Consider the following 144,179-nt stretch of genomic DNA (forward strand, 5'->3'; position numbering starts at 1 on the left):
GCGCCCGTGGCAAGGACCATCCTGGCTGACCTGCAGGCACCAAGTTGGCCTGCGTGCTGTCGCTGGTGTGGCTCCATGGCCCTTCCTCTAGGCTTTCAAGGCCTTGTACATATTCAGGTGTTTCACCTGGGAAGGGTGGGAACAGTTCAGCAGCAGCTGGCCTGAGGCTCAGCTCACGTTTACTCACAGAGGCCTCGGCACGGTCCCCCAGCTTTGCAATAAGGACGCTCCTTGCGTGGGCGGGCGGGGCTGCTGGCTCTATGGGAGATGATTCCCCACCTCTGACCAATTTCAGAATTGTTTACCACTGGAGCAAGTGCCTTGGTAGTGTTTTCCTGTGTATAAATGTTAGGTTCAGTTTTTTTTTCTTTTTTGGTTCAAGTTAGATTTTATTCCTCTTTTATGTATTTATGGATATAAGCATGGAAATAATTCATTTTTATAAATACATCAGTGTGAATGGAAGAACTTTTTTTTCTGTTTTATTTTTACATTTTATTTTTAAAAAATTTGAAATTTAATTAATTTTTTTATACAGTATGTTATTATTAGTTATCTATTTTATGCATATACATGTATACAGGTCAATTCCAATCTCCCAACTCATCCCACCACCACCACCCCATGGCTTCCCCCACTCTGTGTCCATACGTTTGTTCTCTACCTCTGTGTCTCTATTTCTGCCCTGCAAACCAGTTCATCTGTACCATTTTTCTAGGTTCCACATATAGGCATTAATATACAATATTTGTTTTTCTCTTTCTCACTGACTTCACTCTGTATGACAGTCTCTAGATCCATCAACTTCTCTACAAATGACCCAGTTTCATTCCTTTTTATGGCTGAGTAATATTCCATTTTATATATGTACCACATCTTTATCCATTCGTCTGTCTGTGGGCATTTAGGTTGCTTCCATTACCTGGCTATTGTAAATAGTGCTGCAATGAACATTGTGGTGAATGTGTCTTTGTGATTTATGGTTTTCTCTGGGTATATGCCCAGAAGTGGGATTGCTGGATCCTATGGTAATTCTCTTTTTAGTTTTTTAAAGGAACCTCCATACTCTTCTCCATAGTGACTGTATCAATTTACATTCCCACCAATAGCGGAAGAGGGTTCCTTTTGTCCACACCCTCCCCAGAATTTGTTGTTTGTAGATTATCTGATGATGCCGATTCTATCAGGTGTGAGGTCTTACCTCATTGTAGTTTTGATTTGCATTTCTCTAATAATTAGTGATGTTGAGCAGCTTTTCATGTGCGTCTTGGCCATCTCTGTGTCTTCTTTGAAGAAACGTCTATTTAGATCTTCTGCCCATTTTTGTATTGGGATGTTTGTTTTATTAATATTAAGCTGCATGAGCTGTTTATATATATTGGAGATTAAACCTTTGTCCATTGATTCGTTTGTGAACGTTTTCGCCCATTCTGAGGCTTGCCTTTTTCCATTCCCGTTTTTTTAACAAAGAAAGAAAGCAAGCAAAAGAAGCAGAACACTAATGTGCGTGAAATATGCCTCTTGAAACTGTCGTTTTGAAATATGGACGTCTTTTGAATTTTTTGGTCGATATATGACCCCAGGATTTGTTTTCAGGGCAGGTGTCATTTACAGGCCTGTAATGATTTGGAATATCCACTGACCATTAGCGCTGGAATTAAAGCTGCTGTTGTGTGAAACGGCCACAAGGTGGCAGCAGTTCTCCCTTACCAAATCTGGTTACTAGGGCAGCAGAGCCTCAATGGAAGTCGCGTTCTAGATTGGAATGTAGAACGGAATGTGCCAGGAGAAAGCCCCTCAAGTTTGTCTCACTACTTCTTGTTCGTGTTTTTAATTTAATTTTTTATTTTTTATTACAGCAAGTTTGAGTACAACGTTTAGCTTGATGTAGGTGTGCAAGAGGTGGTTCTTTTACACATATACATATGTCTGTTCTTCCTGGGATCCTTTTCCCATGTACGTTATGACAGAATGTTGAGTAGTCTTCTCTTGGTACTCCGTAGGTCTTTGGTGATTATATACGTCTACTGTGTTTGTACATGTCTGTTAACCCCAATATCGTAATGAATTCAATGCTCACACCTTTCCTTTGGTGAACCATAAGTTTGTTTAATGAATCTGTGATTGCCCTTCTCCGTGGAAATATCTGCCCTGGTATCAATTTAGAGGTAACACCTATAAGTGATATGATATGATATGTGTCTTTGACTTTCTGACTTACTCCAAGTCACGTGATTACCTCTAGACTCATCTACGGTGCTGCAAATGGCATTGTGTCCTTTTTTTCCTTGGCGAATATTCTGTCTTAGCGAGGTCCATTTTCTGCAATGTGATTCCCTGAAGGCTGAGGATTAGCTGACCTGGGCAGCCTGACCTTGCCGGCAAGCCCTCCCCAGGTGTGCCTGGGTTGAGGTCAATATAAACAGCACTCCAGGCAGCAATAGCCCCTGCAGCTGTGCCTGACTCCATATTCTCTGCCCCGTCAGCAGTCTCGGGGCTGTGCTGGTGGGAGGGGGTGAGGGTCCACGGCTTTGTGGGTGGCCCGGTGTGAGTGGGGCTCTGCTGGACTTTCTGCAGGAGTTGCCAGGCTGCCACCTGTAAAGAAGAGGATGTGTCACCCATAACTTCCACTGGAATATCTCTCCGGGCTGAGGTGAGTAAGGAAAAAAAGGAGTGGGGGCCGGGACAGGAGGGGTATCTCAGGCAGGGCAATGGAAAGCTTCCAGAAGAGCGCCCGTGGCAAGGACCATCCTGGCTGACCTGCAGGCACCAAGTTGGCCTGCGTGCTGTCGCTGGTGTGGCTCCACGGCCCTTCCTCTAGGCTTTCAAGGCCTTGTACATATTCAGGGGTTTCACCTGGGAAGGGTGGGAACAGTTCAGCAGCAGCTGGCCTGAGGCTCAGCTCACGTTTACTCACAGAGGCCTCGGCACGGTCCCCCAGCTTTGCAATAAGGATGCTCCTTGCGTGGGCGGGCGGGGCTGCTGGCTCTATGGGAGATGATTCCCCACCTCTGACCAATTTCAGAATTGTTTACCACTGGAGCAGGTGCCTTGGTAGTGTTTTCCTGTGTATAAATGTTAGGTTCAGTTTTTTTTTCTTTTTTGGTTCAAGTTAGATTTTATTCCTCTTTTATGTATTTATGGATATAAGCATGGAAATAATTCATTTTTATAAATACATCAGTGTGAATGGAAGAACTTTTTTTTCTGTTTTATTTTTACATTTTATTTTTAAAAAATTTGAAATTCGGGGCCTCCCTGGTGGCGCAGTGGTTGAGAGTCCGCCTGCCGATGCAGGGGATACGGGTTCGTGCCCCGGTCTGGGCGGATCCCATATGCCGCGGAGCGGCTGGGCCCGTGAGCCATGGCCGCTGGGCCTGCGCGTCCGGAGCCTGTGCTCCGCAACGGGAGAGGCCACAGCAGTGAGAGGCCCGCATACCGCCAAAAAAAAAAAAAAAAAAAAAAAAAAAAAAAATTTGAAATTTAATTAATTTTTTTATACAGTATGTTATTATTAGTTATCTATTTTATGCATATACATGTATACAGGTCAATTCCAATCTCCCAACTCATCCCACCACCACCACCCCATGGCTTCCCCCATTCTGTGTCCATACGTTTGTTCTCTACCTCTGTGTCTCTATTTCTGCCCTGCAAACCAGTTCATCTGTACCATTTTTCTAGGTTCCACATATAGGCATTAATATACAATATTTGTTTTTCTCTTTCTCACTGACTTCACTCTGTATGACAGTCTCTAGATCCATCAACTTCTCTACAAATGACCCAGTTTCATTCCTTTTTATGGCTGAGTAATATTCCATTTTATATATGTACCACATCTTTATCCATTCGTCTGTCTGTGGGCATTTAGGTTGCTTCCATTACCTGGCTATTGTAAATAGTGCTGCAATGAACATTGTGGTGAATGTGTCTTTGTGATTTATGGTTTTCTCTGGGTATATGCCCAGAAGTGGGATTGCTGGATCCTATGGTAATTCTCTTTTTAGTTTTTTAAAGGAACCTCCATACTCTTCTCCATAGTGACTGTATCAATTTACATTCCCACCAATAGCGGAAGAGGGTTCCTTTTGTCCACACCCTCCCCAGAATTTGTTGTTTGTAGATTATCTGATGATGCCGATTCTATCAGGTGTGAGGTCTTACCTCATTGTAGTTTTGATTTGCATTTCTCTAATAATTAGTGATGTTGAGCAGCTTTTCATGTGCGTCTTGGCCATCTCTGTGTCTTCTTTGAAGAAACGTCTATTTAGATCTTCTGCCCATTTTTGTATTGGGATGTTTGTTTTATTAATATTAAGCTGCATGAGCTGTTTATATATATTGGAGATTAAACCTTTGTCCATTGATTCGTTTGTGAACGTTTTCGCCCATTCTGAGGCTTGCCTTTTTCCATTCCCGTTTTTTTAACAAAGAAAGAAAGCAAGCAAAAGAAGCAGAACACTAATGTGCGTGAAATATGCCTCTTGAAACTGTCGTTTTGAAATATGGACGTCTTTTGAATTTTTTGGTCGATATATGACCCCAGGATTTGTTTTCAGGGCAGGTGTCATTTACAGGCCTGTAATGATTTGGAATATCCACTGACCATTAGCGCTGGAATTAAAGCTGCTGTTGTGTGAAACGGCCACAAGGTGGCAGCAGTTCTCCCTTACCAAATCTGGTTACTAGGGCAGCAGAGCCTCAATGGAAGTCGCGTTCTAGATTGGAATGTAGAACGGAATGTGCCAGGAGAAAGCCCCTCAAGTTTGTCTCACTACTTCTTGTTCGTGTTTTTAATTTAATTTTTTATTTTTTATTACAGCAAGTTTGAGTACAACGTTTAGCTTGATGTAGGTGTGCAAGAGGTGGTTCTTTTACACATATACATATGTCTGTTCTTCCTGGGATCCTTTTCCCATGTACGTTATGACAGAATGTTGAGTAGTCTTCTCTTGGTACTCCGTAGGTCTTTGGTGATTATATACGTCTACTGTGTTTGTACATGTCTGTTAACCCCAATATCGTAATGAATTCAATGCTCACACCTTTCCTTTGGTGAACCATAAGTTTGTTTAATGAATCTGTGATTGCCCTTCTCCGTGGAAATATCTGCCCTGGTATCAATTTAGAGGTAACACCTATAAGTGATATGATATGATATGTGTCTTTGACTTTCTGACTTACTCCAAGTCACGTGATTACCTCTAGACTCATCTACGGTGCTGCAAATGGCATTGTGTCCTTTTTTTCCTTGGCGAATATTCTGTCTTAGCGAGGTCCATTTTCTGCAATGTGATTCCCTGAAGGCTGAGGATTAGCTGACCTGGGCAGCCTGACCTTGCCGGCAAGCCCTCCCCAGGTGTGCCTGGGTTGAGGTCAATATAAACAGCACTCCAGGCAGCAATAGCCCCTGCAGCTGTGCCTGACTCCATATTCTCTGCCCCGTCAGCAGTCTCGGGGCTGTGCTGGTGGGAGGGGGTGAGGGTCCACGGCTTTGTGGGTGGCCCGGTGTGAGTGGGGCTCTGCTGGACTTTCTGCAGGAGTTGCCAGGCTGCCACCTGTAAAGAAGAGGATGTGTCACCCATAACTTCCACTGGAATATCTCTCCGGGCTGAGGTGAGTAAGGAAAAAAAGGAGTGGGGGCCGGGACAGGAGGGGTATCTCAGGCAGGGCAATGGAAAGCTTCCAGAAGAGCGCCCGTGGCAAGGACCATCCTGGCTGACCTGCAGGCACCAAGTTGGCCTGCGTGCTGTCGCTGGTGTGGCTCCACGGCCCTTCCTCTAGGCTTTCAAGGCCTTGTACATATTCAGGGGTTTCACCTGGGAAGGGTGGGAACAGTTCAGCAGCAGCTGGCCTGAGGCTCAGCTCACGTTTACTCACAGAGGCCTCGGCACGGTCCCCCAGCTTTGCAATAAGGATGCTCCTTGCGTGGGCGGGCGGGGCTGCTGGCTCTATGGGAGATGATTCCCCACCTCTGACCAATTTCAGAATTGTTTACCACTGGAGCAGGTGCCTTGGTAGTGTTTTCCTGTGTATAAATGTTAGGTTCAGTTTTTTTTTCTTTTTTGGTTCAAGTTAGATTTTATTCCTCTTTTATGTATTTATGGATATAAGCATGGAAATAATTCATTTTTATAAATACATCAGTGTGAATGGAAGAACTTTTTTTTCTGTTTTATTTTTACATTTTATTTTTAAAAAATTTGAAATTCGGGGCCTCCCTGGTGGCGCAGTGGTTGAGAGTCCGCCTGCCGATGCAGGGGATACGGGTTCGTGCCCCGGTCTGGGCGGATCCCATATGCCGCGGAGCGGCTGGGCCCGTGAGCCATGGCCGCTGGGCCTGCGCGTCCGGAGCCTGTGCTCCGCAACGGGAGAGGCCACAGCAGTGAGAGGCCCGCATACCGCCAAAAAAAAAAAAAAAAAAAAAAAAAAAAAAAAATTTGAAATTTAATTAATTTTTTTATACAGTATGTTATTATTAGTTATCTATTTTATGCATATACATGTATACAGGTCAATTCCAATCTCCCAACTCATCCCACCACCACCACCCCATGGCTTCCCCCATTCTGTGTCCATACGTTTGTTCTCTACCTCTGTGTCTCTATTTCTGCCCTGCAAACCAGTTCATCTGTACCATTTTTCTAGGTTCCACATATAGGCATTAATATACAATATTTGTTTTTCTCTTTCTCACTGACTTCACTCTGTATGACAGTCTCTAGATCCATCAACTTCTCTACAAATGACCCAGTTTCATTCCTTTTTATGGCTGAGTAATATTCCATTTTATATATGTACCACATCTTTATCCATTCGTCTGTCTGTGGGCATTTAGGTTGCTTCCATTACCTGGCTATTGTAAATAGTGCTGCAATGAACATTGTGGTGAATGTGTCTTTGTGATTTATGGTTTTCTCTGGGTATATGCCCAGAAGTGGGATTGCTGGATCCTATGGTAATTCTCTTTTTAGTTTTTTAAAGGAACCTCCATACTCTTCTCCATAGTGACTGTATCAATTTACATTCCCACCAATAGCGGAAGAGGGTTCCTTTTGTCCACACCCTCCCCAGAATTTGTTGTTTGTAGATTATCTGATGATGCCGATTCTATCAGGTGTGAGGGCTTACCTCATTGTAGTTTTGATTTGCATTTCTCTAATAATTAGTGATGTTGAGCAGCTTTTCATGTGCGTCTTGGCCATCTCTGTGTCTTCTTTGAAGAAACGTCTATTTAGATCTTCTGCCCATTTTTGTATTGGGATGTTTGTTTTATTAATATTAAGCTGCATGAGCTGTTTATATATATTGGAGATTAAACCTTTGTCCATTGATTCGTTTGTGAACGTTTTCGCCCATTCTGAGGCTTGCCTTTTTCCATTCCCGTTTTTTTAACAAAGAAAGAAAGCAAGCAAAAGAAGCAGAACACTAATGTGCGTGAAATATGCCTCTTGAAACTGTCGTTTTGAAATATGGACGTCTTTTGAATTTTTTGGTCGATATATGACCCCAGGATTTGTTTTCAGGGCAGGTGTCATTTACAGGCCTGTAATGATTTGGAATATCCACTGACCATTAGCGCTGGAATTAAAGCTGCTGTTGTGTGAAACGGCCACAAGGTGGCAGCAGTTCTCCCTTACCAAATCTGGTTACTAGGGCAGCAGAGCCTCAATGGAAGTCGCGTTCTAGATTGGAATGTAGAACGGAATGTGCCAGGAGAAAGCCCCTCAAGTTTGTCTCACTACTTCTTGTTCGTGTTTTTAATTTAATTTTTTATTTTTTATTACAGCAAGTTTGAGTACAACGTTTAGCTTGATGTAGGTGTGCAAGAGGTGGTTCTTTTACACATATACATATGTCTGTTCTTCCTGGGATCCTTTTCCCATGTACGTTATGACAGAATGTTGAGTAGTCTTCTCTTGGTACTCCGTAGGTCTTTGGTGATTATATACGTCTACTGTGTTTGTACATGTCTGTTAACCCCAATATCGTAATGAATTCAATGCTCACACCTTTCCTTTGGTGAACCATAAGTTTGTTTAATGAATCTGTGATTGCCCTTCTCCGTGGAAATATCTGCCCTGGTATCAATTTAGAGGTAACACCTATAAGTGATATGATATGATATGTGTCTTTGACTTTCTGACTTACTCCAAGTCACGTGATTACCTCTAGACTCATCTACGGTGCTGCAAATGGCATTGTGTCCTTTTTTTCCTTGGCGAATATTCTGTCTTAGCGAGGTCCATTTTCTGCAATGTGATTCCCTGAAGGCTGAGGATTAGCTGACCTGGGCAGCCTGACCTTGCCGGCAAGCCCTCCCCAGGTGTGCCTGGGTTGAGGTCAATATAAACAGCACTCCAGGCAGCAATAGCCCCTGCAGCTGTGCCTGACTCCATATTCTCTGCCCCGTCAGCAGTCTCGGGGCTGTGCTGGTGGGAGGGTGTGAGGGTCCACGGCTTTGTGGGTGGCCCGGTGTGAGTGGGGCTCTGCTGGACTTTCTGCAGGAGTTGCCAGGCTGCCACCTGTAAAGAAGAGGATGTGTCACCCATAACTTCCACTGGAATATCTCTCCGGGCTGAGGTGAGTAAGGAAAAAAAGGAGTGGGGGCCGGGACAGGAGGGGTATCTCAGGCAGGGGAGTGGAAAGCTTCCAGAAGAGCGCCCGCGGCCAGGACCAAACTGGCTGAACTGCACGCGCCACGTTGACCTGCGTGCTGTCGCTGGTGTGGCTCCACGGCCCTTCCTCTGGGCTTTCAAGCCCTTGTACATATTCAGGTGTTTCACGTGGGAAGGGTGGGAACAGTTCAGCAGCAGCTGGCCTGGGGCTCAGCTCACGTTTACTCACAGAGGCCTCGGCACGGTCCCCCAGCTTTGCAATAAGGACGCTCCTTGCGTGGGTGGGCGGGTCTGCTGGCTCTATGGGAGATGATTCCCCACCTCTGACCAATTTCAGAATTGTTTACCACTGGAGCAAGTGCCTTGGTAGTGTTTTCCTCTGTATAACTGTTAGGTTCAGTTTTTTTTTCTTTTTTGTTTCAAGTTAGATTTTATTCCTCTTTTATGTATTTATGGATATAAGCATGGAAATAATTCATTCTTATAAATACATCAGTGTGAATGGAAGAACTCTTTTTCTGTTTTATTTTTACATTTTATTTTTAAAAATTTTGAAATTTAATTTATTTTTTTATACAGTATGTTATTATTAGTTATCTATTTTATGCATATACATGTATACAGGTCAATCCCAATCTCTCAACTCATCCCACCACCACCACCCCATGGCTTCCCCCACTTTGTGTCCATACGTTTGTTCTCTACCTCTGTGTCTCTATTTCTGCCCTACAAACCAGTTCATCTGTACCATTTTTCTAGGTTCCACATATAGGCATTAATATTCAATATTTGTTTTTCTCTTTCTTACTGACTTCACTCTGTATGACAGTCTCTAGATCCATCAACTTCTCTACAAATGACCCAGTTTCATTCCTTTTTATGGCTGAGTAATATTCCATTTTATATATGTACCACATCTTTATCCATTCGTCTGTCTGTGGGCATTTAGGTTGCTTCCATTACCTGGCTATTGTAAATAGTGCTGCAATGAACATTGTGGTGAATGTGTCTTTGTGATTTATGGTTTTCTCTGGGTATATGCCCAGAAGTGGGATTGCTGGATCCTATGGTAATTCTCTTTTTAGTTTTTTAAAGGAACCTCCATACTGTTCTCCATAGTGACTGTATCAATTTACATTCCCACCAATAGCGGAAGAGGGTTCCTTTTGTCCACACCCTCCCCAGAATTTGTTGTTTGTAGATTATCTGATGATGCCGATTCTCACAGGTGTGAGGTCTTACCTCATTGTAGTTTTGATTTGCATTTCTCTAATAATTAGTGATGTTGAGCAGCTTTTCATGTGCGTCTTGGCCATCTCTGTGTCTTCTTTGAAGAAACGTCTATTTAGATCTTCTGCCCATTTTTGTATTGGGTTGTTTGTTTTATTAATATTAAGCTGCATGAGCTGTTTATATATATTGGAGATTAAACCTTTGTCCATTGATTCGTTTGTGAACGTTTTCGCCCATTCTGAGGGTTGCCTTTTTCCATTCCCGTTTTTTTAACAAAGAAAGAAAGCAAGCAAAAGAAGCAGAACACTAATGTGCGTGAAATATGCCTCTTGAAACTCTCATTTTGAAATATGGACGTCTTTTGAATTTTTTGGTCGATATATGACCCCAGGATTTGTTTTCAGGGCAGGTGTCATTTACAGGCCTGTAATGATTTGGAATATCCACTGACCATTAGAGCTGGAATTAAAGCTGCTGTTGTGTGAAACGGCCACAAGGTGGCAGCAGTTCTCCCTTACCAAATCTGGTTACTAGGGCAGCAGAGCCTCAATGGAAGTCGCGTTCTAGATTGGAATTTAGAACGGAATGTGCCAGGAGAAAGCCCCTCAAGTTTGTCTCACTACTTCTTGTTCGTGTTTTTAATTAATGTTTTATTTTTTATTACAGCAAGTTTGAGTACAACGTTTAGCTTGTTGTAGGTGTGCAAGAGGTGGTTCTTTTACACATATACATATGTCTGTTCTTCCTGGGATCCTTTTCCCATGTACGTTATGACAGAATGTTGAGTAGTCTTCTCTTGGTACTCCGTAGGTCTTTGGTGATTATATACGTCTACTGTGTTTGTATATGTCTGTTAACCCCAATATCGTAATGAATTCAATCCTCACACCTTTCCTTTGGTGAACCATAAGTTTGTTTAATGAATCTGTGATTGCCCTTCTCCGTGGAAATATCTGCCCTGGTATCAATTTATAGGTAACACCTATAAGTGATATGATATGATATGTGTCTTTCACTTTCTGACTTACTCCAAGTCACGTGATTACCTCTAGACTCATCTACGGTGCTGCAAATGGCATTGTGTGCTTCTTTTCCTTGGCGAATATTCTGTCTTAGCGAGGTCCATTTTCTGCAATGTGATTCCCTGAGGGCTGAGGATTAGCTGACCTGGGCATCCTGACCCTGCCGGCAAGCCCTCGCCAGGTGTGCCTGGGTTGAGGTCAATATAAACAGCAATCCAGGCAGCAATAGCCCCTGCAGCTGTGCCTGACTCCATATTCTCTGCCCCGTCAGCAGTCTCGGGGCTGTGCTGGTGGGAGGGTGGGAGGGTCCACGGCTTTGGGTGTGGCCCGGTGTGAGTGGGGCTCTGCTGGACTTTCTGCTTGAGTTGCCAGGCTGCCACCTGTAAAGAAGAGGATGTGTCACCCATAACTTCCACTGGAATATCTCTCCGGGCTGAGGTGAGGAAGGAAAAATAGGAGTGGGGACCGGGACAGGAGGGGTATCTCAGGCAGGGCAATGGAAAGCTTCCAGAAGAGCGCCCGTGGCCAGGACCATCCTGGCTGACCTGCAGGCACCAAGTTGGCCCTGCGTGCTGTCGCTGGTGTGGCTCCACGGCCCTTCCTCTAGGCTTTCAAGGCCTTGTACATATTCAGGTGTTTTACCTGGGAAGGGTGGGAACAGTTCAGCAGCAGCTGGCCTGGGGCTCAGCTCACGTTTACTCACAGAGGCCTCGGCACGGTCCCCCAGCTTTGCAATAAGGACGCTCCTTGCATGGGCGGGCGGGGCTGCTGGCTCTATGGGAGATGATTCCCCACCTCTGACCAATTTGAGAATTGTTTACCACTGGAGCAAGTGCCTTGGTAGTGTTTTCCTCTGTATAACTGTTAGGTTCAGTTTTTTTTTCTTTTTTGGTTCAAGGTAGATTTTACTCCTCTTTTATGTATTTATGGATATAAGCATGGAAATAATTCATTCTTATAAATACATCAGTGTGAATGGAAGAACTTTTTTTCTGTTTTATTTTTACATTTTATTTTTTAAAAATTTGAAATTTAATTTATTTTTTATACAGTATGTTATTATTAGTTATCTATTTTATGCATATACATGTATACAGGTCAATTCCAAACTCCCAACTCATCCCACCACCACCACCCCATGGCTTCCCCCACTTTGTGTCCATACGTTTGTTCTCTACCTCTGTGTCTCTATTTCTGCCCTGCAAACCAGTTCATCTGTACCATTTTTCTAGGTTCCACATATAGGCATTAATATACAATATTTGTTTTTCTCTTTCTGACTGACTTCACTCTGTATGACAGTCTCTAGATCCATCAACTTCTCTACAAATGACCCAGTTTCATTCCTTTTTATGGCTGAGTAATATTCCATTTTATATATGTACCACATCTTTATCCATTCGTCTGTCTGTGGGCATTTAGGTTGCTTCCATTACCTGGCTATTGTAAATAGTGCTGCAATGAACATTGTGGTGAATGTGTCTTTGTGATTTATGGTTTTCTCTGGGTATATGCCCAGAAGTGGGATTGCTGGATCCTATGGTAATTCTCTATTAGTTTTATAAAGGAACCTCCATACTCTTCTCCATAGTGACTGTATCAATTTACATTCCCACCAATAGCGGAAGAGGGTTCCTTTTGTCCACACCCTCCCCAGAATTTGTTGTTTGTAGATTATCTGATGATGCCGATTCTAACAGGTGTGAGGTCTTACCTCATTGTAGTTTTGATTTGCATTTCTCTAATAATTAGTGATGTTGAGCAGCTTTTCATGTGCGTCTTGGCCATCTCTGTGTCTTCTTTGAAGAAACGTCTATTTAGATCTTCTGCCCATTTTTGTATTGGGTTGTTTGTTTTATTAATATTAAGCTGCATGAGCTGTTTATATATATTGGAGATTAAACCTTTGTCCATTGATTCGTTTGTGAACGTTTTCGCGCATTCTGAGGGTTGCCTTTTTCCATTCCCGTTTTTTTAACAAAGAAAGAAAGCAAGCAAAAGAAGCAGAACACTAATGTGCGTGAAATATGCCTCTTGAAACTGTCGTTTTGAAATATGGACGTCTTTTGAATTTTTTGGTCGATATATGACCCCAGGATTTGTTTTCAGGGCAGGTGTCATTTACAGGCCTGTAATGATTTGGAATATCCACTGACCATTAGCGTTGGAATTAAAGCTGCTGTTGTGTGAAACGGCCACAAGGTGGCAGCAGTTCTCCCTTACCAATTCTGGTTACTAGGGCAGCAGAGCCTCAATGGAAGTCGCGTTCTAGATTGGAATGTAGAACGGAATGTGCCAGGAGAAAGCCCCTCAAGTTTGTCTCACTACTTCTTGTTCGTGTTTTTAATTTAATTTTTTATTTTTTATTACAGCAAGTTTGAGTACAACGTTTAGCTTGATGTAGGTGTGCAAGAGGTGGTTCTTTTACACATATACATATGTCTGTTCTTCCTGGGATCCTTTTCCCATGTACGTTATGACAGAATGTTGAGTAGTCTTCTCTTGGTACTCCGTAGGTCTTTGGTGATTCTATACGTCTACTGTGTTTGTATATGTCTGTTAACCCCAATATCGTAATGAATTCAATCCTCACACCTTTCCTTTGGTGAACCATAAGTTTGTTTAATGAATCTGTGATGGCCCTTCTCCGTGGAAATATCTGCCCTGGTATCAATTCATAGGTAACACCTATAAGTGATATGATATGATATGTGTCTTTCACTTTCTGACTTACTCCAAGTCACGTGATTACCTCTAGACACATCTAGGGTGCTGCAAATGGCATTGTGTCCTTTTTTTCCTTGGCGAATATTCTGTCTTAGCGAGGTCCATATTCTGCAATGTGATTCCCTGAGGGCTGAGGATTAGCTGACCTGGGCAGCCTGACCCTGCCGGCAAGCCCTCGCCAGGTGTGCCTGGGTTGAGGTCAATATAAACAGCACTCCAGGCAGCAATAGCCCCTGCAGCTGTGCCTCACTCCATGTTCTCTGCCCCGTCAGCAGTCTCGGGGCTGTGCTGGTGGGAGGGTGTGAGGGTCCACGGCTTTGTGTGTGGCCCGGTGTGAGTGGGTCTCTGCTGGACTTTCTGCAGGAGTTGCCACGCTGCCACCTGTAAAGAAGAGGATGTGTCACGGATAACTTCCACTGGAATATCTCTCCGGGCTGAGGTGAGTAAGGAAATAAAGGAGTGGGGACCGGGACAGGAGGGGTATCTCAGGCAGGGCAATGGAAATCTTCCAGAAGAGCGCCCGTGGCAAGGACCATCCTGGCTGACCTGCAGGCACCAAGTTGGCCTGCGTGCTGTCGCTGGTGTGGCTCCACGGCCATTCCTCTAGTCTTTCAAACCCTTGTACATAATTCAGGTGTTTCACGTGGGAAGGGTGGGAACAGTTCAGCAGCAGCTGGCCTGGGGCTCAGCTCACATTTATTCAGAGATGTCTCGGCTCGGTCCCCCAGCTTTGCAATGAGGACGCTCCTTGTGTTGGGTGTGGGTTGCTGGCTGTATGGGAGATGATTCCCCACCTCTGACCAATTTCAGAATTGTTTACCGTTGGAGCAAGTGCCCTGATAGTGTTTTCCTCTGTATAACTGGTGGGTTCAGGTTTTTCTTCTTTTATGGTTCAAGTTAGCTTTTATTCCTCTTTTATATATTTATAGATATAAGCATGGAAATAATTCAATCCTATAAATACATCTGTGGGAAGGGAAGAAATTTTTTCTGTTTTGTTTTTAAATTTTATTTTTTATAATTTAGAAATTTAATTTTATTTACTTTTTTATACAGCAGGCTATTATTAGTTATGTATTTTATGCATATACATGTATACAGGTCAATCTCAATTTCCCAACTCATCCCACCACCACCACCCCATGGCTTCCCACACTTGCTGTCCATACGTGAGTTCTCTACCTTTGTGTCTCTATTTCTTCCCTGCAAACCAGTTCATCTGTACCATTTTTTAGGTTCCACATATATGCATTAATATACAATATTTGTTTTCCTCTTTCTGACTTACTTCATTCTGTATGACAGTCTCTAGATCCATCGATGTCTCTACAAATGACCCAGTTTCATTCCTTTTTATGGCCGAGTAATATTCCATTTTATATATGTGCCCCATCTTTATCCATTCATCTGTCTGTGGGCATTTAGTTTGCTTCCATTACCTGGCTATTGTAAATAGTGCTGCAATGAACATTGTGGTGAATGTGCCTTTTTGATTTATGGTTTTCTTTGGGTATATGCCCAGAAGTGGGATTGCTGGATCAGATGGTAATTCTATTTCTAGATTTTTTAAGGAAACTCCATAGTGTTCTCCATAGTGACTGTATCAATTTACATTCCCACCAAGATTGGAAGAGGGATCCTTTTGTCCACACCCTCCCCAGAATTTGTTGTTTGTAGATTTTCTGATGATGCCGATCCTAACAGGTGTGAGTTGATACCTCATTGTAGTTTTGATTTGCATTTCTCTAATAATTAGTGCTCTTGAGCAGCTTTTCATGTGCGTCTTGGCCATCTCTGTGCCTTCTTTGAAGAAACGTCTCTTTAGATATTCTGCCCTTTTTTGTATTGGGTTGTTTGTTTTTTTTAATATTAAGCTGCATGTGCTGTTTATATATATATTGGAGATTAATCCTTTGTCCATTGATTCGTTTGCAACTATTTTCGCCCCTTCTGAGGGATGCCTTTTTCCATTCCCTTCTTTTTAACCAAAAAAGAAAGAAAGACAAAGAAGCAGAACATTAATGTGCATAAAATATGGCTTTTGAAACGGTCGTTTTGAAATATGGACGTCCTTCGAATATTTTGGTCGCTATGTGACCCCAGGATTTGTTTTCAGGGCAGGTGTCATGTACAGGCCTGCAATGATTTTGAATATCAACTGACCAGTAGCGCTGGGATTAAAGCTGCTGTTGTGTGAAACGGCCACAAGGTGGCAGCAGTTCTCTCTTTCAAATCTGGTTACTAGGGCAACAGAGCCTCAATGGAAGTCGCCTTCTAGATTGGAATGTAGAACGGAATGTGCCAGGAGAAAGCCCCTCAAGTTTGTCTCACTACTTCTTGTTCGTGTTTTTAATATAATTTTTTATTTTTTATTACAGCAAGTTTGATTACAATGTTTGGCTTGTTGTACGTATGGTAGATGTGGTTCTTTTACACATATACAGATGTCTGTTCTTCCTGGGATCCTTTTCCCATGTATGTTATGACAGAATGTTGTGTACTCCTCTCTTTGTATTCCGTAGGTCTTTGGTGATTATATATGTCACCTGTGTTTGTATATGTCTGTTAACCCCGATATCGTAATGAAACCAATCCTCACACCTTTCCATTGGTGAACCATAAGCTTGTTTAATGAACCTGTGATTGCACTTCTCAGTGGAAATAACAGCCCTGCTATCTATTTTAGGTAACACCTATAAGTGATATGATATGATAGGTGTCTTTCACTTTCTGACTTACTACAAGTCACGTGATTACCTCTAGACTCATCTACGGTGCCGCAAATGGCATTGTGTCCTTATTTTCCTTGGCTTCTATTCTGCCTTAGCGAGGTCCATTTTCAACAATGTGATTCCCTGAGGGTTGTGGTTTAGCTGACCTGGGCAGCCTTACCCTGCCGGCCGGCCCTCCCCAGGTGTGCCTGGTTGAGGTCAATATAAACAGTGTTCCAGGCAGCAATAGCCCCTGAAGCTGTGCCTGACTCCATATTCTCTGCCCCGTCAGCAGTCTCGGGGCTGTGCTGGTGGGAGCTATTGAGGGGCCACAGCTTTGTTGGTGGCCCGGTGTGAGTGGGGTTCTGCTGGCCTTTCTGCAGGAGTTGCCAGGCTGCCTCCTGTAAAGAGGAGGATGTGTCACACATACCTTCCGCTGGAATTTCTCTCCGGACAGAGGTGAGGACGGAAAAAAGCAGTGGGGGCCGGGACAGGTGTGGTGTCTCAGGCAGGACAATGGAAAGCTTACGGAAGAGCACCCGGGGCCAGGACCTCCCTGGCTGGCCTGCAGGCACCAAGTTGGCCTGCGTGCTGTCGCTGGTGTGGCTCCACGGCCCTTCCTCTAGGCTTTCAAGCCCTTGTACATATTCAGGTGTTTTACCTGGGCAGGGTGGGAACAGTTCAGCAGCAGCTGGCCTGGGGCTCAGCTCACCTTTATTCAGAGATGCCTCGGCACGTTCTCCCAGCTTTGCAATGAGGACGCTCCTTGCGTGGGTTGTGGGTTGCTGGCTGGATGGGAGATGATTCCACACCTCTGACCAATTTCAGAATTGTTTACCGCTGGAGCATGTGCCCTGATAGGGTTTTCCTCTGTAAAACTCGTGGGTTCAGGTTTTTTTTCGTTTATGGTTCAAGTTAGATTTTATTCCTCTTTTATGTATTTATAGATATAAGCATGGAAATAATTCATTCCTATAAATACATCTGTGTGAAGGGAAGAAATTTTTTCTGTTTTATTTTTAAATTTTATTTTTTAAAATTTTGAAATTTAATTTTATTTACTTTTTTATACAGCAGGTTATTATCAGGTATGTATTTTATGCATATACATGTATACAGCTCAATCCCAATCTCCCAACTCATCCCACCACCACCACCCCATGGCTTCCCACACTTGGTGTCCATACGTTTGTTCTCTACCTCTGTGTCTCTATTTCTTCCCTGCAAACCAGTTCATCTGTACCATTTTTTAGGTTCCACATATATGCATTAATATACACTATTTGTTTTCCTCTTTCTGACTTACTTCATTCTGTATGACAGTCTATAGATCCATCGATGTCTCTACAAATGACCCAGTGTCATTCCTTTTTATGGCCGAGTAATATTCCATTTTATGTATGTACCCCATCTTTATCCATTCATCTGTCTGTGGGCATTTAGTTTGCCTCCATTACCTGGCTATTGTAAATAGTGCTGCAATGAACATTGTGGTGAATGTGCCTTTTTGATTTATGGTTTTCTTTGGGTATATGCCCACAAGTGGGATTGCTGGATCAGATGGTAATTCTATTTCTAGATTTTTTTAAGGAAACTCCATAGTGTTCTCCATAGTGACTGTATCAATTTACATTCCCACCAATAGTGGAAGAGCGCTCCTTTTGTCCACACCCTCCCCAGAATTTGTTGTTTGTAGATTTTCTGATGATGCCGATTCTAACAGGTGTGAGGTGATACCTCATTGTAGTTTTGATTTGCATTTCTCTAATAATTAGTGCTCTTGAGCAGCTTTTCATGTGTGTCTTGGCCATCTCTGTGTCTTCTTTGAAGAAACGTCTCTTTAGATCTGCCCATTTTTGCATTGGGTTCTTTGATTTTTTAATATTAAGCTGCATGAGCTGTTTATATATATTGGAGATTAAACCTTTGTCCATTGATTCGTTTGCAACTATTTTCGCCCCTTCTGAGGGATGCCTTTTTCCTTTCCCGTTTTTTTAACCAAAAAAGAAAGAAAGAAAAAGAAGTAGAAAACTAATGTGCGTAAAATATGCCTTTTGAAAGGGTCGTTTTGAAATATGGACGTCCTTTGAATTTTTTGGTCGATATGTGACCCCAGGATTTGTTTTCAGGGCAGGTGTCATTTACAGGCCTGCAATGATTTTGAATATCAACTGACCATTAGCGCTGGGATTAAAGCTGCTGTTGTGTGAAAGGGCCACAAGGTGGCAGCAGTTCTCCCTTACCAATTCTGGTTATTAGGGCAACAGAGCCTCAAAGGAAGATGGGTTCCAGATTGGAATTTAGAATGGAATGTGCCAGGAGAAAGCCCCTCAAGTTTGTCTCCCTACTTCTTGTTCGTGTTTTTAATTTAATTTTTATTTTTTATTACAGCAAGTTTGATTACAATGTTTGGCTTGTTGTAGGTGTGGAAGATGTGGTTCTTTTACACATATACAGATGTCTGTTTTCCCTGGGATCCTTTTCCCATGTACGTTATGACAGAATGTTGAGTAGTCTTTTGGTATTCCGTAGGTCTTTGGTGATTATATGTGTCACCTGTGTTTGTATAAGTCTGTTAACTGCGATAGCGTAATGAAAAGAATCCTCACACCTTTCCATTGGTGAACCATAAGTTTGTTTAATGAATCTGTGAATGCCCTTCTCCGTGGAAATATCTGCCCTGGTATCCATTTTTAGGTAACACCTATAAGTGATATGATATGATATGTGTCTTTCACTTTCTGACTTACTACAAGTCACGTGATTACCTCTAGACTCATCTAGGGTGCTGCAAATGGCTTTGTGTCCTTATTTTCCTTGGTTTCTGTTCTGCCTTATCGAGGTCCCTTTTCAACACTGTGATTCCCTGAGGGTTGTGGATTAGCTGACGTGGGCAGCCTTACCCTGCCGGCCGGCCCTCCCCAGGTGTGCCTGGTTGAGGTCAATATAAACAGCGCTCCAGGCGGCAATAGCCCCTGAATCTGTGCCTGACTCCATATTCTCTGCCCCGTCAGCAGTCTCGGGGCTGTGCTGGTGGGAGCGAGTGAGGGGCCACAGCTTTGTTGGTGGCCCGGTGTGAGTGGGGTTCTGCTGGCCTTTCTGCAGGAGTTGCCAGGCTGCCTCCTGTAAAGAGGAGGATGTGTCACCCATACCTTCCGCTGGAATTTCTCTCCGGACAGAGGTGAGGACGGAAAAAAGCAGTGGGGCCCGGGACAGGTGTGGTGTCTCAGGCAGGACAATGGAAAGCTTACGGAAGAGCACCCGGGGCCAGGACCTCCCTGGCTGGCCTGCAGGCACCAAGTTGGCCTGCGTGCTGTCGCTGGTGTGGCTCCACGGCCCTTCCTCTAGGCTTTCAAGCCCTTGTACATATTCAGGTGTTTTACCTGGGCAGGGTGGGAACAGTTCAGCAGCAGCTGGCCTGGGGCTCAGCTCACATTTATTCAGAGATGCCTCGGCTCAGTCCCCCAGCTTTGCAATGAGGACACTCCTTGTGTGGGGTGTGGTTTGCTGGCTGTATGAGAGAAGATTCCCCACCTCTGACCAATTTCAGAATTGTTTACCGTTGGAGCAAGTGCCCTGATAGGGTTTTCCTCTGTATAACTGGTGGGTTCAGGTTTTTCTTCTTTTATGGTTCAAGTTAGCTTTTATTCCTCTTTTATGTATTTATAGATATAAGCATGGAAATAATTCATTCCTATAAATACATCTGTGTGAAGGGAAGAACTTTTTTCTGTTTTATTTTTAAATTTTATTTTTTATAATTTTGAAATTTAATTTTATTTACTTTTTTATACAGCAGGCTATTATTAGTTATGTATTTTATGCATATACATGTATACAGGTCAATCGCAATCTCCCAATTCATCCCACCACCACCACCCCATGGCTTCCCACACTTGGTGTCCATACGTTAGTTCTCTACCTCTGTGTCTCTATTTCTTTCCTGCAAACCAGTTCATCTGTACCATTTTTTAGGTTCCACATATATGCATTAATATACAATATTTGTTTTCCTCTTTCTGACTTACTTCATTCTGTATGATAGTCTCTAGATCCATCGATGTCTCTACAAATGACCCAGTTTCATTCCTTTTTATGGCCGAGTAATATTCCATTTTATATATGTACCCCATGTTTATCCATTCATCTGTCTGTGGGCATTTAGGTTGCTTCCATTACCTGGCTATTGTAAATAGTGCTGCAATGAACATTGTGGTGAATGTGCCTTTTTGATTTATGGTTTTCTTTGGGTATATGCCCAGAAGTGGGATTGCTGGATCAGATGGTAATTGTATTTCTAGATTTTTTAAGGAAACTCCATAGTGTTCTCCATAGTGACTGTATCAATTTACATTCCCACCAATAGTGGAAGAGGGCTCCTTTTGTCCACACCCTCCCCAGAATTTGTTGTTTGTAGATTTTCTGATGATGCCGATTCTAGGAGGTGTGAGGTGATACCTCATTGTGGTTTTGATTTGCATTTCTCTAATAATTAGTGCTCTTGAGCATCTTTTCATGTGTGTCTTGGCCATCTCTGTGTCTTCTTTGAAGAAACGTCTCTTTAGATCTGCCCATTTTTGTATTGGGTTGTTTGTTTTTTTAATATTAAGCTGCATGAGCTGTTTATATATATTGGAGATTAAACCTTTGTCCATTGATTCGTTTGCAACTATTTTCGCCCATTCTGAGGGATGCCTTTTTCCTTTCCCGTTTTTTTAACCAAAAAAGAAAGAAAGAAAAAGAAGTAGAAAACTAATGTGCGTAAAATATGCCTTTTGAAAGGGTCGTTTTGAAATATGGACGTCCTTTGAATTTTTTGGTCGATATGTGACCCCAGGATTTGTTTTCAGGGCAGGTGTCATTTACAGGCCTGCAATGATTTTGAATATCAACTGACCATTAGCGCTGGGATAGAAGCTGCTGTTGTGTGAAACGGACACAAGGTGGCAGCAGTTCTCCCTTACCAATTCTGGTTACTAGGGCAACAGAGCCTCAATGGAAGTTGTGTTCTGTATTGGAATTTAGAATGGAATGTGCCAGGAGAAAGACCCTCAAGTTTGTCTCCCTACTTCTTTTTCGTGTTTTTAATTTAATTTTTTATTTTTTATTACAGCAAGTTTGAGTACAACGTTTAGCTTGATGTAGGTGTGCAAGAGGTGGTTCTTTTACACATATACATATGTCTGTTCTTCCTGGGATCCTTTTCCCATGTACGTTATGACAGAATGTTGAGTAGTCTTCTCTTGGTACTCCGTAGGTCTTTGGTGATTATATACGTCTACTGTGTTTGTATATGTCTGTTAACCCCAATATCGTAATGAATTCAATGCTCACACCTTTCCTTTGGTGAACCATAAGTTTGTTTAATGAATCTGTGATTGCCCTTCTCCGTGGAAATATCTGCCCTGGTATCAATTTAGAGGTAACACCTATAAGTGATATGATATGATATGTGTCTTTCACTTTCTGACTTACTCCAAGTCACGTGATTACCTCTAGACTCATCTACGGTGCTGCAAATGGCATTGTGTCCTTTTTTTCCTTGGCGAATATTCTGTCTTAGCGAGGTCCATTTTCTGCAATGTGATTCCCTGAAGGCTGACGATTAGCTGACCTGGGCAGCCTGACCCTGCCGGCAAGCCCTCCCCAGGTGTGCCTGGGTGGAGGTCTATATAAACAGCACTCCAGGCAGCAATAGCCCCTGTAGCTGTGCCTGACTCCATATTCTCTGCCCCGTCAGCAGTCTCGGGGCTGTGCTGGTGGGAGGGTGTGAGGGTCCACGGCTTTGTGGGTGGCCCGGTGTGAGTGGGACTCTGCTGGACTTTCTGCAGGAGTTGCCAGGCTGCCACCTGTAAAGAAGAGGATGTGTCACCCATAACTTCCACTGGAATATCTCTCCGGGCTGAGGTGAGTAAGGAAAAAAAAGGAGTGGGGGCCGGGACAGGAGGGGTATCTCAGGCAGGGCAATGGAAAGCTTCCAGAAGAGCGCCCGCGGCCAGGACCTAACTGGCTGACCTGCAGGCGCCAAGTTGACCTGCGTGCTGTCGCTGGTGTGGCTACACGGCCCTTCCTCTGGGCTTTCAAGCCCTTGTACATATTCAGGTGTTTCACGTGGGAAGGGTGGGAACAGTTCAGCAGCAGCTGGCCTGGGGCTCAGCTCACGTTTACTCACAGAGGCCTCGGCACGGTCCCCCAGCTTTGCAATAAGGACGCTCCTTGCATGGGCGGGCGGGGCTGCTGGCTCTATGGGAGATGATTCCCCACCTCTGACCAATTTGAGAATTGTTTACCACTGGAGCAAGTGCCTTGGTAGTGTTTTCCTCTGTATAACTGTTAGGTTCAGTTTTTTTTTCTTTTTTGGTTAAAGTTAGATTTTACTCCTCTTTTATGTATTTATGGATATTAGCATGGAAATAATTCATTTTTATAAATACATCAGTGTGAATGGAAGAACTTTTTTCTGTTTTATTTTTAAAAATTTTGAAATTTAATTTAATTTATTTTTTTTATACAGTATGTTATTATTAGTTATCTATTTTATGCATATACATGTATACAGGTCAATCCCAATCTCCCAACTCATCCCACCACCACCACCCCATGGCTTCCCCCACTTTGTGTCCATACGTTTGTTCTCTACCTCTGTGTCTCTATTTCTGCCCTGCAAACCAGTTCATCTGTACCATTTTTCTAGGTTCCACATATAGGCATTAATATACAATATTTGTTTTTCTCTTTCTGACTGACTTCACTCTGTATGACTGTCTCTAGATCCATCAACTTCTCTACAAATGACCCAGTTTCATTCCTTTTTATGGCTGAGTAATATTCCATTTTATATATGTACCACATCTTTATCCATTCGTCTGTCTGTGGGCATTTAGGTTGCTTCCATTACCTGGCTATTGTAAATAGTGCTGCAATGAACATTGTGGTGAATGTGTCTTTGTGATTTATGGTTTTCTCTGGGTATATGCCCAGAAGTGGGATTGCTGGATCCTATGGTAATTCTCTTTTTAGTTTTTTAAAGGAACCTCCATACTGTTCTCCTTAGTGACTGTATCAATTTACATTCCCACCAATAGCGGAAGAGGGTTCCTTTAGTCCACACCCTCCCCAGAATTTGTTGTTTGTAGATTATCTGATGATGCCGATTCTATCAGGTGTGAGGTCTTACCTCATTGTAGTTTTGATTTGCATTTCTCTAATAATTAGTGATGTTGAGCAGCTTTTCATGTGCGTCTTGGCCATCTCTGTGTCTTCTTTGAAGAAACGTCTATTTAGATCTTCTGCCCATTTTTGTATTGGGTTGTTTGTTTTATTAATATTAAGCTGCATGAGCTGTTTATATATATTGGAGATTAAACCTTTGTCCATTGATTCGTTTGTGAACGTTTTCGCCCATTCTGAGGGTTGCCTTTTTCCATTCCCGTTTTTTGAACAAAGAAAGAAAGCAAGCAAAAGAAGCAGAACACTAATGTGCGTGAAATATGCCTCTTGAAACTGTCGTTTTGAAATATGGACGTCTTTTGAATTTTTTGGTCGATATATGACCCCAGGATTTGTTTTCAGGGCAGGTGTCATTTACAGGCCTGTAATGATTTGGAATATCCACTGACCATTAGCGCTGGAATTAAAGCTGCTGTTGTGTGAAACGGCCACAAGGTGGCAGCAGTTCTCCCTTACCAAATCTGGTTACTAGGGCAGCAGAGCCTCAATGGAAGTCGCGTTCTAGATTGGAATGTAGAACGGAATGTGCCAGGAGAAAGCCCCTCAAGTTTGTCTCACTACTTCTTGTTCGTGTTTTTAATTTAATTTTTTATTTTTTATTACAGCAAGTTTGAGTACAACGTTTAGCTTGATGTAGGTGTGCAAGAGGTGGTTCTTTTACACATATACATATGTCTGTTCTTCCTGGGATCCTTTTCCCATGTACGTTTTGACAGAATGTTGAGTAGTCTTCTCTTGGTACTCCGTAGGTCTTTGGTGATTCTATACATCTACTGTGTTTGTATATGTCTGTTAACCCCAATATCGTAATAAATTCAATGCTCACACCTTTCCTTTGGTGAACCATAAGTTTGTTTAATGAATCTGTGATTGCCCTTCTCCGTGGAAATATCTGCCCTGGTATCAATTTATAGGTAACACCTATAAGTGATATGATATGATATGTGTCTTTCACTTTCTGACTTACTCCAAGTCACGTGATTACCTCTAGACTCATCTACGGTGCTGCAAATGGCATTGTGTCCTTTTTTTCCTTGGCGAATATTCTGTCTTAGCGAGGTCCATTTTCTGCAATGTGATTCCCTGAAGGCTGAGGATTAGCTGACCTGGGCAGCCTGACCTTGCCGGCAAGCCCTCCCCAGGTGTGCCTGGGTTGAGGTCAATATAAACAGCACTCCAGGCAGCAATAGCCCCTGCAGCTGTGCCTGACTCCATATTCTCTGCCCCGTCAGCAGTCTCGGGGCTGTGCTGGTGGGAGTGTGTGAGGGTCCACGGCTTTGTGGGTGGCCCGGTGTGAGTGGGGCTCTGCTGGACTTTCTGCAGGAGTTGCCAGGCTGCCACCTGTAAAGAAGAGGATGTGTCACCCATAACTTCCACTGGAATATCTCTCAGGGCTGAGGTGAGTAAGGAAAAAAAGGAGTGGGGGCCGGGACAGAAGGGGTATCTCAGGCAGGGCAATGGAAAGCTTCCAGAAGAGCGCCCGCGGCCAGGACCAAACTGGCTGACCTGCAGGCGCCAAGTTGACCTGCGTGCTGTCGCTGGTGTGGCTCCACGGCCCTTCCTCTAGGCTTTCAAGCCCTTGTACATATTCAGGTGTTTCACGTGGGAAGGGTGGGAACAGTTCAGCAGCAGCTGGCCTGGGGCTCAGCTCACGTTTACTCACAGAGGCCTCGGCACGGTCCCCCAGCTTTGCAATAAGGACGCTCCTTGCGTGGGCGGGCGGGGCTGCTGGCTCTATGGGAGATGATTCCCCACCTCTGACCAATTTCAGAATTGTTTACCACTGGAGCAAGTGCCTTGGTAGTGTTTTCCTCTGTATAACTGTTAGGTTCAGTTTTTTTTTCTTTTTTGTTTCAAGTTAGATTTTATTCCTCTTTTATGTATTTATGGATATAAGCATGGAAATAATTCATTCTTATAAATACATCAGTGTGAATGGAAGAACTTTTTTTCTGTTTTATTTTTACATTTTTTTTTAAAAATTTTGAAATTTAATTTATTTTTTTTATACAGTATGTTATTATTAGTTATCTATTTTATGCATATACATGTATACAGGTCAATCCCAATCTCTCAACTCATCCCAACACCACCACCCCATGGCTTCCCCCACTTTGTGTCCATACGTTTGTTCTCTACCTCTGTGTCTCTATTTCTGCCCTGCAAACCAGTTCATCTGTACCATTTTTCTAGGTTCCACATATAGGCATTAATATTCAATATTTGTTTTTCTCTTTCTTACTGACTTCACTCTGTATGACAGTCTCTAGATCCATCAACTTCTCTACAAATGACCCAGTTTCATTCCTTTTTATGGCTGAGTAATATTCCATTTTATATATGTACCACATCTTTATCCATTCGTCTGTCTGTGGGCATTTAGGTTGCTTCCATTACCTGGCTATTGTAAATAGTGCTGCAATGAATATTGTGGTGAATGTGTCTTTGTGATTTATGGTTTTCTCTTGGTATATGCCCAGAAGTGGGATTGCTGGATCCTATGGTAATTCTCTTTTTAGTTTTTTAAAGGAACCTCCATACTCTTCTCCATAGTGACTGTATCAATTTACATTCCCACCAATAGCGGAAGAGGGTTCCTTTTGTCCACACCCTCCCCAGAATTTGTTGTTTGTAGATTATCTGATGATGCCGATTCTCACAGGTGTGAGGTCTTACCTCATTGTAGTTTTGATTTGCATTTCTCTAATAATTAGTGATGTTGAGCAGCTTTTCATGTGCGTCTTGGCCATCTCTGTGTCTTCTTTGAAGAAACGTCTATTTAGATCTTCTGCCCTTTTTTGTATTGGGTTGTTTGTTTTATTAATATTAAGCTGCATGAGCTGTTTATATATATTGGAGATTAAACCTTTGTCCATTGATTCGTTTGTGAACGTTTTCGCCCATTCTGAGGTTTGCCTTTTTCCATTCCCGTTTTTTTAACAAAGAAAGAAAGCAAGCAAAAGAAGCAGAACACTAATGTGCGTGAAATATGCCTCTTGAAACTGTCGTTTTGAAATATGGACGTCTTTTGAATTTTTTGGTCGATATATGACCCCAGGATTTGTTTTCAGGGCAGGTGTCATTTACAGGCCTGTAATGATTTGGAATATCCACTGACCATTAGCGCTGGAATTAAAGCTGCTGTTGTGTGAAACGGCCACAAGGTGGCAGCAGTTCTCCCTTACCAAATCTGGTTACTAGGGCAGCAGAGCCTCAATGGAAGTCGCGTTCTAGATTGGAATTTAGAACGGAATGTTCCAGGAGAAAGCCCCTCAAGTTTGTCTCACTACTTCTTGTTCGTGTTTTTAATTAATTTTTTATTTTTTATTACAGCAAGTTTGAGTACAACGTTTAGCTTGTTGTAGGTGTGCAAGAGGTGGTTCTTTTACACATATACATATGTCTGTTCTTCCTGGGATCCTTTTCCCATGTACGTTATGACAGAATGTTGAGTAGTCTTCTCTTGGTACTCCGTAGGTCTTTGGTGATTATATACGTCTACTGTGTTTGTATATGTCTGTTAACCCCAATATCGTAATGAATTCAATCCTCACACCTTTCCTTTGGTGAACCATAAGTTTGTTTAATGAATCTGTGATTGCCCTTCTCCGTGGAAATATCTGCCCTGGTAACAATTTATAGGTAACACCTATAAGTGATATGATATGATATGTGTCTTTCACTTTCTGACTTACTCCAAGTCACGTGATTACTTCTAGACTCATCTACGGTGCTGCAAATGGCATTGTGTGCTTCTTTTCCTTGGCGAATATTCTGTCTTAGCGAGGTCCATTTTCTGCAATGTGATTCCCTGAGGGCTCCGGATTAGCTGACCTGGGCAGCCTGACCCTGCCGGCAAGCCCTCGCCAGGTGTGCCTGGGTTGAGGTCAATATAAACAGCAATCCAGGCAGCAATAGCCCCTGCAGCTGTGCCTGACTCCATATTCTCTGCCCCGTCAGCAGTCTCGGGGCTGTGCTGGTGGGAGTGTGGGAGGGTCCACGGCTTTGTGTGTGGCCCGGTGTGAGTGGGGCTCTGCTGGACTTTCTGCTTGAGTTGCCAGGCTGCCACCTGTAAAGAAGAGGATGTGTCACCCATAACTTCCACTGGAATATCTCTCCGGGCTGAGGTGAGGAAGGAAAAAAAGGAGTGGGGACCGGGACAGGAGGGGTATCTCAGGCAGGGCAATGGAAAGCTTCCAGAAGAGCGCCCGTGGCAAGGACCATCCTGGCTGACCTGCAGGCACCAAGTTGGCCTGCGTGCTGTCGCTGGTGTGGCTCCATGGCCCTTCCTCTAGGCTTTCAAGGCCTTGTACATATTCAGGTGTTTCACCTGGGAAGGGTGGGAACAGTTCAGCAGCAGCTGGCCTGAGGCTCAGCTCACGTTTACTCACAGAGGCCTCGGCACGGTCCCCCAGCTTTGCAATAAGGACGCTCCTTGCGTGGGCGGGCGGGGCTGCTGGCTCTATGGGAGATGATTCCCCACCTCTGACCAATTTGAGAATTGTTTACCACTGGAGCAAGTGCCTTGGTAGTGTTTTCCTCTGTATAACTGTTAGGTTCAGTTTTTTTTTCTTTTTTGGTTCAAGGTAGATTTTACTCCTCTTTTATGTATTTATGGATATTAGCATGGAAATAATTCATTTTTATAAATACATCAGTGTGAATGGAAGAACTTTTTTCTGTTTTATTTTTAAAAATTTTGAAATTTAATTTAATTTATTTTTTTACACAGTTTGTTATTATTAGTTATCTGTTTTATGCATATACATGTATACAGGTCAATCCCAATCTCCCAACTCATCCCACCACCACCACCCCATGGCTTCCCCCAATTTGTGTCCATACGTTTGTTCTCTACCTCTGTGTCTCTATTTCTGCCCTGCAAACCAGTTCATCTGTACCATTTTTCTAGGTTCCACATATAGGCATTAATATACAATATTTGTTTTTCTCTTTCTCACTTACTTCACTCTGTATGACAGTCTCTAGATCCATCAACTTCTCTACAAATGACCCAGTTTCATTCCTTTTTATGGCTGAGTAATATTCCATTTTATATATGTACCACATCTTTATCCATTCGTCTGTCAGTGGGCATTTAGGTTGCTTCCATTACCTGGCTATTGTAAATAGTGCTGCAATGAACATTGTGGTGAATGTGTCTTTGTGATTTATGGTTTTCTCCTGGTATATGCCCAGAAGTGGGATTGCTGGATCCTATGGTAATTCTCTTTTTAGTTTTTTAAAGGAACCTCCATACTGTTCTCCTTAGTGACTGTATCAATTTACATTCCCACCAATAGCGGAAGAGGGTTCCTTTTGTCCACACCCTCCCCAGAATTTGTTGTTTGTAGATTATCTGATGATGCCGATTCTATCAGGTGTGAGGTCTTACCTCATTGTAGTTTTGATTTGCATTTCTCTAATAATTAGTGATGTTGAGCAGCTTTTCATGTGCGTCTTGGCCATCTCTGTGTCTTCTTTGAAGAAACGTCTATTTAGATCTTCTGCCCATTTTTGTATTGGGTTGTTTGTTTTATTAATATTAAGCTGCATGAGCTGTTTATATATATTGGAGATTAAACCTTTGTCCATTGATTCGTTTGTGAACGTTATCGCCCATTCTGAGGGTTGCCTTTTTCCATTCCCGTTTTTTTAACAAAGAAAGAAAGCAAGCAAAAGAAGCAGAACACTAATGTGCGTGAAATATGCCTCTTGAAACTGTCGTTTTGAAATATGGACGTCTTTTGAATTTTTTGGTCGATATATGACCCCAGGATTTGTTTTCAGGGCAGGTGTCATTTACAGGCCTGTAATGATTTGGAATATCCACTGACCATTAGCGCTGGAATTAAAGCTGCTGTTGTGTGAAAAGGCCACAAGGTTGCAGCAGTTCTCCCTTACCAAATCTGGTTACTAGGGCAGCAGAGCCTCAATGGAAGTCGCGTTCTAGATTGGAATGTAGAACGGAATGTGCCAGGAGAAAGCCCCTCAAGTTTGTCTCACTACTTCTTGTTCGTGTTTTTAATTTAATTTTTTATTTTTTATTACAGCAAGTTTGAGTACAACGTTTAGCTTGATGTAGGTGTGCAAGAGGTGGTTCTTTTACACATATACATATGTCTGTTCTTCCTGGGATCCTTTTCCCATGTACGTTATGACAGAATGTTGAGTAGTCTTCTCTTGGTACTCCGTAGGTCTTTGGTGATTCTATACGTCTACTGTGTTTGTATATGTCTGTTAACCCCAATATCGTAATGAATTCAATGCTCACACCTTTCCTTTGGTGAACCATAAGTTTGTTTAATGAATCTGTGATTGCCCTTCTCCGTGGAAATATCTGCCCTGGTATCAATTTATAGGTAACACCTATAAGTGATATGATATGATATGTGTCTTTCACTTTCTGACTTACTCCAAGTCACGTGATTACCTCTAGACTCATCTACGGTGCTGCAAATGGCATTGTGTCCTTTTTTTCCTTGGCGAATATTCTGTCTTAGCGAGGTCCATTTTCTGCAATGTGATTCCCTGAAGGCTGAGGATTAGCTGACCTGGGCAGCCTGACCTTGCCGGCAAGCCCTCCCCAGGTGTGCCTGGGTTGAGGTCAATATAAACAGCACTCCAGGCAGCAATAGCCCCTGCAGCTGTGCCTGACTCCATATTCTCTGCCCCGTCAGCAGTCTCGGGGCTGTGCTGGTGGGAGTGTGTGAGGGTCCACGGCTTTGTGGGTGGCCCGGTGTGAGTGGGGCTCTGCTGGACTTTCTGCAGGAGTTGCCAGGCTGCCACCTGTAAAGAAGAGGATGTGTCACCCATAACTTCCACTGGAATATCTCTCCGGGCTGAGGTGAGTAAGGAAAAAAAGGAGTGGGGGCCGGGACAGAAGGGGTATCTCAGGCAGGGCAATGGAAAGCTTCCAGAAGAGCGCCCGCGGCCAGGACCAAACTGACCTGCAGGCGCCACGTTGACCTGCGTGCTGTCGCTGGTGTGGCTCCACGGCCCTTCCTCTAGGCTTTCAAGCCCTTGTACATATTCAGGTGTTTCACGTGGGAAGGGTGGGAACAGTTCAGCAGCAGCTGGCCTGGGGCTCAGCTCACGTTTACTCACAGAGGCCTCGGCACGGTCCCCCAGCTTTGCAATAAGGACGCTCCTTGCGTGGGCGGGCGGGGCTGCTGGCTCTATGGGAGATGATTCCCCACCTCTGACCAATTTCAGAATTGTTTACCACTGGAGCAAGTGCCTTGGTAGTGTTTTCCTCTGTATAACTGTTAGGTTCAGTTTTTTTTTCTTTTTTGTTTCAAGTTAGATTTTATTCCTCTTTTATGTATTTATGGATATAAGCATGGAAATAATTCATTCTTATAAATACATCAGTGTGAATGGAAGAACTTTTTTTCTGTTTTATTTTTACATTTTATTTTTAAAAATTTTGAAATTTAATTTATTTTTTTTATACAGTATGTTATTATTAGTTATCTATTTTATGCATATACATGTATACAGGTCAATCCCAATCTCTCAACTCATCCCACCACCACCACCCCATGGCTTCCCCCACTTTGTGTCCATACGTTTGTTCTCTACCTCTGTGTCTCTATTTCTGCCCTGCAAACCAGTTCATCTGTACCATTTTTCTAGGTTCCACATATAGGCATTAATATTCAATATTTGTTTTTCTCTTTCTTACTGACTTCACTCTGTATGACAGTCTCTAGATCCATCAACTTCTCTACAAATGACCCAGTTTCATTCCTTTTTATGGCTGAGTAATATTCCATTTTATATATGTACCACATCTTTATCCATTCGTCTGTCTGTGGGCATTTAGGTTGCTTCCATTACCTGGCTATTGTAAATAGTGCTGCAATGAATATTGTGGTGAATGTGTCTTTGTGATTTATGGTTTTCTCTGGGTATATGCCCAGAAGTGGGATTGCTGGATCCTATGGTAATTCTCTTTTTAGTTTTTTAAAGGAACCTCCATACTCTTCTCCATAGTGACTGTATCAATTTACATTCCCACCAATAGCGGAAGAGGGTTCCTTTTGTCCACACCCTCCCCAGAATTTGTTGTTTGTAGATTATCTGATGATGCCGATTCTCACAGGTGTGAGGTCTTACCTCATTGTAGTTTTGATTTGCATTTCTCTAATAATTAGTGATGTTGAGCAGCTTTTCATGTGCGTCTTGGCCATCTCTGTGTCTTCTTTGAAGAAACGTCTATTTAGATCTTCTGCCCATTTTTGTATTGGGTTGTTTGTTTTATTAATATTAAGCTGCATGAGCTGTTTATATATATTGGAGATTAAACCTTTGTCCATTGATTCGTTTGTGAACGTTTTCGCCCATTCTGAGGTTTGCCTTTTTCCATTCCCGTTTTTTTAACAAAGAAAGAAAGCAAGCAAAAGAAGCAGAACACTAATGTGCGTGAAATATGCCTCTTGAAACTGTCGTTTTGAAATATGGACGTCTTTTGAATTTTTTGGTCGATATATGACCCCAGGATTTGTTTTCAGGGCAGGTGTCATTTACAGGCCTGTAATGATTTGGAATATCCACTGACCATTAGCGCTGGAATTAAAGCTGCTGTTGTGTGAAACGGCCACAAGGTGGCAGCAGTTCTCCCTTACCAAATCTGGTTACTAGGGCAGCAGAGCCTCAATGGAAGTCGCGTTCTAGATTGGAATTTAGAACGGAATGTGCCAGGAGAAAGCCCCTCAAGTTTGTCTCACTACTTCTTGTTCGTGTTTTTAATTAATTTTTTTATTTTTTATTACAGCAAGTTTGAGTACAACGTTTAGCTTGTTGTAGGTGTGCAAGAGGTGGTTCTTTTACACATATACATATGTCTGTTCTTCCTGGGATCCTTTTCCCATGTACGTTATGACAGAATGTTGAGTAGTCTTCTCTTGGTACTCCGTAGGTCTTTGGTGATTATATACGTCTACTGTGTTTGTATATGTCTGTTAACCCCAATATCGTAATGAATTCAATCCTCACACCTTTCCTTTGGTGAACCATAAGTTTGTTTAATGAATCTGTGATTGCCCTTCTCCGTGGAAATATCTGCCCTGGTATCAATTTATAGGTAACACCTATAAGTGATATGATATGATATGTGTCTTTCACTTTCTGACTTACTCCAAGTCACGTGATTACCTCTAGAATCATCTACGGTGCTGCAAATGGCATTGTGTGCTTCTTTTCCTTGGCGAATATTCTGTCTTAGCGAGGTCCATTTTCTGCAATGTGATTCCCTGAGGGCTGAGGATTAGCTGACCTGGGCAGCCTGACCCTGCCGGCAAGCCCTCGCCAGGTGTGCCTGGGTTGAGGTCAATATAAACAGCAATCCAGGCAGCAATAGCCCCTGAAGCTGTGCCTGACTCCATATTCTCTGCCCCGTCAGCAGTCTCGGGGCTGTGCTGGTGGGAGGGTGGGAGGGTCCACGGCTTTGTGTGTGGCCCGGTGTGAGTGGGGCTCTGCTGGACTTTCTGCTTGAGTTGCCAGGCTGCCACCTGTAAAGAAGAGGATGTGTCACCCATAACTTCCACTGGAATATCTCTCCGGGCTGAGGTGAGGAAGGAAAAAAAGGAGTGGGGACCGGGACAGGAGGGGTATCTCAGGCAGGGCAATGGAAAGCTTCCAGAAGAGCGCCCGTGGCAAGGACCATCCTGGCTGACCTGCAGGCACCAAGTTGGCCTGCGTGCTGTCGCTGGTGTGGCTCCACGGCCCTTCCTCTAGGCTTTCAAGGCCTTGTACATATTCAGGTGTTTCACCTGGGAAGGGTGGGAACAGTTCAGCAGCAGCTGGCCTGAGGCTCAGCTCACGTTTACTCACAGAGGCCTCGGCATGGTCCCCAAGCTTTGCAATAAGGACGCTCCTTGCTTGGGCGGTCGGGGCTGCTGGCTCTATGGGAGATGATTCCCCACCTCTGACCAATTTGAGAATTGTTTACCACTGGAGCAAGTGCCTTGGTAGTGTTTTCCTCTGTATAACTGTTAGGTTCAGTTTTTTTTTTCTTTTTTGGTTCAAGGTAGATTTTACTCCTCTTTTATGTATTTATGGATATAAGCATGGAAATAATTCATTCTTATAAATACATCAGTGTGAATGGAAGAACTTTTTTTCTGTTTTATTTTTACATTTTATTTTTAAAAAATTTGAAATTTAATTTATTTTTTATACAGTGTGTTATTATTAGTTATCTATTTTATGGATATACATGTATACAGGTCAATACCAATCTCTCAACTCATCCCACCACCACCACCCCATGGCTTCCCCCACTTTGTGTCCATACGTTTGTTCTCTACCTCTGTGTCTCTATTTCTGCCCTGCAAACCAGTTCATCTGTACCATTTTTCTAGGTTCCACATATAGGCATTAATATTCAATATTTGTTTTTCTCTTTCTTACTGACTTCACTCTGTATGACAGTCTCTAGATCCATCAACTTCTCTACAAATGACCCAGTTTCATTCCTTTTTATGGCTGAGTAATATTCCATTTTATATATGTACCACATCTTCATCCATTCGTCTGTCTGTGGGCATTTAGGTTGCTTCCATTACCTGGCTATTGTAAATAGTGCTGCAATGAACATTGTGGTGAATGTGTCTTTGTGATTTATGGTTTTCTCTGGGTATATGCCCAGAAGTGGGATTGCTGGATCCTATGGTAATTCTCTTTTTAGTTTTTTAAAGGAACCTCCATACTGTTCTCCATAGTGACTGTATCAATTTACATTCCCACCAATAGCGGAAGAGGGTTCCTTTTGTCCACACCCTCCCCAGAATTTGTTGTTTGTAGATTATCTGATGATGCCGATTCTCACAGGTGTGAGGTCTTACCTCATTGTAGTTTTGATTTGCATTTCTCTAATAATTAGTGATGTTGAGCAGCTTTTCATGTGCGTCTTGGCCAACTCTGTGTCTTCTTTGAAGAAACGTCTATTTAGATCTTCTGCCCATTTTTGTATTGGGTTGTTTGTTTTATTAATATTAAGCTGCATGAGCTGTTTATATATATTGGAGATTAAACCTTTGTCCATTGATTCGTTTGTGAACGTTTTCGCCCCTTCTGAGGTTTGCCTTTTTCCATTCCCGTTTTTTTAACAAAGAAAGAAAGCAAGCAAAAGAAGCAGAACACTAATGTGCGTGAAATATGCCTCTTGAAACTCTCATTTTGAAATATGGACGTCTTTTGAATTTTTTGGTCGATATATGACCCCAGGATTTGTTTTCAGGGCAGGTGTCATTTACAGGCCTGTAATGATTTGGAATATCCACTGACCATTAGCGCTGGAATTAAAGCTGCTGTTGTGTGAAATGGCCACAAGGTGGCAGCAGTTCTCCCTTACCAAATCTGGTTACTAGGGCAGCAGAGCCTCAATGGAAGTCGCGTTCTAGATTGGAATTTATAACGGAATGTGCCAGGAGAAAGCCCCTCAAGTTTGTCTCACTACTTCTTGTTCGTGTTTTTAATTAATTTTTTATTTTTTATTACAGCAAGTTTGAGTACAACGTTTAGCTTGTTGTAGGTGTGCAAGAGGTGGTTCTTTTACACATATACATATGTCTGTTCTTCCTGGGATCCTTTTCCCATGTAGGTTATGACAGAATGTTGAGTAGTCTTCTCTTGGTACTCCGTAGGTCTTTGGTGATTATATACGTCTACTGTGTTTGTATATGTCTGTTAACCCCAATATCGTAATGAATTCAATCCTCACACCTTTCCTTTGGTGAACCATAAGTTTGTTTAATGAATCTGTGATTGCCCTTCTCCGTGGAAATATCTGCCCTGGTATCAATTTATAGGTAACACCTATAAGTGATATGATATGATATGTGTCTTTCACTTTCTGACTTACTCCAAGTCACGTGATTACCTCTAGACTCATCTACGGTGCTGCAAATGGCATTGTGTGCTTCTTTTCCTTGGCGAATATTCTGTCTTAGCGAGGTCCATTTTCTGCAATGTGATTCCCTGAGGGCTGAGGATTAGCTGACCTGGGCAGCCTGACAAGCCGGCAAGCCCTCGCCAGGTGTGCCTGGGTTGAGGTCAATATAAACAGCAATCCAGGCAGCAATAGCCCCTGCAGCTGTGACTGACTCCATATTCTCTGCCCCGTCAGCAGTCTCGGGGCTGTGCTGGTGGGAGGGTGGGAGGGTCCACGGCTTTGTGTGTGGCCCGGTGTGAGTGGGGCTCTGCTGGACTTTCTGCTTGAGTTGCCAGGCTGCCACCTGTAAAGAAGAGGATGTGTCACCCATAACTTCCACTGGAATATCTCTCCGGGCTGAGGTGAGGAAGGAAAAAAAGGAGTGGGGACCGGGACAGGAGGGGTATCTCAGGCAGGGCAATGGAAAGCTTCCAGAAGAGCGCCCGTGGCAAGGACCATCCTGGCTGACCTGCAGGCACCAAGTTGGCCTGCGTGCTGTCGCTGGTGTGGCTCCACGGCCCTTCCTCTAGGCTTTCAAGGCCTTGTACATATTCAGGTGTTTCACCTGGGAAGGGTGGGAACAGTTCAGCAGCAGCTGGCCTGAGGCTCAGCTCACGTTTACTCACAGAGGCCTCGGCACGGTCCCCCAGCTTTGCAATAAGGACGCTCCTTGCATGGGCGGTCGGGGCTGCTGGCTCTATGGGAGATGATTCCCCACCTCTGACCAATTTGAGAATTGTTTACCACTGGAGCAAGTGCCTTGGTAGTGTTTTCCTCTGTATAACTGTTAGGTTCAGTTTTTTTTTCTTTTTTGGTTCAAGGTAGATTTTACTCCTCTTTTATGTATTTATGGATATTAGCATGGAAATAATTCATTTTTATAAATACATCAGTGTGAATGGAAGAACTTTTTTCTGTTTTATTTTTAAAAATTTTGAAATTTAATTTAATTTATTTTTTTACACAGTTTGTTATTATTAGTTATCTGTTTTATGCATATACATGTATACAGGTCAATCCCAATCTCCCAACTCATCCCACCACCACCACCCCATGGCTTCCCCCACTTTGTGTCCATACGTTTGTTCTCTACCTCTGTGTCTCTATTTCTGCCCTGCAAACCAGTTCATCTGTACCATTTTTCTAGGTTCCACATATAGGCATTAATATACAATATTTGTTTTTCTCTTTCTCACTGACTTCACTCTGTATGACAGTCTCTAGATCCATCAACTTCTCTACAAATGACCCAGTTTCATTCCTTTTTATGGCTGAGTAATATTCCATTTTATATATGTACCACATCTTTATCCATTCGTCTGTCTGTGGGCATTTAGGTTGCTTCCATTACCTGGCTATTGTACATAGTGCTGCAATGAACATTGTGGTGAATGTGTCTTTGTGATTTATGGTTTTCTCTGGGTATATGCCCAGAAGTGGGATTGCTGGATCCTATGGTAATTCTCTTTTTAGTTTTTTAAAGGAACCTCCATACTCTTCTCCATAGTGACTGTATCAATTTACATTCCCACCAATAGCGGAAGAGGGTTCCTTTTGTCCACACCCTCCCCAGAATTTGTTGTTTGTAGATTATCTGATGATGCCGATTCTATCAGGTGTGAGGTCTTACCTCATTGTAGTTTTGATTTGCATTTCTCTAATAATTAGTGATGTTGAGCAGCTTTTCATGGGCGTCTTGGCCATCTCTGTGTCTTCTTTGAAGAAACGTCTATTTAGATCTTCTGCCCATTTTTGTATTGGGGTGTTTGTTTTATTAATATTAAGCTGCATGAGCTGTTTATATATATTGGAGATTAAACCTTTGTCCATTGATTCGTTTGTGAACGTTTTCGCCCATTCTGAGGGTTGCCTTTTTCCATTCCCGTTTTTTTAACAAAGAAAGAAAGCAAGCAAAAGAAGCAGAACACTAATGTGCGTGAAATATGCCTCTTGAAACTGTCGTTTTGAAATATGGACGTCTTTTGAATTTTTTGGTCGATATATGACCCCAGGATTTGTTTTCAGGGCAGGTGTCATTTACAGGCCTGTAATGATTTGGAATATCCACTGACCATTAGCGCTGGAATTAAAGCTGCTGTTGTGTGAAAGGGCCACCAGGTGGCAGCAGTTCTCCCTTACCAAATCTGGTTACTAGGGCAGCAGAGCCTCAATGGAAGTCGCGTTCTAGATTGGAATGTAGAACGGAATGTGCCAGGAGAAAGCCCCTCAAGTTTGTCTCACTACTTCTTGTTCGTGTTTTTAATTTAGTTTTTTATTTTTTATTACAGCAAGTTTGAGTACAACGTTTAGCTTGATGTAGGTGTGCAAGAGGTGGTTCTTTTACACATATACATATGTCTGTTCTTCCTGGGATCCTTTTCCCATGTACGTTATGACAGAATGTTGAGTAGTCTTCTCTTGGTACTCCGTAGGTCTTTGGTGATTCTATACGTCTACTGTGTTTTTATATGTCTGTTAACCCCAATATCGTAATGAATTCAATGCTCACACCTTTCCTTTGGTGAACCATAAGTTTGTTTAATGAATCTGTGATTGCCCTTCTCCGTGGAAATATCTGCCCTGGTAACAATTTATAGGTAACACCTATAAGTGATATGATATGATATGTGTCTTTCACTTTCTGACTTACTCCAAGTTACGTGATTACTTCTAGACTCATCTACGGTGCTGCAAATGGCATTGTGTGCTTCTTTTCCTTGGCGAATATTCTGTCTTAGCGAGGTCCATTTTCTGCAATGTGATTCCCTGAGGGCTCCGGATTAGCTGACCTGGGCAGCCTGACCCTGCCGGCAAGCCCTCGCCAGGTGTGCCTGGGATGAGGTCAATATAAACAGCAATCCAGGCAGCAATAGCCCCTGCAGCTGTGCCTGACTCCATATTCTCTGCCCCGTCAGCAGTCTCGGGGCTGTGCTGGTGGGAGTGTGGGAGGGTCCACGGCTTTGTGTGTGGCCCGGTGTGAGTGGGGCTCTGCTGGACTTTCTGCTTGAGTTGCCAGGCTGCCACCTGTAAAGAAGAGGATGTGTCACCCATAACTTCCACTGGAATATCTCTCCGGGCTGAGGTGAGGAAGGAAAAAAAGGAGTGGGGACCGGGACAGGAGGGGTATCTCAGGCAGGGCAATGGAAAGCTTCCAGAAGAGCGCCCGTGGCAAGGACCATCCTGGCTGACCTGCAGGCACCAAGTTGGCCTGCGTGCTGTCGCTGGTGTGGCTCCATGGCCCTTCCTCTAGGCTTTCAAGGCCTTGTACATATTCAGGTGTTTCACCTGGGAAGGGTGGGAACAGTTCAGCAGCAGCTGGCCTGAGGCTCAGCTCACGTTTACTCACAGAGGCCTCGGCACGGTCCCCCAGCTTTGCAATAAGGACGCTCCTTGCGTGGGCGGGCGGGGCTGCTGGCTCTATGGGAGATGATTCCCCACCTCTGACGAATTTCAGAATTGTTTACCACTGGAGCAAGTGCCTTGGTAGTGTTTTCCTGTGTATAACTGTTAGGTTCAGTTTTTTTTTCTTTTTTGGTTCAAGTTAGATTTTATTCCTCTTTTATGTATTTATGGATATAAGCATGGAAATAATTCATTCTTATAAATACATCAGTGTGAATGGAAGAACTCTTTTTCTGTTTTATTTTTACATTTTATTTTTAAAAATTTTGAAATTTAATTTATTTTTTTATACAGTATGTTATTATTAGTTATCTATTTTATGCATATACATGTATACAGGTCAATCCCAATCTCTCAACTCATCCCACCACCACCACCCCATGGCTTCCCCCACTTTGTGTCCATACGTTTGTTCTCTACCTCTGTGTCTCTATTTCTGCCCTACAAACCAGTTCATCTGTACCATTTTTCTAGGTTCCACATATAGGCATTAATATTCAATATTTGTTTTTCTCTTTCTTACTGACTTCACTCTGTATGACAGTCTCTAGATCCATCAACTTCTCTACAAATGACCCAGTTTCATTCCTTTTTATGGCTGAGTAATATTCCATTTTATATATGTACCACATCTTTATCCATTCGTCTGTCTGTGGGCATTTAGGTTGCTTCCATTACCTGGATATTGTAAATAGTGCTGCAATGAACATTGTGGTGAATGTGTCTTTGTGATTTATGGTTTTCTCTGGGTATATGCCCAGAAGTGGGATTGCTGGATCCTATGGTAATTCTCTTTTTAGTTTTTTAAAGGAACCTCCATACTGTTCTCCATAGTGACTGTATCAATTTACATTCCCACCAATAGCGGAAGAGGGTTCCTTTTGTCCACACCCTCCCCAGAATTTGTTGTTTGTAGATTATCTGATGATGCCGATTCTCACAGGTGTGAGGTCTTACCTCATTGTAGTTTTGATTTGCATTTCTCTAATAATTAGTGATGTTGAGCAGCTTTTCATGTGCGTCTTGGCCATCTCTGTGTCTTCTTTGAAGAAACGTCTATTTAGATCTTCTGCCCATTTTTGTATTGGGTTGTTTGTTTTATTAATATTAAGCTGCATGAGCTGTTTATATATATTGGAGATTAAACCTTTGTCCATTGATTCGTTTGTGAACGTTTTCGCCCATTCTGAGGTTTGCCTTTTTCCATTCCCGTTTTTTTAACAAAGAAAGAAAGCAAGCAAAAGAAGCAGAACACTAATGTGCGTGAAATATGCCTCTTGAAACTCTCATTTTGAAATATGGACGTCTTTTGAATTTTTTGGTCGATATATGACCCCAGGATTTGTTTTCAGGGCAGGTGTCATTTACAGGCCTGTAATGATTTGGAATATCCACTGACCATTAGAGCTGGAATTAAAGCTGCTGTTGTGTGAAACGGCCACAAGGTGGCAGCAGTTCTCCCTTACCAAATCTGGTTACTAGGGCAGCAGAGCCTCAATGGAAGTCGCGTTCTAGATTGGAATTTAGAACGGAATGTGCCAGGAGAAAGCCCCTCAAGTTTGTCTCACTACTTCTTGTTCGTGTTTTTAATTAATGTTTTATTTTTTATTACAGCAAGTTTGAGTACAACGTTTAGCTTGTTGTAGGTGTGCAAGAGGTGGTTCTTTTACACATATACATATGTCTGTTCTTCCTGGGATCCTTTTCCCATGTACGTTATGACAGAATGTTGAGTAGTCTTCTCTTGGTACTCCGTAGGTCTTTGGTGATTATATACGTCTACTGTGTTTGTATATGTCTGTTAACCCCAATATCGTAATGAATTCAATCCTCACACCTTTCCTTTGGTGAACCATAAGTTTGTTTAATGAATCTGTGATTGCCCTTCTCCGTGGAAATATCTGCCCTGGTATCAATTTATAGGTAACACCTATAAGTGATATGATATGATATGTGTCTTTCACTTTCTGACTTACTCCAAGTCACGTGATTACCTCTAGACTCATCTACGGTGCTGCAAATGGCATTGTGTGCTTCTTTTCCTTGGCGAATATTCTGTCTTAGCGAGGTCCATTTTCTGCAATGTGATTCCCTGAGGGCTGAGGATTAGCTGACCTGGGCAGCCTGACCCTGCCGGCAAGCCCTCGCCAGGTGTGCCTGGGTTGAGGTCAATATAAACAGCAATCCAGGCAGCAATAGCCCCTGCAGCTGTGCCTGACTCCATATTCTCTGCCCCGTCAGCAGTCTCGGGGCTGTGCTGGTGGGAGGGTGGGAGGGTCCACGGCTTTGTGTGTGGCCCGGTGTGAGTGGGGCTCTGCTGGACTTTCTGCTTGAGTTGCCAGGCTGCCACCTGTAAAGAAGAGGATGTGTCACCCATAACTTCCACTGGAATATCTCTCCGGGCTGAGGTGAGGAAGGAAAAATAGGAGTGGGGACCGGGACAGGAGGGGTATCTCAGGCAGGGCAATGGAAAGCTTCCAGAAGAGCGCCCGTGGCCAGGACCATCCTGGCTGACCTGCAGGCACCAAGTTGGCCCTGCGTGCTGTCGCTGGTGTGGCTCCACGGCCCTTCCTCTAGGCTTTCAAGGCCTTGTACATATTCAGGTGTTTTACCTGGGAAGGGTGGGAACAGTTCAGCAGCAGCTGGCCTGGGGCTCAGCTCACGTTTACTCACAGAGGCCTCGGCACGGTCCCCCAGCTTTGCAATAAGGACGCTCCTTGCATGGGCAGGCGGGGCTGCTGGCTCTATGGGAGATGATTCCCCACCTCTGACCAATTTGAGAATTGTTTACCACTGGAGCAAGTGCCTTGGTAGTGTTTTCCTCTGTATAACTGTTAGGTTCAGTTTTTTTTTCTTTTTTGGTTCAAGGTAGATTTTACTCCTCTTTTATGTATTTATGGATATAAGCATGGAAATAATTCATTCTTATAAATACATCAGTGTGAATGGAAGAACTTTTTTTCTGTTTTATTTTTACATTTTATTTTTAAAAAATTTGAAATTTAATTTATTTTTTATACAGTATGTTATTATTAGTTATCTATTTTATGCATATACATGTATACAGGTCAATTCCAAACTCCCAACTCATCCCACCACCACCACCCCATGGCTTCCCCCACTTTGTGTCCATACGTTTGTTCTCTACCTCTGTGTCTCTATTTCTGCCCTGCAAACCAGTTCATCTGTACCATTTTTCTAGGTTCCACATATAGGCATTAATATACAATATTTGTTTTTCTCTTTCTGACTGACTTCACTCTGTATGACAGTCTCTAGATCCATCAACTTCTCTACAAATGACCCAGTTTCATTCCTTTTTATGGCTGAGTAATATTCCATTTTATATATGTACCACATCTTTATCCATTCGTCTGTCTGTGGGCATTTAGGTTGCTTCCATTACCTGGCTATTGTAAATAGTGCTGCAATGAACATTGTGGTGAATGTGTCTTTGTGATTTATGGTTTTCTCTGGGTATATGCCCAGAAGTGGGATTGCTGGATCCTATGGTAATTCTCTATTAGTTTTATAAAGGAACCTCCATACTCTTCTCCATAGTGACTGTATCAATTTACATTCCCACCAATAGCGGAAGAGGGTTCCTTTTGTCCACACCCTCCCCAGAATTTGTTGTTTGTAGATTATCTGATGATGCCGATTCTAACAGGTGTGAGGTCTTACCTCATTGTAGTTTTGATTTGCATTTCTCTAATAATTAGTGATGTTGAGCAGCTTTTCATGTGCGTCTTGGCCATCTCTGTGTCTTCTTTGAAGAAACGTCTATTTAGATCTTCTGCCCATTTTTGTATTGGGTTGTTTGTTTTATTAATATTAAGCTGCATGAGCTGTTTATATATATTGGAGATTAAACCTTTGTCCATTGATTCGTTTGTGAACGTTTTCGCGCATTCTGAGGGTTGCCTTTTTCCATTCCCGTCTTTTTAACAAAGAAAGAAAGCAAGCAAAAGAAGCAGAACACTAATGTGCGTGAAATATGCCTCTTGAAACTGTCGTTTTGAAATATGGACGTCTTTTGAATTTTTTGGTCGATATATGACCCCAGGATTTGTTTTCAGGGCAGGTGTCATTTACAGGCCTGTAATGATTTGGAATATCCACTGACCATTAGCGCTGGAATTAAAGCTGCTGTTGTGTGAAACGGCCACAAGGTGGCAGCAGTTCTCCCTTACCAATTCTGGTTACTAGGGCAGCAGAGCCTCAATGGAAGTCGCGTTCTAGATTGGAATGTAGAACGGAATGTGCCAGGAGAAAGCCCCTCAAGTTTGTCTCACTACTTCTTGTTCGTGTTTTTAATTTAATTTTTTATTTTTTATTACAGCAAGTTTGAGTACAACGTTTAGCTTGATGTAGGTGTGCAAGAGGTGGTTCTTTTACACATATACATATGTCTGTTCTTCCTGGGATCCTTTTCCCATGTACGTTATGACAGAATGTTGAGTAGTCTTCTCTTGGTACTCCGTAGGTCTTTGGTGATTATATACGTCTACTGTGTTTGTATATGTCTGTTAACCCCAATATCGTAATGAATTCAATCCTCACACCTTTCCTTTGGTGAACCATAAGTTTGTTTAATGAATCTGTGATGGCCCTTCTCCGTGGAAATATCTGCCCTGGTATCAATTCATAGGTAACACCTATAAGTGATATGATATGATATGTGTCTTTCACTTTCTGACTTACTCCAAGTCACGTGATTACCTCTAGACACATCTAGGGTGCTGCAAATGGCATTGTGTCCTTTTTTTCCTTGGCGAATATTCTGTCTTAGCGAGGTCCATATTCTGCAATGTGATTCCCTGAGGGCTGAGGATTAGCTGACCTGGGCAGCCTGACCCTGCCGGCAAGCCCTCGCCAGGTGTGCCTGGGTTGAGGTCAATATAAACAGCACTCCAGGCAGCAATAGCCCCTGCTGCTGTGCCTCACTCCATGTTCTCTGCCCCGTCAGCAGTCTCGGGGCTGTGCTGGTGGGAGGGTGTGAGGGTCCACGGCTTTGTGTGTGGCCCGGTGTGAGTGGGTCTCTGCTGGACTTTCTGCAGGAGTTGCCACGCTGCCACCTGTAAAGAAGAGGATGTGTCACGGATAACTTCCACTGGAATATCTCTCCGGGCTGAGGTGAGTAAGGAAATAAAGGAGTGGGGACCGGGACAGGAGGGGTATCTCAGGCAGGGCAATGGAAATCTTCCAGAAGAGCGCCCATGGCAAGGACCATCCTGGCTGACCTGCAGGCACCAAGTTGGCCTGCGTGCTGTCGCTGGTGTGGCTCCACGGCCCTTCCTCTAGTCTTTCAAACCCTTGTACATAATTCAGGTGTTTCACGTGGGAAGGGTGGGAACAGTTCAGCAGCAGCTGGCCTGGGGCTCAGCTCACATTTATTCAGAGATGTCTCGGCTCGGTCCCCCAGCTTTGCAATGAGGACGCTCCTTGTGTTGGGTGTGGGTTGCTGGCTGTATGGGAGATGATTCCCCACCTCTGACCAATTTCAGAATTGTTTACCGTTGGAGCAAGTGCCCTGATAGTGTTTTCCTCTGTATAACTGGTGGGTTCAGGTTTTTCTTCTTTTATGGTTCAAGTTAGCTTTTATTCCTCTTTTATATATTTATAGATATAAGCATGGAAATAATTCAATCCTATAAATACATCTGTGGGAAGGGAAGAAATTTTTTCTGTTTTGTTTTTAAATTTTATTTTTTATAATTTAGAAATTTAATTTTATTTACTTTTTTATACAGCAGGCTATTATTAGTTATGGATTTTATGCATATACATGTATACAGGTCAATCTCAATTTCCCAACTCATCCCACCACCACCACCCCATGGCTTCCCACACTTGCTGTCCATACGTGAGTTCTCTACCTCTGTTTCTCTATTTCTTCCCTGCAAACCAGTTCATCTGTACCATTTTTTAGGTTCCACATATATGCATTAATATACAATATTTGTTTTCCTCTTTCTGACTTACTTCATTCTGTATGACAGTCTCTAGGTCCATCGATGTCTCTACAAATGACCCAGTTTCATTCCTTTTTATGGCCGAGTAATATTCCATTTTATATATGTGCCCCATCTTTATCCATTCATCTGTCTGTGGGCATTTAGTTTGCTTCCATTACCTGGCTATTGTAAATAGTGCTGCAATGAACATTGTGGTGAATGTGCCTTTTTGATTTATGGTTTTCTTTGGGTATATGCCCAGAAGTGGGATTGCTGGATCAGATGGTAATTCTATTTCTAGATTTTTTAAGGAAACTCCATAGTGTTCTCCATAGTGACTGTATCAATTTACATTCCCACCAAGATTGGAAGAGGGATCCTTTTGTCAACACCCTCCCCAGAATTTGTTGTTTGTAGATTTTCTGATGATGCCGATCCTAACAGGTGTGAGTTGATACCTCATTGTAGTTTTGATTTGCATTTCTCTAATAATTAGTGCTCTTGAGCAGCTTTTCATGTGCGTCTTGGCCATCTCTGTGCCTTCTTTGAAGAAACGTCTCTTTAGATATTCTGCCCTTTTTTGTATTGGGTTGTTTGTTTTTTTTAATATTAAGCTGCATGTGCTGTTTATATATATATTGGAGATTAATCCTTTGTCCATTGATTCGTTTGCAACTATTTTCGCCCCTTCTGAGGGATGCCTTTTTCCATTCCCTTCTTTTTAACCAAAAAAGAAGGAAAGACAAAGAAGCAGAACATTAATGTGCATAAAATATGGCTTTTGAAACGGTCGTTTTGAAATATGGACGTCCTTCGAATATTTTGGTCGCTATGTGACCCCAGGATTTGTTTTCAGGGCAGGTGTCATGTACAGGCCTGCAATGATTTTGAATATCAACTGACCAGTAGCGCTGGGATTAAAGCTGCTGTTGTGTGAAACGGCCACAAGGTGGCAGCAGTTCTCTCTTTCAAATCTGGTTACTAGGGCAACAGAGCCTCAATGGAAGTCGCCTTCTAGATTGGAATGTAGAACGGAATGTGCCAGGAGAAAGCCCCTCAAGTTTGTCTCACTACTTCTTGTTCGTGTTTTTAATATAATTTTTTATTTTTTATTACAGCAAGTTTGATTACAATGTTTGGCTTGTTGTACGTATGGTAGATGTGGTTCTTTTACACATATACAGATGTCTGTTCTTCCTGGGATCCTTTTCCCATGTATGTTATGACAGAATGTTGTGTACTCCTCTCTTTGTATTCCGTAGGTCTTTGGTGATTATATATGTCACCTGTGTTTGTATATGTCTGTTAACCCCGATATCGTAATGAAACCAATCCTCACACCTTTCCATTGGTGAACCATAAGCTTGTTTAATGAACCTGTGATTGCACTTCTCAGTGGAAATAACAGCCCTGCTATCTATTTTAGGTAACACCTATAAGTGATATGATATGATAGGTGTCTTTCACTTTCTGACTTACTACAAGTCACGTGATTACCTCTAGACTCATCTACGGTGCCGCAAATGGCATTGTGTCCTTATTTTCCTTGGCTTCTATTCTGCCTTAGCGAGGTCCATTTTCAACAATGTGATTCCCTGAGGGTTGTGGTTTAGCTGACCTGGGCAGCCTTACCCTGCCGGCCGGCCCTCCCCAGGTGTGCCTGGTTGAGGTCAATATAAACAGTGTTCCAGGCAGCAATAGCCCCTGAAGCTGTGCCTGACTCCATATTCTCTGCCCCGTCAGCAGTCTCGGGGCTGTGCTGGTGGGAGCTATTGAGGGGCCACAGCTTTGTTGGTGGCCCGGTGTGAGTGGGGTTCTGCTGGCCTTTCTGCAGGAGTTGCCAGGCTGCCTCCTGTAAAGAGGAGGATGTGTCACACATACCTTCCGCTGGAATTTCTCTCCGGACAGAGGTGAGGACGGAAAAAAGCAGTGGGGGCCGGGACAGGTGTGGTGTCTCAGGCAGGACAATGGAAAGCTTACGGAAGAGCACCCGGGGCCAGGACCTCCCTGGCTGGCCTGCAGGCACCAAGTTGGCCTGCGTGCTGTCGCTGGTGTGGCTCCACGGCCCTTCCTCTAGGCTTTCAAGCCCTTGTACATATTCAGGTGTTTTACCTGGGCAGGGTGGGAACAGTTCAGCAGCAGCTGGCCTGGGGCTCAGCTCACCTTTATTCAGAGATGCCTCGGCACGTTCTCCCAGCTTTGCAATGAGGACGCTCCTTGCGTGGGTTGTGGGTTGCTGGCTGGATGGGAGATGATTCCACACCTCTGACCAATTTCAGAATTGTTTACCGCTGGAGCATGTGCCCTGATAGGGTTTTCCTCTGTAAAACTCGTGGGTTCAGGTTTTTTTTCGTTTATGGTTCAAGTTAGATTTTATTCCTCTTTTATGTATTTATAGATATAAGCATGGAAATAATTCATTCCTATAAATACATCTGTGTGAAGGGAAGAAATTTTTTCTGTTTTATTTTTAAATTTTATTTTTTAAAATTTTGAAATTTAATTTTATTTACTTTTTTATACAGCAGGTTATTATCAGGTATGTATTTTATGCATATACATGTATACAGCTCAATCCCAATCTCCCAACTCATCCCACCACCACCACCCCATGGCTTCCCACACTTGGTGTCCATACGTTTGTTCTCTACCTCTGTGTCATTATTTCTTCCCTGCAAACCAGTTCATCTGTACCATTTTTTAGGTTCCACATATATGCATTAATATACACTATTTGTTTTCCTCTTTCTGACTTACTTCATTCTGTATGACAGTCTATAGATCCATCGATGTCTCTACAAATGACCCAGTGTCATTCCTTTTTATGGCCGAGTAATATTCCATTTTATGTATGTACCCCATCTTTATCCATTCATCTGTCTGTGGGCATTTAGTTTGCCTCCATTACCTGGCTATTGTAAATAGTGCTGCAATGAACATTGTGGTGAATGTGCCTTTTTGATTTATGGTTTTCTTTGGGTATATGCCCACAAGTGGGATTGCTGGATCAGATGGTAATTCTATTTCTAGATTTTTTTAAGGAAACTCCATAGTGTTCTCCATAGTGACTGTATCAATTTACATTCCCACCAATAGTGGAAGAGCGCTCCTTTTGTCCACACCCTCCCCAGAATTTGTTGTTTGTAGATTTTCTGATGATGCCGATTCTAGGAGGTGTGAGGTGATACCTCATTGTGGTTTTGATTTGCATTTCTCTAATAATTAGTGCTCTTGAGCATCTTTTCATGTGTGTCTTGGCCATCTCTGTGTCTTCTTTGAAGAAACGTCTCTTTAGATCTGCCCATTTTTGCATTGGGTTCTTTGTTTTTTTAATATTAAGCTGCATGAGCTGTTTATATATATTGGAGATTAAACCTTTGTCCATTGATTCGTTTGCAACTATTTTCGCCCCTTCTGAGGGATGCCTTTTTCCTTTCCCGTTTTTTTAACCAAAAAAGAAAGAAAGAAAAAGAAGTAGAAAACTAATGTGCGTAAAATATGCCTTTTGAAAGGGTCGTTTTGAAATATGGACGTCCTTTGAATTTTTTGGTCGATATGTGACCCCAGGATTTGTTTTCAGGGCAGGTGTCATTTACAGGCCTGCAATGATTTTGAATATCAACTGACCATTAGCGCTGGGATTAAAGCTGCTGTTGTGTGAAAGGGCCACAAGGTGGCAGCAGTTCTCCCTTACCAATTCTGGTTATTAGGGCAACAGAGCCTCAAAGGAAGATGGGTTCCAGATTGGAATTTAGAATGGAATGTGCCAGGAGAAAGCCCCTCAAGTTTGTCTCCCTACTTCTTGTTCGTGTTTTTAATTTAATTTTTATTTTTTATTACAGCAAGTTTGATTACAATGTTTGGCTTGTTGTAGGTGTGGAAGATGTGGTTCTTTTACACATATACAGATGTCTGTTTTCCCTGGGATCCTTTTCCCATGTACGTTATGACAGAATGTTGAGTAGTCTTTTGGTATTCCGTAGGTCTTTGGTGATTATATGTGTCACCTGTGTTTGTATAAGTCTGTTAACTGCGATAGCGTAATGAAAAGAATCCTCACACCTTTCCATTGGTGAACCATAAGTTTGTTTAATGAATCTGTGAATGCCCTTCTCCGTGGAAATATCTGCCCTGGTATCCATTTTTAGGTAACACCTATAAGTGATATGATATGATATGTGTCTTTCACTTTCTGACTTACTACAAGTCACGTGATTACCTCTAGACTCATCTAGGGTGCTGCAAATGGCTTTGTGTCCTTATTTTCCTTGGTTTCTGTTCTGCCTTATCGAGGTCCCTTTTCAACACTGTGATTCCCTGAGGGTTGTGGATTAGCTGACGTGGGCAGCCTTACCCTGCCGGCCGGCCCTCCCCAGGTGTGCCTGGTTGAGGTCAATATAAACAGCGCTCCAGGCGGCAATAGCCCCTGAAGCTGTGCCTGACTCCATATTCTCTGCCCCGTCAGCAGTCTCGGGGCTGTGCTGGTGGGAGCGAGTGAGGGGCCACAGCTTTGTTGGTGGCCCGGTGTGAGTGGGGTTCTGCTGGCCTTTCTGCAGGAGTTGCCAGGCTGCCTCCTGTAAAGAGGAGGATGTGTCACCCATACCTTCCGCTGGAATTTCTCTCCGGACAGAGGTGAGGACGGAAAAAAGCAGTGGGGCCCGGGACAGGTGTGGTGTCTCAGGCAGGACAATGGAAAGCTTACGGAAGAGCACCCGGGGCCAGGACCTCCCTGGCTGGCCTGCAGGCACCAAGTTGGCCTGCGTGCTGTCGCTGGTGTGGCTCCACGGCCCTTCCTCTAGGCTTTCAAGCCCTTGTACATATTCAGGTGTTTTACCTGGGCAGGGTGGGAACAGTTCAGCAGCAGCTGGCCTGGGGCTCAGCTCACATTTATTCAGAGATGCCTCGGCTCGGTCCCCCAGCTTTGCAATGAGGACACTCCTTGTGTGGGGTGTGGTTTGCTGGCTGTATGAGAGAAGATTCCCCACCTCTGACCAATTTCAGAATTGTTTACCGTTGGAGCAAGTGCCCTGATAGGGTTTTCCTCTGTATAACTGGTGGGTTCAGGTTTTTCTTCTTTTATGGTTCAAGTTAGCTTTTATTCCTCTTTTATGTATTTATAGATATAAGCATGGAAATAATTCATTCCTATAAATACATCTGTGTGAAGGGAAGAACTTTTTTCTGTTTTATTTTTAAATTTTATTTTTTATAATTTTGAAATTTAATTTTATTTACTTTTTTATACAGCAGGCTATTATTAGTTATGTATTTTATGCATATACATGTATACAGGTCAATCGCAATCTCCCAATTCATCCCACCACCACCACCCCATGGCTTCCCACACTTGGTGTCCATACGTTAGTTCTCTACCTCTGTGTCTCTATTTCTTTCCTGCAAACCAGTTCATCTGTACCATTTTTTAGGTTCCACATATATGCATTAATATACAATATTTGTTTTCCTCTTTCTGACTTACTTCATTCTGTATGACAGTCTCTAGATCCATCGATGTCTCTACAAATGACCCAGTTTCATTCCTTTTTATGGCCGAGTAATATTCCATTTTATATATGTACCCCATGTTTATCCATTCATCTGTCTGTGGGCATTTAGGTTGCTTCCATTACCTGGCTATTGTAAATAGTGCTGCAATGAACATTGTGGTGAATGTGCCTTTTTGATTTATGGTTTTCTTTGGGTATATGCCCAGAAGTGGGATTGCTGGATCAGATGGTAATTGTATTTCTAGATTTTTTAAGGAAACTCCATAGTGTTCTCCATAGTGACTGTATCAATTTACATTCCCACCAATAGTGGAAGAGGGCTCCTTTTGTCCACACCCTCCCCAGAATTTGTTGTTTGTAGATTTTCTGATGATGCCGATTCTAGGAGGTGTGAGGTGATACCTCATTGTGGTTTTGATTTGCATTTCTCTAATAATTAGTGCTCTTGAGCATCTTTTCATGTGTGTCTTGGCCATCTCTGTGTCTTCTTTGAAGAAACGTCTCTTTAGATCTGCCCATTTTTGTATTGGGTTGTTTGTTTTTTTAATATTAAGCTGCATGAGCTGTTTATATATATTGGAGATTAAACCTTTGTCCATTGATTCGTTTGCAACTATTTTCGCCCATTCTGAGGGATGCCTTTTTCCTTTCCCGTTTTTTTAACCAAAAAAGAAAGAAAGAAAAAGAAGTAGAAAACTAATGTGCGTAAAATATGCCTTTTGAAAGGGTCGTTTTGAAATATGGACGTCCTTTGAATTTTTTGGTCGATATGTGACCCCAGGATTTGTTTTCAGGGCAGGTGTCATTTACAGGCCTGCAATGATTTTGAATATCAACTGACCATTAGCGCTGGGATAGAAGCTGCTGTTGTGTGAAACGGACACAAGGTGGCAGCAGTTCTCCCTTACCAATTCTGGTTACTAGGGCAACAGAGCCTCAATGGAAGTCGTGTTCTGTATTGGAATTTAGAATGGAATGTGCCAGGAGAAAGACCCTCAAGTTTGTCTCCCTACTTCTTTTTCGTGTTTTTAATTTAATTTTTATTTTTTATTACAGCAAGATTGATTACAATGTTTGGCTTGTTGTAGGTGTGGAAGATGTGGTTCTTTTACACATATACAGATGTCTGTTTTTCCTGGGATCCTTTCCCCATGTACGTTATGACAGAATGTTGAGTCGTCCTCTCTTTGTATTCCGTAGGTCTTTGGTGATTATATGTGTCACCTGTGTTTGTATAAGTCTGTTAACCCCGATAGCGTAATGAAAACAATCCTCACACCTTTCCATTGGTGAACCATAAGTTTGTTTAATGAAGCTGTGAATAGCCTTCTCCGTGAAAATATCTTCCCTGGTATCCATTTTTAGGTAACACCTATAAGTGATATGATATGATATGTGTCTTTCACTTTCTGACTTACTACAAGTCACGTGATTACCTCTAGCCTCATCTACGGTGCTGCAAATGGCATTGTGTCCTTTTTTTCCTTGGCTTCTATTCTGCCTTAGCGAGGTCCCTTTTCAACACTGTGATTCCCTGAGGGTTGTGGATTAGCTGACGTGGGCAGCCTTACCCTGCCGGCCGGCCCTCCCCAGGTGTGCCTGGTTGAGGTCAATATAAACAGCGCTCCAGGCAGCAATAGCCCCTGAAGCTATGCCTGACTCCATATTCTCTGCCCCGTCAGCAGTCTCGGGGCTGTGCTGGTGGGAGCGAGTGAGGGGCCACAGCTTTGTTGGTGGCCCGGGGTGAGTGGGGTTCTGCTGGCCTTTCTGCAGGAGTTGCCAGGCTGCCTCCTGTAAAGAGGTGGTTGTGTCAGCCATAAGTTTCGCTGGAATTTCTCTCCGGACAGAGGTGAGGAAGGAAAAAAGCAGTGGGCGCCGGGACAGGTGGGTTATCACAGGCAGGACAATGGAAAGCTTCCGGAAGAGCGCCCTGGGTCATTACCACCTGGCCTGGCCTGCAGGCACCAAGTTGGCCTGCGTGCTGTCGCTGGTGTGGCTCCACGGCCCTTCCTCTAGTCTTTCAAGCCCTTGTACATATTCAGGTGTTTTACTTGGGAAGGGTGGGAACAGTTCATCAGCAGCTGGCCTGGGGCTCAGCACACATTTATTCAGAGATGCCTCGTCTCGGTCCCCCAGGTTTGCAATGAGGACGCTCCTTGTGTGGGGTGTGGGTTGCTGGCTGTATGGGAGATGATTCCCCACCTCTGACCAATTTCAGAATTGTTTGCCGCTGGAGCAAGCGCCCTGATAGGGTTTTCCTCTGTATAACTGGTGGGTTCTGGTCTTTCTTCTTTTATGGTTTAAGTTAGCTTTTATTCCTCTTTTATGTATTAATAGATATAAGCATGGAAATAATTCATTCCTATAAATACATCTGTGTGAAGGGAAGAACTTTTTTCTGTTTTATTTTTAAATTTTATTTTTTATAATTTTGAAATTTAATTTTATTTACTTTTTTATACAGCAGGCGATTATTAGTTATGTATTTTATGCATATACATGTATACAGGTCAATCTCAATCTCCCAACTCATCCCACCACCACCACCCCATGGCTTCCCACACTTGGTGTCCATACGTTAGTTCTCTACCTCTGTGTCTCTATTTCTTCCCTGCAAACCAGTTCATATGTACCATTTTTTTAGGTTCCACATATATGCATTAATATACAATATTTGTTTTCCTCTTTCTGACTTACTTCATTCTGTATGACAGTCTCTAGATCCATCGATGTCTCTACAAATGACCCAGTTTCATTGCTTTTTATGGCCGAGTAATATTCCATTTTATATATGTACCCCATCTTTATCCATTCATCTGTCTGTGGGCATTTAGTTTGCTTCCATTACCTGGCTATTGTAAATAGTGCTGCAATGAACATTGTGGTGAATGTGCCTTTTTGATTTATGGTTTTCTTTGGGTATATGCCCAGAAGTGGGATTGCTGGATCAGATGGTAATTCTATTTCTAGATTTTTTAAGGAAACTCCATAGTGTTCTCCATAGTGACTGTATCAATTTACATTCCCACCAATAGTGGAAGAGGGCTCCTTTTGTCCACACCCTCCCCAGAATTTGTTGTTTGTAGATTTTCTGATGATGCCGATTCTAACAGGTGTGAGGTGATACCTCATTGTAGTTTGATTTGCATTTCTCTAATATTTAGTGCTGTTGAACAGCTTTTCATGTGTGTCTTGGCCATCTCTGTGTCTTCTTTGAAGAAACGTCTCTTTAGATCTGCCCATTTTTGTATTGTGTTTTTTTTTTTAATATTAAGCTGCATGAGCTGTTTATATATATTGGAGATAAAACCTTCGTCCATTGATTCGTTTGCAACTATTTTCGCCCCTTCTGAGGGATTCCTTTTTCTTTTCCCGTTTTTTTAACCAGAAAAGAAAGAAAGAAAAAGAAGTAGAAAACTAATGTGCGTAAAATATGCCTTTTGAAACGGTCGTTTTGAAATATGGACGTCCTTTGAATTTTTTGGTCGATATGTGACCCCAGGATTTGTTTTCAGGGCAGGTGTCATATACAGGCCTGCAATGATTTTGAATATTAACTGACCATTAGCGCTGGGATTAAACCTGCTGTTCTGTGAAACGGCCTCAAGGTGGCAGCAGTTCTCCCTTACCAATTCTGGTTACTAGGGCAACAGAGCCTCAAAGGAAGTCGTGTTCTAGATTGGAATTTAGAATGGAATGTGCCAGGCGAAAGCCCCTCAAGTTTGTCTCCCTACTTCTTGTTCGTGTTTTTAATTTAATTTTTATTTTTTATTACAGCAAGTTTGATTACAATGTTTGGCTTGTTGTAGGTGTGGAAGATGTGGTTCTTTTACACATATACAGATGTCTGTTTTTCCTGGGATCCTTTTCCCATGTACGTTATGACAGAATGTTGAGTAGTCTTTCGGTATTCCGTAGGTCTTTGGTGATTATATATGTCACCTGTGTTTGTATATGTCTGTTAACCCCAATATCGTAATGAAACCAATCCTCACACCTTTCCATTGGTGAACCATAAGTTTGTTTAATGAATCTGTGATTGCCCTTCTCCGTGGAAATATCTGCCCTGGTATCCATTTTTAGGTAACACCTATAAGTGATATGATACGATATGTGTCTTTCACTTTCTGACTTACTACAAGTCACGTGATAACCTCTAGACTCATCTACGGGGCTGCAAATGGCATTGTGTCCTTTTTTTCCTTGGTTTGTATTCTGCTTTAGCAAGGTCCATTTTCAACACTGTGATTCCCTGAGGGTTGTGGATTAGCTGACGTGGGCAGCCTTGTACTCCCGGCCGGCCCTCCCCAGGTGTGTCTGGTTGAGGTCAATATAAACAGCGTTCCAGGCAACAAGAGCCCCTGAAGCTGTGCCTGACTCCATATTCTCTGCCCCGTCAGCAGTCTCGGGGCTGTGCTGGTGGGAGCGAGTGAGGGGCCACAGCTTTGTTGGTGGCCCGGTGTGAGTGGGGTTCTGCTGGCCTTTCGGCAGGAGTTGCCAGGCTGCCTCCTGTAAAGAGGAGGATGTGTCACCCATACCTTCCGCTGGAATTTCTCTCCGGACAGAGGTGAGGACGGAAAAAAGCAGTGGGGGCCGGGACAGGTGTGGTGTCTCAGGCAGGACAATGGAAAGCTTCCGGAAGGGCGCCCGGGGCCAGGACCTCCCTGACTGGCCTGCAGGCACCAAGTTGGCCTGCGTGCTGTCGCTGGTGTGGCTCCACGGCCCTTCCTCTAGTCTTTGAAGCCCTTGTACATAATTCAGGTGTTTTACCTGGGAAGGGTGGGAACAGTTCAGCAGCAGCTGGCCTGGGGCTCAGCTCACATTTATTCAGAGATGCCTCGGCTCGGTCCCCCAGCTTTGCAATGAGGACGCTCCTTGTGTGGGGTGTGGGTTGCTGGCTGTATGGGAGATGATTCCCCACCTCTGACCAATTTCAGAATTGTTTACCGTTGGAGCAAGTGCCCTGATAGGCTTTTCCTCTGTATAACTGGTGGGTTCAGGTTTTTCTTCTTTTATGGTTCAAGTTAGCTTTTATTCCTCTTTTATATATTTATAGATATAAGCATGGAAATAATTCATTCCTATAAATACATCTGTGGGAAGGGAAGAAATTTTTTCTGTTTTATTTTTAAATTTTATTTTTTATAATTTAGAAATTTAATTTTATTTACTTTTTTATACAGCAGGCTATTATTAGTTATGTATTTTATGCATATACATGTATACAGGTCAATCTCAATTTCCCAACTCATCCCACCACCACCACCCCATGGCTTCCCACACTTGCTGTCCATACGTGAGTTCTCTACCTCTGTGTCTCTATTTCTTCCCTGCAAACCAGTTCATCTGTACCATTTTTTAGGTTCCACATATAGGCATTAATATACAATATTTGTTTTCCACTTTCTGACTTACTTCATTCTGTATGACAGTCTCTAGATCCATCGATGTCTCTACAAATGACCCAGTTTCATTCCTTTTTATGGCCGAGTAATATTCCATTTTATATATGTGCCCCATCTTTATCCATTCATCTGTCTGTGGGCATTTAGTTTGCTTCCATTACCTGGCTATTGTAAATAGTGCTGCAATGAACATTGTGGTGAATGTGCCTTTGTGATTTATGGTTTTCTTTGGGTATATGCCCAGAAGTGGGATTGCTGGATCAGATGGTAATTCTATTTCTAGATTTTTTAAGGAAACTCCATAGTGTTCTCCATAGTGACTGTATCAATTTACATTCCCACCAAGATTGGAAGAGGGCTCCTTTTGTCCACACCCTCCCCAGAATTTGTTGTTTGTAGATTTTCTGATGATGCCGATCCTAACAGGTGTGAGTTGATACCTCATTGTAGTTTTGATTTGCATTTCTCTAATAATTAGTGCTCTTGAGCAGCTTTTCATGTGCGTCTTGGCCATCTCTGTGCCTTCTTTGAAGAAACGTCTCTTTAGATATTCTGCCCTTTTTTGTATTGGGTTGTTTGTTTTTTTTAATATTAAGCTGCATGTGCTGTTTATATATATATTGGAGATTAATCCTTTGTCCATTGATTCGTTTGCAACTATTTTCGCCCCTTCTGAGGGATGCCATTTTCCATTCCCTTCTTTTTAACCAAAAAAGAAAGAAAGACAAAGAAGCAGAACACTAATGTGCATAAAATATGGCTTTTGAAACGGTCGTTTTGAAATATGGACGTCCTTCGAATATTTTGGTCGCTATGTGACCCCAGGATTTGTTTTCAGGGCAGGTGTCATGTACAGGCCTGCAATGATTTTGAATATCAACTGACCAGTAGCACTGGGATTAAAGCTGCTGTTGTGTGAAACGGCCACAAGGTGGCAGCAGTTCTCTCTTTCAAATCTGGTTACTAGGGCAACAGAGCCTCAATGGAAGTCGCCTTCTAGATTGGAATTTAGAACGGAATGTGTCAGGAGATAGCCCCTCAAGTTTGTCTCACTACTTCTTCTTCGTGTTTTTAATATAATTTTTTATTTTTTATTACAGCAAGTTTGATTACAATGTTTGGCTTGTTGTACGTATGGTAGATGTGGTTCTTTTACACATATACAGATGTCTGTTCTTCCTGGGATCCTTTTCCCATGTATGTTATGACAGAATGTTGTGTACTCCTCTCTTTGTATTCCGTAGGTCTTTGGTGATTATATATGTCGCCTGTGTTTGTATATGTCTGTTAACCCCGATATCGTAATGAAACCAATCCTCACACCTTTCCATTGGTGAACCATAAGCTTGTTTAATGAACCTGTGATTGCACTTCTCAGTGGAAATAACAGCCCTGCTATCTATTTTAGGTAACACCTATAAGTGATATGATATGATAGGTGTCTTTCACTTTCTGACTTACTACAAGTCACGTGATTACCTCTAGACTCATCTACGGTGCCGCAAATGGCATTGTGTCCTTATTTTCCTTGGCTTCTATTCTGCCTTAGCGAGGTCCATTTTCAACAATGTGATTCCCTGAGGGTTGTGGATTAGCTGACCTGGGCAGCCTTACCCTGCCGGCCGGCCCTCCCCAGGTGTGCCTGGTTGAGGTCAATATAAACAGTGTTCCAGGCAGCAATAGCCCCTGAAGCTGTGCCTGACTCCATATTCTCTGCCCCGTCAGCAGTCTCGGGGCTGTGCTGGTGGGAGCGAGTGAGGGGCCACAGCTTTGTTGGTGGCCCGGTGTGAGTGGGGTTCTGCTGGCCTTTCGGCAGGAGTTGCCAGGCTGCCTCCTGTAAAGAGGAGGATGTGTCACACATACCTTCCGCTGGAATTTCTCTCCGGACAGAGGTGAGGACGGAAAAAAGCAGTGGGGGCCGGGACAGGTGTGGTGTCTCAGGCAGGACAATGGAAAGCTTACGGAAGAGCACCCGGGGCCAGGACCTCCCTGGCTGGCCTGCAGGCACCAAGTTGGCCTGCGTGCTGTCGCTGGTGTGGCTCCACGGCCCTTCCTCTAGGCTTTGAAGCCCTTGTACATATTCAGGTGTTTTACCTGGGCAGGGTGGGAACAGTTCAGCAGCAGCTGGCGTGGGGCTCAGCTCACCTTTATTCAGAGATGCCTCGGCACGTTCTCCCAGCTTTGCAATGAGGACGCTCCTTGCGTGGGTTGTGGGTTGCTGGCTGGATGGGAGATGATTCCACACCTCTGACCAATTTCAGAATTGTTTACCGCTGGAGCATGTGCCCTGATAGGGATTTCCTCTGTAAAACTGGTGGGTTCAGGTTTTTTTTCGTTTATGGTTCAAGTTAGATTTTATTCCTCTTTTATGTATTTATAGATATAAGCATGGAAATAATTCATTCCTACAAATACATCTGTGTGAAGGGAAGAAATTTTTTCTGTTTTATTTTGAAATTTTATTTTTTAAAATTTTGAAATTTAATTTTATTTACATTTTTATACAGCAGGTTATTATCAGGTATGTATTTTATGCATATACATGTATACAGCTCAATCCCAATCTCCCAACTCATCCCACCACCACCACCCCATGGCTTCCCACACTTGGTGTCCATACGTTTGTTCTCTACCTCTGTGTCTCTATTTCTTCCCTGCAAACCAGTTCATCTGTACCATTTTTTAGGTTCCACATATATGCATTAATATACACTATTTGTTTGCCTCTTTCTGACTTACTTCATTCTGTATGACAGTCTATAGATCCATCGATGTCTCTACAAATGACCCAGTGTCATTCCTTTTTATGGCCGAGTAATATTCCATTTTATATATGTACCCCATCTTTATCCATTCATCTGTCTGTGGGCATTTAGTTTGCCTCCATTACCTGGCTATTGTAAATAGTGCTGCATTGAACATTGTGGTGAATGTGCCTTTTTGATTTATGGTTTTCTTTGGGTATATGCCCACAAGTGGGATTGCTGGATCAGATGGTAATTCTATTTCTAGATTTTTTTAAGGAAACTCCATAGTGTTCTCCATAGTGACTGTATCAATTTACATTCCCACCAATAGTGGAAGAGCGCTCCTTTTGTCCACACCCTCCCCAGAATTTGTTGTTTGTAGATTTTCTGATGATGCCGATCCTAACAGGTGTGAGTTGATACCTCATTGTAGTTTTGATTTGCATTTCTCTAATAATTAGTGCTCTTGAGCAGCTTTTCATGTGCGTCTTGGCCATCTCTGTGCCTTCTTTGAAGAAACGTCTCTTTAGATATTCTGCCCTTTTTTGTATTGGGTTGTTTGTTTTTTTTAATATTAAGCTGCATGTGCTGTTTATATATATATTGGAGATTAATCCTTTGTCCATTGATTCGTTTGCAACTATTTTCGCCCCTTCTGAGGGATGCCTTTTTCCATTCCCTTCTTTTTAACCAAAAAAGAAAGAAAGTCAAAGAAGCAGAACACTAATGTGCATAAAATATGGCTTTTGAAACGGTCGTTTTGAAATATGGACGTCCTTCGAATATTTTGGTCGCTATGTGACCCCAGGATTTGTTTTCAGGGCAGGTGTCATGTACAGGCCTGCAATGATTTTGAATATCAACTGACCAGTAGCGCTGGGATTAAGGCTGCTGTTGTGTGAAACGGCCACAAGGTGGCAGCAGTTCTCTCTTTCAAATCTGGTTACTAGGGCAACAGAGCCTCAATGGAAGTCGCCTTCTAGATTGGAATTTAGAACGGAATGTGTCAGGAGATAGCCCCTCAAGTTTGTCTCACTACTTCTTGTTCGTGTTTTTAATATAATTTTTTATTTTTTATTACAGCAAGTTTGATTACAATGTTTGGCTTGTTGTACGTATGGTAGATGTGGTTCTTTTACACATATACAGATGTCTGTTCTTCCTGGGATCCTTTTCCCATGTATGTTATGACAGAATGTTGTGTACTCCTCTCTTTGTATTCCGTAGGTCTTTGGTGATTATATATGTCACCTGTGTTTGTATATGTCTGTTAACCCTGATATCGTAATGAAACCAATCCTCACACCTTTCCATTGGTGAACCATAAGCTTGTTTAATGAACCTGTGATTGCACTTCTCAGTGGAAATAACAGCCCTGCTATCTATTTTAGGTAACACCTATAAGTGATATGATATGATAGGTGTCTTTCACTTTCTGACTTACTACAAGTCACGTGATTACCTCTAGACTCATCTACGGTGCCGCAAATGGCATTGTGTCCTTATTTTCCTTGGCTTCTATTCTGCCTTAGCGAGGTCCATTTTCAACAATGTGATTCCCTGAGGGTTGTGGATTAGCTGACCTGGGCAGCCTTACCCTGCCGGCCGGCCCTCCCCAGGTGTGCCTGGTTGAGGTCAATATAAACAGTGTTCCAGGCAGCAATAGCCCCTGAAGCTGTGCCTGACTCCATATTCTCTGCCCCGTCAGCAGTCTTGGGGCTGTGCTGGTGGTAGGGTGTGTGGGACCACAGCTTTGTTGGTGGCCCGTTGTGAGTGGGGTTCTGCTGGCCTTTCTGCAGGAGTTGCCAGGCTGCCACGTGTAAAGAAGAGGTTGTGTCACCCACACCTTCCGCTGGAATTTCTCTCCGGACAGAGGTGAGGAAGGAAAAAAGCAGTGGGGGCCGGGACAGGAGGGGTATCTCAGGCAGGACAATGGGAAGCTTCCGGAAGAGCGCACGGGGTCAGGACCACCCTGGCTGGCTTGCAGTCACCAAGATGGCCTGCATGCTGTAGCTGTTGTGGCTCCACGTCCCTTCCTCTAGGCTTTCAAGCCCTTGTACATATTCAGGTGTTTTACCTGGGAAGGGTGGGAACAGTTCAGCAGCAGCTGGTCTGGGGCTCAGCTCACCTTTATTCAGAGATGCCTCGGCACGTTTTCCCAGCTTTGCAATGAGGACGCTCCTTGCGTGGGTGGTGGGTTGCTGGCTGGATGGGAGATGATTCCACACCTCTGACCAATTTCAGAATTGTTTACCGCTGGAGCATGTGCCCTGATAGGGATTTCCTCTGTAAAACTGGTGGGTTCAGGTTTTTTTTCGTTTATGGTTCAAGTTAGATTTTATTCCTCTTTTATGTATTTATAGATATAAGCATGGAAATAATTCATTCCTACAAATACATCTGTGTGAAGGGAAGAAATTTTTTCTGTTTTATTTTGAAATTTTATTTTTTAAAATTTTGAAATTTAATTTTATTTACTTTTTTATACAGCAGGTTATTATCAGGTATGTATTTTATGCATATACATGTATACAGCTCAATCCCAATCTCCCAACTCATCCCACCACCACCACCCCATGGCTTCCCACACTTGGTGTCCATACGTTTGTTCTCTACCTCTGTGTCTCTCTTTCTTGCCTGCAAAGCAGTTCATCTGTACCATTTTTTTAGGTTCCACATATATGAATTAATATACAATATTTGTTTTCCTCTTTCTAACTTACTTCATTCTGTATGACAGTCTCTAGATCCATCGATGTCTCTACAAATGACCCAGTTTCATTCCTTTTTATGGCCGAGTAATATTCCATTTTATATATGTACCCCATCTTTATCCATTCATCTGTCTTTGGGCATTTAGGTTGCTTCCATTACCTGGCTATTGTAAATAGTGTTGCAATGAACATTGTGGTGAATGTGCGTTTTTGATTTATGGTTTTCTTTGGGTATACGCCCAGACGTGGGTTTGCTGGATCAGATGGTAATTCTATTTCTAGATTTTTTTAAGGAAACTCCATAGTGTTCTCCATAGTGACTGTATCAATTTACATTCCCACCAATAGTGGAAGAGGGCTCCTTTTGTCCACACCCTCCCCAGAATTTGTTGTTTGTAGATTTTCTGATGATGCCGATTCTAACAGGTGTGAGGTGATACCTCATTGTAGTTTTGATTTGCATTTCTCTAATAATTAGTGCTGTTGAGCAGCTTTTCATGTGCGTCTTGGCCATCTCTGTGTCTTCTTTGGAGAAACGTCTCTTTAGATCTGCCCATTTTTGCATTGGGTTCTTTGTTTTTTTAATATTAAGCTGCATGAGCTGTTTATATATATTGGAGATTAAACCTTTGTCCATTGATTCGTTTGCAACTATTTTCGCCCCTTCTGAGGGATGCCTTTTTCCTTTCCCGTTTTTTTAACCAAAAAAGAAAGAAAGAAAAAGAAGTAGAAAACTAATGTGCGTAAAATATGCCTTTTGAAAGGGTCGTTTTGAAATATGGACGTCCTTTGAATTTTTTGGTCGATATGTGACCCCAGGATTTGTTTTCAGGGCAGGTGTCATTTACAGGCCTGCAATGATTTTGAATATCAACTGACCATAAGCGCTGGGATTAAAGTTGCTGTTGTGTGAAACGGCCACAAGGTGGCAGCAGTTCTCCCTTACCAATTCTGTTTATTAGGGCAACAGAGCCTCAATGGAAGTCGTGTTCCAGATTGGAATTTAGAATGGAATGTGCCAGGAGAAAGCCCCTCAAGTTTGTCTCCCTACTTCTTGTTCGTGTTTTTAATTTAATTTTTATTTTTTATTACAGCAAGTTTGATTACAATGTTTTGCTTGTTGTAGGTGTGGAAGATTTGGATCTTTTACACATATACAGATGTCTGTTTTTCCTGGGATCCTTTTCCCATGTACGTTATGACAGAATGTTGAGTAGTCTTTTGGTATTCCGTAGGTCTTTGGTGATTATATGTGTCACCTGTGTTTGTATAAGTCTGTTAACCCCGATAGCGTAATGAAAACAATCCTCACACCTTTCCATTGGTGAACCATAAGTTTGTTTAATGAATCTGTGAATATCCTTCTCCGTGAAAATATCTTCCCTGGTATCCGTTTTTATGTAACGCCTATAAGTGATATGATACGATATGTGTCTTTCACTTTCTGACTTACTACAAGTCACGTGATTACCTCTAGACTCATCTAGGGTGCTGCAAATGGCATTGTGTCCTTTTTTTCCTTGGCTTCTATTCTGCCTTAGCGAGGTCCCTTTTCAAAACTGTGATTCCCTGAGGGTTGTGGATTAGCTGACATGGGCAGCCTTACCCTGCCGGCCAGCCCTCCCCAGGTGTGCCTGGTTGAGGTCAATATAAACAGCGCTCCAGGCAGCAATAGGCCCTGAAGCTGTGCCTGACTCCATATTCTCTGCCCCGTCAGCAGTCTCGGGGCTGTGCTGTTGGGAGCGAGTGAGGCGCCACAGCTTTGGTTCAGGACCTATACTGGTTCCCGGTGGGTGGCTGAGACTCTGGTTAATTCTTCTTCCTGCCGGGAAATTAGAGTGACATGTGCCCGTCCTAATGCCTAACAGCTATTCTCTCATTGGTTCTCCCTCTTCCCTTCCATCCTCTGCCAAATAGGCAAATTGTGCGAACCAGGAGGTTACAGGGGTTGTCTCTCCAAGTTGGGAGATTGATAGTAAAGCAGTTGTAAAGTCAAACCAGAGCACCAAATGAGGGACTACTTGTTGAGTTTTAGAAACCTTTTGCATTCACAGTGTCTCCATTCTCTAGGATTCCCGTACATGTTAAAAGCTGTAGTAATATTCCCTTCAACATGGAGAGTTGGGACCCATGGAATGGGGGCCATGCATTTTTGCTTTAAAGGGTCTACATTTGCTCAACCAATCTCACCAATCCTCTCAGTCCCAAGTGTCCAGCCTTATGCCACATCCAGCTGTCATTGTAGATAGGGTTATTCCAGGTTTCATCAGAGACCCTGAAGGAAATATAAAGAATTTCCCTGTTTTATGGTTTTGTTTTTGAAATTCCTTTTTATAGTTGGTTTGAGCTGATTCTCGCTGCCATGATTATGCCAGTCTAGACACACTTGATTCCCTTACAGTGACATATCAATACATAGGTTTTAAGATTCTTACTAGTCAGATCTATTCCTCTGCGGGAAATATGGGATTTTGAGTCCCTTTCACTGAGGAAGGTGTAGGTCTTGTCTATTCCACAGTTGGTTATAGAAATGGTACCTTTGCTTATATCAAACTCTGGTTTTATGCATCACCCCACCTCTCCTTTCCCCTTAAGGAGGCATAAGAGTGTTTTCTAAATGTGAGACTCTGTTCTCTTTCCTAACTCAGTTCATGTGTAGCCATGTTTACAGGATCTTCATAAGTGATATCTTATGATAAGTTTCTTTTTCTGTGTGACTTATTTCACTTAGAATCATCGTACCTGAATCCACTCACTTTGCTTCTCCTGGTCTTATGACATTGATTTCATGGCTGAGGGATATTCCATCGTACATAAATACCACAGTGTTTTGAACCATTTTTATATTTCCTGGGATATTTAAGGTGTACCCAAGTTGAGGTTCTTGTAAGCAGTGCAGCCCTAAATTTGGGGGTGGCTCTGTCTTATTGATTTTCAGTTTTCCAAAGGTATATTCCCTAGACTGGAAGTGCCCTTGGCTCTGTAGCTCTGTTGTTTACTTGTTTTAGGGAACGCAATGCACTCCTCCTGTGAGGCAGTTGGCAATTTACATCCCGCCCGTCAGCATAACATGGCTCCCACTTCTCCAGGGCCTCTCCTGCCTTTCTGGTTTTTACACATTTGTGGATGTCCCTTTTGACCGGTGGGAAGTGGTACTTCTTTGTAGTGCAGATTTGCATTGCCCGCTTGCTTGCTTGGCCAAAAAGGGCGTATGCGTTTTCTCCTGAATATATTCAGGAGAAAACGCATACGCCCTTTTTGTCCAAGTGCGTCATTGTCGAAGTGGTGTCCCTCTTCCTGTGCCTTAAAGGCGATGCCATCGTACCTCTTGAAATCTGTTTCCTGCTATTCTGCCTCGCTTTCAAGTCCACCTCGTTGCCTTCCCTCAACAGATTTTTGGACGATAGTTGTCCTTTATTACTCTGCCAGTTTGTGTATTGCTGTGCCCCTGAGCTCCAGTTTTCAACTCGTTTTTTGTGAGTTGTACGCAAGTCCAAAATTTTGGTTCAGGACCTATACTGGTTCCCGGTGGGTGGCTGAGACTCTGGTTAATTCTTCTTCCTGCCGGGAAATTAGAGTGACATGTGCCCGTCCAAATGCGTAACAGCTACTCTCTCATTGGTTCTCCCTCTTCCCTTCCATCCTCTGCCAAATTGGCAACCTGTGCGAACCAGGAGGTTAAAGGGGTTGCCTCTACAAGTTGGGAGATTGATAGGAAAGCAGTTGGAAAGTCAAAGCCGAGCACCAGGAGAGGGACTACTCGCTGAGTTTTAGAAACCTTTTGTATTCACAGTGTGACCATTCTCTAGGTTTCCCGTACATGTTAAAAGCTGTAGTAATATTCCCTTCAACATGGAGAGTTGGCACCCATGGAATGGGGGCCATGCATTTTTGCTTTAAAGGGTCTGCATTTGCTCACCCAATCTCACCAGTCCTCTCAGTCCCAAGAGTCCATCCTTATGCCACATCCAGCTGTCATTGTAGATAGGGTCCTTCCAGGTTTCATCAGAGACCCTGAAGGAAATGTAAAGAATTTCCCTGTTTTTTGGTTTTGTTTTTGAAATTCCTTTTTATAGTGGGTTTGAGCTGATTCTTGCTGCCATGTTTATGCCAGTCTAGACACACTTGATTCCCTTACAGAGACATATCAATACATAGGTTTTAAGATTCTTACTTGTCAGATCTATTCCTCTGCGGGAAATATGGGGTTTTGAGTCCCTTTCACTGAGGAAGGTGTAGGTCTTGTCTATTCCACAGTTGGTTTTTGAAATGGTACCTGTGCTTATATCAAACTCTGGTTTTATGCATCACCCCACCTCTCCTTTCCGCTTAAGCAGGCATAAGAGTGTTTTCTAAATGTGAGACTCTGTTCTCTTTCCTAACTCAGTTCATGTGTAGCCATGTTTACAGGATCTTCATAAGTGATATCTTATGATAAGTTTCTTTTTCTGTGTGACTTATTTCACTTAGAATCATCGTACCTGAATCCACTCACTTTGCTGCTCCTGGTCTTATGACATTGATTTCATGGCTGAGGGATATTTCATCGTACATAAATCCCACAATTTTTTGAACCATTTTTATATTTCCTGGGATATTTAAGGTGTACACTAGTTGAGGTTCTTGTAAGCAGTGCAGCCCTAAATTTGGGGGTGGCTCTGTCTTATTGATTTTCAGTTTTCCAAAGGTATATTCCCTAGACTGGTAGTGCCCTTGGCTCTGTAGCTCTGTTGTTTACTTGTTTTAGGGAACGCAATGCACTCCGCCAGTGAGGAAGTTGGCAATTTACATCCCGCCCGTCAGCATAACATGGCTCCCTCTTCTCCAGGGCCTGTCCTGCCTTTCTGGTTTTTACACATTTGTGGATGTCCCTTTTGACCGGTGGGAAGTGGTACTTCTTTGTAGTGCAGATTTGCATTGCCCGCTTGCTTGCTTGGCCAAAAAGGGCGTATGCGTTTTCTCCTGAATATATTCAGGAGAAAACGCATACACCCTTTTTGTCCAAGTGCATCATTGTCGAAGTGGTGTCCCTCTTCCTGTGCCTTAAAGGCGATGCCAACGTACCTCTTGAAATCTGTTTCCTGCTATTCTGCCTTGCTTTCAAGTCCGCCTCGTTGCCTTCCCTCAACAGATTTTTGGACGATAGTTGTCCTTTATTACTCTGCCAGTTTGTGAATTGCTGTGCCCCTGAGCTCCATTTTTCAACTCGTTTTTTGTGAGCTGTACGCAAGTCCAAAATTTTGGTTCAGGACGTATACTGGTTCCCGGTGGGTGGCTGAGACTCTGGTTAATTCTTCTTCCTGCCGGGAAATTAGAGTGACATGTGCCCGTCCAAATGCCTAACAGCTACTCTCTCATTGGTTCTCCCTCTTCCCTTCCATCCTCTGCCAAATTGGCAACCTGTGCGAACCAGGAGGTTAAAGGGGTTGTCTCTCCAAGTTGGGAGATTGATAGTAAAGCTGTTGGAAAGTCAAACCGGAGCACCAGGAGAGGGACTACTCGTTGAGTTTTAGAAACCTTTTGTATTCACTGTGTGTCCATTCTCTTGGTTTCCCGTACATATTAAAAGCTGTAGTAATATTCCCTTCAACATGGAGAGTTGGCACCCATGGAATGGGGGCCATGCATTTTTGCTTTAAAGGGTCTGCATTTGCTCACCCAATCTCACCAATCCTCTCAGTCCCAAGTGTCCAGCCTTATGCCACATCCAGCTGTCATTGTAGATAGGGTCATTCCAGGTTTCATCAGAGACCCTGAAGGAAATGTAAAGAATTTCCCTGTTTTTTGGTTTTGTTTTTGAAATTCCTTTTTATAGTGGGTTTGAGCTGATTCTCGCTGCCATGTTTATGCCAGTCTAGACACACTTGATTCCCTTACAGAGACATATCAATACATAGGTTTTAAGATTCTTACTAGTCAGATCTATTCCTCTGCGTGAAATATGGAGTTTTGAGTCCCTTTCACTGAGGAATGTGTAGGTCTTGTTCATTCCACAGTTGGTTATAGAAATGGTACCTGTGCTTATATCAAACTCTGGTTTTATGCATCACCCCACCTCTGCTTCACCCTTAAACAGGCATAAGAGTGTTTTCTAAATATGAGACTCCGTTTTCTTTCCTAACTCAGTTCATGTGTAACCATGTTTACAGGATCTTCCTAAGTGATATATTATGATAAGCTTCTTTTTCTGTGTGACTTATTTCACTTAGAATCATCGTACCTGAATCCACTCACTTTGCTGCTCCTGGTCTTATGACATTGATTTCACGGCTGAGGCATATTCCATCGTACACAAATACCCCAATTTTTTGAACCATTTTTATATTTCATGGGATATTTAAGCTGTACCCAAGTTGAGGTTCTTGTAAGCAGTGCAGCCCTAAATTTGGGGGTGACTGTGTCTTATAGATTTTCAGTTTTCCTAAGGTATATTCCCTAGACTGGAAGTGCCCTTGGCTTTGTAGCTCTGTTGTTTACTTGTTTTAGGAAACGCAATGCACTCCTCCAGTGAGGCAGTTGGCAATTTACATCCCGCCCATCAGCATAACAAGGCTCCCTGTTCTCCAGGGCCTGTCTTGCCTTTCTGGTTTTTACACATTTGTGGATGTCCCTTTTGACCGGTGGGATGTGATACTAATTTGTAGTGCAGATTTGCATTGCCCGCTTGCTTCCTTGGCCAAAAAGGGCGTATGCGTTTTCTCCTGAATATATTCAGGAGAAAACGCATACGCCCTTTTTGGCCAAGTGCGCCATTGTCGAAGTTGTGCCCCTCTTCCTGAGCTTTAAAGGCGATTCCAACGTACATCTTGAAATCTGTTTCCTGCTATTCTGCCTCGCTTTCAAGTCCGCTTCGTTGCCTTCCCTCAACAGATTTTTGGACGATAGTTGTCCTTTATTACTCTGCCAGTTTGTGAATTGCTGTGCCCCAGAGCTCCATTTTTCAACTTGTTTTTTGTGAGCTGTACGCAAGTCCTAAATTTTGGTTCAGGATCTATACTGGTTCCCATTGGGTGGCTGAGACTCTGGTTAATTCTTCTTCCTGCCGGGAAATTAGAGTGACATGTGCCCATCCAAATGCCTAACAGCTACTGTCTCATTGGTTAATCCTCTTTCCTTCCATCCTCTGCCAAATTGGCAACCTGTGCGAACCAGTAGGTTAAAGGGGTTGTCTCTCCAAGTTGGGAGATTGATAGTAAAGCAGTTGGAAAGACAAACCGGAACACCAGGAGAGGGACTACTCGTTGAGTTTTCGAAACCTTTTGTATTCACATTGTGTCCATTCTCTAGGTTTCCCATACATGTTAAAAGCTCTACTAATATTCCCTTCAACATGGAGAGTTGGGACCCATGGAATGGGGGCCATGCATTTTTGCTTTACAGGGTCTGCATTTGCTCACCCAATCTCACCAATCCTCTCAGTCCCAAGTGTCCAGCCTTATGCCACATCCAGCTGTCATTGTAGATAGGGTCATTCCAGGTTTCATCAGAGACCCTGAAGGAAATGTAAAGAATTTCCCTGTTTTTTGGTTTTGTTTTTGAAATTCCTTTTTATAGTGGGTTTGAGCTGATTCTCGCTGCCATGTTTATGCCAGTCTAGACACACTTGATTCCCTTACAGAGACATATCAATACATAGGTTTTAAGATTCTTACTAGTCAGATCTATTCCCCTGCGGGAAATATGGGGTTTTGAGTCCCTTTCACTGAGGAATGTGTAGGTCTTGTCTATTCCACAGTTGGTTATAGAAATGGTACCTGTGCTTATATCAAACTCTGGTTTTATGCATCACCCCACCTCTCCTTTCCCCTTAAGCAGGCATAAGAGTGTTTTCTAAATGTGAGACTCTGTTCTCTTTCCTAAATCAGTTCATGTGTAGCCATGTTTACAGGATCTTCATAAGTGATATCTTATGATAAGTTTCTTTTTCTGTGTGACTTATTTCACTTAGAATCATCGTACCTGAATCCACTCACTTTGCTGCTCCTGGTCTTATGACATTGATTTCATGGCTGAGGGATATTCCATCGTACATAAATACTACAGTGTTTTGAACCATTTTTATATATCTTGGGATATTTAAGGTGTACCCAAGTTGAGCTTCTTGTAAGCAGAGCTGCCCTAAATTTGGGGGTGGCTCTGTCTGATTGATTTTCAGTTTTCCCAAGGTATATTCCCTAGACTGGATGTGCCCTTGGCTCTGTAGATCTGTTGTTTACTTGTTTTAGGGAACGCAATGCACTCCTCCAGTGAGGCAGTTGGCACTTTACATCACGCTCATCAACATAACAAGGCTCCCTTTTCTCCAGGGCCTGTCTTGCCTTTCTGGTTTTTACACATTTTGTGGATGTCCCTTTTGACCGGTGGGAAGTGATACTTCTTTGTAGTGAAGATTTGCATTGCCCGCTTGCTTGTTTGGCCAAAAATGTGTATGCATTTTCTCCTGAATATATTCAGGAGAAAACGCATACGCACTTTTTGGCCAAGTGCGTCATTGACGAAGTTGTGCCCCTCTTCCTGTGCTTTAAAGGTGATTCCAACATACCTCTTGAAATCTGTTTCCTGCTATGCTGCCTCGCATTCAAGTCCGCCTCGTTGCCTTCCCTCACCAGATTTTTGGACGATAGTTGTCCTTTATTACTCTGCCAGTTTGTGAATTGCTGTGCCCCTGAGTTCCATTTTTCAACTCGTTTTTTGTGAGCTGTACGCAAGTCCAAAATTTTGGTTCAGGACCTATACTGGTTCCCGGTCGGTGGCTGTGACTCTGGTTAATTCTTCTTACTGCCGGGAAATTAGAGTGACATGTGCCCGTCCAAATGCCTAACAGCTACTCTCTCATTGGTTCTCCCTCTTCGCTTCCATCCTCTGCCAAATTGGCAACCTGTGCGAACGAGGAGATTAAAGGGGTTGTCTCTACAAGTAGGGAGATTGATAGTAAAGCAGTTGGAAAGTCAAACCGGAGCACCAGGACATGGACTACTCGTTGAGTTTCAGAAACCTTTTGTATTCACTGTGTGTCCATTCTCTTGGTTTCCCGTACATATTAAAAGCTGTAGTAATATTCCCTTCAACATGGAGAGTTGGCACCCATGGAATGGGGGCCATGCATTTTTGCTTTAAAGGGTCTGCATTTGCTCACCCAATCTCACCAATCCTCTCAGTCCCAAGTGTCCAGCCTTATGCCACATCCAGCTGTCATTGTAGATAGGGTCATTCCAGGTTTCATCAGAGACCCTGAAGGAAATGTAAAGAATTTCCCTGTTTTTTGATTTTGTTTTTGAAATTCCTTTTTATAGTGGGTTTGAGCTGATTCTCGCTGCCATGTTTATGCCAGTCTAGACACACTTGATTCCCTTACAGAGACATATCAATACATAGGTTTTAAGATTCTTACTAGTCAGATCTATTCCTCTGCGTGAAATATGGAGTTTTGATTCCCTTTCACTGAGGAATGTGTAGGTCTTGTTCATTCCACAGTTGGTTATAGAAATGGTACCTGTGCTTATATCAAACTCTGGTTTTATGCATCACCCCACCTCTGCTTCACCCTTAAACAGGCATAAGAGTGTTTTCTAAATATGAGACTCCGTTTTCTTTCCTAACTCAGTTCATGTGTAACCATGTTTACAGGATCTTCCTAAGTGATATATTATGATAAGCTTCTTTTTCTGTGTGACTTATTTCACTTAGAATCATCGTACCTGAATCCACTCACTTTGCTGCTCCTGGTCTTATGACATTGATTTCACGGCTGAGGCATATTCCATCGTACACAAATACCCCAATTTTTTGAACCATTTTTATATTTCATGGGATATTTAAGCTGTACCCAAGTTGAGGTTCTTGTAAGCAGTGCAGCCCTAAATTTGGGGGTGACTGTGTCTTATAGATTTTCAGTTTTCCTAAGGTATATTCCCTAGACTGGAAGTGCCCTTGGCTTTGTAGCTCTGTTGTTTACTTGTTTTAGGAAACGCAATGCACTCCTCCAGTGAGGCAGTTGGCAATTTACATCCCGCCCATCAGCATAACAAGGCTCCCTGTTCTCCAGGGCCTGTCTTGCCTTTCTGGTTTTTACACATTTGTGGATGTCCCTTTTGACCGGTGGGATGTGATACTAATTTGTAGTGCAGATTTGCATTGCCCGCTTGCTTGCTTGGCCAAAAAGGGCGTATGCGTTTTCTCCTGAATATATTCAGGAGAAAACGCATACGCCCTTTTTGGCCAAGTGCGCCATTGTCGAAGTTGTGCCCCTCTTCCTGAGCTTTAAAGGCGATTCCAACGTACATCTTGAAATCTGTTTCCTGCTATTCTGCCTCGCTTTCAAGTCCGCTTCGTTGCCTTCCCTCAACAGATTTTTGGACGATAGTTGTCCTTTATTACTCTGCCAGTTTGTGAATTGCTGTGCCCCAGAGCTCCATTTTTCAACTTGTTTTTTGTGAGCTGTACGCAAGTCCTAAATTTTGGTTCAGGATCTATACTGGTTCCCATTGGGTGGCTGAGACTCTGGTTAATTCTTCTTCCTGCCGGGAAATTAGAGTGACATGTGCCCATCCAAATGCCTAACAGCTACTGTCTCATTGGTTAATCCTCTTTCCTTCCATCCTCTGCCAAATTGGCAACCTGTGCGAACCAGTAGGTTAAAGGGGTTGTCTCTCCAAGTTGGGAGATTGATAGTAAAGCAGTTGGAAAGACAAACCGGAACACCAGGAGAGGGACTACTCGTTGAGTTTTCGAAACCTTTTGTATTCACATTGTGTCCATTCTCTAGGTTTCCCATACATGTTAAAAGCTCTACTAATATTCCCTTCAACATGGAGAGTTGGGACCCATGGAATGGGGGCCATTCATTTTTGCTTTACAGGGTCTGCATTTGCTCACCCAATCTCACCAATCCTCTCAGTCCCAAGTGTCCAGCCTAATGCCACATCCAGCTGTCATTGTAGATAGGGTCATTCCAGGTTTCATCAGAGACCCTGAAGGAAATGTAAAGAATTTCCCTGTTTTTTGGTTTTGTTTTTGAAATTCCTTTTTATAGTGGGTTTGAGCTGATTCTCGCTGCCATGTTTATGCCAGTCTAGACACACTTGATTCCCTTACAGAGACATATCAATACATAGGTTTTAAGATTCTTACTAGTCAGATCTATTCCCCTGCGGGAAATATGGGGTTTTGAGTCCCTTTCACTGAGGAATGTGTAGGTCTTGTCTATTCCACAGTTGGTTATAGAAATGGTACCTGTGCTTATATCAAACTCTGGTTTTATGCATCACCCCACCTCTCCTTTCCCCTTAAGCAGGCATAAGAGTGTTTTCTAAATGTGAGACTCTGTTCTCTTTCCTAAATCAGTTCATGTGTAGCCATGTTTACAGGATCTTCATAAGTGATATCTTATGATAAGTTTCTTTTTCTGTGTGACTTATTTCACTTAGAATCATCGTACCTGAATCCACTCACTTTGCTGCTCCTGGTCTTATGACATTGATTTCATGGCTGAGGGATATTCCATCGTACATAAATACTACAGTGTTTTGAACCATTTTTATATATCTTGGGATATTTAAGGTGTACCCAAGTTGAGCTTCTTGTAAGCAGAGCTGCCCTAAATTTGGGGGTGGCTCTGTCTGATTGATTTTCAGTTTTCCCAAGGTATATTCCCTAGACTGGATGTGCCCTTGGCTCTGTAGATCTGTTGTTTACTTGTTTTAGGGAACGCAATGCACTCCTCCAGTGAGGCAGTTGGCACTTTACATCACGCTCATCAACATAACAAGGCTCCCTTTTCTCCAGGGCCTGTCTTGCCTTTCTGGTTTTTACACATTTTGTGGATGTCCCTTTTGACCGGTGGGAAGTGATACTTCTTTGTAGTGAAGATTTGCATTGCCCGCTTGCTTGTTTGGCCAAAAATGTGTATGCATTTTCTCCTGAATATATTCAGGAGAAAACGCATACGCACTTTTTGGCCAAGTGCGTCATTGACGAAGTTGTGCCCCTCTTCCTGTGCTTTAAAGGTGATTCCAACATACCTCTTGAAATCTGTTTCCTGCTATGCTGCCTCGCATTCAAGTCCGCCTCGTTGCCTTCCCTCACCAGATTTTTGGACGATAGTTGTCCTTTATTACTCTGCCAGTTTGTGAATTGCTGTGCCCCTGAGTTCCATTTTTCAACTCGTTTTTTGTGAGCTGTACGCAAGTCCAAAATTTTGGTTCAGGACCTATACTGGTTCCCGGTCGGTGGCTGTGACTCTGGTTAATTCTTCTTACTGCCGGGAAATTAGAGTGACATGTGCCCGTCCAAATGCCTAACAGCTACTCTCTCATTGGTTCTCCCTCTTCGCTTCCATCCTCTGCCAAATTGGCAACCTGTGCGAACGAGGAGATTAAAGGGGTTGTCTCTACAAGTAGGGAGATTGATAGTAAAGCAGTTGGAAAGTCAAACCGGAGCACCAGGACAGGGACTACTCGTTGAGTTTCAGAAACCTTTTGTATTCACAGTGTGTCCATTCTCTAGGTTTCCCGTACATGTAATAGCTTTAGTAATATTCCCTTCAACATGGAGAGTTGGGACCCATGGAATGGGGGCCATGCATTTTTGCTTTAAAGGGTCTGCATTTGCTCACCCAATCTCACCAATCCTCTCAGTCCCAAGTGTCCAGCCTTATCCCACATCCAGCTGTCATTGTAGATAGGGTCATTCCAGGTTTCATCAGAGACCCTGAAGGAAATGGAAAGAATTTCCCTGTTTTTTGGTTTTGTTTTTGAAATTCCTTTTTATAGTGGGTTTGAGCTGATTCTCGCTGCCATGTTTATGCCAGTCTAGACACACTTGATTCCCTTACAGAGACATATCAATACATAGGTTTTAAGATTCTTACTAGTCAGATCATTTCCTCTGCGGGAAATATGGGGTTTTGAGTCCCTTTCACTGAGGAAGGTGTAGGTCTTGTCTATTCCACAGTTGGTTTTAGACATGGTACATGTGCTTATATCAAACTCTGGTTTTATGCATCACCCCACCTCTCCTTTCCCCTTAAGCAGGCATAAGAGTGTTTTCTAAATGTGAGACTCTGTTCTCTTTCCTAACTCAGTTCATGTGTAGCCATGTTTACAGGATCTTCATAAGTGATATCTTATGATAAGTTTCTTTTTCTGTGTGACTTATTTCACTTAGAATCATCGTACCTGAATCCACTCACTTTGCTGCTCCTGGTCTTATGACATTGATTTCATGGCTGAGGGATATTCCATCGTACATAAATACCACAGATTTTGAACCATTTTTATATTTCCTGGGATATTTAAGGTGTACCCGTGTGGAGGTTCTTGTAAGCAGTGCAGCCCTAAATTTGGGGGTGGCTCTGTCTTATTGATTTTCAGTTATCCAAAGGTATATTCCCTAGACTGGATGTGCCCTTGGCTCTGTAGCTCTGTTTATTACTTCATTTAGGGAACGCAATGCACTCCTGCAGTGAGGCAGTTGGCAATTTACATCCCGCCCATCAGCATAACAAGGCTCCCTGTTCTCCAGGGCCTGTCTTGCCTTTCTGGTTTTTACACATGTTGTGGATGTCCCTTTTGACCAATGGGAAGTGATACTTCTTTGTAGTGCAGATTTGCATTGCCCGCTTGCTTGCTTGGCCAAAAAGTGCGTATGCGTTTTCTCCTGAATATATTCAGGAGAAAACGCATACGCCCTTTTTGGCCAAGTGCGTCATTTTGGAAGATGTGCCCCTCTTCCTGTGCTTTAAAGGCGATTCCAACGTACCTCTTGAAATCTGTTTCCTGCTATTCTGCCTCGCTTTCAAGTCCATCTCGTTGCCTTCCCTCAACAGATTTTTGGACAATAGTTGTCCTTTATTACTCTGCCAGATTGTGAATTGCTGTGCCCGTGAGCACCATTTTTCAACTCGTTTTTTGTGAGGTGAAGGCAAGTCCAAAATTTTGGTTCAGTACCTCTACTGGTTCCCGGTGTGTGGCTGAGACTTTGGTTAATTCTTCTTCCTTCCAGGAAATTAGAGTGACATGTGCCCGTCCTAATGCCTAACAGCTAGTCTCTCATTGGTTGTCCCTCTTCCCTTCCATCTTCTGCCAAATTGGCAACCTGTGCGAACCAGGAGGTTAAAGGGGCTGTCTCTCAAAGTTGGGAGATTGATAGGAAAGCAGTTGGAAACTCCAACCGGAGCACCAGGAGAGGGACTGTTCGTTGAGTTTTAGAAACCTTTTGTCTTCACAGTGTGTCCATTCTCTAGGTTTCCCGTACATGTTATAGCTGTAGTAATATTCCCTTCAACATGGAGAGTTGGGACCCATGGAATGGGGGCCATGCATTTTTGCTTTAAAGGGTCTGCATTTGCTCACCCAATCTCACCAATCCTCTCAGTCCCAAGTGTCCAGCCTTATGCCACATCCAGCAGTCATTGTAGATAGGGTCGTTCCAGGTTTCATCAGAGACCCTGAAGGAATTGTAAAGTATTGCCCTGGTTTTATCTTTTGTTTGTGAAATTCCTTTTTTTAGAGGGTTTGAGCTGATTATCGCTGCCATATTTATGCCAGTCTAGACACACTTGATTCCCTTACGGAGGCATATCAATACATAGGTTTTAAGATTCTTACTAGTCAGATCTATTCCTCTGCGGGAAATATGGGGTTTTGAGTCCCTTTCACTGAGGAAGGTGTAGGTCTTCTCTATTCCAAAGTTGGTTTTAGAAACGGTACCTGTGCTTATATCAAACTCTGGTTTTATGCATCACCCCACCCCTCCTTCCCCCTTAAGCAGGCATAAGAGTGTTTTCTAAATGTGAGCCTCTGTTCTCTTTCCTAACTCAGTTCATGTGTAGCCATCTTTACAGGATCTACATAAGTGATATCTTATGATAAGTTTCTTTTTCTGTGTGACTTATTTCACTTAGAATCATCGTACCTGAATCCACTCACTTTGCTGCTCCTGGTCTTATGACATTGATTTCATGGCTGAGGGATATCCCATCGTACATAAGTACCACAATTTTTTGAACCATTTTTATATTTCCTGGGATATTTAAGGTGTACCCAAGTTGAGGTTCTTGTAAGAAGTGCAGCTCTAAATTTGGGGGTGGCTCTGTCTTATTGATTTTCATGTTTCCCAAGGTATATTCCCTAGACTGGAAGTGCCCTTGGCTCTGTAGCTCTGTTGTTTACTTGTTTTAGGGAACACAATGCACACCTCCAGTGAAACAGTGCGCAATTTACATTCCGCCCATCAGCATAACAAGGCTCCTGTTCTCCAGGGCCTGTCTTCCCTTTCTGGATTTTACACATTTTGTGGATGTCCCTTTTGACCGGTGGGAAAAGATACTTCTTTGTAGTGCAGATTTGCATTGCCCGCTTGCTTGCTTGGCCAAAAAGGGCGTATGCGTTTTCTCCTGAATATATTCAGGAGAAAACGCATACGCCCTTTTTGGCCAAGTGCATCATTACGAAGTTGTGCCCCTCTTCCTGTGCTTTACAGGCGATTCCTATGTAACTCTTAAAATCTGTTTCCTGCTATTCTGCCTCGCTTTCTAGTCGGCCTCGTTGCCTTCCCTCAGCAGACTTTTGGGAGATAGTTGTCCTTTATTATTCTGCCAGTTTGTGAATTGCTGTGCCACTGAGCTTCGTTTTAAAACTCGTTTTATGTGAGCTGAATGCAAGTCCAAAATTTTGGTTCCGGAACTATACTGGTTCCTGGTGGGAGGCTGAGATTTTGTTTAATTCATCTTCCTGCCGAGAAATTAGAGTGACACGTGCCCGTCCAAATGCCTAACAGCTACTCTCTCATTGGTTCTTCCTCATCCTTTTCATCCTCTGCCAAATTGGCAACCTGTGCGAAACAGGAGCTTAAAGGGGCTGTCTCTCCAATTTGGAGATTGATGGTAAAGCAGTTGGAAGTCAAACCGGAGCACCAGAGAGGGACTACTCGTTGAGTTTTAGAAACCTTTTGTATTCACAGTGTGTCCATTCTCTAGGTTTCCCGTACATGTTATAGCTGTAGTAATATTCCCTTCAACATGGAGAGTTGGGACCCATGGAATGGGGGCCATGCATTTTTGCTTTAAAGGGTCTGCATTTGTTCACCCAATCTCACCAATCCTCTCAGTCCCAAGTGTCCAGGCTTATGCCACATCCAGCTGTCATTGTAGATAGCGTCATTCCAGGTTTCATCACAGACCCTGAAGGAAATGGAAAGAATTTCCCTATTTTTTGGTTTTGTTTTTCAAATTCCTTTTTATAGTGGGTTTGAGCTGATTCTCGCTGCCATGTTTATGCCAGTCTAGACACACTTGATTCCCTTACAAAGACATATCAATACATAGGTTTTAAGATTCTTACTAGTCAGATCTATTCCTCTGCGGGAAATATGGGGTTTTGAGTCCCTTTCACGGAGGAAGGTGTAGGTCTTGTCTATTCCACAGTTGGTTATAGAAATGGTACCTGTGCTTATATCAAACTCTGGTTTTATGCATCACCCAACCTCTCCTTTCCCCTTAAGCAGGCATAAGAGTGTTTTCTAAATGTGAGACTCTGTTCTCTTTCCTAACTCAGTTCATGTGTAGCCATGTTTACAGGATCTTCATAAGTGATATCTTATGATAAGTTTCTTTTTCTGTGTGACTTATTTCACTTAGAATCATAGTACCTGAATCCACTCACTTTGCTGCTCCTGGTCTTATGACATTGATTTCATGGCTGAGGGATATTCCACCGTACATATATATCACAGATTTTGAACCATTTTTATATTTCCTGGGATATTTTAGGTGTACCCATGTTGAGGTTCTTGGAAGCAGTGCAGCCCTAAATTTGGGGGTGGCTCTGTCTTATTGATTTTCAGTTTTCCCAAGGTATATTCCCTAGACTGGATGTGCCTTTGGCTGTATAGCTCTGTTGTTTACTTGTTTTAGGTAACTCAATGCACTCCTCCAGTGAGGCAGTTGGCAATTTACATCCCGCCCATCAGCATAACAAGGCTCCCTGTTCTCCAATGCCTGTCTTGCCTTTCTGGTTTTTACACATTTTGTGGATGGCCCTTTTGACCGGTGGGAAGTGATACTTCTTTGTAGTGCAGATTTGCATTGCCCGCTTGCCTCCTTGGCCAAAAAGGGCGTATGCATTTTCTCCTGAATATATTCAGGAGAAAATGCATACGCACTTTTTGGCCAAGTGCCTCATTGTCGAAGTTGTTCCCCTCTTCCTGTGCTTTAAAGGCGATTCCAACGTACCTCTTGAAATCTGTTTCCTTCTCTTCTGCCTCGCTTTCAAGTCCGCCTCGTTGCCTTCCCTCAACAGATTTTTGGACGATAGTTGTCCTTTATTACTCTGCCAGTTTGTGAATTGCTGTGCCCCTGAGCTCCATTTTTCAACTCGTTTTTTGTGAGCTGTACGCAAGTCCAAAATTTTAGTTCAGGACCTATACTGGTTCCTGGTGGGTGGCTGAGACTCTGGTTAATTCATCTTCCCGCCGGGAAATTAGAGTGACATGTGCCCGTCCAAATGCCTAAGAGCTACTCTCTCATTGGTTCTCCCTCTTCCCTTCCATCCTCTGCCAAATTGGCAACCTTAGCGAACCAGGAGGTTAAAGGGTTTGTCTCTCCAAGTTGTGAGATTGATAGTAAAGCAGTAGGAAAGTCAAACCGGAGCACCAGGAGAGGGACTACTCATTGAGTTTTAGAAACCTTTTGTATTCACATTGTGTCCATTCTCTAGGTTTCCCGTACATGTTATAGATACAGTAATATTCCCTTTAACCTGGAGAGTAGGGACCCATGGAATGGGGGCCATGCATTTTTGCTTTAAAGGGTCTGCATTTGCTCACCCAATCTCACCAATCCTCTCAGTCCCAAGTGTCCAGCCTTATGCCACATCCAGCAGTCATTGTAGATAGGGTCGTTCCAGGTTTCATCAGAGACCCTGAAGGAATTGTAAAGTATTGCCCTGGTTTTATCTTTTGTTTGTGAAATTCCTTTTTTTAGAGGGTTTGAGCTGATTATCGCTGCCATATTTATGCCAGTCTAGACACACTTGATTCCCTTACGGAGGCATATCAATACATAGGTTTTAAGATTCTTACTAGTGAGATGTATTCCTCTGCGGGAAATATGGGGTTTTGAATCGCTTTCACTGAGGAAGGTGTAGGTCTTGTCTATTCCATAGTTGGTTTTTGGAACGGTACCTGTGCTTATATCAAACTCTGGTTTTATGCATCCCCCCACCTCTCCTTCCACCCTAAGCAGACATAAGAGTGTTTTCTAAATGTGAGACTCTGTTCTCTTTCCTAAATCAGTTCATGAGTAGCCACGTTTAAAGGATCTTCATAAGTGATATCTTATGATAAGATTCTTTTTCTGTGTGACCTATTTCACTTAGAATCATCGTACCTGAATCCACTCACTTTGCTGCTCCTGGTCTTATGACATTGATTTCATGGCTGAGGGATATTCCATCCTACATAAGTACCACAATTTTTTGAACCATTTTCATATGTCCTGGAATATTTAAGGTGTACCCAAGTTGAGGTTCTTGTAAGCAGTGCAGCCCTGAATCTGTGGATGGCTCTGACTTATTGATTTTCAGTTTTCCCAAGGTATATTGCCTAGACTGGAAATGCCCTAGGCTCTGTAGCTCTGTTGTTTACTTGTTTTACGGAACACAATGCACTCCTCCAGTGAGGCAGTTGGCAATTTACATCCCGCCCATCAACAAATCAAGGCTCCTGTTCTCCAGGGCCTGTCTTGCGTTTCTGGTTTTTACACACTTTGTGGAATTCACTTTTGACCGGTCGGAAGAGATACTTCTTTGTAGTGCAGATTGTCATTGCAGGCTTGCTTGCTTGGCCAAGAAGGGCGTATGCATTTTCTCCTGAATATATTCAGGAGAAAACGCATACGCCCTTTTTGGCCAAGTGCATCATTGTCGAAATTGTGCCCCTCTTCCTGTGATTTACAGGCGATTCCTACGTACCTCTTGAAATCTGTTTCCTGCTATTCAGCCTCGCTTTCAAGTCGGCCTCGTTGCCTTCCCACATCAGACTTTCTGATGATAGTTGTCCTTTATTACTCTGCCAGTTTGTGAATTTCTGTGCCCCTGAGCTCCATTTTTCAACTCGTTTTTGTGAGCTGAATGCAAGTCCAAAATTTTGGTTCAGGACCTATACTGGTTCCCGGTGGATGGCTGAGACTTTGGTTAATTCTTCTCCTACTGGGAAATTAGAGTGACATGTGTCCGTCCAAATGCCTAACATCTACTCTCTCATTGGTTCTCCCTCTTCCCTTTCATCCTCTGCCAAATTGGCAACCTGTGCGAACCAGGAGCTTAAAGGGGCTGTCTCTCCATGTTGGGCGATAGATAGTAAAGCAGTTGGAAAGTCAAACTGGTGCACCAGGAGAGGGACTATTCATTGAGTTTTAGAAACCATTCTTATTCACAGTGTGTCCATTCTCTGGGTATCCCGAACCTGTTATAGCTGTAGTAATATTCCCTTCAACCTAGAAAATTTGGACCCTTGGAATGGGGGCCATGCATTATTGCTTTAAAGGGTTTGCATTTGCTCAACCAATCTCACCAATCCTTTCAGTGCCAAGTGTCCTGCCTTATGCCACATCCTACTGTCATTGTAGATAGGGTCATTCAAGGTTTCGTCAGAGACCCTGAAGGAATTGAAAAGAATTTCCCTGTTTTTTAGATTTGTTTTTCAAATTCCTTTTTATAGTGGGTTTGAGCTGATTCTCGCTGCCATGTTTATGCCAGTCTAGACACACTTGATTCCCTTACAGAGACATATCAATACATAGGTTTAAATATTCTTACTAGTGAGATCCATTCCTCTGCAGGAAATATGGGGTTTTGAGTCCCTTTCACTGAGGAAGGTGTAGGTCTTGTCTATTCCATAGTTGGTTTTTGGAACGGTACCTGTGCTTATATCAAACTCTGATTTTATGCATCCCCCCACCTCTCCTTCCCCCTTAAGCAGGCATAAGAGTGTTTCCTAAATGTGAGACTCTGTTCTCTTTCTTACCTCAGTTCATGTTTAACCATGTTTACAGGATCTTCATAAGTGATATCTTATGATAAGTTTCTTTTTCTGTGTGACTTATTTCACTTAGATTCATCGTACCTGAATCCACTCCCTTTGCTGCTCCTGGTCTTATGACATTGATTTCATGGTTGAGGGATATTCCATCGTACGTAAGTACAAAAATTTTTTAACCATTTTTATATTTCTTGGGATAATTAAGGTGTACCGACGTTGAGGTTCTTGTAAGCAGTGCAGCCCTGAATTTGGGGGTGGCTCTGTCATATTGATTTTCAGTTTTCCCAAGGTATATTCCCTAGACTGGAAATGCCCGTGGCTCTGTAGCTCTGTTGTTTACTTGTTTTAGGGATCACAATGCACTCCTCCAGTGAGGCAGTTGGCAATTTAAATCCCGCCCATCAGCATAACAAGGCTCCTGTTCTCCAGGGCCTGTCTTCCCTTTCTGGTTTTTACACATTTTGTGGATGTCCCTTTTGACCGGTTGGAAGAGATACTTCTTTGTAGTGCTGATTTGCATTGCCCGCTTCTTGCTTGGCCAAAATTGGCGTATGCGTTTTCTCTTGAATATATTCAGGAGAAAACGCATATGCACTTTTTGGCCAAGTGCATCATTGTCGAAGTTGTGCCCCTCTTCATGTGCTTTACAGGCGATTCCTACGTAACTCTTAAAATCTGTTTCCTGCTATTCTGCCTCGCTTTCAAGTCAGCCTCGTTGCCTTCCCTCAGCAGACTTTTGGGAGATAGTTGTCCTTTATTATTCTGCCAGTTTGTGAATTGCTGTGCCCCTGAGCTCCATTTTAAAACTCGTTTTATGTGAGCTGAATGCAAGTCCAAAATTTTGGATCCGGACCTATACTGGTTCCCGGAGGGTGGCTGAGACTTTGGTTAATTCTTCTTCCTGCCGAGAAATTAGAGTGACACATGCCCGTCCAAATGCCTAACAGCTACTCTCTCATTGGTTCTTCCTCTTCCCTTTCATCCTCTGCCAAATTGGCAACGTGTGCGAACCAGGAGCTTAAAGGGGCTGTCTCTCCAAGTTGGGAGATTGATAGTAAAGCAGTTGGAAAATCAAACCGGAGCACCAGGAGTGGGACTATTCGTTGAGTTTTAGAAACCTTTCGTATTCACAGTGTGTTCATTCTCTAGGTTTCCAGTACATGTAATAGCTTTAGTAATATTCCCTTCAACCTTTAGAGTTGGGGCCCATGGAATGGGGGCCTGGCATTATTGCTTTAAAGGGTCTGCATTTGCTCACACAATCTCACCAATCCTCTCAGTCCCAAGTGTCCTGCCTTATGCCACATCCAGCTCTCATTGTAGATAGGGGCATTCCAGGTTTCGTCAGAGACCCTGAAGGAATTGTAAAGGATTTCCCTGTTTTTTTGATTTGTTTTTGAAATTCCTTTTTATAGTGGGTTTGAGCTGATTCTCGCTGCCATGTTTATGCCAGTCTAGACACACTTGATTCCCTTATGGAAACATATCAATACTTAGGTTTTAAGTTTCTTACTAGTGAGATCTATCCCTGTGCGGGAAATATGGGGTTTTGAGTCCCTTTCACTGGAAGGTGTCGGTCTTGTCTATTCCATAATTGGTTTTTGAAATGGTAGCTGTGCTTATATCAAACACTGGTTTTATGCATCACCCCACCTCTCCTTCCAACTTAAGCAGGCATAAGAATATCTTCTAAATGTGAGACAGTGTTCTCTTTCTTAACTCAGTTCATGTGTAGCCATGTTTACAGGTTCTTCATAATTGATATCTTATGATAAGTTTCTTTTTCTGTGTGCCTTATTTCACTTAGAATCATCGTACCTGAATCCACTCACTTTGCTGCTACTGGTCTTATGACTTTGATTTCATGGCTGAGGGATATTCCATCGTACGTAAGTAGCACAATTTTTTGAACCATTTTTATATTTCCTGGGATATTTAAGGTGTACCGAAGTTGAGGTTCTTGTAAGCAGTGCAGCCCTTAATTCGGTGGTGGCTCTGCCATATTGATTTTCAGGTTTCCCAAGGGATATTCCCTAGACTGTAAATGCCCTTGGCTCTGTAGCTGTGTTGTTTACTTGTTTTAGGGAACACAATACACTCCTCCAGTCAGGCAGTTGGCAATTTACATCCCGCCCATCAGCATAACAAGGCTCCTTTTCTCCAGGGCCTGTCTTGCCCTCTGGTTTTTATACATTTTGTAGATGTCCCTTTTGACCGGTGGGAAGAGGTACTTCTTTGTAGTGCAGATTTGCATTGCCCGCTTGCTTGCTTGGCCAAAAAAGTCGTATACGTTTTCTCCTGAATATATTCAGGAGAAAACGCATACGCCCTTTTTGGCTTAGTGCATCTTTGTCGAAGTTGTGCCCCGCTTCCTGTGCTTTACAGGCAATTCCTACATACCTCTTGAAATCTGTTTCCTGCTATTCTGCCTCGCTTTCAAGTTGGCCTCGTTGCCTTCCCTCAACAGATTTTTGGATGATAGTTGTCCTTTATTAATTTGCCAGTTTTTGAATTGCTGTGCCCCTGAGCTCAATTTTTCAACTCGTTTTTTTGTGAGCTGAACGCACGTCCAACATTTTGGTTCAGGAACTATACTGGTTCCCGGTTTTTGGCTGAGACTTTGGGTAATTCTTCTTCCTACCGGGAAATTAGAGTGACATGTGCCCGTCCAAATGCCTAACGGCTACTCTCTCATTGGTCCTTCCTCTTCCCTTTCATCCTCAGCCAAATTTGCAACCATTGGGAACCAGGAGGTTAAAGGGGCTGTCTCTCCAAGTTGGGAGATTGATAGTTAAGCATTTCGAAAGTCAAACCGGAGCACCAGGAGAGGGACTGTTCTTTGAGTTTTAGAAAACTTTCGTATTCACAGTGTGTCCACTCTCTAGGTTTTCCGTACATTTTATAGCTGTAGTAATATTACCTTCAACCTGGAGAGTTGGCACCCATCGAATGGGTGGCACGCATTATGGCTTTAAAGGGACTGCATTTTCGCCACCAATCTCTCCCATCCCCTCAGTCCCATGTGTCCAGCCTTATGTCTCTTCCAGCTGTTGTTGTAGATACTGTCATTCCAGGTTGCATCAGAGCCCTTGAAGGAATTGTGTAAGAATATCGCTGTTTTTTTTTTATTTTGTTTTGTTTTTCAAATTCAGTTTTATAATGGGGTTGAGCTGATTATCCCTGACTTGTTTTTGCCAGTCTAGACAAAATTGATTCCCTTACAGAGACATATAAATACACTGATTTTAAGATTCTTACTAGTCAGATATATTCCTCTTCTGGAAATTGGGTTTTTGAGTCCCGTTCACTACAGAAGGAGTAGTTCTTGTCTATTCTGTATTTGGATTATGGAACGGTACCTGTGCTAATATCAAACTCTGGTTTTGTGCATCTCCCCACCTCTCCTTTCCCCTTAAGCAAGCATAAGAGTGTTTTCTAAATCTGAGTCTCTGTTCTGTTTCCTAATTCAGTTCATATGTAGCCATGTTTACATTCCCTTCATAAGTGATATGTTATGTGAGAATGCACCATGGCCCTTGTCATAATAATGCTCCCTGACCCCTGTCATCACATTGCACCATGTCCTAGTTATCACAATTCTCCATGTCCCTTGTCATCACAATTCTCCTCGTCCTTGTCATCACGATGCTACATGACACTTCTCATCACAACATTACATGCTCTTGTTATCACAATGCTCCATGACCCCTGTCATCTCAATGCTCCCTGACACCAGTCATCGCAGTGCTTCATGCCCCTTTTCATTACAGTGCTCCATGATGTTCGTCATCACAATTACTCAAGGTCTTCTCATCACAATGCTCCACGGTTTTGCCATCAGAATGCTCCATGCCCTGGTCATCTCGCAGCTCAATGTCCCTTGTCCTCACAATTCTCCACGTCCTTGTCATCACAATACTCCATGCACTTGTCATCACCATACTCCATTACCATTGTCATCACGATCCTCCATGGAACTTGGGATCACATTGCTTCATGCCCTTGTCATCACAATGCTCCATGCTCCTTGAAATCAAAATGATCCATGACCTCTGTCATCACAATGCTCCAAACTCTTGTGATCACAATGTTCCATAACACTTGTCATCACAACTCTCCATGACGCCTGTCATCTCAATACTCCATGCCCTTATTGTCACAATGCTCCATGACCTTTGTCATCACAATGCTCAATACACTTGTCATCACAATGCTCCCCGTCAGAATGCTCCTTGAACCCTGTCACAAAAAGGCTCCATGCCTTTTCCATCACAATGTCCCATGCCATTTTCATCACAATGCTCCATGCTATTGTCATCAAAATACTCCACAAGATTGTCATCAGAATGCTCCATGACCCTTGTCATCACAATTCTCCATGTACTTGTTGGCACAATGCTCCCTGACCCTTGTCATCACAATACTCCAAGCCATTGTCATCACAGTGCTCCATTATATTTGTCATCATAATCCTCCATGACACTTGGCATCACAATGCTCCATGCCACTGTCATCACAATGGGCCATTACATATGTCATCACAATGCTCCCTGGCACCTGTCTTCATAATACTGCATGACCTTGTCATCACAATTCTCCATTCCCTTGCCACCACAGTGCGCCATTCCAACCCTCATCGCAATAATCCATGAAACTTATTAGGCCAATGCTCCATGCCCTTGTCATCACAATGCTCCATGACCGTTTCATCACAATGCTCCGTGACTCCAGTCATCACAATGCTTCATGACCTTTGTCATCACAATGGTCCATGCCTTCGTCATCAACAGTCTCTATGACTTTTTAACCGCAGTGCTCCATGAAGTTTTCATCACAATGCTCTTTGACCCATGTCATCACAATGCTCTATGCCTTTCTCAACACAATGCTCCATGACCCTTGTCATCACAGTGCTCCATGGGCTTGTCAGCACAATGCTCCATGACCCTTGTCATCACAATGTGCCATGCGCTTGTCATCACAGTGCTCCACAATCTTGTCATCACAATGCTCCTTATACCTTGTCATCACAATGCTCCATGCACTTCTCATCAAAATGCTCTCTCAACACTGATATCACAATGTTACATCACTATTCATCACAGTACTCCCTCACCGCTGTCATCACAGTGTTCCATGACTCCTGTCATCACAATGCTACATCACTTATCATCACAATGTTCGATGACCCCTGACATCACAGTGCTCCATAACCCCTGTCATCAAAATGCTCCATGACCGTTTTCATCAAAATGCTCCATGACCCCTGACATCACAATGTTCCATAACCATTGTCATCAAAATGTTCCATGAGCCTTTTCATCAAATTGCTCCATGACCCTGTCATCACAATGCTCCCTGCCCTTCTCATCACAATGCACCACACCCTTGTCATCAAAATGCTCCATGACCTTTGTCATCACAAATCTCCATGACCCTTGGCATCACAATGCTCCATGCCATTGCAATCACAATGCTCCATGGACCCTCTCATCGCATTGATCCATGCAATTGTCATCAAAAAGCTCCATGACACTTGTCATCACACTACTCGATGCCCTTTTCATCACAATGCTCCATGCCCTTGTCATTACAATCCTCCATGACACATGTATCACTGTGTTCCGTGCCCTTGTCATCACAATGTTCAATGCCAACTCTCATCACAATAATCCATGAAAATTTTCAGACCAATGCTGCTGCCCTTGTCATCACAATGCTCCATGACCCATGTCATCACAACGTTCCACGGCCTTGTCATCACAAGGCTCCATGACCCTTGTCATCACAAAGCTCCAAGAACCCTGTAATCACAATGCTCCATGCCCTTGTCATCACAAAGCTCCATGACGCATGTCATCAGAATGCTCCATGGCCTTCTCATCACAGTGCTCCATGCCGTTGTCATTACAATCCTCCATGACCCATGTATCACTGTGTTCCGTGCCCTTGTCATCACAATGCTCCATGCCCACTCTCATCACAATAATCCATGAAATATTTCAGACCAATGCTCCATGCACTTCTCATCACAATGCTCCATTTCCCCTGTCATAACAATGCTCCATGACCCCTGTGATCACAATGCTCCACACCACTTGTCTTTACAGTGCTCCATGAGGCTTGTCATCAAAATTATCCATGGTCTTCTCATCACAATGCTCCACGGTCTTGTCATCACAATGCGCCATGCCCTGGTCATCACACTGCTCCATGTCACTGTCATCACAATTCTCCACGTTCCTGGCATCACTATGCTCCATGACACTTCTCATCAAAGTGTTACATGCTTTGTCATCACAATTCTCAATGCACTTGTCATCGCATTGCTCCATGACCCCTGTCATAGCAAGCTCCATGTGCTTGTCATCACAATACTCCATGTCCTTATCGTCACAATGCTCCATGACCTTTGTCATCACAGTGCTCAATACACTGGTCATCAAAATGCTCCCTGACACTTGTTGTCTGTATGCTCCTTGAAACCTGTCATGACAAGGCTCCATGTATTTTTCATAAGAATGATCCATGCTCTTTACATCACAATGCTCCAAGACCCCTGTAATCACAATGCTCCATGCCCTTGTCATCACAAAGCTCCATGACGCCTGTCAGAATGCTCCATTGCCTTCTCATCACAAGGCTCCATGACCCTTGTCATCACAAAGCTCCAAGAACCCTGTAATCACAATGCTCCATGCCCTTGTCATCACAAAGCTCCATGACGCATGTCATCAGAATGCTCCATGGCCTTCTCATCACAGTGCTCCATGCCGTTGTCATTACAATCCTCCATGACCCATGTATCACTGTGTTCCGTGCCCTTGTCATCACAATGCTCCATGCCCACTCTCATCACAATAATCCATGAAATATTTCAGACCAATGCTCCATGCACTTCTCATCACAATGCTCCATTTCCCCTGTCATAACAATGCTCCATGACCCCTGTGATCACAATGCTCCACACCACTTGTCTTTACAGTGCTCCATGAGGCTTGTCATCAAAATTATCCATGGTCTTCTCATCACAATGCTCCACGGTCTTGTCATCACAATGCGCCATGCCCTGGTCATCACACTGCTCCATGTCACTGTCATCACAATTCTCCACGTTCCTGGCATCACTATGCTCCATGACACTTCTCATCAAAGTGTTACATGCTTTGTCATCACAATTCTCAATGCACTTGTCATCGCATTGCTCCATGACCCCTGTCATAGCAAGCTCCATGTGCTTGTCATCACAATACTCCATGTCCTTATCGTCACAATGCTCCATGACCTTTGTCATCACAGTGCTCAATACACTGGTCATCAAAATGCTCCCTGACACTTGTTGTCTGTATGCTCCTTGAAACCTGTCATGACAAGGCTCCATGTATTTTTCATAAGAATGATCCATGCTCTTTACATCACAATGCTCCAAGACCCCTGTAATCACAATGCTCCATGCCCTTGTCATCACAAAGCTCCATGACGCCTGTCAGAATGCTCCATTGCCTTCTCATCACAATGCTCCATGCCCTTGTCATCACAATGCTCCAAGACCACTGTAATCACAAAGCTCCATGCCCCTTTTCATCAGAAAGCTCCATGAGACATTTCATTATAAGGCTCCATGGTCTTCTCATCACAATGCTCAAGGAACTTGTCATAACACTGCTCCATTACATTGTCATCACAATGCTCCATGACCCCTGTCATCACAATACTCCATGAATATTTTCAGCCCAATGCTCCATGGCCTTTTCATCACAATGCTCCATTACCCCTGTCATAACAATGCTCCATGATCCCTTCCATCACCATGTTCCACGGCCTTGTCATCACAAGGTTCCATGACCCTTGTCACCACAATGCTCCAAGACACCTGTAATCACCATGCTCCATGCCCCTTTTCATCTCATTGCTCCATGAACCCTGTCATCACAATGCACCATGCCCACTATCATAATGCTTCATGCTATTGTCATCACAATGAAATCAAAATTCTCCATGACCTCTGTCATCACAATGCTCCAAACCCTTGTGATCACAATGTTCCATAACACTTGCCATCACAACGCCCCATGCCGCTGGTCATCACAATTATCCATGGACTTCTCATGACAATGCTCCATGACCTTTGTCATCACAATTCTCAATACACTTGCCATCACAATGCTCCCTGACACTTTTCGTCAGTATGCTCCTTGAAACCTGTCATGACATGTCTCCATGCCTTTTTCATAACAATGATCCATGCCCTTTTCATCACAATGCTCCATGCCATTGTCATCACAATACTCCACAAGGTTGTCATCAGAATGCTCCGTGACACCTCTCATCACAATGCTCCATGTCCCTTGTCATTACAGTGCTCCATGATGCTCGTCATCACAATTATCCATGGTCTTCTCATCACAGTGTTCCACGGTCTTCCCATCACAATGCTCCATGCCCTGATCATCTCAATACTCCATATCCCTTGTTATCACAATTCTCCACTTCCTTGTCAGCACAATGCTCCACGACAGTTCTCATCACAATGTTACATGCTCTTGTCATCACAATTCTCCATGCACTTGTCATTGCAATGTCCCATGACCCCTGTCATAGCAAGCTCCATGCCTTTGTCATCACAATGCTTCACGACCTTTTCATCAAAATTCTCAATGACCGTTGTCATCACAATGCTCCATGCCCTTGTCATCACAATGCTCCAAGCCCTTGTCATCACAATGTTCCATTACCTTTGTCATCACAATCCTCCATAACACTTGGCATCACAATGCTCCATGCCATTGTCATCACAATGGTCCATGAAATATGTCATCACAATGCTCCCAGACACCTGTCTTCACAATATTCCATGACCTTGTCTTCCCAATGCTCCATGCCCTTGTCATCACAATGTGCCATGCCCACTCTCAACACAATTATCCATGAAATTTATCAGACCAATCCTCCATGCCCCTGTCATCAAAATGCTCCAAGTCTTTTTCATCACAATGCTCCATGAACCCTCTCATCACATTGTTCCATGTCCTTGTCATCACAAAGCCCCATGATGCTTGTCATCACAATGCCCGATGCCCTTCTTATCACAATGCTCCATGCCCTTGTCATTACAATCCACCATGACCCATGTATCACAGTGTTCAGTGCCCTTGTCATCACAATGCTCCATGCCCACTCTCATCACAATAATCCATGAAACATTTCAGACCAATGCTCCATGCCCTTCTCATCACAATGCTCCATTACCCCTGTCATAACAATGCTTCATGACCACTGCCATCACAATGTTCCACAGCCTTGTCATCACAAGGCTCAATGACCCTTGTCATCACAACGCTCCAAGAACCCTGTAATCACAATGCTACATGCCCTTGTCATCACAAAGCTCCATGACGCATGTCATCAGAATGCTCCATGGCCTTCTCATTCATGATGCTCCATGCCCATGTCATCACAATGCTCCAAGACTCCTGTAATAACAATACTCCATGCCCCTTTTCATCTCAATGCTCCATGAACCCTGTCATCACAATGCACCATGTGCAACATCATAATGGTTCAGGCTATTGTCATCACAATGAAATCAAAATGCTCCATGACCTCTGCCATCACAATGCTCCAAATCCTTGTGATCACAATGTTCCATAACACTTATCATCACAACGCCCCATGACACTTGTCATAACAATTATCCATTGTCTTCTCATCACAATGCTCCATGACCTTTGTCATCACAATTCTCAATACCCTTGTCATCACAATGCTCCCAGACACTTGCCATCAGTATGCTCCTTGAACCCTGTCATGACAAGGCTCCATGCCTTTTTCATGACAATGATCCATACCCTTTTCATCACAGTGCTCCAAGTACCCTGTAATCACAATGCTCCATGCCCTTGTCATCACAAAGCTCCATGATGCATGTCATCAGAACGCTCCATGGCCTTCTCATCCTAATGCTTCATGTCCTTGTCATCACAATGCTCCAAGACTCCTGTAATCACAATGCTCCATGCCCCTTTTCATCAGAATGCTCCATGAGACTTGTCATCACAAGGCTCCATGGTCTTGTCATCACAATGCTCCAGTACCTTGTCATCACAATGCTCCATGACCCCTTTCATCACAGTACTTCATGAGCATTTTCAGCCCAATGCTCCATCACCTTCTCATCACAATGCTCCATGACTCCTGTCATCACAATGCTCCATGACCACTGTCATCACAACGCTCCATGAACCCTGACAACACAACGATCTGGGACTCTTGTCATCAAAATGCTCCATGACCCTTGTCATCAGAGTGATCCATGCCCTTGTCATCCCAATGCTCCATGATCCCTGTAATCACAATGCTCCGTGACGCTTGTCATCACAGTGCTCCATGAACCTTGTCATCACAATGCTCCTTGCCTTTGTCAGCAAAATGGTACATAATCTTGTCATCACAATGCTCCATGCGCTTGTCATCACATTCCTCCATAACCATTGGGATCACATTGCTTCATGCCCTTGTCAACTCTCTCTTGCCTTTCTGGTTTTTACAGATATTCAGATGTCCCTTTTGACCGGTGGGAAGTGACAATTCTTTGTAGTGTGGATTTGCATTGTGTGCCTTGCTTAATTGGCCAGAAAGGGCGTATGCGTTTTCTCCTGAATATATTCAGGAGAAAAGGCATACGCCCTTTTTGGCCAAGGGTATCACTGTCCAAGTTGTGATGCTTTTCCTGTACTTTAAAGGCGATTCCAATTTACCTCTTGAAATATGTTTTGTGCAATTCTTCCTCATTTTCAAGTCCCCTTCTTTACCTTCCCTCAACAGATTTTGGAAGAGAGTAGTCCTTTATAACTCTGCAGGTTGGTGAATTGCTGTGCCCCTGAGTCCCAATTTTCAAATCCCATTTTTGAGAGCTGGCCGCAAATCCACAATTTTGCTTCAGGACCTATACTGGTTCCAGGGGTGGCTATATTGGTTCCCTGTGGGTGGTTGAGGCTTTGGTTAATTCTTCTTCCTGACGGGAAATTAGAGTGACATGTGCCCGTCCAAATGCCTACATCTACTCTCTGATAGGTTCTCCCTCTTCCATTTCATCCTCTGCACAATTAGCAAACTGTGTGAACCAGGAGGTTATAGGGGCTGACTCTCCTAAGTTGCGAGATTGATAGTAAAGCAGTTGGAATACCAAACTGGAATACAAGGAGAAGAAAAATTAGGAGAGTTTTAGAAACCTTTTGCCATGACAGGTTGTCCATTCTCTAGGTTTCCCATACATGTTATAACTGTAGTGATATTCCCTTCTACCTGGAGATTTGGGACCCATGGAATGGTTGCATGCATTACTACTTTAAGTGTCTGCATTTTCTCTCCCAATCTCACAAGTCCTCTCAGTCCCAAGTCTCCAGCCTTATGTCTCATCCAGCTGTCTTTGCCGATAGGGTCATTCCAGGTTTCATCAGAACCTTTGAAGGAATTGTGTAAGAATTTCGCTGTTTTTTGGTTTTGTTTTTGAAATTCATGTTTATAATGGGGTTGAACTGATTATCACTGACTTGTTTATGCCGGTCTAGACACAATTGCTTCCCTTACGAAGACATATTAATACATAGGTTTTAAGATTCTTACTAGTCAGATATATACCTATGCGGGAAATAGGGGTGTTGAGTCCCGTTCACTGAGGAAGTTGTAGGTCTTGTCTATTCTGTATTTGGTTTATGGAATGGTACCTGTGTTAATATCAAACTCTGGGTTTATGCATCACCCCGCCTCTCCTTTCTCCTGAAGCAGGCATAAGATTTTTTTTTCTAAATGTGAGACTCTCTTCTCTTTCCTAATTCAGTTCATGTGTTGTGATATTGACATTTCCTCTATAAGTGATATCTTATGATAAGATTCTTTTTCTGTGTGACTAATTTCCCTTAGAATCATCATACTTAAATCCACTCATTATGCTGCTACTGGCCTTATATACATTGATTTCACGTCTGAGTGATATTCTGTTGTACAAAATTACCACAAGTTCTTTATGCATTTCTGTTTTTCCTGGGATATTTTAGGTGTACCAAAGTTGAGGTTCTTGTATGCAGAGCAGCCCTAAACTTTGGCGTGCCTGTGTCTTATTGATATTTAGTCTTCCCAAGTTATATGCCCATGAGTTGAAGTCCCCTTTCTTCGGGGGCTTTGTATTTTAGATGTTTTAGGAAACAGCATACACTTCTTCAGAGTGGCTCTTGGATATTTATACCCCACCCATCAGCGTGACTTGGCTCCCTGTTTCCCATGGCCTCTCCTGCATTTCTGGTTTGTACACATTTTTTGGATGGCCTTTCTGAGCAGTGGAAATTGAGACTTCTTTGTTGTGCGGATATGCATTTCCCTCTTGCTTGGTTGGCCAAAAACTCTGTCTGTGTTTTTTTTCCTGAAGATATTCACGAAAAAAAACATACACCCTTTTGCCCAACTGCATCATTTTAGAAATTCTGCTGCTTTTCATATGATTTAAATGTGAGTAGAATCTACCTTTTGAAATCTGTTTCCTGCAATTCTGCCTCTCATTCAGATCCTCTTCGTTGCCTTACCTGAATATATTTTTGGACGTTGGTTATCATTTATATCTTTGCAGGTCTTTGAATTGTCTGCTCCTGAGCTGCATTTTGCAACTCGCTTTTTTTGTGTGCTGTATGCCAAACAATTGGACTGCTTCCGGCCCTATTCCGGTTCTGGGGAGGCAGGCTGAGCCTTTGGTTAATTCTTCTTCCTAATGGGAAAATGGAGTGGCATGTGCCTGTCAAAACTCCTACAGCTAACCTCTCATTGGTTCCCCCTCTTCCCATTTATCCTCTGCACAAATTGAAAACTGTGTAAAACAGGAGGTTAAAGGTGCTGATTCTCCAAGTGGGGAGATTGTTAGTAATGTGGCTGGAATGGCGAACCTCAGCACCAGGAGATCAAAAATGAGGTGCATTGTAGACACCTTTTCCTGAGCACATGGTGTACATTCATCTCGGTTTCCCAGGCATGTTTTCACTGTCAGAAGATTCCCTTGAACCTGCAGATTTGGGACCCATGGAATGCGTACCAGACAGTATTACTTTAAACGGTCTGCATTTTCTCACCAAGCCTCTCTAACATCTCTTAGTGTGCATAGCTTCCAGCCTTATATATCATCCTGCTGTGTGTCTACATGTGTTCAATTCATGTTACATCGTAGACCTTCAACAAAAGTTGTAAGAATTTTTGTCTGTCTCACTTTTTTTATAAATATTTTTAAATTTATTTTTATATTGGTTACAGCTGATTTTCAAAACTCTGTTTTTTGTTCCTGTACATCCACTTGATTCATGTACTGTGAGACAACAATAAATTCCTTTTCAGATGCTTACCAGTCATATGTATTATTTTCCAGTGACTTGAGTGGGCTGAGTGCAGTTCTTTGAGGTACCGTGTAGGCCTTGTCAGTTATTCAATTTGGTACTTGGAATGGTATCTTTGCTAATTTCAACCTCCTGGATAATACCTCACCATTCCCCACCTTTCCCATTTAGCAGCCTTATGTCTATTTTCTACATATTTGACTATATTTCTGTATTGTAATTTATTTCATGTGTAGCCATTTTTGATTCCACCTTTAAGTGACATCTTATGATATGTGTCTTTTTCTTTCTGACATATGTCACTTAGAATGATCGTATGTAACTCCTCCAGAGTTGTTCCAACTGGCCTTATTTCATTGATTTCTGGATGAGTAATATTCCACTCTACATAAGTACCCCATCTCTTTTATCCATTTTATCCTTCCAGGGACATTTAGGTTATATCCAAGTTGAGGCCCTTTTTAACAGAGATGTGGTAAACGTTGGGGTGCCTGTTTTCTGTCGATTTTTGTTTTTCCCAAGGTATACGCCCATGAGTGCAAGTGCCCTATGCTCTGTAGCTCATTTTGTAGATGTTTTAGCAAACACAATACTCTTCTCCAGAGTGGCTGTTGGCAAATTGCATTTCCACTATCAGCCTCACAGGGCTCCCTTTTCTCCTCGCCCTGTCCTGCATTTCTGGTGTTTACACTTTACGTGGATGGCCCTTCTGACTGATGTGAAGTGATACATTTTGTAGTATTGATTTCCAGTGTCCACCTGTTTGGTTGGATAAAAAGTGTGTATGGCCTTTACTTGAATATATTCAGAAAAAATGCATACGCCCTTTTTGGCCAACAGCATCATTGGCGATGTTCAGACCCTTTTCTTGTACTTTAACGGGGAGTCCTTTCTACCTGTTCAAATATGTTTCCTGCCACTCTCCCTTGTTTACAAGTCCTTTTCTGTGACTTACCTCAAGACATTTTTCGACGATAGATATTTTCAACTCTGCAGTTTCATGAATTTTAGTGACCCTGAGTTCCATTATTCAACTTGTGTTTATGGAAACTGGACACAAAACAGCGGGATTTCCTCTAGCCCTATTCTGTTTCCGTGGGCAATTCTAGCCTTTGATGAATTTGTCTTCCGGATTGGAAATTAGAGTGGCATGTGCCTGTCCGAATACCTAAGACTTGTCTCTAAATTTTTCTCATCCTTCCGCTTCATCCTCTGGACAAATTCCAAACTGTGTGCAACAGGATGTTGACGGTGCTGATATGCCCAAGTGAGGAGGTTGTTAGGAAAGATGCTGGAGGGGTGAACCCAAGCACCAGGCTATGAGGAGATGAGGTGCAATTTCCAAACTCTTTCCGATTAAATGGTGTACCATCCTCTAGGTGTGACAGGCATGTTTTAGCTGTAGGAAGGGTCCCGTGCATGTAAGGAGAACACCAGGGATTTTTCCAAATCAGTGCCTCCCCGAACCCCAAACTGGGGAATTTTTAAGCTACGGCTACACGCATGTCCATTAAGGGCCTTGGGAAATAGGCAGAGCCCAAACTTTAGATGATTGAAATCTTCAGGGTCAGAAGTGCTCACCATTGGCCTTGCTTAGGTTACATTTTATCTGTCATTGATAGATGATGTCAATAAAAATATCTATTCTCTTTCAGATTATTTCCCCTTATAGGTTATTGCAAAATATTCTGTGTAGTTCCCTGTGCTATACAGTAGTTCCCTGTTGATGATCTATTTTATACATAGCAGTGTGTATGTGTTAATCCCAAACTGTTAATTTATCCCTTCTCCTACCTTTCCCCTTTGGTAATAATAAATTATAAGATTTTATACTTCTCAGAAATGGGGGAGCTGAAAGAGAGGTATCATTTTCAATGGAAAAGCATTGAAAACACGATTGAAGCTTCAGCCAAGAGTATTCGATGTACATCCATGGAAATAAATCCCTTCATTTCTCTAATGTTGACCTGACAAATAAGACAAACGTCTTCACTGAACTTGCTTATAGGAAAGTGATGGAAATATCAAATGTAAGTCTTAGAAACATCTTATTTTACCCGAGCGTTATACACTGCTCTAGGTTAACTACAGTTTGGCTCACACATCTGTTCATTGAAGTTACAATGTTCTCAATTTCTGTTACTGATCCTCCAGAGTGGACCCCAACAGGAGTCCCCGTGCCCAGTGTCATTGGAGCCAACAGATCAAGACTGAGTTTGGTTCAGAAGCAAAGGAAACATTATTTTGAAAACAGAAAGGAGAGGTGAGAGCGTGCACTCCCCCACGGGCTGTGGGCTGGGCTGCTGTGTAGGGATCCCGGCAGCGTCAGTGGGAGGGAGGGGATGGAGCTCTCGAGGGCTGGGTTGGCTGCAGCTCAGGCTCTATGCCGCGGAGTCTGCATGGGACCCCGCTAGCTGAGGTGTCAACCCAGCCATTCTGCACTAGGAAATCGGGTCTGAAGTGCCGGGTGTGGGACCTCTGCATGCGGAACCCTAGGAGCACGTGAAATTAGACAAAGCACAAAGGAAAAACAGGTTAGACTTTATTTTATTGCCCAGATTCTCTTTTTATCTCCCAGGAGTTTTTAATGAACGTTGCCGGAGATGAACACCTCCTCGGCTTTTTGTTCCGTTCCTCATTCTTGGGGTGTTGAGGGTGCAGACCCCTCTTTTGTAACTGCTTCATGCTGTGGTGGGAGCCCTGATACATGGGGGGAGGGTCAAAACGTCTCCCCACCAGCCTCCAGGTGAGGTTGATTGTCCCAAGGCCTCCTGCCTCACTTCTCGTCCGCCTGAGCACCAGCATTGGAAGTGTTATAGATTCTAATGACCTTTAAGGGTCCAGGAAAGAGATGCGCAGAGATGCTGTGGTGGCAGGTTTCACCCCACCCCACATTTGTTCGGCGACCTTAGGCTGACGATTTTTGCCAGCCTAGATGCTCTGACCACTAGTCTGTGCTTTCTTTAATTAGGTCCCTGAATTAATGTACAAACAGCACCATGTGTCAGAGCCCTGCCCGCACAACTCCCAGACAGTCCAGGGTCAGTGGTGATCCAGGACCATGACGTCCACTGAGTCAACGGCCTTTAGAAGTATCCAGCAGTCCAGCCGGTAATATTGACCATCATCACCGCGGTGTCTGTAGGGCTTTCTATGGTGAAAGCATGATATATGTTTCCCCCGCCAAGCTTATTAGCTCCCCTCTGGGTGCAGTAAGTCCTGCAAGCAGTAGTCTGCTCTTTCGGGGCACAGTCTTTTTGTTTTCTGAGAGAAACTCCAGGTCAAGTGATGGTCACACGAGTCATTTTGGGGGCCTGTTGCCCCCGTTTGTCTCTCTGGAGGTTGGAGTTGGAGGGTCTCCTCACTCGAGGTCAGTGTGTCCACAGAGCGACCCCTGCAACTTCAGGGCATGATGGGTGGTTAGGATCACCACGTGGGGTCCTTTTCCCTTAGGAGGGAGCTGGCCTTGCGGGCTTCTGATTCAGCTTTTTAGATACCGCAGTATCCTGGCCTGATGAGTCGGTGGGCAAAGCCCTTGGTGACCATAGTTTATCATACCTGAAGGGCATTCTTTTGTTGCTCCATTTCAAGTGGTCCCAGTTTTTGCACTAAGGCTCCAAGGGCGATTAACCTATGACTTGGTATGTAAAGGTCCAAGGGTTTAGCTAAATTAGGGAGATCCTGGGCAAGGGTCTGAATTGACTGCTCTTTCCATTCTTGAAAGGCTGCTTCTGGATTCTATTCAAAAGGATCATCATCTTTTCGTGTCAGTGTTTCATGTAGAGGCCCAGCTATTAGACTGTAGTTAGGGATCCAGATGCAGAAAACCTTGGCCTCCCCAGGAACCCCTAAGCTGTCTTCTAGTTTTAGAAGAGGTAAGGCTGCAAATGGCTTCTTCCCTATCCTGGGATGTGTTTCTCCGAATATCTGTGACAATGAAGCACAGGAATGTCACCTTAGCCTGGGATATTTGAGCCTTTTTCTTGGACACCTTCTATCCTTTCTTGACTAGGTAGTTCAGAGGCGTCTTTAGTAGGCCTGGTGATCAGAATGTCCTCTGCATATTGAAGGAGGGTTCCCTTTTACAGAGGTAGAACTTTTAGGTCTTTAGAGGACATTTCCCCAATGATGGTGTGGGTATTTTTGAACCATTGGGGAAGGATGGCCCAGCATTATTGCTTTGGTTTCATGTTGTGTCCTGCCACTCACAAGCCAAAAATCCTTGTGACTCTGAGATGAATGGAATACAGAAGAAGGCATCATTGAAGTCTAATACAGAATGCCATGGCCTGGTGGATGGTAGAATGACCAGCAGGGTGTAGGAAATAGGAGCTACTGGATGTATATCCTCGGTGGCTTCACTGACTGTCCTGATATCCTTTACCAGGTCTCCAGCAGCCAATGGGACTCTCGTGGTCAGGCCAATCCCAGGATATGGAGCTCACCTGGGCTGCACCCCCGACCCCACAGCCCACGGGGCCCTCATGGTCATGTCCCTCCCAGGGTATGGAGCTCACCTGTGCAGTTACCCAGCAGCCCATTGGGCTCTCATATCCAGGCCCTTCCCAGGATACGGAGCTCCCCTGGGCAGGTACCCAAGCAGGGCTGGACACACAAGAACTGTGCACATAGCCCACCTTGCAGAGAACCCCCATCTCACCTGTCGCTCACAGCTGACACAGAACGCCTCAGAGCAGGACTTGAACTAACAAACAGCAGCCCTGACAGGTCTGTGACCCTGGCTATCACTCTGTGCAGCCTCTCTCGGCCTGGTCTTCCAGACACTTCCACTGCAGCCAGGGCACCAGGCCTCTGTCTCCACCCACCATCACTCCTCTCCCTGACTCCTGGGTTCCTCTCATTAGTATAGGGTCTTCTTGAAGTTGTTTTCCACTCATGGACCAGATAAAATGATGAGAAAAAAAGCCACAGCTGAAGCCCCTTGTCTATCCTGACTCTCAAGAGCCCACACCTGTTCCTTGGCCGTGGCCTGTTTAGCAAGGTTCATTTTCTGCAACTGTGATCCCCTGAGGGGTGAGGATTGGCTGATTTGGGCAGCCTGACACTGCCTGCCAGCCCTCCCCAGGTGTGCCTGGGTTAAGGTCAATATAAACTCCTCTCCAGTCAGCAAGAGCCCCTGTAGCTGTGCCTGACGCCATATTCTCTGCCCCGTCAGCAGTGTCGGGGCTGGGGTGGTGGGAGGGAGTGAGGGGCCATGGCTTTGTGGGTGGCCCAGTGTGAATGGGGCTCTGCTGGACTTTCTGCAGGAGTTGCCAGGCTGCCACCTGCTAAAGAAGAGGATGTGTCACCCATACCTGCCGCTGGAATTTCTCCCCAGGCAGAGGTGAGGAAGTAAAAAAGCAGTGGGGGCCGTGGCAGCAGGGTTATCTCAGGTAGGGAAATGGAAAGCGTCCAGAAGAGCATCTGGGGCCAGGACCATCCTGGCTGGCCAGCAGGCACCAAGTCGGCCTGCGTGCTGTCGCTGGTGTGGCTCCACAGCCCTTCCTCTAGGCTTGTAAGTTCTTGTACATATTCAGCTGTTTTACCTGGAAAGGGTGGGAAGAGTTCAGCTGCAGCAGGACTGGGGCTCAGCTCACATTTACTCACAGACGCCTCGACACAGTCCCCCAGCTTTACAATGAGGATGTTCCTTGTGGGGGGGGGGAGCGCTGCTCACTGCATGGGAGATGATTTACCACCTCTGACCAACTTAAGAATTTTTTACAACTGGAGCAAGTGCCCTGATACGATTTTCCTCTGTATAACTGGTGGGTTCTGTTTTTTTTTTTTTTTTTTCCTTTTTGGTTCAAGGTAGATTTTATTTATTCCTCTTTTTTTTAAATTTGGAGATATAAACATGTAAATAATGCATTAATATAAAGGCGTCTATGTGAAGGGAAAAACGTTTTTTTTTTGGTTTATTTTATTAAATGTTATTTATTTTTAATTTTTTTAAAATTTATTTATTTCTTTTATACAGCAGGTTCTTACTGGATATCTATTTTATACTTATGTGTGCACATGTGAATCCCAGTCTCCCAATTCATCCCACCACCACCCTCACATGGCGTTCCCCCCTTGGTGTCCATATGTTTGTTCTCTACATCTGTGTCTCTATCTCTGCCCTGCAAACCGGTTCATCTGTACCATTTTTCTAGGTTCCACATATATGCATTAACATACAATATTTGTTTTTCTCTTTCTGACTTACTTCACTCTGTATGACAGTCTCTAGATCCATCAAGGTCTCTACAAATGACCCAATTTCATTCCGATGTATGGCTGAGTAATATTCCATTCTATATATGTACCACATCTTTATCCATTCATCTCTCTATGGGCACTTAGGTTGCTTTCATTACCTGGCTATTGTAAATAGTGCTGCAATGAACATTGTGGTGAATGTGTATTTTTGATTTATGGTTTTCTCTGGGTATATGCCCAGTAGTGGGATTGCTGGATTATATGGTAATTCTATTTTTATATTTTTAAGGAACCTCCATACTGTTCTCCATAGAGACTATATCGATTTACATTCCCAGCAATAGTGGAAGACGGTTCCTTTTCTCCACACCCTCTCCAGCATTTGTTGTTTGTAGATTTTCTGATGATGCCCATTCTAACAGGTGTGACGTGATACCTCATTGTAGTTTCGATTTCCATTTCTCTAATAATTAGTGATGTTGAGCAGATTTTCATGTGCGTACTGGCCATCTCTATGTCTTCTTGGAAGAAATGTCTATTTAGATCTTCTTCCATTTTTGTATTGGGTTGTTTGTTTTATTAATATTGAGCTGCATGAGCTGTTTATATATATTGGAGATTAATCATTTGTCCATTGATTCATTGGCAAATATGTTCTGCCATTCTGAGGGTTGTCTTTTCGTCTTGTTTGTAGTTTCCTTTGCTTTGCAAAAGCTTTTACATTTCATTACGTCCCATCTGTTTAGTTTTCTTTTTTATTTCATTACTATAGGAGGTGGATCAAAAAAGATCTTGCTGTGATTTACATCAGAGTATCCTTCGTAAGTTTTCCTCTCAGAATTTTATACTGTCCGGTCTTACATTAAGGTCTCTAATCCATTTTGAATATATTTTTATGTATGGTGTTGGGGAGTGTTCTAATTTCATTCTTTTACATGTAGCTGTCCATATTTCCCAGCACCAATGATTGAAGAGACTGTCTTATCTCCATTGTATAGTCTTGCCTCCTTTGTCATAGATTAGTTGACCATAGGTGTGTAGGTTTATCCCTGGGCTTTCTTTTTTTTTTCCTTGTACACGTTTATTGGAGTATAATTGTTTTACAATGGAGTGTTAGTTTCTGCTGTATAACAAAGTGAATCAGCTATACGTATACAAATATCACCAGATCCCCTCCCTCTTGCATCTCCCTCCCACATTCCATATCCCACCTCTTTATGTGGTCACAAAGCACCGAGCTGATCTCCCTGGTCTATGTGGCTGATTCTCAGTAGCTATCGGTGTTACATTTGGTAATGTATTCATGTCCATGCCACTCGGTCACTTCGTCTCAGCTTACCCATCCCCCTTCCGGTGTCCTCAAGACCTTTCTCTACGTCTGTGTCCTTAATCCTGTCCTGCCACTAGGTTCTTCAAAATCTTTTTTTTTCTTCATTAGATTCCTTATATCTCTGTTAACATACAGTATTTGTTTTTCACTTTCTGACTTACTTCACTGTGTAGGACAGATTCTAAGTCCATCCACCTCAGTACAAATAACTCAGTTTTGCTTCTTTTTATGGCTGAGTAATATTCCATTGTATATATGTGCCAGATCTTCTTTATCCATTCATCTGTCGATGGACACTTAGGTTGCTTCCATGTCCAAGCTATTGTAAATAGAGCTGCAATGAACTTTTTTGTACATAACTCTTTTTGAATTATGGTTTTCGCAAGGCAAATGCCCAGTAGTTGGATTGTTGTGTCGTATGGTACCTCTATTGATAGTTATTTAGAGGAACCTCCGTACTGTTCTCCTTAGTGCCCATATCAATTTACATTCCCACCCACAGTGCAAGTGTGTTCCCTTTTCTCCAATAAAGGCCTCTCCAGCATTTATTGTTTTGTAGATTTTTTTGATGATTGCCACTCTGACTGCTGTGTGGTGATACCTCACGATAGTTATGATTTGCATTTCTCTAATGATTAGTGATGTTCAGCATCCTTTCATGTGTTTCTTGGTAATCTGTATATCTCCTTTGGAGAAATGTCTATTTAGGTCTTCTGGCCGTTTTTGGATTGGGTTGTTTGTTTTTGTGATATTGAGCTACATGAGGTGCTTGTAAAGTTTGGAGATTAATCCTTTGTCAATTGCTTCATTTGAAAATATTTTCTCCCATTCTGAGGGTTGTTTTTGCATCTTGTTTATGTTTTCCTGTACCGTGTAAAAGCTTTTAAGTTTCATTAGGTCCCATTTGTTGATTTCTGTTTTTATTTCCATTTCTCTAGAAGGTGTGTCAAAAAGGATCCTGCTGTGATTTATGTCATAGAGTGTTCTGCCTATGGTTTCCTCTAAGTGTTTTATAGTGTCTGGTCTTATATTTAGATCTCTAATCCATTTAGAGTTTATTTTTGTGTATGGTGTTATGGAGTGTTCTAATTTCATTCTTTTATGTGTAGGGGTCCAGTTTTCCCAGCACCAATTACTGAAGAGACTGTCTTTTCTCCATTGTATATCCTTAGCTCCTTTGTCATAGATGAGATAGCCATAGGTATGTAGGTTTCTCTCTGGGCTTTCTGTCCTGTTCCATTGATCTGTGTTTATGCCAATCTACATACACTTGATTCCATTATGGAGACATATAAATACATAGGTTTCAAGAATGTTACCAGTCAGATAAATTCTTCTTCAGTGAATAGGGTGTTTTGTGTCCAGTTCATTGAGAAAGGAGTAGGTCTTGTCTATTACATATTTGGTATATGGAATGGTATCTGTGCTAATTTCAAACTCTGCTTTTACACATCACCCTACGTCACCTTTCCCCTTAAGGAGGCATAAGTGTGTTTTCTAAATGTGTAACTCTGTTCTCTTTTGAAATTCAGTTCATGTGCAGCCATGTTTACATTCCCTCTATAAGTGATATATTACAATAAGTTTCTGTTTCTTTGTGGCTCATTTCACTTAGCATTATCGTACCTAAAGCCACTCATTATGCTGCTATTGGCCTTATGACATTGATTTTATGTCTGAGTGACATTCCATTGTATATAAGTACCATGACATCTATATCCATTTTTTTTCATTTCCTGGGACATTTAAAGTGTACCGAATTCGAGTTTCTTGTAAACAGAGCAGCCCTAAACTTTGCGCTGGCTGTGTGTTGCGGATTTTTAGTTTTCCCAAAATACACGCCCATGAGTGGAAGTGTGCTATGCTCTGTAGCTCTGTTTTAGAAAACAACATACAGTTCTCCAGAGAGGCTGTTGGCAATTTACATCCTGTCCATCGGTGTAACCAGGCTCCCTTTTCTCCATGGCCTGTCCTGCATTTGTGGTTTTTACACTATTTGTGGATGGCCCTTTTGACTGGAGGTAAGGGACACTTCTATGTAGTGTGGATTTTCAATGCCTGATGGCTTGCTTGGCCAAAAAGGGCGTATGCATTTTTTCCCGAATATATTCAAGAAAATACACATACTCCCTTTTCTGCCAAGGGCAACATTGTTGGAGTTCTGTCGCTTTTCATGTGCTTTAAAGATGACTCCAATGTACCTCTTGAAATCTGTTTCCTTCAATTCTGCCTTGCATTCAAATCCTCTTCACGGCCTTACCTCAATATATTTCTGGATGATAGTTGTCCTTTATAACTCTGCAAGTTTGTGAATTGCTGTGCCCCTGATATCCATTTTTCAAACCGCCTATTTGTGAGCTGGCTGCAATACCGCAGGATGGCTTTAGGCCCTAGTCCGGTTCCAGGGCTTCAGGCTGTGCCTTTGGTTAATGCTTCTTCCTGATGGGAAAGTAGAGTGATATGTGCCCATCCAAACACCTACAGCTAAACTCTCATTTGTTTCCCCTCTTCCTGTTCATCCTCTGCACAATTTGCAAACTGTGCATAAAAGGAGGGTAAAGGCGCTGACACTCCAAGTGGGGAGATATTTAGTAATACAGATGGAATGGTGAAGCCGAGCACGACGAAAGGAAAAATGAGGTACCTTTTAGAAAACTTTCCCAATTACACAGTGTACCATCCACTGGGTTTCCCATGCATGTTTTAACTGTAGGAAGATTCCCTTAAACCGGGAGAGTTGGGACCACTAGAATGGGTAGCACACAGTATTGCTCTAAGTGGCGTTGTTTTGCTCACACAACCTCAGCAATCTTGTCAGCCCCAATAGTCCAGTCTTATGTCTCATCCAGCTGTGGGTGTAAAGGTGGTCAATCCAGGTTGGATCACAGGCCCTGAACGTAATTTTTAAGATTTCTCTCTGTTTCGTGGTTTTTGCATTTTGCTTTTGAAACTTATTTTTATAAGGGGGTTTAGCTGAATTTCAGTGCTGTGTTCATGCCATTATAAACACATATGCTTTCTTTATGGAGACATGAGAATACATATGTTTTAAAATTCCTAAAGTCAGATATATTCCTCTGCAATGAATAGGGGGTGTTGAGTCCAGTTCATTGTGTGGGGAGTAGGTGTTGTCTATTACATACTTGGTTTAGGTAACGGTATCTGTGTTAATTTAAAACTGTGGTTTTATGCATCACCCCACCTCGGCTTTCCCGTTAAGCAGGCAGAAGATTGTTTTCTAAATGTGTGACTCTGTAGTGTTTGTAATCCAGTTCATGTGTAGCCATGTGTACATTCACCCTATGAGTGATAACTTATGATAAGATTTATTACTCTGTTATCTTTCCTAACTCAGTTCATGTGTAGCCATGGTTACAGGAACTTTGTAAGTGATATCTTATGATAAGTTTCTTTTTCAATGTGACTTATTCACTTAGAATCATTGTACCTCAATCCACTCATTTTGCTGCTACTGGCCTTATGACATTGATTTCATGGCTAAGGGATATTCAATCGTACGTAAGTACCACAATTTCTTGAACCATTTTTTTTCTTTCCTGGGACATTTAAGGTGTACCCAAGTTGAGGTTCGTGTAAGCAGTGCAGCCATAAATTTTGGGGTGGCTCTGTCTTACTGATTTTCATTTCTCCAAATGTATATTCCCTAGACTGGAACTGCCATTGGCTCTGTAGCTCTGTTTTTTATTTGTTTTAGGGAACACAATGCACTCCCCCAGAGAGGCATTTAGAAATTTACATCCTGCCCATTAGCCTAACAAGACTCCCTGTTCTCCAGGGCCTCTCTTGCCTTTCTGGTTTTTACACATTTTGTGGATGTCCCTTTTGACCAGTGGGAAGTGATCGTTCTTGTAGTGCAGATTTGCATTACTTGCTTGCTTGCTTGGCCAAAAAGGGCGTATGAATTTTTTCTTGAATATATTCAGAAGAAAACGCATATGCCCTTTTGGACAAGTACATCACTGATGAAGTAGTTCTCCTCTGTCTGTACTTTAAAGGCGATTCCAATGTACCTCTTGAAATCTGTTTCCTGCTATTCTGCCTCGCATTCATGACAGCCTCGTTGCCTTCCCTCAACAGATTTTTGGACGATAGTTGTCCTTTATTACTCTGCCAGTTTGTGAATTGCTGTGCCCCTGAGCTCCATTTTTCAACTCGTTTTTTGTGAACTGAACGCAAGTACAAAATTTTGGATCACGACCTCTACTGGTTCCTGGTGGGTGGCTGAGACTTTGGTTAATTCTTCTTCCTGCCGGGAAATTAGAGTGACATGTGCCCGTCCAAATGTCTAAGAGCTGCTCTCTCATTGGTTCTCCCTCTTCCCTTCCATCGTCTGCCAAATTGGCAACATGTGCGAACAAGGAGGTTAAAGGGGCTGGCTCTCCAAGCTGGGAGATTGATAGTAAAGCAGTTGGAAAGTCAAACCGGGGCACCAGGAGAGGGACTATCAGTTGAGTTTTAGAAACCTTTTGAATTCACAGTGTGCCCATTCTCTACGTTTCCCGTACATGTTATAGCTGTAGTAATATAACCTTCAATATGGAGAGTTGGGTCCCATGGAATGGGGGCCATGCATTATTGCTTTGAAGGGGCTGCATTTGCTCACCCAATCTCACCAATCCTCTCAGTCCCAAGTGTCCAGCCTTATGCCACATCCAGCTGTCATTGTAGATAGGGTCATTCCAGGTTTCATCGGAGACCCTGAAGGAATTGTAAAGAATTTCCCTGTTTTTTGGTTTTGTTTTTGATATTCCTTTTAATAGTGGGTTTGAGCTGATTCTCGCTGCCATGTTTATGCCAGTCTAGACACACTTGATTCACTTACGGAGACATATCAATACATAGGATGCAAGATTCTTACTAGTCAGATCTATTCCTCTGCGGGAAATATGGGGTTTTGAGTCCCTTTCACTGAGGAAGGTGTTGGTCTTGTATAATCCACAGTAGGTTTTAGAGACGGTACCTGTGCTTATATCAAACTCTGGTTTTATGCATCACCCCACCTCTCCTTCCCCCTTAAGCAGGCATAAGAGTGTTTTCTAAATGTGAGACTCTGTTCTCTTTCCTAACTCAGTTCATGTGTAGCCATGTTTACAGGATCTTCATAAGTGATATCTTATGATGTTTCTATTTCTGTGTGACTTATTTCACTTAGAATCATCGTAGCTGAATCCACTCACTTTGTTGCTCCTCGTCTTATGACATTGATTTCATGGCTGAGGGATATTCCATCGTACGTAAGTAACACAATTTTTTGAACCATTTTTATATTTCCTAGGATATTTAAGGTGTACCCAAGTGGAGGTTCCTGTAAGCAGTGCAGCCTTAAATTTGGGGGTGGCTCTGTCTTATTGATTTCCAGTTTTCCAAAGGTATATTCCCTAGACTGGAAGTGCCCTTGGCTCTGTAGCTCAGTTGTTTACTTGTTTTAGGGAACACAATGCACTCCTCCAGTGAGGCAGTTGTCTATTTACATCCCGCCCATCAGCATAACAAGGCTCCCTGTTCTCCAGGGCTTGTCTTGCCTTTCTGGTTTTTACACATTTTGTGGATGTCCCTTTTGACCGGTGGGAAGTGATACTTCTTTGTAGTGCCGATTTGCATTGCCCGCTTGCTTGCTTGGCCAAAAAGGTCGTATGCGTTTTCTCCTGAATATATTCAGGAGAAAACGCATACGCCCTTTTTGGCCAAGTGCGTCATTGTCGAAGTTGTGCCCCTCTTCCTGTGCTTTAAAGGTGATTCCAACGTACCTCTTGAAATCTGTTTCCTGCTATTCTGCCTCGCTTTCAATTCCGCCTCGTTGCCTTCTCTCAACGTTTTTTGGACGATAGTTGCCCTTTATTAGTGTGCCAGTTTGTTAATTGCTGGGCCCCTGAGTTTCATTTTTCAACTCGTTTTTTGTGAGCTGAAAGCAAGTCCAAAATTTTGGTTCAGGATGTATAATGGTTCAGGGTGGGTGGCTGAGACTTTGGTTAATTCTTCTTCCTGCCGGGAAATTTGAGTGACATGTGCCCGTCCAAATGCCTAACAGCTACTCTCTCATTGGTTCTCCCTCTTCCCTTCCATCCTCTGCCAAATTGGCAACCTGTGCGAACCAGGAGATTAAAGGGGCTGTCTCTCCAAGTTGGGAGATTGATAGTAAAGCAGTTGGAAAGTCAAACCGGAACACCAGGAGAGGGACTATTCGTTGAGTTTTAGAAACCTTTCGTATTCAACGTGTGTCCATTCTCTAGGGTTCTCGTACATGTTATAGCTGTAGTAATATTCCCTTCAACATGGAGAGTTGGGACCCATGGAATGGGGGCCATGCATTTTTGCTTTAAAGGGTCTGCATTTGCTCACCCAATCTCACCAATTCTCTCAGTCCCAAGTGTCCAGCCTTATGTCACATGCAGCTGTCATTGTAGATAATGTCATTTCAGGTTTCATCAGAGACCCTGAAGGAATTGTAAAGAATTTCCCTGTTTTTTGGTTGTGTTTTTGAAATTCCTATTTATAGTGGGTTTGAGCTGATTCTCGCTGCCATGTTTATGACAGTCTAGACACACTTGATTCCCTTACGGAGACATATCAATACATACGTTTTAAGATTCTTACTAGTCAGATCTATTCCTCTGCGGGAAATATGGGGTTTTGCGTCCCTTTCAGTGAGGAAGGTGTAGGTCTTCTCTATTCCAAAGTTGGTTTTACAAACGGTACCTGTGCTTATATCAAACTCTGGTTTTATGCATCACCCCACCTCTCCTTTCCCCTTAAGCAGGCATAAGAGTGTTTTCTAAATGTGAGACTCTGTTCTCTTTCTTAACTCAGTTCATGTGTCGCCATGTTTTCAGGATCTTCATAAGTGATATCTTAGGATAAGTTTCTTTTTCTGTGTGACTTATTTCAGTTAGAATCATCGTAACTTAATCCACTCACTTTGCTGCTCCTGGTCTTATGACATTGATTTCATGGCTGAGGGATATTCCATCGTACATAAGTACCACAATATTTTGCACCTTTTTAATATTTCCTGGGATATTTAAGGTGTACCCAAGTTGAGGTTCTTGTAAACAGTGCAGCCCTAAATTTGGGGGTGGCTCTGTCTTATTGATTTTCAGTTTTCCCAAGGTATATTCCCTAACTGAAAGTGCCGTTGGCTCTGTAGCTCTGTTGTTTACTTGTTTTAGGGAACACAATGCACTCCTCCAGTGAGGCAGTTGGCAATTTAAATCCCGCCCATCAGAATAACAAGGCTCCCTGTTCTCTAGGGCCTGTCTTGCCTTACTGGTTTTTACACATTTTGTGGATGTCCGTTTAGACCGGAGGGAATTGATACTTCTTTGTAGAGCAGATTTGCATTTCCCGCTTGCTTGTTTGGCCAAAAAGGGCGTATGCGTTTTCTCCTGAATATATTCAGGAGAAAACGCATACGCCCTTTTTGGTCAAGTGCGTCATTGTCGAAGTTGTGCCCCTCTTCCTGTGCTTTAAAGGCGATTCCAACGTACCTGTTGAAATCTGTTTCCTTCTATTCTGCCTTGCTTTCAAATCCGCCTCGTTGTCTTCCCTCAACAGATTTTTGGATGGTAGTTGTCCTTTATTACTGTGCCAGTTTGTGAATTGCTGTGCCCCTGAGCTCCATTTTTCAACTCGTTTTTTGTGAGCTGTACGCAAGTCCAAAATTTTGGTTCAGGACATATACTGGTTCCCGGTGGGTGGCTGAGAGTCTAGTTACTTCTTCTTCTTGCCGGGAAATTAGAGTGACATGTGCCCGTCCCAGTGCCTAACAGCTACTCTCTCATTTGATCTCCCTCTTCCCTTCCATCCTCTGCCAAATTGGCAACCTGTGCGAACCAGGAGGTTAAAGGGGTTGTCTCTCCAAGTTGGGAGATTGATAGTAAAGCAGTTGGAAAGTCAAACCAGTGCACCAGGAGAGGGACTACTCGTTGAGTTTTAGAAACCTTTTGTATTCACAGTGTGTCCATTCTCTAGGTTTCCCGTACATGTTATAGCTGTAGTAATATTCCCTTCAACATGCAGAGTTGGGACACATGGATTGGGGGCCATGCATTTTTGCTTTAAAGGATCTGCATTTGCTCACCCAATCTCACCAATCCTCTCAGTCCCAATTGTCCAGCCTTATGCCACATCCAGCTGTCATTGTAGATAGGGTCATACCAGGTTTCATCAGAAACCCTGAAGGAAATGTAAAGAATTTCCCTGTTGTTTGGATTTGTTTTTGCAATTCCTTTTTATAGGGCGTTTGAGCTGATTCTCGCTGCCATGTTTATGCCAGTCTAGACACACTTGATTCCATTACTGAGACATATCAATACATAGGTTTTAAGATTCTTACTAGTCAGATCTATTCCTCTGCGGGAAATATGGGGTTTTGAGTCCCTTTCCCTGAGGAAGGTGTAGGTCTTGTCTATTCCACAGTTGGTTTTAGAAATGGTACCTGTGCTTATATCAAACTCTGGTTTTATGCATCACCCCACCTCTCCTTTCCCCTTAAGCAGGCATAAGAGTGTTTTCTAAATGTGAGACTCTGTTCTCTTTCCTAACTCAGTTCTTGTGTAGCCATGTTTATAGGATCCTCATAAGTGATATCATATGATAAGTTTCTTTTTCTGTGTGACTTCTTTCACTTAGAATCATCGTACATGAATCCACTCACTTTGCTGCTCCTGGTCTTATGACATTGATTTCATGGCTGAGGGATATTCCATCGTGAATAAATATCACAGTTTTTTGAACCATTTTTATATTTCCTGGGATATTTAAGTTTTACCCAAGTTGAGGTTCTTGTAAGCAGTGCAGCCCTAAATTTGTGGGAGGCTCTGTCTTATTGATTTTCAGTTTTCCCAAGTTATATTCCCTAGACTGGATGTGCCCATGGCTCTGTAGCTCTGTTGTTTACTTCTTTTAGGGAAAGCAATGCACTCCTCCAGTGAGGCAGTTGGCAATTTACATCCCGCCCATCAGCATAACAGGCTCCCTCTTCTCCAGGGCCTGTCTTGCTTTTCTGGTTTTTACACATTTTGTGGATGTCCCTTTTGACCGGTGGGAAGTGATACTTCTTTGTAGTGCAGATTTGCATTGCCCACTTGCTTGCTTGGCCAAAAAGGGCGTATGCATTTTCTCCTGAATATATTCAGGAGAAAACGCATACGCCCTTTTTGGCCAAGTGCGTCATTGTCGAAGTTGTGCCCCTCTTACTGTGCTTTAAAGGTGATTCCAACGTACCTCTTGAAAACTGTTTCCTGCTATTCTGCCTCACTTTCAAGACCGCCTCATTCCCTTCCCTCAACAGATTTTTGGACGTTAGTTGTCCTTTATTACTCTGCGAGTTTGTGAATTGCTGTGCCCCTGAGCTCCATTTTTCAACTTGTATTTTGTGAGCTGTACGCAAGACCAAAATTTTGGTTCAGGACCTATACTGGTTCCCGGTGGGTGGCTGAGACTCTGGTTAATTCTTCTTCCTGCCGGGAAATTAGAGTGACATGTGCCCATCCAAATGCCTATCAGCTACTCTCTCATTGGTTCTCCCTCTTCCCTTCCATCCTCTGCCAAATTGGCAACCTGTGCGAACCAGGAGGTTAAAGGGGTTATCTCTTCAAGTTGGGAGATTGATAGTAAAGCAGTTGGAAAGTCAAACCGGAGCACCAGGAGACGGACTACTCGTTGAGTTTTAGAAAACTTTTGTATTCACAGTGTGTCCATTCTCTAGGTTTCCCGTACATGTTATAGCTGTAGTAATATTCCCTTTAACATGGAGAGTTGGGACCCATGGAATGGGGAACATGCCTTTTTGCTTTAAATGGTCTGCATTTACTCACACAATCTCACCAATGCTCTCAGTCCCTAGTGTCCAGCCTTATGCCACATCCAGCTGTCATTGTAGATAGGGTCATTCCAAGTTTCATCAGAGACCCTGAAGGAAATGTAAAGAATTTCCCTGTTTTTTGGTTTTGTTTTTGAAATTCCTTTTTATAGTGGGTTTGAGCTGATTCTCGCTGCCATGTTTATGCCAGTCTAGACACACTTGATTCCCTTACAGAGACATATCAATACATAGGTTTTAATATTCTTACTAGTCAGATGTATTCCTCTGTGGGAAATATGAGGTTTTGAGTCCCTTTCACTGAGGAAGGTGTAGGTCTTGTCTATTCCACAGTTGGTTTTAGAAATGGTACCTGTGCTTATATCAAACTCTGGTTTTATGCATCACCCCACCTCTCCTTTCCCCTTAAACAGGCATAAGAGTGTTTTCTAAATGTGAGACTCTGTTCTCTTTCCTAACTCAGTTCATGTGTAGCCATGTTTACAGGATCTTCATAAGTGATATCTTATGATAAGTTTCTTTTTCTGTGTGCCTTATTTCTCTTAGAATCATCGTACCTGAATCCACTCACTTTGCTGCTCCTGGTTTATGACATTGATTTCATGGCTGAGGGATATTCCATCATAAATAAATATCACAGTTATTTGAACAATTTTTATATTTCCTTGGATATTTAAGTTGTACCCAAGTTGAGGTTCTTGTAAGCATTGGAGCCCTAAATTTGTGTGTGGCTCTGTCTTATTGATTTTCAGTTTTCCCAAGGTATATTCCCTAGACTGGAAGTGCCCATGGGTCTGTAGCTCTGTTGTTTACTTGTTTTAGGGAACGCAATGCACTCCTCCAGTGAGGCTGTTGGCAATTTACATCCCGCCCATCAGCATAACAGGCTCCCTCTTCTCCAGGGCCTGTCTTGCCTTTCTGGTATTTACACATTTGTGGATATCCCTTTTGACCGGTGGGAAGTGATACTTCTTTGTAGTGCAGATTTGCATTGCCCGCTTGCTTGCTTGGCCAAAAAGGGCGTATGAGTTTTCTCCTGAATATATTCAGGAGAAAACGCATATGCCCTTTTTGGCCAGGTGCATCATTGTCGAAGTTGTGCCCCTCTTCCTGTGATTTAAAGGTGATTCCAACGTACCTCTTGAAATCTGTTTCCTGCTATTCTGCCTTGCTTTCAAGTCCGCCTCGTTGCCTTCCCTCAACAGATTTTTGGACGATAGTTGTCCTTTATTACTCTGCCAGTTTGTGAATTGCTGTGCCCCTGAGCTCCATTTTTCAACTCGGTTTTTGTGAGCTGTACGCAAGTCCAAAATTTTGGTTCAGGACCTATACTTGTTCCCGGTGGGGGGCTGAGACTCTGGTTAATTCTTCTTCCTGCCAGGAAATTAGAGTGACATGTGCCCGTCCAAATGCCTAACAGCTACTCTCTCATTGGTTCTCCCTCTTCCCTTCCATCCTCTGCCAAATTGGCAACCTGTGCGAACCAGGAGGTTAAAGGGGCTGTCTCTCCAAGTTGGGAGATTGATAGTAAAGCAGTTGGAAAGTCAAACCGGAGCACCAGGAGAGGTACTACTCGTTGAGTTTTACAAACCTTTTGTATTCACTGTGTGTCCATTCTCTAGGTTTCCCGTACATGTTATAGCTGTAGTAATATTCCCTTCAACATGGAGAGTTGGGACCCATGGAATGGGGAACATGCCTTTTTGCTTTAAAGTGTCTGCATTTGCTCACCCAATCTCACCAATCCTTTCAGTCCCAAGTGTCCAGCCTTATGCCACATCCAGCTGTCATTGTAGATAGGGTCATTCCAGGATTCATCAGAGACCCTGAAGGAAATGTAAAGAATTTCCCTGTTTTTTGGTTTTGTTTTTGAAATTTCTTTTTATAGTGGGTTTGAGCTGATTCTCGCTTCCATGTTTATGCCAGTCTAGACACACTTGATTCCCTTACAGAGACATATCAATACATAGGTGTTAAGGTTCTTACTAGTCAGATTATTTACTCTGCGGGAAATATGGGGTTTTGAGTCCCTTTCACTGAGGAAGGTGTAGGTCTTGTCTATTCCACAGTTGGTTTTAGAAATGGTACCTGTGCTTATATCAAACTCTGGTTTTATGCATCACCCCACCTCTCCTTCCCCCTTAAGCAGGCAAAACAGTGTTTTCTAAATGTGAGACTCTGTTCTCTTTCCTAACTCAGTTCATGTGTAGCCATGTTTACAGGATCTACATAAGTGATATGTTATGATAAGTTTCTTTTTCTATGTGACTTATTTCACTTAGAATCATCGTACCTGAATCTACTCACTTTGCTGCTCCTGGTCTTATGACATTGATTTCATGGCTGAGGGATATTCCATCGTACATAAATACCACAGTTTTTTGAACCATTTTTATATTTCCTGGGATATTTAAGGTGTACCCAAGTTGAGGTTCTTGTAAGCAGTGCAGCCGTAAATTTGGGGGTGGCTCTGTCTTATTGATTTTCAGTTTTCCCAAGGTATATTCCCTAGACTGGAAGTGCCCTTGGCTCTGTAGCTCTGTTGTTTACTTGTTTTAGGGAACACAATGCACTCCCCAGTGAGGCGGTTGGCAATTTATATCCCGCCCATCAGCATAACAAGGCTCCCTGTTCTCCAGGGCCTGTCTTGCCTTTCTGGTTTTTACACATTTTGTGGATGTCCCTTTTGACCGGTGGGAAGTGATACTTCTTTGTAGTGCAGATTTGCATTGCCTGCTTGCTTGCTTGGCCAAAAAGGGCGTATGCGTTTTCTACTGAATATATTCAGGAGAAAACGCATACGCCCTTTTTGGCCAAGTGCGTCATTGTCGAAGTTGTGCCCCTCTTCCTGTGCTTTAAAGGCGATTCCAACGTACCTCTTGAAATCTGTTTCCTGCTATTCTGCCTTGCTTTCAAGTCCGCCTCGTTGCCTTCCCTCAACAGATTTTTGGACGATAGTTGTCCTTTATTACTATGCCAGTTTGTGAATTGCTGTGCCCCTGAGCTCCATTTTTCAACTCGGTTTTTGTGAGCTGTACGCAAGTCCAAAATTTTGGTTCAGGACCTATACTGGTTCCCGGTGGGGGGCTGAGACTCTGGTTAATTCTTCTTCCTGCCAGGAAATTAGAGTGACATGTGCCCGTCCAAATGCCTAACAGCTACTCTCTCATTGGTTCTCCCTCTTCCCTTCCATCCTCTGCCAAATTGGCAACCTGTGCGAACCAGGAGGTTAAAGGGGCTGTCTCTCCAAGTTGGGAGATTGATAGTAAAGCAGTTGGAAAGTCAAACCGGAGCACCAGGAGAGGGACTACTCGTTGAGTTTTACAAACCTTTTGTATTCACTGTGTGTCCATTCTCTAGGTTTCCCGTACATGTTATAGCTGTAGTAATATTCCCTTCAACATGGAGAGTTGGGACCCATGGAATGGGGAACATGCCTTTTTGCTTTAAAGTGTCTGCATTTGCTCACCCAATCTCACCAATCCTCTCAGTCCCAAGTGTCCAGCCTTATGCCACATCCAGCTGTCATTGTAGATAGGGTCATTCCAGGATTCATCAGAGACCCAGAAGGAAATGTAAAGAATTTCCCTGTTTTTTGGTTTTGTTTTTGAAATTTCTTTTTATAGTGGGTTTGAGCTGATTCTCGCTTCCATGTTTATGCCAGTCTAGACACACTTGATTCCCTTACAGAGACATATCAATACATAGGTTTTAAGATTCTTACTAGTCAGATCTATTCCTCTGCGGGAAATATGGGGTTTTGAGTCCCTTTCACTGAGGAAGGTGTAGGTCTTGTCTATTCCACAGTTGGTTTTAGAAATGGTACCTGTGCTTATATCAAACTCTGGTTTTATGCATCACCCCACCTCTCCTTCCCCCTTAAGCAGGCATAACAGTGTTTTCTAAATGTGAGACTCTGTTCTCTTTCCTAACTCAGTTCATGTGTAGCCATGTTTACAGGATCTACATAAGTGATATGTTATGATAAGTTTCTTTTTCTATGTGACTTATTTCACTTAGAATCATCGTACCTGAATCCACTCACTTTGCTGCTCCTGGTCTTATGACATTGATTTCATGGCTGAGGGATATTCCATCGTACATAAATACCACAGTTTTTTGAACCATTTTTATATTTCCTGGGATATTTAAGGTGTACCCAAGTTGAGGTTCTTGTAAGCAGTGCAGCCCTAAATTTGGGGGTGGCTCTGTCTTATTGATTTTCAGTTGTCCCAAGGTATATTCCCTAGACTGGAAGTGCCCTTGGATCTGTAGCTCTGTTGTTTACTTGTTTTAGGGAACACAATGCACTCCTCCAGTGAGGCAGTTGGCAATTTATATCCCGCCCATCAGCATAACAAGGCTCCCTGTTCTCCAGGGCCTGTCTTGCCTTTCTGGTTTTTACACATTTTGTGGATGTCCCTTTTGACCGGTGGGAAGTGATACTTCTTTGTAGTGCAGATTTGCATTGCCTGCTTGCTTGCTTGGCCAAAAAGGGCGTATGCGTTTTCTACTGAATATATTCAGGAGAAAACGCATACGCCCTTTTTGGCCAAGTGCGTCATTGTCGAAGTTGTGCCCCTCTTCCTGTGCTTTAAAGGCGATTCCAACGTACCTCATGAAATCTGTTTCCTGCTATTCTGCCTTGCTTTCAAGTCCGCCTCGTTGCCTTCCCTCAACAGATTTTTGGACGATAGTTGTCCTTTATTACTCTGCCAGTTTGTGAATTGCTGTGCCCCTGAGCTCCATTTTTCAATTCGTTTTTTGTGAGCTGTACGCAAGTCCAAAATTTTGGTTCAGGACCTATACTGGTTCCCGGTGGGTGGCTGTGACTCTGGTTAATTCTTCTTCCTGCCGGGAAATTAGAGTGACATGTGCCCGTCCAAATGCCTAACAGCTACTCTCTCATTGGTTCTCCCTCTTCACTTCCATCCTCTGCCAAATTGGCAACCTGTGCGAACAAGGATGTTAAAGGGGTTGTATCTCCAAGTTGGGAGATTGATAGGAAAGAAGTTGGAAAGTCAAACCGGAGCACCAGGAGAGGGACTACTCTTCGAGTTTTAGAAACCTTTTGTATTCACAGTGTGTCCATTCTCTAGGTTTCCCGTACATGTTATAGCTGTAGTAATATTCCCTTCAACATGGAGAGTTGGGACCCATGGAATGGGGGCCATGCATTTTTGCTTTAAAGGGTCTGCATTTGCTCACCCAATCTCACCAATCCTCTCAGTCCCAAGTGTCCAGCCTTATGCCACATCCAGCTGTCATTGTAGATAGGGTCATTCCAGGTTTCATCAGAGACCCTGAAGGGAATGTAAAGAATTTCCCTGTTTTTTGGTTTTGTTTTTGAAATTCATTTTTATAGTGGGTTTGAGCTGATTCTCGCTGCCATGTTTATGCCAGTCTAGACACACTTGATTCCCTTACAGAGACATATCAATACATAGGTTTTAAGATTCTTACTTGCCAGATCTATTTCTCTGCGGGAAATATGGGGTTTTGAGTCCCTTTCACTGAGGAAGGTGTAGGTCTTGTCTATTCCACAGTTGGTTTTAGAAATGGTACCTGTGCTTATATCAAACTCTGGTTTTATGCATCACCCCACCTCTCCTTTCCACTTAAGCAGGCATAAGAGTGTTTTCTAAATGTGAGACTCTGTTCTCTTTCCTAACTCAGTTCATGTGTAGCCATGTTTACAGGATCTTCATAAGTGATATCTTATAATAAGTTTCTTTTTCTGTTGACTTATTTCACTTAGAATCATCGTACCTGAATCCACTCACTTTGCTGCTCCTGGTCTTATGACATTGATTTCATGGCTGAGGGATATTCCATCGTACATAAATACCACAGTTTTTTGAACCATTTTTATATTTCCTGGGATATTTAAGGTGTACCCAAGTTGAGGTTCTTGTAAGCAGTGCAGCCCTAAATTTGGGGGTGGCCCTGTCTTATTGATTTTCAGTTTTCCCAAGGTATATTCCCTAGACTGGATGTGCCCTTGGCTCTGTAGCTCTGTTGATTATTTCTTTTAGGGAACGCAATGCACTCCTCCAGTGAGGCAGTTGGCAATTTACATCCCGCCCATCAGCATAACAAGGCTCCCTGTTCTCCAGAGCCTGTCTTGCCTTCCTGGTTTTTACACATTTTGTGGATGTCCCTTTTGACCGGTGGGAAGTGAGACTTCTTTGTAGTGCAGATTTGCATTGCCCGCTTGCTTGCTTGGCCAAAAAGGGCCTATGCGTTTTCTCCTGAATATATTCAGGAGAAAACGCATACGCCCTTTTTGGCCAAGTGCGTCATTGTCGAAGTTGTGCCCCTCTCCCTGTGCTTTAAAGGCGATTCCAACGTACCTCTTGAAATCTGTTTCCTGCTATTCTGCCTTGCTTTCAAGTCAGCCTCGTTGCCTTCTCTCAACAGATTTTTGGACGATAGTTGTCCTTTATTACTCTGCCAGTTTGTGAATTGCTGTGCCCCTGAGCTCAATTTTTCAACTCGTATTTTGTGAGCTGTACGCAAGTCCAAAATTTTGGTTCAGGACCTATACTTGTTCCCGGTGGGTGGCTGAGACTCTGGTTAATTCTTCTTCCTTCCGGGAAATTGGAGTGACATGTGCCCGTCCAAATGCCTAACAGCTACTCTCTCATTGGTTCTCCCTCTTCCCTTCCATCCTCTGCCAAATTGGCAACCTGTGCGAACCAGGAGTTTAAAGGGGTTGTCTCTCCAAGTTGGGAGATTGATAGTAAAGCAGTTGGAAAGTCAAACCGGAGCACCAGGAGAGGGACTACTCGTTGAGTTTTAGAAACCTTTTGTATTCACAGTGTGTCCATTCTCTAGGTTTCCCGTACATGTTATAGCTGTAGTAATATTCCCATCAACATGGAGAGTTGGGACCCATGGAATGGGGGCCATGCATTTTTGCTTTAAAGGGTCTGCATTTGCTCACCCAATCTCACCAATCCTCTCAGTCCCAAGTGTCCAGCCTTATGCCACATCCAGCTGTCATTGTAGATAGGGTCATTCCAGGTTTACTCAGCCACCCTGAAGGAAATGTAAAGAATTTCCCTGTTTTTTGGTTTTGTTTTATTTTTTATTTTTATTTTATTATTATTTTTTTTTGCTGTACGCACGCCTCTCACTGCTGTGGCCTCTCCCGTTGCGGAGCACAGGCTCCGGACACACAGGCTCCGCGGCCATGGCTCGCGGGCACAGCCGCTCCGCGGCATGTGGGATCTTCCGGGATAGGGGCACGAACCCGTGTCCCCTGCATCGGCAGGCGGACCCTCAACCACTGCGCCACCAGGGAAGCCGTTGGTTTTGTTTTTGAAATTGCTTTTTATAGTGGGTTTTAGCTGATTCTCGCTGCCATGTTTATGCCAGTCTAGACACACTTGATTCCCTTACAGAGACATATCAATACATAGGTATTAAGATTCTTACTAGTCAGATCTATTCCTCTGCGGGAAATATGGGGTTTTGAGTCCCTTTCACTGAGGAAGGTGTAGGTCTTGTCTATTCCACAGTTGGTTTTAGAAATGGTACCTGTGCTTATATCAAACTCTGGTTTTATGCATCACCCCACCTCTCCTTTCCCCTTAAGCAGGCATAAGAGTGTTTTCTAAATGTGAGACTCTGTTCTCTTTCCTAACTCAGTTCATGTGTAGCCATGTTTACAGGATCTTCATAAGTGATATCTTTTGATAAGTTTCTTTTTCTGTGTGACTTATTTCACTTAGAATCATCGTACCTGAATCCACTCACTTTGCTGCTCCTGGTCTTATGAAATTGATTTCATGCCTGAGGGATATTCCATCGTACATAAATACCACAGTTTTTTGAAGCATTTTTATATTTACTGGCATATTTATGGTGTACCCAAGTTGAGGTTCTTGTAAGCAGTGCTGCCCTAAATTTGGGGGTGGCTCAGTCTTATTGATTTTCAGTTTTCCCAAGGTATATTCCCGAGAATGGAAGTGCCCTTGGCTCTGTAGCTCTGTTGCTTACTTGTTTTAGGGAACACAATGCACTCCTCCAGTGAGGCAGTTGGCAATTTACATCCCGCCCATCAGCATAACAAGGCTCCCTGTTCTCCAGGGCCTGTCTTGCCTTTCTGGTTTTTACACATTTTGTGCATGTCCCTTTTGACCGGTGGGAAGTGATACTTCTTTGTAGTGCAGATTTGCATTGCCCGCGTGCTTGCTTGGCCAAAAAGGGCGTATGCGTTTTCTCCTGAATATATTCAGGAGAAAACGCATACGCCATTTTTGCCAAGTGCGTCATTGTCGAAGTTGTTCCCCTCTTCCTGTGCTTTAAAGGCGATTCCAACGTACCTTTTGAAGTCTGTTTCCTGCTATTCTGCCTTGCTTTCAAGTCCGCCTCGTTGCCTTCCCTCAACACATTTTTGGACGATAGTTGTCCTTTATTACTCTGCCAGTTTGTGAATTGCAGTGCCCCTGAGCTCCATTTTTCAACTCGTTTTTTGTGAGCTGTACGCAAGTCCAAAATTTTGGTTCAGGACCTATACTGGTTCCCAGTGGGTGGCTGAGACTCTGGTTAATTCTTCTTCCTGCCAGGATACTAGAGTGACATGTGCCCGTCCAAATACCTAACAGCTACTCTCTCATTGGTTCTCCCTCTTCCCTTCCATCCTCTGCCAAATTGGCAACCTGTGCGAACCAGGAGGTTAAAGGGGTTGTCTCTCCATGTTGGGAGATTGATAGTAAAGCAGTTGGAATGTCAAACCGGAGCACCAGGAGAGGGACTACTCGTTGAGTTTTAGAATCCTTTTGTATTCACAGGGTGTCCATTCTCTAGGTTTCCCGTACATGTTATAGCTGTAGTAATATTCCCTTCAACATGGAGAGTTGGGACCCATGGAATGGGGGCCATGCATTTTTGCTTTAAAGTGTCTGCATTTGCTCACCCAATCTCACCAGTCCTCTCAGTCCCAAGAGTCCAGCCTTATGCCACATCCAGCTGTCATTGTAGATAGGGTCCTTCCAGGTTTCATCAGAGACCCTGAAGGAAATGTAAAGAATTTCCCTGTTTTTTGGTTTTGTTTTTGAAATTCCTTTTTATAGTGGGTTTGAGCTGATTCTCGCTGCCATGTTTATGCCAGTCTAGACACACTTGATTCCCTTATAGAGACATATCAATACATAGGTTTTAAGATTCTTACTTGCCAGATCTATTTCTCTGCGGGAAATATGGGGTTTTGAGTCCCTTTCACTGAGGAAGGTGTAGGTCTTGTCTATTCCACAGTTGGTTTTAGAAATGGTACCTGTGCTTATATCAAACTCTGGTTTTATGCATCACCCCACCTCTCCTTTCCACTTAAGCAGGCATAAGAGTGTTTTCTAAATGTGAGACTCTGTTCTCTTTCCTAACTCAGTTCATGTGTAGCCATGTTTACAGGATCTTCATAAGTGATATCTTATAATAAGTTTCTTTTTCTGTTGACTTATTTCACTTAGAATCATCGTACCTGAATCCACTCACTTTGCTGCTCCTGGTCTTATGACATTGATTTCATGGCTGAGGGATATTCCATCGTACATAAATACCACAGTTTTTTGAACCATTTTTATATTTCCTGGGATATTTAAGGTGTACCCAAGTTGAGGTTCTTGTAAGCAGTGCAGCCCTAAATTTGGGGGTGGCCCTGTCTTATTGATTTTCAGTTTTCCCAAGGTATATTCCCTAGACTGGATGTGCCCTTGGCTCTGTAGCTCTGTTGATTATTTCTTTTAGGGAACGCAATGCACTCCTCCAGTGAGGCAGTTGGCAATTTACATCCCGCCCATCAGCATAACAAGGCTCCCTGTTCTCCAGAGCCTGTCTTGCCTTCCTGGTTTTTACACATTTTGTGGATGTCCCTTTTGACCGGTGGGAAGTGAGACTTCTTTGCAGTGCAGATTTGCATTGCCCGCTTGCTTGCTTGGCCAAAAAGGGCCTATGCGTTTTCTCCTGAATATATTCAGGAGAAAACGCATACGCCCTTTTTGGCCAAGTGCGTCATTGTCGAAGTTGTGCCCCTCTCCCTGTGCTTTAAAGGCGATTCCAACGTACCTCTTGAAATCTGTTTCCTGCTATTCTGCCTTGCTTTCAAGTCAGCCTCGTTGCCTTCTCTCAACAGATTTTTGGACGATAGTTGTCCTTTATTACTCTGCCAGTTTGTGAATTGCTGTGCCCCTGAGCTCAATTTTTCAACTCGTATTTTGTGAGCTGTACGCAAGTCCAAAATTTTGGTTCAGGACCTATACTTGTTCCCGGTGGGTGGCTGAGACTCTGGTTAATTCTTCTTCCTTCCGGGAAATTGGAGTGACATGTGCCCGTCCAAATGCCTAACAGCTACTCTCTCATTGGTTCTCCCTCTTCCCTTCCATCCTCTGCCAAATTGGCAACCTGTGCGAACCAGGAGTTTAAAGGGGTTGTCTCTCCAAGTTGGGAGATTGATAGTAAAGCAGTTGGAAAGTCAAACCGGAGCACCAGGAGAGGGACTACTCGTTGAGTTTTAGAAACCTTTTGTATTCACAGTGTGTCCATTCTCTAGGTTTCCCGTACATGTTATAGCTGTAGTAATATTCCCATCAACATGGAGAGTTGGGACCCATGGAATGGGGGCCATGCATTTTTGCTTTAAAGGGTCTGCATTTGCTCACCCAATCTCACCAATCCTCTCAGTCCCAAGTGTCCAGCCTTATGCCACATCCAGCTGTCATTGTAGATAGGGTCATTCCAGGTTTACTCAGCCACCCTGAAGGAAATGTAAAGAATTTCCCTGTTTTTTGGTTTTGTTTTATTTTTTATTTTTATTTTATTATTATTTTTTTTTGCTGTACGCACGCCTCTCACTGCTGTGGCCTCTCCCGTTGCGGAGCACAGGCTCCGGACACACAGGCTCCGCGGCCATGGCTCGCGGGCACAGCCGCTCCGCGGCATGTGGGATCTTCCGGGATAGGGGCACGAACCCGTGTCCCCTGCATCGGCAGGCGGACCCTCAACCACTGCGCCACCAGGGAAGCCGTTGGTTTTGTTTTTGAAATTGCTTTTTATAGTGGGTTTTAGCTGATTCTCGCTGCCATGTTTATGCCAGTCTAGACACACTTGATTCCCTTACAGAGACATATCAATACATAGGTATTAAGATTCTTACTAGTCAGATCTATTCCTCTGCGGGAAATATGGGGTTTTGAGTCCCTTTCACTGAGGAAGGTGTAGGTCTTGTCTATTCCACAGTTGGTTTTAGAAATGGTACCTGTGCTTATATCAAACTCTGGTTTTATGCATCACCCCACCTCTCCTTTCCCCTTAAGCAGGCATAAGAGTGTTTTCTAAATGTGAGACTCTGTTCTCTTTCCTAACTCAGTTCATGTGTAGCCATGTTTACAGGATCTTCATAAGTGATATCTTTTGATAAGTTTCTTTTTCTGTGTGACTTATTTCACTTAGAATCATCGTACCTGAATCCACTCACTTTGCTGCTCCTGGTCTTATGAAATTGATTTCATGCCTGAGGGATATTCCATCGTACATAAATACCACAGTTTTTTGAAGCATTTTTATATTTACTGGCATATTTATGGTGTACCCAAGTTGAGGTTCTTGTAAGCAGTGCTGCCCTAAATTTGGGGGTGGCTCAGTCTTATTGATTTTCAGTTTTCCCAAGGTATATTCCCGAGAATGGAAGTGCCCTTGGCTCTGTAGCTCTGTTGCTTACTTGTTTTAGGGAACACAATGCACTCCTCCAGTGAGGCAGTTGGCAATTTACATCCCGCCCATCAGCATAACAAGGCTCCCTGTTCTCCAGGGCCTGTCTTGCCTTTCTGGTTTTTACACATTTTGTGCATGTCCCTTTTGACCGGTGGGAAGTGATACTTCTTTGTAGTGCAGATTTGCATTGCCCGCGTGCTTGCTTGGCCAAAAAGGGCGTATGCGTTTTCTCCTGAATATATTCAGGAGAAAACGCATACGCCATTTTTGCCAAGTGCGTCATTGTCGAAGTTGTTCCCCTCTTCCTGTGCTTTAAAGGCGATTCCAACGTACCTTTTGAAGTCTGTTTCCTGCTATTCTGCCTTGCTTTCAAGTCCGCCTCGTTGCCTTCCCTCAACACATTTTTGGACGATAGTTGTCCTTTATTACTCTGCCAGTTTGTGAATTGCAGTGCCCCTGAGCTCCATTTTTCAACTCGTTTTTTGTGAGCTGTACGCAAGTCCAAAATTTTGGTTCAGGACCTATACTGGTTCCCAGTGGGTGGCTGAGACTCTGGTTAATTCTTCTTCCTGCCAGGATACTAGAGTGACATGTGCCCGTCCAAATACCTAACAGCTACTCTCTCATTGGTTCTCCCTCTTCCCTTCCATCCTCTGCCAAATTGGCAACCTGTGCGAACCAGGAGGTTAAAGGGGTTGTCTCTCCATGTTGGGAGATTGATAGTAAAGCAGTTGGAATGTCAAACCGGAGCACCAGGAGAGGGACTACTCGTTGAGTTTTAGAATCCTTTTGTATTCACAGGGTGTCCATTCTCTAGGTTTCCCGTACATGTTATAGCTGTAGTAATATTCCCTTCAACATGGAGAGTTGGGACCCATGGAATGGGGGCCATGCATTTTTGCTTTAAAGTGTCTGCATTTGCTCACCCAATCTCACCAGTCCTCTCAGTCCCAAGAGTCCAGCCTTATGCCACATCCAGCTGTCATTGTAGATAGGGTCCTTCCAGGTTTCATCAGAGACCCTGAAGGAAATGTAAAGAATTTCCCTGTTTTTTGGTTTTGTTTTTGAAATTCCTTTTTATAGTGGGTTTGAGCTGATTCTCGCTGCCATGTTTATGCCAGTCTAGACACACTTGATTCCCTTATAGAGACATATCAATACATAGGTTTTAAGATTCTTACTAGTCAGATCTATTCCTCTGCAGGAAATATGGGGTTTTGAATCCCTTTCACTGAGGAAGGTGTAGGTCTTGTCTATTCCACAGTTGGTTTAAGAAATGGTACCTGTGCTTATATCAAACTCTGGTTTTATGCATCACCCCACCTCTCCTTTCCCCTTAAGCAGGCATAAGAGTGTTTTCTAAATGTGAGACTCTGTTCTCTTTCCTATCTCAGTTCATGTGTAGCCATGTTTACAGGATCTTCAAAAGTGATATCTTATGATAAGTTTCTTTTTCTGTGTGACTTATTTCACTTAGAATCATCGTACCTGAATCCACTCACTTTGCTGCTCCTGGTCTTATGACATTGATTTCATGGCTGAGGGATATTCCATCGTACATAAATACCACAGATTTTTGAAGCATTTTTATATTTACTGGCATATTTAAGGTGTACCCAAGTAGAGGTTCTTGTAAGCAATGCAGCCCTAAATTTGGGGGTGGCTCTGTCTTATTGATTTTCAGTTTTCCCAAGGAATATTCCCTAGACTTGAAGTGCCGTTGGCTCTGAAGCTCTGTTGTTTACATGTTTTAGGGAACGCAGTGCACTCCTCCAGTGAGGCAGTTGGCAGTTTACTTCCTGCCCATCAGCATAACAAGGCTCCCTGTTCTCCAGGGCCTGTCTTGCCTTTCTGGTTTTTACACATTTGTGGATATCCCTTTTGACCGGTGGGAAGTGATACTTCTTTGTAGTGCAGATTTGCATTGCCCGCTTGCTTGCTTGGCCAAAAAGGGCGTATGCGTTTTCTCCTGAATATATTCAGGAGAAAACGCATACGCCCTTTTTGGCCAGGTGCATCATTGTCGAAGTTGTGCCTCTCTTCCTGTGCTTTAAAGGCGATTCCAACGTACCTCTTGAAATCTGTTTCCTGCTATTCTGCCTTGCTTTCAAGTCCGCCTCGTTGCCTTCCCTCAACAGATTTTTGGACGATAGTTGTCCTTTATTACTCTGCCAGTTTGTGAATTGCTGTGCCCCTGAGCTCCATTTTTCAACTCGTATTTTGTGAGCTGTACGCAAGTCCAAAATTTTGTTTCAGGACCTATACTTGTTCCCGGTGGGTGGCTGAGACTCTGGTTAATTCTTCTTCCTTCCGGGAAATTGGAGTGACATGTGCCCGTCCAAATGCCTAACAGCTACTCTCTCATTGGTTCTCCCTCTTCCCTTTCATCCTCTGCCAAATTGGCAACCTGTGCGAACCAGGAGTTTAAAGGGGCTGTCTCTCCAAGTTGGGAGATTGATAGTAAAGCAGTTGGAAAGTCAAACTGGAGCAGCAGGAGAGGGACTACTCGTTGAGTTTTAGAAACATTTTGTATTCACAGTGTGTCCATTCTCTAGGTTTCCCGTACATGTTATAGCTGTAGTAATATTCCCTTCAACATGGAGAGTTGGGACCCATGGAATGGGGGCCATGCATTTTTGCTTTAAAGGGTCTGCATTTGCTCACCCAATCTCACCAATCCTCTCAGTCCCAAGTGTCCAGCCTTATGCCACATCCAGCTGTCATTGTAGATAGGGTCATTCCAGGTTTACTCAGCGACCCTGAAGGAAATGTAAAGAATATCCCTGTTTTTTGGTTTTGTTTTATTTTTTATTTTTATTTTATTTATTTATTTTTTTTTTTGCTGTACGCGCGCCTCTCACTGCTGTGGCCTCTCCCGTTGCGGAGAACAGGCTCCAAACACACAGGCTCCGTGGCCATGGCTCGCGGGCCCAGCCGCTCCGCGGCATGTGGGATATTCCGGGATAGGGGCACGAACCCGTGTCCCCTGCATCGGCCGGCGGACTCTCAACCACTGCGCCACCAGGGAAGCCCTTGGTTTTGTTTTTGAAATTGCTTTTTATAGTGGATTTTAGCTGATTCTCGCTGGCATGTTTATGCCAGTCTAGACACACTTGATTCCCTTACAGAGACATATCAATACATAGGTTTTAAGATTCTTACTAGTCAGATCTATTCCTCTGCGGGAAATATGCGGTTTTGAGTCCCTTTCACTGAGCAAGGTGTAGGTCTTGTCTATTCCACAGTTGGTTTTAGAAATGGTACCTGTGCTTATATCAAACTCTGGTTTTATGCATCACCCCACCTCTCCTTTCCCCTTAAGCAGGCATAAGAGTGTTTTCTAAATGTGAGACTCTGTTCTCTTTCCTAACTCAGTTCATGTGTAGCCATGTTTACAGGATCTTCATAAGTGATATCTTTTGATAAGTTTCTTTTTCTGTGTGACTTATTTCACTTAGAATCATCGTACCTGAATCAACTCACTTTGCTGCTCCTGGTCTTATGAAATTGATTTCATGCCTGAGGTATATTCCATCGTACATAAATACCACAGTTTTTTGAAGCATTTTTATATTTACTGGCATATTTATGGTGTACCCAAGTTGAGGTTCTTGTAAGCAGTGCAGCCCTAAATTTGGGGGTGGCTCTGTCTTATTGATTTTCAGTTTTCCCAAGGTATATTCCCGAGAATGGAAGTGCCCTTGGCTCTGTAGCTCTGTTGTTTACTTGTTTTAGGGAACGCAATGCACTCCTCCAGTGAGGCAGTTGGCAATTTACATCCCGCCCATCAGCATAACAAGGCTCCCTGTTCTCCAGGGCCTGTCTTGCCTTTCTGGTTTTTACACATTTTGTGGATGTCCCTTTTGACCGGTGGGAAGTGACACTTCTTTGTAGTGCAGATTTGCATTGCCTGCTTGCTTGCTTGGCCAAAATGGGCGTATGCGTTTTCTACTGAATATATTCAGGAGAAAACGCATACGCCCTTTTTGGCCAAGTGCGTCATTGTCGAAGTTGTGCCCCTCTTCCTGTGCTTTAAAGGCGATTCCAACGTACCTCTTGAAGTCTGTTTCCTGCTATTCTGCCTTGCTTTCAAGTCCGCCTCGTTGCCTTCCCTCAACACATTTTTGGACGATAGTTGTCCTTTATTACTCTGCCAGTTTGTGAATTGCAGTGCCCCTGAGCTCCATTTTTCAACTCGTTTTTTGTGAGCTGTACGCAAGTCCAAAATTTTGGTTCAGGACCTATACTGGTTCCCAGTGGGTGGCTGAGACTCTGGTTAATTCTTCTTCCTGCCGCGAAATTAGAGTGACATGTGCCCGTCCAAATGCCTAACAGCTACTCTCTCATTGGTACTCCCTCTTCCCTTCCATCCTCTGCCAAATTGGCAACCTGTGCGAACCAGGAGGTTAAAGGGGTTGTCTCTCCAAGTAGGGAGATTGATAGTAAAGCAGATGGAAAGTCAAACCGGAGCACCAGGAGAGGGACTACGCGTTGAGTTTTAGAAACCTTTTGTATTCACAGTGTGTCCATTCTCTAGTTTTCCCATACATGTTATAGCTGTAGTAATACTCCCTTCAACATGAAGAGTTGGGACCCATGGAAAGGGGGCCATGCATTTTTGCTTTAAATGGTCTGCATTTGCTCACCCAGTCTCACCAATCCTCTCAGTCCCAAGTGTCCAGCCTTATGCCACATCCAGCTGTCATTGTAGATACGGTCATTCCAGGTTTCATCAGAGACACTGAAGGAAATGTAAAGAATTTCCCTGGTTTTTGGTTTTGTTTTTGAAATTCCTTTTTATAGTGGGTTTGAGCTGATTCTCGCTGCCATATTTATGCCAGTCTAGACACACTTGATTCCCTTAGAGAGACATATCAATATATAGGTTTTAAGATTCTTATTAGTCAGATCTATTCCTCTGCGGGAAATATGGGGTTTTGAGTCCCTTTCACTGAGGAAGGTGTAGGTCTTGTCTATTCCACAGTTGGTTTTAGAAATGGTACCTGTGCTTATATGAAACTCTGGTTTTATGCATCACCCGACCTCTGCTTGCCCCTTAAGCAGGCATAAGAGTGTTTTGTAATTGTGAGACTCTGTTTTCTTTCCTAACTAAGTTCATGTGTAGCCATGTTTACAGGATCTTCATAAGTCATATCTTATGATAAGTTTCTTTTTCTGTGTGACTTATTTCACTTAGAATCATCGTACCTGAATCCACTCACTTTGCTACTCCTGGTCTTTTGACATTGATTTCATGTGTGAGGGATATTCCATCGTACATAAATACCACATTTTTTTGAAGCACTTTTATATTTACTGGCATATTTAAGGTGTACCCAAGTTGAGGTTCTTGTAATCAGTGCAGCCCTAAATTTGGTGGTGGCTCTGTCTTATTGATTTTCAGTTTTCCCAAGGTATATTCCATAGACTGGAAGTGCCCTTGGCTCTGTAGCTCTGTTGTTTACTTGTTTTAGGGAACACAATGCCCTCCTCCAGTGAGGCAGTTGGCAATTTACATCCCACCCATCAGCATAATAACGCTCCCCGTTCTCCAGGTCCTGCCTTGCCTTTCTGGTTTTTACACATTTTGTGGATGTCCCTTTTGACCAGTGGGAAGTGATACTTCTTTGTTGTGCAGATTTGCATTGCCCGCGAGCTTGCTTGGCCAAAAGGGGCGTATGCGTTTTCTCCTGAATATATTCAGGAGAAAACGCATACGCCCTTTTTGGCGAAATGCGTCATTGTCGAAGTTGTGCCCCTCTTCCTGTGCTTTAAAGGTGATTCCAACGTACCTCTTGAAATCCGTTTCCTGCTATTCTGCCTTGCTTTCAAGTCCGCCTCGTTGCCTTCCCTCAACAGATTTTTGGACGATAGTTGTCCTTTATTACTCTGCCAGTTTGTGAATTGCTGTGCCCCTGAGCTCCATTTTTCAACTCGTTTTTTGTGAGCTGTACGCAAGTCCAAAATTTTGGTTCAGGACCTATAATGGTTCCCGGTGGGGGGCGTAGACTCTGGTTAATTTTTCTTCGTGCCGGGAAATTAGAGTGACATGTGCCCGTCCAAATGCCTAACAGCTACTCTCTCATTGGTTCTCCCTCTTCCCTTCCATCCTCTGCCAAATTGGCAACCTGTGCGAACCAGGAGGTTAAAGGGGTTGTCTCTCCAAGTAGGGAGATTGATAGTAAAGCAGTTGGAAAGTCAAACCGGAGCACCAGGAGAGGGACTACGCGTTGAGTTTTAGAAACATTTTGTATTCACAGTGTGTCCATTCTCTAGTTTTCCCATACATGTTATAGCTGTAGTAATATTCCCTTCAACATGGAGAGTTGGGACCCATGGAAAGGGGGCCATGCATTTTTGCTTTAAAGGGCCTGCATTTGCTCACCCAATCTCACCAATCCTCTCAGTTCCAAGTGTCCAGCCTTATGCCACATCCAGCTGTCATTGTAGATAGGGTCATTCCAGGTTTCCTTAGGGACCCTGAAGGAAATGTAACGAATTTCCCTGTTTTTTGATTTTGTTTTTGAAATTCCTTTTTATAGTGGGTTTGTGCTGATTCTCGCTGCCATGTTTATGCCAGTCTAGACAAACTTGATTCCCTTACAGAGACATATCAATATATAGGTTTTAAGATTCTTACTAGTCAGATCTATTCACCTGCGGGAAATATGGGGTTTTGAGTCCCTTTCACTGAGGAAGGTGTAGGTCTTGTCTATTCCACAGTTGGTGTTAGAAATGGTACCTGAGCTTATATCAAACTCTGGTTTTATGCATCACCCCACCTCTCCTTTCCCCTTAAGCAGGCATAAGAGTGTTTTCTAAATGTGAGACTCTGTTCTCTTTCCTAACTCAGTTCATCTGTAGCCATGTTTACAGGACCTTCATAAGTGATATCTTATGATAAGTTTCTTTTTCTTTGTGACTTATTTCTCTTAGAATCATCGTACCTGAATCCACTCACTTTGCTGCTCCTGGTCTTATGACATTGATTTCATAGCTGAGGGATATTCCATCGTACATAAATACCACAGTTTTTTGAACCATTTTTATATTTCCTGGTATATTTAAGGTGTACACAAGTTGACGTTCTTGTAAGCAGTGCAGCCCTAAATTTGGGGGTGGCTCTGTCTTATTGATTTTCAGTTTTCCCAAGGTATATTCCCTAGACTGGAAGTGCTCTTGGCTCAGTAGCTCTGTTGTTTACTTGTTTTAGGGAACACAATGCACTCCTCCAGTGAGGCAGTTGGCAATTTACATCCCAACTATCAGCATAATAACGCTCCCGGTTCTCCAGGGCCTGCCTTGCCTTTCTGGTTTTTACACATTTTGTGGATGTCCCTTTTGACCAGTGGGAAGTGATATTTCTTTGTTGTGCAGATTTGCATTGCCCGCGAGCTTGCTTGGCCAAAAAGGGCGTATGCGTTTTCTCCTGAATATATTCAGGAGAAAACGCATACGCCCTTTTTGGCGAAATGCGTCATTGTCGAAGTTTTGCCCCTCTTCCTGTGCTTTAAAGGTGATTCCAACGTACCTCTTGAAATCCGTTTCCTGCTATTCTGCCTTGATTTCAAGTCCGCCTCGTTGCCTTCCCTCAACAGATTTTTGGACGATAGTTGTCCTTTATTACTCTGCCAGTTTGTGAATTGCTGTGCCACTGAGCTCCATTTTTCAACTCGTTTTTTGTGAGCTGTATGCAAGTCCAAAATTTTGGTTCAGGACCTATAATGGTTCCCGGTGGGGGGCTGAGACTCTGGATAATTTTTCTTCCTGCCGGGAAATTAGAGTGACATTTGCCCGTCCAAATGCCTAACAGCTACTCTCTCATTGGTTCTCCCTCTTCCCTTCCATCCTCTGCCAAATTGGCAACCTGTGCGAACCAGGAGGTTAAAGGGGCTGTCTCTCCAATTTGGGAGATTGATAGTAAAGCAGTTGGAAAATCAAACCGGAGCACCAGGAGAGGGACTACTAGTTGAGTTATAGAAACCTTTTTTATTCACAGTGTGTCCATTCTCTAGGTTTCCCGTACATGTTATAGCTGTAGTAATATTCCCTTCAACCTGGAGAGTTGGGACCCATGGAATGGGTGCCATGCATTTTTGCTTTAAAGTGTCTGCATTTGCTCACCCAATCTCACCAATCCTCTCAGTCCCTAGTGTGCAGCCTTATGCCACATCCAGCTGTCATTGTAGATAGGGTCATTCCATTTTTCATCAGAGACCCTGAAGGAAATGTAAAGAATTTCCCTGTTTTTTGGTTTTGTTTTTGAAATTCCTTTTTATAGTGGGTTTGAGCTGATTCTTGCTGCCATGTTTAAGCCAGTCTAGACACACTTGTTTCCCTTAAAGAGACATATCAATAAATAGGTTTTAAGATTCTTACCTGTCAAATCTATTCCTCTTCGGGAAATATGGGGCTTTGAGTCCCTTTCACTGAGGAACGTGTAGGTCTTGTCTATTCCACAGTTGGTTTTAGAAATGGTACCTGTGCTTATATCAAACTCTGGTTTTATGCATCACCACACCTCTCCTTTCCCCTTAAGCAGGCATAAGAGTGTTTTCTAAATGTGAGACTCTGTTGTCTTTCCTAACTCAGTTCATGTGTAGCCATGTTTACAGGATCTTCATAAGTGATATCTTATGATAAGTTTCTTTTTCTGTTTGACTTATTTCACTTAGAATCATCGTACCTTAATCCACTCAGTTTGCTACTCCTGTTCTTTTGACATTGATTTCATGGCTGAGCGATATTCCATCGTACATAAATATCACAGTTTTTTGAAGCATTTTTATATTTACTGGCATATTTAAGGTGTACCCAAGTTGAGGTTCTTGTAAGCAGTGCAGCCCTATATTTGGGGTTGGCTCTGTCTTATTGAGTTTCAGTTTTCCCAAGGTATATTCCATTGACTGGAAGTGCCCTTGGCTCTGTAGCTCTGTTGTTTACATGTTTTAGGGAACAAAGTGCACTCCTCCAGTGAGGCAGTGGGCAATTTACATCCCGCCCATCAGCATAAAAAGGCTCCCTGTTCTCCAGGGCCTGACTTGCCTTTCTGGTTTTTACACATTTTGTGGATGTCCCTTTTGACCGGTGGGAAGTGAAACTTCTTTGTAGTGCAGATTTGCATTGCCCGCGTGCTTGCTTGGCCAAAAAGGGCGTAGGGGTTTTCTCCTGAATATATTCAGGAGAAAACGCATACGCCCTTTTTGCCAAGCGCGTCATTGTCGAAGTTGTGCCCCTCTTCCTGTGCTTTAAAGGCGATTACAACATACCTCTTGAAATCTGTTTCCTGCTATTCTGCCTCGCTTTCAAGTACGCCTCGTTGCCTTCCCTCAACAGATTTTTGGACGATAGTTGTCCTTTATTATTCTGCCAGTTTGTGAATTGCTGTGCCCCTGTGTTCCATTTCTCAACTCGTTTTTTGTGAGCTGTACGCAAGTCCAAAATTTTGGTTCAGGACCTATACTGGTTACCGGTGGGTGGCTGAGACTCTGGTGAATTCTTCTTCCTGCCGGGAAATTAGAGTGACATGTGCCCGTCCAAATGCCTAACAGCTACTCTCTCATTGGTTCTCCCTCTTCCCTTCCATCCTCTGCCAAATTGGCAACCTGTGCGAACCAGGAGGTTAAAGGAGTTGTCTCTCCAAGTAGGGAGATTGATAGTAAAGCAGTTGGAAAGTCAAACCGGAGCACCTGGAGAGGGACTACTCGTTGAGTTTTAGAAACCTTTTGTATTCACAGTGTGTCCATTCTCTAGGTTTCCTGTAAATGTTATAGCTGTGGTAATATTCCCTTCAACATGGAGAGTTGGGACCCATGGAATGGGGGCCATGCATTTTTGCTTTAAAGGGTCTGCATTTGCTCACCCAATCTCACCAATCCTCTCAGTCCCAAGTGTCCAGCCTTATGCCACATCCAGCTGTCATTGTAGATAGGGTCATTCCAGGTTTCCTCAGCGACCCTGAAGGAAATGTCAAGAATTTCCCTGTTTTTTGGTTTTGTTTTTGAAATTCCTTTTTATAGTGGGTTTGAGCTGATTCTTGCTGCCATGTTTATGCCAGTCTAGACACACTTGATTCCCTTAAAGAGACATATCAATAAATAGGTTTTAAGATTCTTACTAGTCAGATCTATTCCTCTGCGGGAAATATGGGGTTTTGAGTCCCTTTCACTGAGGAAGGTGTAGGTCTTGTCTATTCCACAGTTGGTTATAGAAATGGTACCTGTGCTTATATCAAATTCTGTTTTTATGCATCAACCCACCTCTCCTTTCCCCTTAAGCAGGCATAAGAGTGTTTTCTAAATGTGAGACTCTGTTCTCTTTCCTAACTCAGTTCATGTGTAGCCATTTTTACAGGACCTTCATAAGTGATATCTTATGATAAGTTTCTTTTTCTGTGTGACTTATTTCACTTAGAATCATCGTACCTGAATCCACTCACTTTGCTGCTCCTGGTCTTTTGACATTGATTTCATGGCTGTGGGATATTCAATCGTACATAAATACCACAGTTTTTTGAACCATTTTTATATTTCCTGGGATATTTATGGTGTACCCAAGTTGAGGTTCTTGTAAGCACTGCAGCCCTAAATTTCGGGGTGGCTCTGTCTTATTGATTTTCAGTTTTCCCAAGGTATATTCCCTAGACTGGAAGTGCCCTTGGCTCTGTAGCTCTGTTGTTTACTTGTTTTAGGGAAAGCAATGCACTCCTCCAGTGAGGAAGATGGCAATTTACATCCCGCCCATCAGCATAGCAAGGCTCCCTGTTCTCCAGGGCCTGTCTTGCCTTTCTGGTTTTTACACATTTTGTGGATGTCCCTTTTGAGCGGAGGGAGGAGATACTTCTTTGTAGTGCAGATTTGCATTGCCGGCTTGCTTGCTTGGCCAAAAAGGGCGTATGCGTTTTCTCCTGAATATATTCAGGAGAAAACGCATACGCCCTTTTTGCCAAGCGCGTCATTGTCGAAGTTGTGCCCCTCTTCCTGTGCTTTAAATGCGATTACAACGTACCTCTTGAAATCTGTTTCCTGCTATTCTGCCTCGCTTTAAAGTACGCCTCGTTGCCTTCCCTCAACATATTTTTGGCTGATAGTTGTCCTTTATTATTCTGCCAGTTTGTGAATTGCTGTGTCCCTGAGTTCCATTTCTCAACTCGTTTTTTGTGAGCTGTACGCAAGTCCAAAATTTTGGTTCAGGACCTATACTGGTTCCTGGTGGGTTGCTGAGACTCTGGTTAATTCTTCTTCCTACCGGGAAATTAGAGTGACATGTGCCCATCCAAATGCCTAACAGCTACTCTCTCATTGGTTCTCCCTCTTCCCTTCCATCCTCTGCCAAAGTGGCAACCTGTGCGAACCAGGTGTTTAAAGGGGTTGTCTCTCCAAGTAGGGAGATTGATAGTAAAGCAGTTGGAAAGTCAAACCGGAGCACCAGGAGAGGGACTACTCGTTGAGTTTTAGAAACCTTTTGTATTCACTGTGTGTCCATTCTCTAGGTTTCCCGTACATGTTATAGCTGTAGTAATATTCCCTTCAACATGGAGAGTTGGGACCCATGGAATGGGGGCCATGCATTTTTGCTTTAAAGGGTCTGCATTTGCTCACCCAATCTCACCAATCCTCTCAGTCCCAAGTGTCCAGCCTTATGCCACGTCCAGCTGTCATTGTAGATAGGCTCATTCCAGGTTTCATCAGAGACCCTGAAGGAAATGGAAAGAATCTCCCTGTTTTTTGGTTTTGTTTTTGAAATTCCTTTTTTAGTGGGTTTGAGCTGATTCTCGCTGCCATGTTTATGCCTGTCTAGACACACTTGATTCCCTTACAGAGACATATCAATACATAGGTTTTAAGATTCTTACTGGTCAGATCTATTCCTCTGCGGGAAATATGGGGTTTTGAGTCCCTTTCACTGAGGAAGGTGTAGGTCTTGTCTATTCCACAGTTGGTTTCAGAAATGGTACCTGTGCTTATATCAAACTCTGGTTTTATGCATCACCCCACCTCTCCTTTCCCCTTAAGCAGGCATAAGAGTGTTTTCTAAATGTGAGACTCTGTTCTCTTTCCTAACTCAGTTCATGTGTAGCCATTTTTACAGGACCTTCATAAGTGATATCTTATGATAAGTTTCTTTTTCTGTGTGAGTTATTTCACTTAGAATCATCGTACCTGAATCCACTCACTTTGCTGCTCCTAGTCTTATGACTTTGATTTCATGGCTGAGGGATATTCCATCGTACATAATACCACAGTTTTTTGAACCATTTTTATATTTCCTGGGATATTTAAGGTGTACCCATGTTGAGGTTCTTGTAAGCAGTGCAGCCCTAAATTTGGGGGTGGCTCTGTCTTATTGATTTCCAGTTTTCCCAAGGTATATTCCCTAGACTGGAAGAGCCCTTGGCTCTGTAGCTCTGTTGTTTACTTGTTTTAGGGAACGCAATGCGCTCCTCCAGTGAGGAAGTTGGCAATTTACATCCCGCCCATCAGCATAACAAGGCTCCCTGTTCTCCAGGGCCTGTCTTGCCTTTCTGGTTTTTACACATTTTGTGGATGTCCCTATTGACCGGTGGGAAGTGATACTTCTTTGTAGTGCAGATTTGCATTGCCCGCGTGCTTGCTTCCCCAAAACGGGCGTATGCGTTTTCTCCTGAATATATTCAGGAGAAAACGCATACGCCCTTTTTGGCCAAGTTGGTCATTGTCGAAGTTGTGCCCCTCTTCCTGTGCTTTAAAGGTGATTACAACGTACCTCTTGAAATCTGTTTCCTGCTATTCTGCCTCGCTTTCAAGTACGCCTCGTTGCCTTCCCTCAACAGATTTTTGGACGATAGTTGTCCTTTATTATTCTGCCAGTTTGTTAATTGCTGTGCCCCTGAGTTCCATTTCTCAACTCGTTTTTTGTGAGCTGTACGCAAGTCCAAAATTTTGGTTCAGGACCTATACTGGTTCCTGTTGGGTTGCTGAGACTCTGGTTAATTCTTCTTCCTACCGGGAAATTAGAGTGACATGTGCCCATCCAAATGCCTAACAGCTACTCCCTCATTGGTTCTCCCTCTTCCCTTCCATCCTCTGCCAAAGGGGCAACCTGTGCGAACCAGGAGTTTAAAGGGGTTGTCTCTCCAAGTAGGGAGATTGATAGTAAAGCAGTTAGAAAGTCAAACCGGAGCACCAGGAGAGGGACTACTCGTTGAGTTTTAGAAACCTTTTGTATTCACTGTGTGTCCATTCTCTAGGTTTCCCGTACATGTTATAGCTGTAGTAATATTCCCTTCAACATGGAAAGTTGGGACCCATGGAATGGGGGCCATGCATTTTTGCTTTAAAGGCTCTGCATTTGCTCACCCAATCTCACCAATACTCTCAGTCCCAAGTGTCCAGCCTTATGCCACATCCAGCTGTCATTGTAGATAGGCTCATTCCAGGTTTCATCAGAGACCCTGAAGGAAATGTAAAGAATCTCCCTGTTTTTTGGTTTTGTTTTTGAAATTCCTTTTTTAGTGGGTTTGAGCTGATTCTCGCTGCCATGTTTATGCCAGTCTAGACACACATGATTCCCTTACAGAGACATATCAATACATAGGTTTTAAGTTTCTTACTAGTCAGATCTATTCCTCTGCGGGAAATATGGGGTTTTGAGTCCCTTTCACTGAGGAAGGTGTAGGTCTTGTCTATTCCACAGTTGGTTTTACAAATGGTACCTGTACTTATATCAAACTCTGGTTTTATGCATCACCCCACCTCTCCTTTCCCCTTAAGCAGGCATAAGAGTGTTTTCTAAATGTGAGATTCTGTTCTCTTTCCGAACTCAGTTCATGTGTAGCCATGTTTACAGGATCTTCATAAGTCATTATTATGATAAGTTTCATTTTCTGTGTGACTTATTTCACTTAGAATCATCGTACCGGAATCCACTCACTTTGCTGCTCCTGGTCTTATGACATGTCTTTCATGGCTGAGGGATATTCCATCGTACATAAATACCACAGTTTTTTGAACCATTTTTATATTTCCTGGGATATTTAAGTTGTACCCAAGTTGAGGTTCTTGTTAGCAGTGCAGCCCTAAATTTGGGGGTGGCTCTGTCTTATTGATTTTCAGTTTTCCCAAGGTATATTCCCTAGACTGGAAGTGCCCTTGGCTCTGTAGCTCTGTTGTTTACTTGTTTTAGGGAACGCAATGCACTCCTCCAGTGAGGCAGCTGGCAATTTACTTCCTGCCCATCAGCATAACAAGGCTCCCTGTTCTCCAGGGCCTGTCTTGCCTTTCTGGTTTTTACACATTTTGTGGATGTCCCTTTTGACCGGTGGGAAGTGATACTTCTTTGTAGTGCCGATTTGCATTGCCCGCTTGCTTGCTTGGCCAAAAAGGGCGTATGCGTTTTCTCCTGAATATATTCAGGAGAAAACGCATACGCCCTTTTTGGCCAAGTGCGTCATTGTCGAAGTTGTGCCCCTCTTCCTGAGCTTTAAAGGCGATTCCAATGTACCTCTTGAAATCTCTTTCCTGCTATTCTGCCTTTCTTTCAAGTCCGCCTCGTTGCCTTCCCTCAACAGATTTTTGGACGATAGTTGTCCTTTATTACTCTGCCAGTTTGTGAAGAGCTGTGCCCCTGAGGTCCATTTTTCAACTCGTATTTTGTGAGCTGTACGCAAGTCCAAAATTTTGGTTCAGGACCTATACTTGTTCCCGGTGGGTGGCTGAGACTCTGGTTAATTCTTCTTCCTTCCGGGAAATTAGAGTGACATGTGCCCGTCCAAATGCCTAACAGCTACTCTCTCATTGGTTCTCCCTCTTCCCTTCCATCCTCTGCCAAATTGGCAACCTGTGCGAACCAGGAGGTTAAAGGGGTTGTCTCTCCAAGTTGGGAGATTGATAGTAAAGCAGTTGGAATGTCAAACCGGAGCACCAGGAGAGGGCCTACTCCTTGAGTTTTAGAAACCTTTTGTATTCACAGTGTGTCCATTCTCTAGGTGTCCCGTACATATTATAGCTGTAGTAATATTCCCTTCAACATGGAGAGTTGGGACCCATGGAATGGGGGCCATGCATTTTTGCTTTAATGGGTCTGCATTTGCTCACCCAATCTCACCAATCCTCTCAGTCCCAAGTGTCCAGCCTTATGCCATATTCAGCTGTCATTTTAGATAGGGTCATTCCAGGTTTCATCACAGACCCTGAAGGAAATGTAGAGAATTTCCCTGGTTTTTGGTTTTGTTTTGAAATTCCTTTTTATAGTGGGTTTGAGCTGATTCTCACTGCCATGTTTATGCCAGTCTAGACACACTTGATTCCCTTACAGAGACATATCAATACATAGGTTTTAAGATTCTTACTAGTCAGATCTATTCCTCTGCGGGAAATATGGGGTTTTGAGTCCCTTTCACTGAGGAAGGTGTAGGTCTTGTCTATTCCACAGTTGCTTTCAGAAATGGTACCTGTGCTTATATCAAACTCTGGTTTTATGCATCACCCCACCTCTCCTTTACCCTTAAGCAGGCATAAGAGTGTTTTCTAAATGTGAGACTCGGTTCTCTTTCCTAACTCAGTTCATGTGTAGCCATTTTTACAGGACCTTCATAAGTGATATCTTATGATAAGTTTCTTTTTCTGTGTGACTTATTTCTCTTAGAATCATCGTACCTGAATCCACTCACTTTGCTGCTCCTAGTCTTATGACTTTGATTTCATGGCTGAGGGATATTCCATCGTACATAATACAACAGTTTTTTGAACCATTTTTATATTTCCTGGGATATTTAAGGTGTACCCAAGTTGAGGTTCTTGTAAGCAGTGCAGCCCTAAATTTGGTGGTGGCTCTGTCTTATTGATTTTCAGTTTTCCCAAGGTATATTCCCTAGACTGGAAGAGCCCTTGGCTCTGTAGCTCTGTTGTTTACTTGTTTTAGGGAACGCAGTGCGCTCCTCCAGTGAGGAAGTTGGCAATTTACATCCCGCCCTTCAGCATAACAGGGCTCCCTCTTCTCCAGGGCCTGTCTTGCCTTTCTGGTTTTTACACATTTTGTGGATGTCCCTTTTGACCGGTGGGAAGTGATACTTCTTTGTAGTGCAGATTTGCATTGCCCGCGTGCTTGCTTCGCCAAAACGGGCGTATGCGTTTTCTCCTGAATATATTCAGGAGAAAACGCATACGCACTTTTTGGCCAAGTTGGTCATTGTCGAAGTTGTGCCCCTCTTCCTGTGCTTTAAAGGTGATTCCAACGTACCTCTTGAAATCTGTTTCCTGCTATTCTGCCTCGCTTTCAAGTCCGCCTCGTTGCCTTCCCTCAACAGATTTTTGGACGATAGTTGTCCTTTATTATTCTGCCAGTTTGTTAATTGCTGTGCCCCTGAGTTCCATTTCTCAACTCGTTTTTTGTGAGCTGTACGCAAGTCCAAAATTTGGTTCAGGACCTATACTGGTTCCTGGTGGGTTGCTGAGACTCTGGTTAATTCTTCTTCCTACCGGGAAATTAGAGTGACATGTGCCCATCCAAATGCCTAACAGCTACTCTCTCATTGGTTCTCCCTCTTCCCTTCCATCCTCTGCCAAAGTGGCAACCTGTGCGAACCAGGAGATTAAAGGGGTTGTCTCTCCAAGTAGGGAGATTGATAGTAAAGCAGTTGGAAAGTCAAACCGGAGCACCAGGAGAGGGACTACTCGTTGAGTTTTAGAAACCTTTTGTATTCACTGTGTGTCCATTCTCTAGGTTTCCCGTACATGTTATAGCTGTAGTAATATTCCCTTCAACATGTAGAGTTGGGACCCATGGAATGGGGGCCATGCATTTTTGCTTTAAAGGGTCTGCATTTGCTCACCCAATCTCACCAATCCTCTCAGTCCCAAGTGTCCAGCCTTATGCCACATCCACCTGTCATTGTAGATAGGGTCATTCCATGTTTCTTCAGAGACCCTGAAGGAAATGTAAAGAATCTCCCTGTTTTTTGGTTTTGTTTTTGAAATTCCTTTTTTAGTGGGTTTGAGCTGAATCTCGCTGCCATGTTTATGCCAGTCTAGACACACTTGATTCCTTTACAGAGACATATCAATACATAGGTTTTAAGATTCTTACTAGTCAGATCTATTCCTCTGCGGGAAATATGGGGTTTTGAGTCCCTTTCACTGAGGAAGGTGTAGGTCTTGTCTATTCCACAGTTGGTTTCAGAAATGGTACCTGTGCTTATATCAAACTCTGGTTTTATGCATCACCCCACCTCTCCTTTCCCCTTAAGCAGGCATAAGAGTGTTTTCTAAATGTGAGATTCTGTTCTCTTTCCTAACTCAGTTCATGTGTAGCCATGTTTACAGGATCTTCATAAGTCATATCTTATGATAAGTTTCTTTTTCTGTGTGACTTATTTCACTTAGAATCATCGTACCTGAATCCACTCACTTTGCTGCTCCTTGTCTTATGACATTGATTCCGTGGCTGAGGAATATTCCATCGTACATAAGTACCTGAATTTCTTGAACCACTTTATATTTCCTAGGATATTTAAGGTGTACCTAAGTTGAGGTTCTTGTAAGCAGTGCAGCCCTAAATTTGGGGGTGGCTCTGTCTTATAGATTTTCAGTTTTCCCAAGGTATATACCCTAGACTGGAAGTGCCCTTGGCTCTGTAGCTCTGTTGTTTACTTGTTTTAGGGAATGCAGTGCACTCCTCCAGTGAGGCAGTTAGCAATGTACATCCCGCCCATCAGCATAACAAGCCTCCCTGTTCTCCAGGGACTGTCTTGCCTTTCTAGTTTTTACACATTTTGTGGATGTCCCTTTTGACCGGTGAGAAGTGATACTTCTTTGTAGTACAGATTTGCTTTGCCCGCTTGCTTGCTTGGCCAAAAAGGGCGTATGCGTTTTCTCCTGAATATATTCAGGAGAAAACGCATACGCCCTTTTGGCCAAGTGCGTCATTGTCGAAGTTGTGCCCCTCTTCCTGTGCTTTAAAGGCGATTCCAACGTACCTCTTGAAATCTGTTTCCTGCTATTCTGCCTCGCTTTAAAGTCCACCTCATTGCCTTCCCTCAACAGATTTTTGGACGATAGTTGTCCTTTATTACTCTGCCAGTTTGTGAATTGCTGTGCGCCTGAGCTCCATTTTTCAACTCGTTTTTTGTGAGCTGTACGCAAGTCCAAAATTTTGGTTCAGGACCTAGACTGGTTCCCGGTGGGTGGCTGAGACTCTGGTTAATTCTTCTTCCTGCCGGGAAATTAGAGTGACATGTGCCCGTCCAAATGCCAAACAGCTGCTCTCTCATTGGTTCTCCCTCTTCCCTTCCATCCTCTGCCAAATTGGCAACCTGTGCGAACCAGGAGGTTAAAGGGGCTGTCTCTCCAAGTTGGGAGATTGATAGTAAAGCAGTTGGAAAGTCAAACCGGAGCACCAGGAGAGGGACTACTCGTTGAGTTTTAGAAACATTTTGTATTCACAGTGTGTCCATTCTCTAGGTTTCCCGTACATGTTATAGCTGTAGTAATATTCCCTTCAACATGGAGAGTTGGGACCCATGGAATGGGGGCCATGCATTTTTGCTTTAAAGGGTCTGCATTTGATCACCCAATCTCAACAATCCTCTCAGTCCCAAGTGTCCAGCCTTATGCCACATCCAGCTGTCATTGTAGATAGGGTCATTCCAGGTTTCATCAGAGACCCTGAAGGAAATGGAAAAAATTTCCCTGGTTTTTGGTTTTGTTTTTGAAATTCCTTTTTATAGTGGGTTTGAGCTGATTCTCGCTGCCATGTTTAAGCCAGTCTAGACACACTTGATTCCCTTACAGAGACATATCAATACATAGGTTTTAAGATTCTTACCTGTCAGATCTATTCCTCTGCGGGAAATATGGGGTTTTGAGTCCCTTTCCCTGAGGAAGGTGTAGGTCTTGTCTATTCCACAGTTGGTTTTAGAAATGGTACCTGTGCTTATATCAAACTCTGGTTTTATGCATTACCCCACCTCTCCTTTCCCCTTAAGCAGGCATAAGAGTGTTTTCTAAATGTGAGACTCTGTTCTCTTTCCTAACTCAGTTCATGTGGAGCCATGTTTACAGGATCTTCATAAGTGATATCTTATGATAAGTTTCTTTTTCGGTGTGACTATATCACTTAGAATCATCGTACTTGAATCCACTCACTTTGCTGCTCCTGGTCTTATGACATTGATTTCATGGCTGAGGGATATTCCATCGTACAAAAATATCACAGTTTTTTGAACCATTTTTATATTTCCTGGGATATTTAAGGTGTACCCAGGTTGAGGTTCTTGTAAGCAGTGCTGCCCTAAATTTGGGGGTGGCTCTGTTTTATTGATTTTCACTTTTCCCAAGGTATATTCCCTAGAATGGATGTGCCCTTGGTTCTGTAGCTCTGTTGTTTACTTGTTTTAGGGAACGCAATGCACTCCTCCAGTGAGGCAGTTGTCAATTTACATCCCGCCCATCAGCATGACATGGCTCCCACTTCTCCAGGGCCTGTCTTGCCTTTCTGGTTTTTACACATTTTCTGAATGTCCCTTTTGACCGGTGGGAAGTGATACTTCTTTGTACTGCAGATATGCATTGCCCTCTTGCTTGCTTGGCCAAAAAGGGCGTATGCGTTTTCTCCTGAATATATTCTGGAGAAAACGCATACGCCCTTTTTGGCCAAGTGCGTCATTGTCGAAGTTGTGCCCCTCTTCCTGTGCTTTAAAGGCGATTCCAACGTACCTCTTGAAATCTGTTTCCTGCTATTCTGCCTTGCTTTCAAGTCCGCCTCGTTGCCTTCCCTCAACAGATTTTTGGACGATAGTTGTCCTTTATAAATCTGCCAATTTGTGAATTGCTGTGCCCCTGACCTCCATTTTTCAACTCGTTTTTTGTGAGCTGTACGCAAGTCCAAAATTTTGGTCCACTTCCTTTACTTGTTCCCGGTGGGTGGCTGAGACTCTGGTAAATTCTTCTTCCTGCCGGGAAATTAGAGAGACATGTGCCTGTCCAAATGCCTAACAGCTACTCTCTCATTGGTTCTCCCTCTTCCCTTCCATCCTCTGCCAAATTGGCAACCTGTGCGAACCAGGAGGTTAAAGGTGTTGTCTCTCCATGTAGGGAGATTGATAGTAAAGCAGTTGGAAAGTCAAACCGGAGCACCAGGAGAGGGACTACTCGTTGAGTTTTAGAAACCTTTTGTATTCACAGTGTGTCCATTCTCTAGGTTTCCCGTACATGTTATAGCTGTAGTAATATTCCCATCAACATGGAGAGTTGGGACCCTTGGAATGGGTGCCATGCATTTTTGCTTTAAAGGGTCTGCATTTGCTCACCCAATCTCACCAATCTTCTCAGTCCCAAGTGTTTAGCCTTATGCCACATCCAGCTGTCATTGTAGATAGGGTCATTCCAGGTTTCATCAGAGACCCTGAAGGAAATGGAAAGAATTTCCCTGTTTTTTGGTTTTGTTTTTGAAATTCCTTTTTATAGTGGGTTTGAGCTGATTCTCGCTGCCAT

Source organism: Mesoplodon bidens, assembly GCF_964165515.1.
Source record: "Mesoplodon bidens genome assembly, contig: HAP1_SCAFFOLD_172, whole genome shotgun sequence".
Taxonomy (NCBI): Eukaryota; Metazoa; Chordata; class Mammalia; order Artiodactyla; family Ziphiidae; genus Mesoplodon; species Mesoplodon bidens.